This window comes from Rhinoderma darwinii, chromosome 1 (assembly GCF_050947455.1).
Source record: "Rhinoderma darwinii isolate aRhiDar2 chromosome 1, aRhiDar2.hap1, whole genome shotgun sequence".
Taxonomy (NCBI): domain Eukaryota; kingdom Metazoa; phylum Chordata; class Amphibia; order Anura; family Rhinodermatidae; genus Rhinoderma; species Rhinoderma darwinii.
This window is the reverse complement of record NC_134687.1, coordinates 580,823,704-580,967,882: the sequence shown is the minus strand read 5'-3', so window position 1 is coordinate 580,967,882 and position 144,179 is coordinate 580,823,704. Positions and strand designations below refer to the sequence as shown.

Genomic DNA, 144,179 nt, shown 5'->3' with positions numbered 1-144,179 from the left:
TGAAGCAGTTTTGGCCCATATTACTCACCGATCCAACAATCGAGAAATATATCTCTAGATATCCAGCTATTTCGGCACGACGCTCAAAAAACCTTAAAGACCATCTTGTACGCAGTCATTATCAACTAAACAACAAAAAGTTTCCGTTTGGCACTAAAGGCCCTAAATGGGGCTGCAAGACCTGCGGTCATTGTGTTGCGTGTTCCAACATAGAAAAAGCGACAACTTTTGTCGACGCAACGGGCAAACGCACATTTACCATTACCCACTCCATCACCTGCTCAACCAGGGCGGTTGTTTATTACGCTACCTGCCCTTGTCCCAAAATATACGTGGGACTTACTACTCGCGAATTTAAAACTCGAGTTAGGGAACATGTTCGCGACATTACGTTAGCCAAAACGATCGAGACCCCAGAAATCCTGAAACCTGTCGCTCGACATTTTAAGTTATACCATTCGTGTGACCCAACCAAACTTAAAGTTAGAGGAATCGATTGTATAGAAAAACATATTAGAAGAGGCGACATCTCTAAAAACTTGGCAAGGTGTGAATCCAAGTGGATCTGGACTCTAGGGACTATGTCTCCTCATGGGCTCAATGAAAATCTCAATTTTGCTCCCTTCCTTTGACCGTTAACCTCCAGTGGGTTATTTTAAACATGTTTTTAGCTTTTTATGTGTCTAATTACCTTCCTCTTTACCATAGAATATCTCTTTGGTATACAATTGAAGGACGAGAGGCCATGAATGCAGTGCGGTGGACATATGCTTACATCCGATAATGAATAGCACTTATCTTCTCGGCTAAACGGCTCGTTTGTACGATCTAATGTTTCTATAGACATGTATATCTACAGCATGTATACGTCCAATTACCTATATCTATATACTGTGTATTTTTACCACTTATCAGTGTTGTTATTATATTTTATTTGTACTGACTATATTTTTAATATTCTTTATTATATTCACATTGTCTACTAATATTTACATGTTCACACATTATTATGTTGTACAATTCATTTTATTCAATGTATTTTCACATATATGTTTCAACCAACATTTTGGGTGTCCTATTGTTTACACACAATACAGTATGCAACAAATCACTCACATGAATTTTGTTTCATTATTTATACATATATTTTTTATCACTTCTTATTTTTATACCTTACACATATATTTCTCTACTTTCTTATCTTCACAATCATCCATGACATATATTTTATATTCATAACATATATATTGTACATTTATATATGCACTTCCCTATACATACATTTTCTGCACCTTGTTTGTGCCAAAACTAAACACTATATCGACACATCGTATATTATCACTCTTTCTTTTCATTTCTTAAATTTTAAGTATATACTGTATAGATACGAGAAGGGGCAAAAAAGAAAAAAAGAGAAAAAAAGAAAAACTTTTTAGACACAGTATTTATATTTATTGCTTCAATATTTCTATATATTTATACAATAAGTTACATATATATTTTTAATCTACATATAGTGTTTTGGATACATATGTGCCTGTATCGGCATGATCATGTACACGTTACTATACTGTCACAATGGATATATATATATACGAGACTTATAAATGGATGTCAGTATGATACATCTATCTATTCATTATATGGCATAGATTGGTATATATTATTTATCACCATAATCTGCTGTTCGTTTCTTAGTAAACATTACCTTTTACTATATCTTTCATCTTGTTCTTAATATATTCATATCCGCCGCATTCAACTTAATGTATAAGGATTTATTGACTCATGCTAAACCTTCTGCCATACTCTCTTCTTCCTTTCTGCTGCCCGGTCCCGTATCTTCAACATCCCATGGGATACTTTAATTTCAGCAGTGTTTACCTGTGCGCTTGTGTCGGGAGGGAGCTCCCGCTTCCCCCGGTCCTGCGCGTCTCTATCGGGGTGGGCGTGTCTCCTCGGCGTCAGTCGCCGCTGGGTCACGCCCCCTTGATGACGCGCGGTCGGAGGTGAATGACGGGCGTCCCCGCCCCCGGCACTTGACGCCACTGTATACACACCCACGGTCCCATGTGATGTTCGGTACGGTTACGATTGGATGGCCACACACTTTAAAAGAGGAGTTTCCTGCTGGAGAGACGGCACCCCCGGACGAAGGCATTTCGCCGAAACGCGCGTCGGGACTGACGTTCTCTCTATGCAGAGGACTACAATGGGTATGTTACATGCTTCCTTTCTTGGGTTTTCTTCCACCTAACTTGCCTGTATCATTCACTGCTGGCATACTATGCTTGTCATTCCGGACTACAGCCTTCCACTTTGTTGATAATCTCTGTACTGGTTAAATTTACATCCAGCCTATATATATACACATCTCTTACTCTGCAGATTCACATCTTCAAGATATGTATATAGAGGTTTTCAAAATTATCAATGTGATCAGGCTACATTCACCCAGTTTAAAAATACATCTTTGACACTGTCACTTACCCCTTTGTGTCTGTATGTTCTCTGCAAGTGTTAGACGTCTCTGTGTTTTTGCTCAGTATGACCTATCTTTTAATGTTGTATTTCTCAATAAAATTTATATATTTTTCCTATCTACTTGTGTTAATTGTGCCCTATACGTTTTTAGGTTTATACTAGCTAGAGACATAGCAAATTCCACAGACATAATATTAGCAGAAGACACTGAATCCACGAAGGCACTGCCGGTAGCAGACCTACCCTCAAAAGAGACCTGAAAGGGAAGCAAGATCTTATTAGGTTTCATATTTACGGGAAATACCTGTGCGCCCAAGTGACCTCCCCGGTGGTCACTTAGGCGCGGATGTTCTTCCGGCTGCTTATTCTTACGCCTAGGACAGTTGTTCACTTGATGCTTGTCATCCCCACATTAGAAGCAGAGACCATTCTTCCTGCGGAGCTCTCTATGTTGTTGGGGAGACACAGAGGCCCCGAGTTGCATTGGTTCATCCGAGTTTTCCGTGGAAGAACGTAGCAACGGAACCTCGGAAGTCATCATGGGGGAGCCAGAGGAGAAAGCACAAAAACGTTCAAGTCTTCGTTCCCTGAGATGTCGGTCAAGACGTACCGCTAAAGCCATAACCTGATCTAGAGAGTCTGAAGAGGAATAGCTAACTAACAGGCGTTCGACAGACCCAATCTAAACTGGCACCTCAAGGCAGGGTCATTCCACCGAGAAGCTACACACCACTTCCTAAAGTCAGAACAGTACTCCTCAACGGGTCTCTTACCCTGACGTAAGGTCACCAGCTGACTCTCGGCAAAGGCAGTCTTGTCAGTCTCGTCATATATGAGCCCGAGAGCAGAGAATAAAGATCAACAGAGGAAAGTTCAGGGGCGTCAGGAGCCAAGGAGAAGGCCCATTCTTGGGGCCTGTCCTGGAGCCGGGACATAATTATACCCACTCGCTGGCTCTCAGAACCTGAGGAGTGGGGCCTTAGACTGAAATAGACAATAGGAGGAATGCCTGCAGGCAAACAAAACCCTTTTTCCTGACTACCCAATGATAGCAAAGAACAAATTAAAATTTTATTAAGCTACTTGTAGCAAGAACAGACCACATATATAACGATTTAAAACTGTCACTGCCTAAAACTGAAGTGAAGGTAATTCACTGGAGAAACCAGCAGAGTATAGAAATAAGTGCTGGCCGACATGCAGCGAGTCAATTACAGCCAGTAAACACCATGTGGCCTAGGGGGAAGTAAATTCAGCTAAGGCAGGAGATTAAAACAAACTGAGCACCCCCCCGACATGTTTCGCTACCTAGTAGCGTCCTCAGGGGTACACGGGGCTAATGGCGACGCGGCGAAAATACAAATCTTCTTATAGGGATGTAGGATGACGTGGGTGGAGGGAGGGTGTGAGAGCAGGCCGCCAATGAAATAAGATAAGACGCAGCAGCTGTCAGAGAGAGCGATCCAACCAATGGGGATTGCTGTAGCAGGAGACCAATGAGAGGCAACGGGCCGCGCAGGCGCACTGTCAATACGGCCAAATTAGTTAAGAGGATACGCGCATGCGCAATAAGACACAGAAGGGACTTGGAAAAGTAATGAGGGAAAGGAGATGTGACAGGTCGGCGCAAGCGCCGTAGCTGTCAGTTAGGACTTAGTGCAGGCGCACCGCCGATATTGACAGATCAGTGCAGAGGCGACGCGCATGCGCAATGACGCATCATAGGGACTTAGAAAAATAATGAAAAAAACAAACAGAATTTGACAGGTCGGCGCAAGCGCCGTACCTGTCAGTTAGAACTTAGTGCAGGGAGCCATAATATCCCCTATCATAGAATAGCAGTGAGTGCACGGTCAGGACTGCAGAGACAGTCCAGGTCGGCATAACTGCGCCAATAGTAAGGAAGAGACCAGTCAGACAGGATATTAGAAATAGATATCAAGGATGCCCCTCGGAACCACAGACAATGGTGATAGCTACCCCCCACTAAGGTATCTCAGCATGTCTCTATAGAGATACAATTATTAATGACAGGCACACCCAAACCCCCATCAGAACAAGTAGAGTTCTGAGGAATTAATGAATATTAAATACATAAATAAATTTTTGAATATAGAACAATACATATACAATACCGGTCGCACATTATAAAACATATATGGTCATAATTAGTAATTTAATAGTCAAATTAAGCCATGATAAATCAAAATACAGCCGCTCTATTAGGGGAGGCTGTAATAGACATAAATGAGGCGAGCTATATAGTCCAAGAAACCAACTGATCGTATAGAAATATAAACGATACAGGCAACATAGACATCCATACAGAGCGCAGAGGGAAGTGACAGACGAATCAAAGGAAAGCACTATAGGTGAAACCTTCATTAAGGCCCTGAGGGGTCATAGTCCCAAGACGGTGGATCCAACGTGCTTCCTCCTGTAGGAGTTTGCGGTCTAGATTGCCGGCCCTGGGTCCCAATTTTAGTTGTTCAATGCCCCAAAATTGGAGTAACTTGGGGTTATCGGGGTGAAACCTGTGCATATGTCTAGAGAGAGTGGTATCCTCCTTAAGATTGATGGTACTAAGATGTCTAGATACTCTCCTCCTCAGTTCCTGCAGAGTCTTACCGACATATAATTTCGGACAGGGGCACTTGGCTAAATAAATAATCCCACTGCTTTGGCAATTAAGAAACTGCTTAATATGATAAAGTCTATCATCCAAGGGGTTAGTAAAACTCCTAACCCTAGGCATTAAGGGACAGAAGGAACATCTGCCACAGGGATGGAAGCCAGTGACAGGTGATTTCAGCCAAGTGGATGATGCATTGGACGAGGTGGGGGAATAATGGCTATGTACCAAAAAATCACGTAGATTTTTTCCCCTACGATAGGTAATGGCAGGATTGGCAGGAATGACTTCCACTAAATCAGGGTCAGCAGTGAGGATAGACCAATGTTTCTTTAAAACCCCAACAACCTGGGAGGAGCATACGTCGAAAGTGCCAATACAGCGAATGACATTGGACGATGATGGCAATGCGGATACAGTACTTCTATCAGAAAGTAGATCAGATCTATGAGACGCCCTAGCCCTAGCATAAGCCCTATGAAGCCACTTCTTGGGATACCCCCGTGCCAGGAATTTATGATAAAGACCATCGCATTCTCTCTGAAAGGAGGACTCATCAGAACAGTTGCGTTTGGCTCGTAGATATTGACCGATAGGTATCCCTCTCTTGAGGGCAGGGGGATGATGGCTATTCCAATGCAGAAAACTGTTGGTGGCCGTAGCTTTACGGAATATATCAGTTTGGACACCGCCAACAGGGTCCAGAGAGATCTTAAGGTCAAGAAAGTCAATCACCCGATCATTTATATCAAAGGTGAATTTCATACCAATAGAATTATTGTTGAGCATAGACATGAACTCAGTAAAAGTGTTGACATCCCCATCCCACAGGATGAGAATGTCATCAATATATCTTCCCCAGAAGGAGATATGTGACGTAAAGAAAAGTAGATCGTCGGAGAAAACTATGGTGTCTTCCCACCAACCCAAAAAAAGGTTGGCGTAAGAGGGTGCACAAACAGTGCCCATGGCCGTGCCTTTTATCTGATGATAATATTTGGCATCAAAAGTGAAAAAATTATGAGTGAGCAAAAAGCGTAATAATGACAAAACGAAATTATTATGTCGATGAAATTGGGTGCCTTTAGTGCTCAAAAAATATTTTACTGCAGTGAGACCTAGGTCGTGCTGAATGTTAGTATATAATGACTCCACGTCTATGCTTGCCAACAGGGTGGTAGAGGTAACATTGATCTCCTGGATCCTGGTGACGGTGTCCTTAGTGTCCCTAAGGTGGGATGACAGAGCAGAAACAAAGGGTGACAGGATCTCGTCCACATAAAGGCTTATGCCCTGTGTGAGACTGTCATTTCCCGACACTATAGGTCTGCCAGGGATAGGGCTTTTGTTTTTGTGAACCTTTGGTAGAGCATAAAAGGTTGCAAGAGTGGGCGTAGGATTGTATAGACGTTTAAATTCATCCAAGGTGATAAGGTTATTTCTCTTAGCATCGGTGAGAAGATCATACAGTTCTGACAAGTAACTAGTGGTAGGGTTGCTTTTTAAGATAACGTAAGTTGTATGGTCACCTAGCAGCCTATGGACCATATCTGTGTAAATCCACACGGTCCATCACTACAATGTTACCTCCTTTATCGGAGGGTTTAAAGGTAATGTGTTGCCAGAAAAACATGTTTGTTTTTTTTAAATGAAACATTTAGTGTGTGGGTGATTAAACATTGTTCAAATTTTTTTTATTTTTTTCACGAGTCAGGAAATATTATAAATTAATTCTAATTTATAATATTTCCCATTTCTGGTCACTAGATGGAGCTATTCCCAAAATTGCAGCATTGCAAAATTGGGTAAAAAGCCCTCGCTCTAGTGAGCTCTCAGCATCCCCCCCTCCTTTATCCTGGCTAGTGCCGGGATAAACGAGGGGTTTGAACGGTGTAACCTCCTACACTGTGTGTCGCCATTTTTTGAGCTAACACACAGTGTAGTAGGTTTACATACAGTAGTAAACACACACAAACACGAACATACATTGAAATCTCTTACCTGCTCCTGCCGCCGCGGCTCCCTCCGGCCCGTCCGCTCCGTCTGCTGCCGCTGGTCCAAGTGCACAAATCCGGAAGCCACGACCGGAAGTAGTAATATTACTGTCCGGCCGCGACTACCGGTCCACAGGAAAATGGCGCCGGACGGCGCCAATTTCGAATTGGACTGTGTGGGAGCGGCGCATGCGCAGTTCCCACACAGATGCCGTACACAGAAGTCAATGGGACGGGAGCCATTCGCAGTCCCTATGGGACTGTGGCTGCCGTATTCCATGTCTGTATGTGTCGTTAATCGACACATACAGAAATGGAACAAAAAATGGCAGCCCCCATAGGGAAGAAAAAGTGTAAAAATAAGAAAAAGTAAAACACAAACACACAAATAAATATAAACGTTTTTAATAAAGCACTAACATCTTTAACATATAAAAAAATAATTTGTGATGACACTGTTCCTTTGAGTACCAAATCCGCATTACCACATAAATCATCCAATGCCACCCTCTCATCACTACTAAGATTCCCAAAAGACAAAGATCTATCGCCTCTCAATTTCTTAAGGTCTTTACAGACCATTTTAACAAAGACATCAATATGTCCATACTGGGAGAAGGGAGGCGTAAGCTTGGACTTGGGACGTAACGTAGAAAAGGGACCAACCGCTTCGGTGGCTCCAAATTGATTCTCATGAAGGAGACTCTCAAGAGCCTTCATGGTATTTTGTTCTTGACGATCCTGACGAATTCCGTCCTGTATGGGACCCTTAAAGTGCTTATGTAGGGCCAATTTCCTGGCGAAAAGGTTAATATCCTTTGCCCATGTGAATTCGTCAAAAGGAGGTGCAGGGGTATATGAGAGTCCCTTTTGCAGAAGGGTCACCTGATGTGGATTCAAATTATGTGAAGATAAATTGAAAATCTGCATATTCTCACTATTGATAGCTGGTATGCTAGGGGTTATGACTTGAGCCCCCAATGCATATTGAGTGGTCCTAAAAAAGGAAAAGTGGTAGAGGGGCCCATGGTGGCATTGATGCCATTGCCCCCATTCGGAACCGTACTTGAGGTAGGTAACTGAGAGTTGCCCATCATGCTTGTGGCACTTTGGGTGTACGTAGGAACAGGTATAGATAAGATAGATGAAGTATTGGAGACAGCAGGTGGACATGGTCTATTTCTGCTCAGGGGTTCAGTGAGGGGCTGTTTTGATACGGTAGGTGTTCTTTTTGAGAAACCAGGCATAATGTTCCTAACCTTACGCTTTGTGCCTAGTCTAGGACTATCACTGGTAGATCTAGAAAGTTCCGTGCCTGAAGTATCCGACTCGGAGAAATCAGTATACACGGTGGTCCGTTTAGGGGTAGGGACAAAGCGTGTTTTATACGTATAAATTTGGCCTATATCGAAATCCCTCCGATCACGTATATATTTACGATGTTTACGTTCCTTAATCTCCCCCTGTAATTTCTCGATGTTTTTCTGCAGTTTAGCCTCTGAGGCGCCAAATTCAGGACAAGATTGAAAGACCTGTATGTCCGCTATCTCTTTTTCAAGCTGAGCGCCGATTTTACTATAGTTCTGTTTCTCAAACTCCAGCAGATACTGAAGCATCCGCAAGGAGCTTTCAGTAAGAAGGTCCTCCCACCCCTTTGTGAAGGCGGTATTATCACGATAAGAGTTAGGTGTAATATTGATTCTTAAGCCCCTATAGACAATCTTCTGCTGTACATAGGTCTCAAGACTGGCTATCTCCCAACATGAACGTACAAATTTTTGATAGGTCTTTTGCAGATCCCTGAACGCTGTATGGATGTCAAACTGATGCAATGGAATATTGTCGGTAGAGAAGACATAAGCCACCTCAGCGGACAAAGTCTCTATGTTGGGCTTCTTGGACAAAAAACCAGCCATAACAAATAATTAGAAAGAAGTATAAAGGGTTCCACAGTGGGAACAGGGTCAAAGAGGAAAGGGTAATTAACCCAGCAGTACTAGACAGGAAACAATTGTGACCCTAGGTAGTCAGCAGGTATAATATATATGGACAATAGGAGGAATGCCTGCAGGCAAACAAAACCCTTTTTCCTGACTACCCAATGATAGCAAAGAACAAATTCAAATTTTATTAAGCTACTTGTAGCAAGAACAGACCACATATATAACGATTTAAAACTGTCACTGCCTAAAACTGAAGTGAAGGTAATTCACTGGAGAAACCAGCAGAGTATAGAAATAAGTGCTGGCCGACATGCAGCGAGTCAATTACAGCCAGTAAACACCATGTGGCCTAGGGGGAAGTAAATTCAGCTAAGGCAGGAGATTAAAACAAACTGAGCCCCCCTGACATGTTTCGCTACCTAGTAGCGTCCTCAGGGGTACACGGGGCTAATGGCGACGCGGCGAAAAAACAAATCCTCTTATGGGGATGTAGGATGACGTGGGTGGAGGGAGGGTGTGAGGGCAGGCCGCCAATGAAATAAGATAAGACGCAGCAGCTGTCAGAGAGAGCGATCCAACCAATGGGGATTGCTGTAGCAGGAGACCAATGAGAGGCAACGGCGCACTGTCAATACGGCCAAATTAGTTCAGAGGATACGCACATGCGCAATAAGACACAGAAGGGACTTGGAAAAATAATGAGGGAAAGGAGATGTGACAGGTCGGCGCAAGCGCCGTAGCTGTCAGTTAGGACTTAGTGCAGGCGCACCGCCGATACTGACAGATCAGTGCAGAGGCGACGCGCATGCGCAATGACGCATCATAGGGGCTTAGAAAAATAATGAAAAAAACAAACAGAATTTGACAGGTCGGCGCAAGCGCCGTACCTGTCAGTTAGAACTTAGTGCAGGGAGCCATAATATCCCCCCATCATAGAATAGCAGTGAGTGCACGGTCAGGACTGCAGAGACAGTCCAGGTCGGCATAACTGCGCCAATAGTAAGGAAGAGACCAGTCAGACAGGATATTAGAAATAGATATCAAGGATGCCCCTCGGAACCACAGACAATGGTGATAGCTACCCCCCCACTAAGGTATCTCAGCATGTCTCTATAGAGATACAATTATTAATGACAGGCACACCCAAACCCCCATCAGAACAAGTAGGGTTCTGAGGAATTAATGAATATTAAATACATAAATAAATTTTTGAATATAGAACAATACATATACAATACCGGTCGCACATTATAAACATATATGGTCATAATTAGTAAGTTAATAGTCAAATTAAGCCATGATAAATCAAAATACAGCCGCTCTATTAGGGGAGGCTGTAATAGACATAAATGAGGCGAGCTATATAGTCCAAGAAACCAACTGATCGTATAGAAATATAAACGATACAGGCAACATAGACATCCATACAGAGCGCAGAGGGAAGTGACAGACGAATCAAAGGAAAGCACTATAGGTGAAACCTTCATTAAGGCCCTGAGGGGTCATAGTCCCAAGACGGTGGATCCAACGTGCTTCCTCCTGTAGGAGTTTGCGGTCTAGATTGCCGGCCCTGGGTCCCAATTTTAGTTGTTCAATGCCCCAAAATTGGAGTAACTTGGGGTTATCGGGGTGAAACCTGTGCATATGTCTAGAGAGAGTGGTATCCTCCTTAAGATTGATGGTACTAAGATGTCTAGATACTCTCCTCCTCAGTTCCTGCAGAGTCTTACCGACATATAATTTCGGACAGGGGCACTTGGCTAAATAAATAATCCCACTGCTTTGGCAATTAAGAAACTGCTTAATATGATAAAGTCTATCATCCAAGGGGTTAGTAAAACTCCTAACCCTAGGCATTAAGGGACAGAAAGAACATCTGCCACAGGGATGGAAGCCAGTGACAGGTGATTTCAGCCAAGTGGATGATGCATTGGACGAGGTGGGGGAATAATGGCTATGTACCAAAAAATCACGTAGATTTTTTCCCCTACGATAGGTAATGGCAGGATTGGCAGGAATGACTTCCACTAAATCAGGGTCAGCAGTGAGGATAGACCAATGTTTCTTTAAAACCACAACAACATGGGAGGAGCATACGTCGAAAGTGCCAATACAGCGAATGGCATTGGACGATGATGGCAATGCGGATACAGTACTTCTATCAGAAAGTAGATCAGATCTATGAGACGCCTTAGCCCTCGCATAAGCCCTATGAAGCCACTTCTTGGGATACTGCACTAAGTCCTAACTGATAGCTACGGCGCTTGCGCCGACCTGTCACATCTCCTTTCCCTCATTATTTTTCCAAGTCCCTTCTGTGTCTTATTGCGCATGCGCGTATCCTCTGAACTAATTTGGCCGTATTGACAGTGCGCCTGCGCGGCCCGTTGCCTCTCATTGGTCTCCTGCTACAGCGATCCCCATTGGTTGGATCGCTCTCTCTGACAGCTGCTGCGTCTTCTCTTATTTCATTGGCGGCCTGCCCTCACACCCTCCCTCCACCCACGTCATCCTACATCCCCATAAGAGGATTTGTTTTTTCGCTGCGTCGCCATTAGCCCCGTGTACCCCTGAGGACGCTACTAGGTAGCGAAACATGTCGGGGGGGCTCAGTTTGTTTTAATCTCCTGCCTTAGCTGAATTTACTTCCCCCTAGGCCACATGGTGTTTACTGGCTGTAATTGACTCGCTGCATGTCGGCCAGCACTTATTTCTATACTCTGCTGGTTTCTCCAGTGAATTACCTTCACTTCAGTTTTAGGCAGTGACAGTTTTAAATCGTTATATATGTGGTCTGTTCTTGCTACAAGTAGCTTAATAAAATTTGAATTTGTTCTTTGCTATCATTGGGTAGTCAGGAAAAAGGGTTTTGTTTGCCTGCAGGCATTCCTCCTATTGTCCATATATATTATACCTGCTGACTACCTAGGGTCACAATTGTTTCCTGTCTAGTACTGCTGGGTTAATTACCCTTTCCTCTTTGACCCTGTTCCCACTGTGGAACCCTTTATACTTCGTTCTAATTATTTGTTATGGCTGGTTTTTTGTCCAAGAAGCCCAACATAGAGACTTTGTCCGCTGAGGTGGCTTATGTCTTCTCTACCGACAATATTCCATTGCATCAGTTTGACATCCATACAGCGTTCAGGGATCTGCAAAAGACCTATCAAAAATTTGTACGTTCATGTTGGGAGATAGCCAGTCTTGAGACCTATGTACAGCAGAAGATTGTCTATAGGGGCTTAAGAATCAATATTACACCTAACTCTTATCGTGATAATACCGCCTTCACAAAGGGGTGGGAGGACCTTCTTACTGAAAGCTCCTTGCGGATGCTTCAGTATCTGCTGGAGTTTGAGAAACAGAACTATAGTAAAATCGGCGCTCAGCTTGAAAAAGAGATAGCGGACATACAGGTCTTTCAATCTTGTCCTGAATTTGGCGCCTCAGAGGCTAAACTGCAGAAAAACATCGAGAAATTACAGGGGGAGATTAAGGAACGTAAACATCGTAAATATATACGTGATCGGAGGGATTTCGATATAGGCCAAATTTATACGTATAAAACACGCTTTGTCCCTACCCCTAAACGGACCACCGTGTATACTGATTTCTCCGAGTCGGATACTTCAGGCACGGAACTTTCTAGATCTACCAGTGATAGTCCTAGACTAGGCACAAAGCGTAAGGTTAGGAACATTAGGCCTGGTTTCTCAAAAAGAACACCTACCGTATCAAAACAGCCCCTCACTGAACCCCTGAGCAGAAATAGACCATGTCAACCTGCTGTCTCCAATTCTTCATCTATCTTATCTATACCTGTTCCTACGTACACCCAAAGTGCCACAAGCATGATGGGCAACTCTCAGTTACCTACCTCAAGTACGGTTCCGAATGGGGGCAATGGCATCAATGCCACCATGGGCCCCTCTACCACATTTCCTTTTTTAGGACCACTCAATATGCATTGGGGGCTCAAGTCATAACCCCTAGCATACCAGCTATCAATAGTGAGAATATGCAGATTTTCAATTTATCTTCACATAATTTGAATCCACATCAGGTGACCCTTCTGCAAAAGGGACTCTCATATACCCCTGCACCTCCTTTTGACGAATTCACATGGGCAAAGGATATTAACCTTTTCGCCAGGAAATTAGCCCTACATAAGCACTTTAAGGGTCCCATACAGGACGGAATTCGTCAGGATCGTCAAGAACAAAATACCATGAAGGCTCTTGAGAGTCTCCTTAATGAGAATAAATTTGGAGCCACCGAAGCGGTTGGTCCCTTTTCTACATTACGTCCCAAGTCCAAGCTTACGCCTCCCTTCTCCCAGTATGGACATATTGATGTCTTTGTTAAAATGGTCTGTAAAGACCTTAAGAAATTGAGAGGCGATAGATCTTTGTCTTTTGGGAATCTTAGTAGTGATGAGAGGGTGGCATTGGATGATTTATGTGGTAATGCGGATTTGGTACTTAAACTCTCCGATAAAGGAGGTAACATTGTAGTGATGGACCGTGTGGATTACACAGATATAAAACACAAAAGAGGAAGACCCCAGGCAGTTGGTAGGAATTATTAGCAATATATATACAAGAAGCTGTTACCAGCAGGACAATTCCACTAACTCCAACTACCATTGATAATTGCATAAACAAATAAATTTGAATTTTATTAGGCTCCTTGGAGCAAAAATAGAGAAGAAAACTAACTACACTAGTTCATTTAAAATGTCACCTCCATTTAACATTTGAACAGACTGTGCACCAAGTGTATGTATCTCAGTTGCAGTGCCGCTCCTGGCTGCAGCTCAGCGAGTCAGACACTCTGCATATATGATGGGCAATGGAGGTAAGTATTTGAATTAAAAGGTGAGTATTAGAGCCCCCCCGACATGTTTCGCTGTGCTACACAGCGTCCTCAGGGGTTCAGGGGCTTTGTGAGATCGCGCCGAAAAAGACACGCTGTTTTAAGCTGTCACGGCGGAACAGCTGGAGAATCACTGCCACCAATCACAATGCATCATGGTGGGCCGAGCCCCCATGACGCTATGATTGACAGTTTTGCCGGCCACTCGGTGATTTGACACCGAGGGCCAATGGGAGGGAGACCTATTTCTCCAGCTAACACCACGCAAGGAGGAGGGGACCCGGACTCCACCCCCCTCTCACGCCGTAACTGCCATCCATAGTGAGGCTAACTGGTGGGCGACGGAGGCATATGTTGGATAGTGCAGGGAGCCAAGAGCGGCTTGCTCAGTGCGGCACCGCAGACAATGGACATGTCGACATCTGCCATGTCAAAACATGGAACCCGTGCAGTGCTCTGCTCACATACATCTATACCCAATGGGGCCTGTAATGCTTAGTGATAAGTAGAAGAACTAGGCTGCTACCACACATCGCTACTCTCACAAAGTCGCACGATGTGAACAGGCACCCACTATATGCTCAAATGTTTGTAGAATCGCGTGGTGTAAACAGACACCAATTGGATGCACAACTGTGTATGGGATCCAAAGGGACCCAGCTCCGATTCGAACATTATATCTCCCACTGGTTATCAAAAGGTCAATACATATGCATATATCTCTCCCATGTCAATATAAATATAAATGTCGCAATCTCACAATACATTTTTTTAAAAAAAGATAATAAAAAGACACTCAGAGTAGAAAACGTTTTCTCATTAATATATAGTATATAGTGTCAGTTATGCAAAAAGGGCACCATACCCTACAATAAAGTTGGTAAGTAAATACAGTATATATGGTGGTCAGCCCAACCACGTTGCCTGAGGATACGTGCATCCATATGTGTCGCACGCATCTAAAGCTAACAGAAGTACTCTCATCAAATGAAAGCTGCAAAGTTGAAACCCTCATTAAGGCCAGTGGGGCTCAAAGTGTTGAGGCGATATATCCATCTGGCCTCTTCCTGCAATAATCTGCGGTCAAGATTGCCCGAACGTGGGCCCATCTTGACCAAAGACACACCCCAGAATTTCAGTGCCCGGGTGTCACCACCGTGGAGAGAACGAACATGTCTCGACAGTGGCGTATCCTCCTTCCCAGTGATGGAAAAGCAATGTCGAGAAATTCTCCTCCTAAGCTCCTGAATAGTCTTTCCTATGTACAGTTTTGGGCATGGGCATTGAGCCGCATAAACCAGGCCACTGCTCTGACAGTTCATGAACTGTTTTATCTGATAGGTCTTGCCATCAGAAGTATTAGAGAAATTTTTAGTGACGGGCATATAGGGGCAGAATGAGCACCTGCCGCACGGATGTGAGCCCATAGTTGTTGTCATAAGCCAGCATTTGGGAGTAGATGACGGTTTTGAATAGTGACTGTGAACTAAATGTTCACGTAAATTTTTCCCCCTTCTATATGTGACACTAGGGACTGGGGAAATCCGGTCATGTAGATCAGGGTCTGCTCTTAAGATAGGCCAATGTTTCTCCAGAATCTTTCTGACCTGGAGGGAACATGCGTCATAGGTCCCAATGCATCTAATGACCGAAGTGGGCACAACGGAATTAGCATTTTTAGTGGACACTGATCCACATAAGAGATCCTGCCTTTTTGTTGCCCTGGCCCTGGCGTAGGCCCTATGTAGGTGTTTTTTTGGGTAACCACGAGCCGTGAATTTGTGAAGAAGACCGTCACATTCAGTCTCAAAGGATGCTTCATCTGAGCAGTTCCTTCTAGCTCTCAAGTACTGACCCACCGGGATACCCCTCTTTAGAGCCGGGGGATGGTGACTTTCCCAGTGGAGAAGACTGTTGGTGGCCGTAGGCTTACGGCTAATCGTGGTCTGGACACTACCATCAGAATCCAGAGATATCCGAAGATCTAGAAATGTAATTTCTTTATGATGAATTTCATACGTAAATCTCATACCTATGGCATTGTTATTCAGTATAGACATGAAGTCCAGGAAGGCGGTGGAGTCTCCCTCCCAAAGTATCAAAATGTCATCTATATAGCGACCCCAGAATAGTATGTGACAGGTGTAGCAGAGTAGATCATCCGTGAAAACTATTGTGTCTTCCCACCACCCCAAAAATAAATTTGCGTAGGTGGGAGCACATGCTGTGCCCATTGCTGTGCCTTTCGTCTGGTGATAAAATTTTCTATCGAAAACAAAGTAGTTGTGAGTCAAAAGAAACCGTAGGAGTGACAGAACGAAATTATTGTGCATCTGAAATTGTGTACCTCTGGTGCTCAAGAAATGGGTGACTGCAGTGATGCCTAGTTCGTGTTGTATACTTGTATATAAAGACTCCACGTCTATACTGGCAATTAGGGTAGATGAATTGACCTGGATATCCTGGATCCTGGTGATAGTGTCTTTGGTGTCCTTGAGATATGATGGCAGTGAAGTGACAAAGGATGACAGTATCTCGTCCACATAAAGGCTAATGCCTTGGGTGAGGCTATCATTGCCTGATACAATGGGCCTGCCAGGGACAGGGCGAGTGGTCTTGTGTATCTTAGGGAGCGCATAAAAAGTAGGAATTGTCGGACTGGAAATGAACATAGATTTAAATTCATCTTTAGTGATGATATTATGTGTCTTTGCCTCGACAAGGATGGTTCTGAGTTCAGTAAGGTAGTTGTCTGTAGGGTTTTTGTCTAAGATGGTATATGTGGACTTGTCGTCCAACAACCTATGTACCATTAGGACATAGTCTTTTTCGTCCATTACGACAATATTACCACCCTTGTCAGAGGGTTTGATGATAAGTTGTCCATTTTGACATAGGTCCTCAAGTGCTACTCTCTCTGTCGCGTTCAGATTACTGAATCTATTCTCTCTATTTGATCTCAATTTTTTCAAGTCTGCGCTCACCATCTTAACAAAGACGTCTATGTGAGCGTATTGTGAGAACGGGGGGGTAAGTTTAGATCTGGGTTTGAGAGATGAAAAGGGACCCTCTGCGACAGGGGTGGTGGGAAGACACAATAGTTTTCACGGATGATCTACTCTGCTACACCTGTCACATACTATTCTGGGGTCGCTATATAGATGACATTTTGATACTTTGGGAGGGAGACTCCACCGCCTTCCTGGACTTCATGTCTATACTGAATAACAATGCCATAGGTATGAGATTTACGTATGAAATTCATCATAAAGAAATTACATTTCTAGATCTTCGGATATCTCTGGATTCTGATGGTAGTGTCCAGACCACGATTAGCCGTAAGCCTACGGCCACCAACAGTCTTCTCCACTGGGAAAGTCACCATCCCCCGGCTCTAAAGAGGGGTATCCCGGTGGGTCAGTACTTGAGAGCTAGAAGGAACTGCTCAGATGAAGCATCCTTTGAGACTGAATGTGACGGTCTTCTTCACAAATTCACGGCTCGTGGTTACCCAAAAAAACACCTACATAGGGCCTACGCCAGGGCCAGGGCAACAAAAAGGCAGGATCTCTTATGTGGATCAGTGTCCACTAAAAATGCAAATTCCGTTGTGCCCACTTCGGTCATTAGATGCATTGGGACCTATGACGCATGTTCCCTCCAGGTCAGAAAGATTCTGGAGAAACATTGGCCTATCTTAAGAGCAGACCCTGATCTACATGACCGGATTTCCCCAGTCCCTAGTGTCACATATAGAAGGGGGAAAAATTTACGTGAACATTTAGTTCACAGTCACTATTCAAAACCGTCATCTACTCCCAAATGCTGGCTTATGACAACAACTATGGGCTCACATCCGTGCGGCAGGTGCTCATTCTGCCCCTATATGCCCGTCACTAAAAATTTCTCTAATACTTCTGATGGCAAGACCTATCAGATAAAACAGTTCATGAACTGTCAGAGCAGTGGCCTGGTTTATGCGGCTCAATGCCCATGCCCAAAACTGTACATAGGAAAGACTATTCAGGAGCTTAGGAGGAGAATTTCTCGACACTGCTTTTCCATCACTGGGAAGGAGGATACGCCACTGTCGAGACATGTTCGTTCTCTCCACGGTGGTGACACCCGGGCACTGAAATTCTGGGGTGTGTCTTTGGTCAAGATGGGCCCACGTTCGGGCAATCTTGACCGCAGATTATTGCAGGAAGAGGCCAGATGGATATATCGCCTCAACACTTTGAGCCCCACTGGCCTTAATGAGGGTTTCAACTTTGCAGCTTTCATTTGATGAGAGTACTTCTGTTAGCTTTAGATGCGTGCGACACATATGGATGCACGTATCCTCAGGCAACGTGGTTGGGCTGACCACCATATATACTGTATTTACTTACCAACTTTATTGTAGGGTATGGTGCCCTTTTTGCATAACTGACACTATATACTATATATTAATGAGAAAACGTTTTCTACTCTGAGTGTCTTTTTATTATCTTTTTTTTTTTTTTTTAAATGTATTGTGAGATTGCGACATTTATATTTATATTGACATGGGAGAGATATATGCATATGTATTGACCTTTTGATAACCAGTGGGAGATATAATGTTCGAATCGGAGCTGGGTCCCTTTGGATCCCATACACAGTTGTGCATCCAATTGGCGTCTGTTTACACCACGCGATTCTACAAACATTTGAGCATATAGTGGGTGCCTGTTCACATCGTGCGACTTTGTAAGAGTAGCGATGTGTGGTAGCAGCCTAGTTCTTCTACTTATCACTAAGCATTACAGGCCCCATTGGGTATAGATGTATGTGAGCAGAGCACTGCACGGGTTCCATGTTTTGACATGGCAGATGTCGACATGTCCATTGTCTGCGGTGCCGCACTGAGCAAGCCGCTCTTGGCTCCCTGCACTATCCAACATATGCCTCCGTCGCCCACCAGTTAGCCTCACTATGGATGTCAGTTACGGCGTGAGAGGGGGGTGGAGTCCGGGTCCCCTCCTCCTTGCGTGGTGTTAGCTGGAGAAATAGGTCTCCCTCCCATTGGCCCTCGGTGTCAAATCACCGAGTGGCCGGCAAAACTGTCAATCATAGCGTCATGGGGGCTCGGCCCACCATGATGCATTGTGATTGGTGGCAGTGATTCTCCAGCTGTTCCGCCGTGACAGCTTAAAACAGCGTGTCTTTTTCGGCGCGATCTCACAAAGCCCCTGAACCCCTGAGGACGCTGTGTAGCACAGCGAAACATGTCGGGGGGGCTCTAATACTCACCATTTAATTCAAATACTTACCTCCATTGCCCATCATATATGCAGAGTGTCTGACTCGCTGAGCTGCAGCCAGGAGCGGCACTGCAACTGAGATACATACACTTGGTGCACAGTCTGTTCAAATGTTAAATGGAGGTGACATTTTAAATGAACTAGTGTAGTTAGTTTTCTTCTCTATTTTTGCTCCAAGGAGCCTAATAAAATTCAAATTTATTTGTTTATGCAATTATCAATGGTAGTTGGAGTTAGTGGAATTGTCCTGCTGGTAACAGCTTCTTGTATATAGATTACACAGATATGGTCCATAGGCTGCTAGGTGACCATACAACTTACGTTATCTTAAAAAGCAACCCTACCACTAGTTACTTGTCAGAACTGTATGATCTTCTCACCGATGCTAGGAGAAATAACCTTATCACCTTGGATGAATTTAAACGTCTATACAATCCTACGCCCACTCTTGCAACCTTTTATGCTCTACCAAAGGTTCACAAAAACAATCTATCCCTGGCAGACCTATAGTGTCGGGAAATGACAGTCTCACACAGGGCATAAGCCTTTATGTGGACGAGATCCTGTCCCCCTTTGTTTCTGCTCTGTCATCCCACCTTAGGGACACTAAGGACACCGTCACCAGGATCCAGGAGATCAATGTTACTTCTACCACCCTGTTGGCAAGCATAGACGTGGAGTCATTATATACTAACATTCAGCACGACCTAGGTCTCACTGCAGTAAAATATTTTTTGAGCACTAAAGGCACCCAATTTCATCGACATAATAATTTCGTTTTGTCATTATTACGCTTTTTGCTCACTCATAATTTTTTCACTTTTGATGCCAAATATTATCATCAGATAAAAGGCACGGCCATGGGCACTGTTTGTGCACCCTCTTACGCCAACCTTTTTTTGGGTTGGTGGGAAGACACCATAGTTTTCTCCGACGATCTACTTTTCTTTATGTCACATATCTCCTTCTGGGGAAGATATATTGATGACATTCTCATCCTGTGGGATGGGGATGTCAACACTTTTACTGACTTCATGTCTATGCTCAACAATAATTCTATTGGTATGAAATTCACCTTTGATATAAATGATCGGGTGATTGACTTTCTTGACCTTAAGATCTCTCTGGACCCTGTTGGCGGTGTCCAAACTGATATATTCCGTAAAGCTACGGCCACCAACAGTTTTCTGCATTGGAATAGCCATCATCCCCCTGCCCTCAAGAGAGGGATACCTATCGGTCAATATCTACGAGCCAAACGCAACTGTTCTGATGAGTCCTCCTTTCAGAGAGAATGCGATGGTCTTTATCATAAATTCCTGGCACAGGGGTATCCCAAGAAGTGGCTTCATAGGGCTTATGCTAGGGCTAGGGAGTCTCATAGATCTGATCTACTTTCTGATAGAAGTACTGTATCCGCATTGCCATCATCGTCCAATGTCATTCGCTGTATTGGCACTTTCGACGTATGCTCCTCCCAGGTTGTTGGGGTTTTAAAGAAACATTGGTCTATCCTCACTGCTGACCCTGATTTAGTGGAAGTCATTCCTGCCAATCCTGCCATTACCTATCGTAGGGGAAAAAATCTACGTGATTTTTTGGTACATAGCCATTATTCCCCCACCTCGTCCAATGCATCATCCACTTGGCTGAAATCACCTGTCACTGGCTTCCATCCCTGTGGCAGATGTTCCTTCTGTCCCTTAATGCCTAGGGTTAGGAGTTTTACTAACCCCTTGGATGATAGACTTTATCATATTAAGCAGTTTCTTAATTGCCAAAGCAGTGGGATTATTTATTTAGCCAAGTGCCCCTGTCCGAAATTATATGTCGGTAAGACTCTGCAGGAACTGAGGAGGAGAGTATCTAGACATCTTAGTACCATCAATCTTAAGGAGGATACCACTCTCTCTAGACATATGCACAGGTTTCACCCCGATAACCCCAAGTTACTCCAATTTTGGGGCATTGAACAACTAAAATTGGGACCCAGGGCCGGCAATCTAGACCGCAAACTCCTACAGGAGGAAGCACGTTGGATCCACCGTCTTGGGACTATGACCCCTCAGGGCCTTAATGAAGGTTTCACCTATAGTGCTTTCCTTTGATTCGTCTGTCACTTCCCTCTGCGCTCTGTATGGATGTCTATGTTGCCTGTATCGTTTATATTTCTATACGATCAGTTGGTTTCTTGGACTATATAGCTCGCCTCATTTATGTCTATTACAGCCTCCCCTAATAGAGCGGCTGTATTTTGATTTATCATGGCTTAATTTGACTATTAAATTACTAATTATGACCATATATGTTTTATAATGTGCGACCGGTATTGTATATGTATTGTTCTATATTCAAAAATTTATTTATGTATTTAATATTCATTAATTCCTCAGAACCCTACTTGTTCTGATGGGGGTTTGGGTGTGCCTGTCATTAATAATTGTATCTCTATAGAGACATGCTGAGATACCTTAGTGGGGGGTAGCTATCACCATTGTCTGTGGTTCCGAGGGGCATCCTTGATATCTATTTCTAATATCCTGTCTGACTGGTCTCTTCCTTACTATTGGCGCAGTTATGCCGACCTGGACTGTCTCTGCAGTCCTGACCGTGCACTCACTGCTATTCTATGATGGGGGATATTATGGCTCCCTGCACTAAGTTCTAACTGACAGGTACGGCGCTTGCGCCGACCTGTCAAATTCTGTTTGTTTTTTTCATTATTTTTCTAAGTCCCTATGATGCGTCATTGCGCATGCGCGTCGCCTCTGCACTGATCTGTCAGTATCGGCGGTGCGCCTGCACTAAGTCCTAACTGACAGCTACGGCGCTTGCGCCGACCTGTCACATCTCCTTTCCCTCATTATTTTTCCAAGTCCCTTCTGTGTCTTATTGCGCATGCGCGTATCCTCTGAACTAATTTGGCCGTATTGACAGTGCGCTTGCGCGGCCCGTTGCCTCTCATTGGTCTCCTGCTACAGCGATCCCCATTGGTTGGATCGCTCTCTCTGACAGCTGCTGCGTCTTATCTTTTTTCATTGGCGGCCTGCCCTCACACCCTCCCTCCACCCACGTCATCCTACTTCCCCATAAGAGGATTTGTTTTTTCGCCGCGTCGCCATTAGCCCCGTGTACACCTGAGGACGCTACTAGGTAGCGAAACATGTCGGGGGGGCTCAGTTTGTTTTAATCTCCTGCCTTAGCTGAATTTACTTCCCCCTAGGCCACATGGTGTTTACTGGCTGTAATTGACTCGCTGCATGTCGGCCAGCACTTATTTCTATACTCTGCTGGTTTCTCCAGTGAATTACCTTCACTTCAGTTTTAGGCAGTGACAGTTTTAAATCGTTATATATGTGGTCTGTTCTTGCTACAAGTAGCTTAATAAAATTTGAATTTGTTCTTTGCTATCTTTGGGTAGTTTGGAAAAAGGGTTTTGTTTGCCTGCAGGCATTCCTCCTATTGTCCATATATATTATACCTGCTGACTACCTAGGGTCACAATTGTTTCCTGTTTAGACTGAAATAGAGCCTACAACTTTCCCGAATGGAGAAAAAAAGTCTTCCGGTCCCCTGAGAACCGGTCAGGCAACTTGAGGTGGGGTTCAAGAGGTGAGGTGGGGGGCACTACCAGGGTAGCATCACGCTGGTTGCCCCTCTGAGCCAGGGCTTGGACCTGTAGCTAGAGGCCCTGCATTTGCTGAGCCAGGGTCTCAAGGGGGTCCATAGTTGTGTCAGGGACCAGGGTAGAAAAAGGTATATGGGCCTGTGATTATGTAATGACGGTGTAGGGAGACAGACAGGCGAGCCCTAATCTACCCGCCACTCAGTCCCTGCCTACTTGCACGGCCCGTCCTAGGCGACGGCGTACAACTGGGCGACGGTCCCTACGCTCAATATGTGCACGACAGACAAACAGACAAGGGTACATAGAAGCTAAGGGAAATGGGACAGTTGCCCAAGGCAAGACCGTGAGCAACAAGAGTAGTGAACGAGCCGAGTCAAACCAGGAGTGTAGGAGGTACCAAACGCAGAGCAGGAGCGTAGTCAGTAAAGCCAGGGTCAAAATGAAGAAAGGTCAATAATGAAAGCAGGAGCAGCAGAGCAAGGAAACAGGAAAGAATCACAGGCAGAGACAAGCAGGAAATTAAGGTATACATAGACCGAGGGCGGAAGCTAGAACCGTCTGGCCAGGCTGTGATAGGTTCTCCCACTCCTGAGCCTACCAGCCTGAGTGGTAGCAGATCGAGTAACTCTATCAGACTTAGGAGCAGGTGCAGACTGATTAACCACGGGCGTCAACACAGAAGCTGTGTCTGGCAGATCCTTTACAGATGCGACAAACAATTCCTCAAAAATACAGCAATAAACTAGCAATCTCAAATTGAGCTCAGTGAAACCCCGGACCCACTCGGTTAACTACAGTGGAACCTACCCTCCCCCACTGGACTAAACTGTTGAAAAAAACCCTACTGGAGAAACCCCCAAACCCGCATCCCGTACAAATGTCCCATTAAAGATCACCATCAATGTCGTCCTCTGCATCTCGTCAAGAACCCTGCGAAAAAAGGGGGTAAATGGAAATAACATTCAACCATAGCCTGTGACCCAATTAAAGGCACCAGGATACACAAGAAGAATATAGAAGATCAGTCTTTGCGTGGGGATCGCCGCCCTGAGGTCCGGAACTCGGCTGTCCTGTGTCCGGGACGAGGTGGGATCGGATGAACAAAATCAAGATATGGGCCTCCTCTGATAAAGAGCGGTGCCGGGGGCTCTGCCCAATCCGGCAGCCGCACCGGTGAGATCTCCAAGAACCAGAAGGCCTCCTCTAGATCATCCGCAGACTGAACTGCAAACAATTGCCCCTGTCTGCGAAGTATGATGTGGAAGGGGTGGCCCCATCTGTAGGTAGCTCCCGTCGCTTTGGTCGCCTCCAGCAAGGGTCGGACAGTCCTGCGCATGGAAAGGGTCAGTCTGGAGACATGTGGCAAGCCGATAATCTGGGAACCATTGAAGGGAACGGCTCCCTTATCCCATGCTCTCCGGCAATATCCTCTTTTTGTTTGTAGAAATGTACTCTACATATGACGTCCCGCGGGCGGTTACCATCTCTAGCCCGAGGGCCTGCCAGTCTTTGCACCCTGTCCATCTCAATCACGTGGCCTGTCCAGGAGCTTATTAAAGATATGCGTCACTGCATCATATAGGCCATCCGGGGGCACAGATTCCGATATGCCTCTCAGTTTCAAGTTATTCCATCTTCCCCTGTTTTCGACATCATCCAGGTGTAAAGAAAAATCTCGCATTTGCGTATCTTGAGTGGCCAGAGTCTGGGAAAGGACCGAGATGTCCATGGAGGAGATGGAGTTCTGGCTCTCCAATGTCTCCACCCTTGCGGTCAAAGCACGTACCTCCTGTGAAACAGCGCCAATGGCCTTGTCATGCTTCTCCTCCACGGCGAGGGTTCCGTCCAGCGTGGACCGAAGATACCTGCCAATCGACGAGGTGCCAGGAGTGACCACGAGGCTCTTGCGACTTCTCCCCTTCGTCATCGTATGCTGGGATCAGGTAAGTGAGCCCTGTCGGGCGATTTTCTGTTCGGTGAGTCCGGAGCTCCAGAGAAGTGTGTCCTCACACCGCCATGCCTAAGTCGCGCCCCTGTTACCTGTATTGTAATACTGCCTGTGATGATAATGAGATGACTGCTGAGAAGTGATCTTTACAGAACAGGAAGTGTCAGTCTGTTTTAAGGCTTAGTGGCCAGAGTTAAAACTGCAATATTTTAGGATAATTTTTAAATATAGATAATGACAAAGAAAATTTAAAAAAAATCACCCAAAATTCTTAAAAATTATGTTTAACATAAAAACTTGATTTAAACAATAGGTAATTATTTACATATTTTCTGATGAGACATTCCTTTTAATCCAGTGCCATTAAAGGCTATGTACACCTTTGATGGGCACTTTTTTTTTTTTTTAACAAACAGGTCTGTCGGTGATTTTGGTCTAACGTTTTAATTAGTCTTTATTGAAAATTTGTTTTACTTTATTAGATACAGCTGCTCTGTATCGTTCGCTATGACCTGAATCCGTCAGTCCCGCGCAGGGCCGGCCTTAGGCTATAGGGTGCCCTGTGCAGAATCGCACTTTGGTGCCCCCCCCCCCCTCAATTTACCATTGTTATATAGTGTGGTTATTTGGTGCTTTTGTTTGTACTGTATGTTTTGTTAGGGCTGCTTTCACATTACGTCCTGCCTGTCCGTTTATCATATGCAGCGGAAAAGCTCCTGTTGCATATATTAAATTGACTCAAAAAATGTGCAGTATCATTTTTTTTTACTTGAAGCCACTGGATAAAATAGCGCATTCCCATCCGAGCTGAGGCTTTTTTTTTACCCTCCATCAGGCTTATGGGAATGTTTACCATATGTTCTGGTAGCTTTCCCGGTGAATACGTTAAACGGATGTAATATGAAATGATCTTTACTCAGTTTTCTCAAAGGCTATCTTTTGTCTGACTTAAAAAATATTAAAACTGCTGTCCACGTGTGCAATGTTGGACAGCAGTAGTTTTTTATCACTTCCTTATGGACATGTCCATAAACAAGCATCCATCCCCTAATGACCTGAGAGGTGCACCTAAATATAGTGTGCGTATATATATATATATATATATATATATATATATATACATATGTATATATATATACATATATATATATATACATATATATATATATATATATATATATATATATATATATATATATATACATATATATATTTAATTAATGAAAGATGACTGCATCTAGAACTGAGAAGTATATTGCAGAACCAGTAACGCATATATATTTATTTTGTGAAATAAAAAAATAAAAAAACTTTTGACAAATATCCACAAATAAATTATAGCATGCAAACAAATATGAAGGAAGAGGGTCTAGCCCACGGATCTAGCAGGCATAAGAGACAAAACCATGAGGGGTAAAAAGCCAGATTTAAAAATTAGGCTCTAAAGGAGAGTGACCATTTAAACCAAGATTCAAAATGGCACTGCGGATACGTTTTTGAAAATAAGTACAACGCACCAAGTGAAGCATGTTTTGAAACTGCAACAACTTTGATTTTTGAAGGTATCATTAAAATACAACTCTTCGTGCTTTAACTCTTGCAAATTCATCAATTACACTGTTCAGGTCAGTTGAGTTTAACACATGGTTTTCAATAGATAACACTGCAAGGGAAGATAATCTCTCCTCAGACATAGTTGACCTCAGATACGTCTTTATCAGTTTCAGTTTTGAAAAACTGCGCTCCCCTGATGCAATGGAAAAAGGAATTGTCTGCAAAATTCGAAGGGCTATCCACATATTTGAAAATGTATCTGTGAGGCCATTTTTTGTTACAAAATTCTGAATCTGTATTGGGGTTACAGTTTCCTCAGGAAGAAGTGTCAGAATATGCCTGAGCTCATCAGCTAGTTCAGCACCATTTATATCACAAGCACTGACACTTGTCAGTGATGTTTGCAATTGCAAACAGCTTTTCTGAAGTTCATCTTTTGTTGGAAGGCTCTTAATATTATATAGAAACCCCCCAATTTGATTGTGAATTTCCATTTGTTGAAAACGTTCTTCCAAAGAGGTAGTAGCTGTATCCACCAAAACATTAAAAAAGTTAGCCCTGAATTTTTGTATTGGCTCTGTAACGGGTTGATCCTTTCCTTCATAGTCAAAGAAGGTCTTTTTAATTCGAATTCGGGAATTTTTTTTAAACACAGGCTCCACACCATTGTCTTCAACCAGTTTCTTTGCTGCCTTCAATGAACTCTCAAAACCGGTTTCTCTGAAATTCTTCAGAAATTCATAGGTTTTTTTGATGAGATGTGTGGCTGAGATCAGGTCAGCACTTTCATATTGCATGGCTTTACTGACTATGTTAATCTGGAATAAAAGGTCATACCAAACTATTAATGCCACTATAAACTCAAATTCAACAATTTGTTGAGAGAGTGTCTGTGCCTCATGACTCGTTTTTGGTTCTGTACTGGGATCCTCTGCAAGGGCAAATAATGCCTCCTGGATACCTCCAATGTTATGTATCAATGGCTTGATACAGTTTATTCTACATTCCCATCTTGTGGTACACAGAGGTTTCACAGTAAAACTAGATACATGATCTGACAGAACCTTCCATCGTTTTGCCGAACCCGAAAAAACATTGTAAATGCACTGAATAATACCAAAAAGATCTTTTGAGGGTTGGTTAGATCGAGCTGCATCGGCCACTACTAAGTTCAGGTTATGACACCGACATGGCACAAAAATAGCCCTGGGATTTTTTCGGAGTATGTTGGCTTGAACACCATTTTTCTTTCCTGCCATATTGGCTCCGTTGTCATATCCTTGACCACGGCAGCTATCAATGTCTAAATCTTTGCCTGATAAGAAAGTAAGGATAACCTCTGATAATCCTTTTCCTGTTGTGTCATTCACACTTTTGTAGCCAAGGAAGTATTCTTTTATTTGGTATTCTGAGGACTTTTCCTCAAGAAACCTAGTTGTAAAAGACATTTGCTCCAGATGACTAATGTCTGTAGTACAATTGAGTATTAAAGAATAGTACTTAGCCTTTTTACATTGGTCAATAATTGTATTGATAACCTGTTTGTCCATTAAATTAATTAATTCATTTTGAATTGTCTTTCCACAATAGTGGTCAGCAGTCTCTTTGTATGTGATTCGACGAAGGTGCTCAGACATTACCACATCATGTTTCCAAAGAAGCTGAACAATGGCAAGAAAATTTATATTGTTAGGAGTGAAGAGTCGATCTGAGGAGCCTCTGAATGGCAAATTCCTTTCAGCTAACAGCTGGGTAATTTGTATGAGACGCTCTAAGACATCTCTCCAATGCTTCCGTTGCTGGACTAGACTGTTTTGGAAGTGTTGGTCAATGGTGTTTATATTTTCCAGCCTAAGTTGTGTTTCCATCCATTTTTTTTCAGACAAAAAATGGCTGGTAGATGTTTCATGTGATTTCAAAATGAAGGACATATGAGTCCAGTCTTGTGACCATTCTGTTGCCAATGACGTGCGAGAATGGTAGTCAAACAGTTTACAGCAAAAGCAAAATACTCTATTTGCAGTTTTGGAATAAACCAACCATCGTCTAGGTTGATACTCCCCATTGTCCAATGATCTCTTGTAAAAGTCTTTACAGAAATGGCGATTCCTTTTATCTTTTTAAAATTCAATATTTTTAACCTGTACAGGTCCTGTTTTTACAATTAAATCTATTATGGCAGCACTTAATTTGGGCCATAGAGCTGGATCTGGGTCTACACCAACAGATTGGGAATTGTTTTCTGTTTCCTGTGGATCATTCAAATTTTCAGCACTGCCGATACTCTCTGACATTTCGCATGTTGAAGATGAATTGCCCTGGTCAACTGGAGCATCAACATCAGCTTGGCCCTCTGTACATGTATCCCACTCTGTTGTGCACTGCATAGTTGCAAGAGTATCATCAATCTCCTCTAGGACATCAACGTGGTCTTCTGTTTGGAATTCACTTGTGCAGTATCTGCAGTTTGGCTACTACAGTCTACTGACTTCTGAAAAAGATTTTTCAAAGAACCTGCATACTTTTTGTCTTCTTTTTCAAACAGAGCCTTTATTTTCCTGTTCTGGGCCCCTGATGGCTTTTTTGGACCCATTCTGACTTGTAAATGTTTCCCTAGAGCAAACATAAAATAGTACATTATTGGTATTACACTGCCTCTAAAAAGTTCATAGAGCTCCAATGGTTAAAAAAGCTAAATGTGGATCCAATGTAATAAATAATGAAAGCTTCCACATCCCTGGAGATCCAATGTGAAGTACTGAGTGCTTCCATGTCCCTGGAGATCCAGTGTGAAGTACTGAGTGCATCCATGTCCCTGGAGATCCAGTGTGAAGTACTGAGTGCATCCATGTCCCTGGAGATCCAGTGTGAAGTACTGAGTGCATCCATGTCCCTGGAGATCCAATGTGAAGTACTGAGTGCATCCATGTCCCTGGAGATCCAATGTGAAGTACTGAGTGCATCCATGTCCCTGGAGATCCAGTGTGAAGTACTGAGTGCTTCCATGTCCCTGGAGATCCAGTGTGAAGTACTGAGTGCATCCATGTCCCTGGAGATCCAATGTGAAGTACTGAGTGCATCCATGTCCCTGGAGATCCAGTGTGAAGTACTGAGTGCTTCCATGTCCCTGGAGATCCAGTGTGAAGTACTGAGTGCATCCATGTCCCTGGAGATCCAATGTGAAGTACTGAGTGCATCCATGTCCCTGGAGATCCAATGTGAAGTACTGAGTGCATCCATGTCCCTGGAGATCCAATGTGAAGTACTGAGTGCATCCATGTCCCTGGAGATCCAGTGTGAAGTACTGAGTGCATCCATGTCCCTGGAGATCCAATGTGAAGTACTGAGTGCATCCATGTCCCTGGAGATCCAATGTGAAGTACTGAGTGCATCCATGTCCCTGGAGATTCAGTGTGAAGTACTGAGTGCATCCATGTCCCTGGAAATCCAGTGTGAAGTACTGAGTGCATCCATGTCCCTGGAAATCCAGTGTGAAGTACTGAGTGCATCCATGTCCCTGGAGATCAAGTGTGAAGTACTGAGTGCATCCATGTCCCTGGAGATCCAGTGTGAAGTACTGAGTAGATCCATGTCCCTGGAGATCCAGTGTGAAGTACTGAGTGCATCCATGTCCCTGGAGATCCAATGTGAAGTACTGAGTGCATCCATGTCCCTGGAGATCCAATGTGAAGTACTGAATGCATCCATGTCCCTGGAGATCCAATGTGAAGTACTGAGTGCATCCATGTCCCTGGAGATCCAGTGTGAAGTACTGAGTGCATCCATGTCCCTGGAGATCCAATGTGAAGTACTGAGTGCATCCATGTCCCTGGAGATCCAATGTGAAGTACTGAGTGCATCCATGTCCCTGGAGATTCAGTGTGAAGTACTGAGTGCATTCATGTCCCTGGAAATCCAGTGTGAAGTACTGAGTGCATCCATGTCCCTGGAAATCCAGTGTGAAGTACTGAGTGCATCCATGTCCCTGGAGATCCAGTGTGAAGTACTGAGTGCATCCATGTCCCTGGAGATCCAGTGTGAAGTACTGAGTGCATCCATGTCCCTGGAGATCCAGTGTGAAGTACTGAGTGCATCCATGTCCCTGGAGATCCAGTGTGAAGTACTGAGTGCATCCATGTCCCTGGAGATCCAGTTTCATAAATACTAAATGTGTCCATGTCCTTGATAATCTAGTGGGATGACACATGACTCACAGATGCAGCGCCAACTTCTTCTGGTCTGGTCGCTAGTCTCAGGGGTTCTGCGAAGGCGACGAGATGACGTCATCGCGCCGCCTTCGCAGATCCCATGAGACTAGCGATCAGAACACCGGAGACAGCGCTGCATCGTGAGTATGTGTCATCGCGTTGCCGCAGATCCCGTAAAGACGAGGGACCTTACCTGAAGGCAGGGCTGCATCGGTGAGTATGTAGGGCATTCATGTCAGGCTGTGTGGTATCATGTACATCGGGGCTGTGAGGCATCTACATCGGGGCTGTGTGGCATCATATACAGAGAGGTGTGTGGCATCATATACAGGGCGGTGTGTGACATCATATACAGTGAGGCTGTTTGGCATCATATACAGGGAGGTGTGTGGCATCATATACAGGGCGGTGTGTGACATCATATACAGGAGGTGTGTGACATCATATACAGGGAGGTGTGTGGCATCATATACAGGGAGGTGTGTGGCATCATATACAGGAGGTGCGTGGCATCATATACAGGAGGTGCGTGGCATCATATACAGGAGGTGCGTGGCATCATATACAGGGAGGTGTGTGGCATCATATACAGGGCGGTGTGTGACATCATATACAGGAGGTGCGTGGCATCATATACAGGGAGGTGTGTGGCATCATATACAGGAGGTGTGTGGCATCATATACAGGGAGGTGTGTGGCATCATATACAGGAGGTGTGTGGCATCATATACAGGAGGTGTGTGACATCATATACAGGGAGGTGTGTGGCATCATATACAGGAGGTGTGTGGCATCATATACAGGAGGTGTGTGACATCATATACAGGGAGGTGTGTGGCATCATATACAGATGGTGTGTGGCATCATATACAGGTGGTGTGTGGCATCATATACAGGAGGTGTGTGACATCATCTACAGGGAGGCTGGTGTGACATCATATACAAGGAGGCTGTAAATAGCGTCTAGGTGAACATTTGACCTTCCTTTGGGTGTTTTCAGGGGGTTGGGACAAAAAAAGCCTGACCAATGAAATTCTTCTGTTTTTTTAACGGCCATGAAAAAGTGATGCAAAACAGATGTCAAACGGCCATTAAAAACGGGCAGACGGACTGGAAATGGATGAAAATTTAGAGACACACTGATGCAAAACGGCCATGAAATACTGACAGCTGATCAGTTTTTAATGGACGTTTTTTTTTAACTGTCGCCTTATCAATCTATCTTTTGCAAACAGTACCTCCAAAGTGCCGTTCAAGTAGCAAGGCTTAGTAGTACATGTATTTAACTTACTTATTGTCCCTCATGTGGCTGTCTCCGGATGTCCAGGTCTTTTCTAGTCATTGCTCTGGCGTGTTCCTAGAAATAGTATATACGAAGAAAGCACCCCTATTAGTGTCCATATAAATAGTGGCAGCGCCCCATAAATATTCATACATGCAACTATTAGTACATTACAGAATGTCCAGTTGCTAACGCTTTTTTTCCACACGTTTTTCAAAGAAACGAGCGCTGTGTTTTTTCTGCCTACCATTGATTTCCATGGGAGGTCAGAGGTGTAAACTGCTCGAAGAAAGAGCATGCCTCTGCATCCGATTGAAATGGGGAGCAATTTTGGCTGATTTATTGTGCTCATTTCTACATGGTTTCCACATCAAAATCAGCGCCAAAAAACTGACCCTAATGGGTTTTTCTGTGGGGCGAGCTGTAGCATTGAGTACATACAATATTGCAGTTAATTGTCATATTACTACTGTTTTATTGCATCCTGCCTGTGGTGAATAATCTCTTAGATGCTGTGGTCGATACTGACCACGGCATCTAAGAGCTTATACAACTTACACCTGGCACTCAAAGCGAGAGCACCAATTGCGACTGTTTAACATCGCAGCTATCCACTGCATATTGAGCGAACTTGGGTCTTGAGCAAGCGTCATATTGTTAGGATGCGCATCCGCCATACATTCATGCAGGGGAGTAGCTACAGGCTCTTGGGCCCCCCTCTGAAATTTTAACATTTTACGGGCCGTAGCTTTCAGCTGCGTCGCTGGGTCTAAGTGACCCATCGGTGAAGCACTAGCAACCAGGGGTGTCAATAAGGTCTAAAAAAGTCAGGGGCAAAAGCCCCAAAACATATGTCCCTCACAAAAAAAAAATAAAAAAATATGTATATATATATAGCAAAAATCCAAAGCACAAGACAGCACTCCAAGTTCAGTGAAAAATAGGATCACTTTAATCACCACTTGTGACGTTTCAGCCCTACTCCATGGGGCCTTTCTCAAGCAATACATCTCAGTGAACAGTGCACATATAAATACATGGCTTACAAAATTGCATAATAGGGCAATAAAAATTAAATATTGCATAATTCTCTGAATTCAAATGTAAACAGTGCAGTGAAAAAACGGTGAGCCGAATTAAGAAATGATTAAAAAGTTTTTCATATTTATAATGTTCTACACCTGCACTTTACCCATTGGCACTTAGCCAATTATATTGTATTTTAACTTTTATACAGTACGGGCGATATGCCCTCGTAATCGTTTGTACACAAAGTACACAAAAAGAGTGCTTAACACGTCGGTATTTTTTCACTGCAATGTTTACATTTGAATTCAGAGAATTATGCAATATTTCATTTTTATTGCCCTATTGTGCAATTTTGTAAACTATGTATTTATATGTGCACTGTTCACTGAGATGTATTGCTTGAGAAAGGACTCATGGCGTAGGCCTGAAACGTCGCAAGTGGTGATTAAAGTGATCCTATTTTTCACTGAACTTGAAGTGCTGTCTTGTGTTTTGGATTTTTGCTGGCTATTTGGGACAGTGGTCGTGTGTCTGAACAAGAACCTGTGCACCCGATACTGAAAAAACGGTGCTGCTTCTGCTTTTTCTATATATATATATATATATATATATATATATATACAGCAAAAGAGAAGGCAGCAGCACTCAAACAGAAATCAATGACCAGGTGCCCAGCAAAACGTCCCGATCCTCGGACGGAATGTAAGGTATAGCAAAAGAAAAATTTGCAGCACTCCAATATGGAAAAAAATAGTGGTTTATTCACTCCAGATACAACAGCAATGTTTCAATCCTACAATAGAATCTTTATCAAGTCTAGTGACACATCTAATACTGCAAACATATATAGGTTGAGACCACTTTGCATAATTGGTCTCATTACAATATAATAAAGTGTTAAGGGTATGTGCACACACACTAATTACGTCCGTAATTGACGGACGTATTTCGGCCGCAAGTCCCGGACCGAACACAGTGCAGGGAGCCGGCCTCCTAGCATCATAGTTATGTACGATGCTAGGAGTCCCTGCCTCTCCGTGGAACTCCTGTCCCGTACTGAAAACATGATTACAGTACGGGACAGTTGTCCTGCAGAGAGGCAGGGACTCCTAGCATCGTATATAACTATGATGCTAGGAGCCCGGCTCCCTGCACTGTGTTCGGTCCACTACTTGCGGCCGAAATACGTCCGTCAATTACGGACGTAAATAGTGTGTGTGCACATACCCTAAGTGTTAAACTTGGTTAATACATGGTTTAAGGTATCATTGTACATAATAAATATGATACAGAAAGTGCACATGTACATATACAATAGCGTGAACAACAGTACATAATACACCAATCGTTAAAAACAACTGATTAAAACAATCATTTATGCCTCAGTGGTGTTGAGATACAACATCATGAAACCACTCACCAATCAGAACTTCAGATGTATCAGGTAAATCGTTAGCATGTAAAGCCATAGGCATACATAGTAGCAGTCAGCTGCACAACTTGTGGCAATTAGGATGTAGTGCGTCCGTGCATGTCCGGCATTAGCTATGTGCGACACGTGCGGTCGCACAGGGCGCCGGCCGCCATGCTGTAAAGGGGGCGCCAGTGGGTACGAGCAGAAGAGAGGAGAAATGTTCCTCCCTCTGCACTTCTGCGTGAAGTGAGCGCTGATTGGAGGAGCAGCAGGTGCTTCTGTCTGCTCCACCAATCGGCACACCCTGTACTGCAGTGTCACACAAACTCAGCACCTCACGCAGCTCCTTCCTGCTGTGCTGCTGCCCCAGTGAAGACTCCTCCACGGAGCTCCAGAGTCAGGTAAGAAGAGCAGCAGCTTTAGCTTAATCTATGTTTATTTATGTTCTGTGTGAGGGAGGAGGGAAGAGGGGGCTTTTAGTGATGTGTAACAGGATGTTTTTTTTTTTAAAAGATCGATTTTGTGGGGAAGGGGAGAGTAGGTTATAGGTGTATTGTGTGTGTGTGTATTTTTTACAGATCGATTTTGAGGGTGAGGGGACATTTCCCTAAGTGCTATATGAGTGGGGGGATTCTTTATAAATGTATTTTGTGGGGAGGGGGACTTCTGTATAGTTTATTTTGTGGTGTAGGAGCTTATTATGAATCATGGGGGAGGGGAACTTAGCGTTATGTATGGGGAGAAAGGATTCTTTAGGGTACAGCCACACGGAGCGGCCCTCACACTGTCGCAACGCGGCCAACAACCGTGCTGGCACTATGTAGGAGCGGCTGTCAAATACCTTGTTAAAGAGGCTCTGTCACCAGATTTTGCAACCCCTATCTGCTATTGCAGCAGATAGGCGCTGCAATGTAGATTACAGTAACGTTTTTATTTTTAAAAAACGAGCATTTTTGGCCAAGTTATGACCATTTTTGTATTTATGCAAATGAGGCTTGCAAAAGTACAACTGGGCGTGTTGAAAAGTAAAAGTCCAAGTGGGCGTGTATTATGTGCGTACATCGGAGCGTTTTTACTTCTTTTACTAGCTGGCCGTTCTGACGAGAAGTATCATCCACTTCTCTTCAGAACGCCCAGCTTCTGGCAGATCACGCTGTGACGTCACTTCCCCAGGTCCTGCATCGTGTCAGACGAGCGAGGACACATCGGCACCAGAGGCTACAGATGATTCTGCAGCAGCATCAGCGTTTGCAGGTAAGTCGATGTAGCTACTTACCTGCAAACGCTGATGCTGCTGCAGAATCAACTGTAGCCTCGTCAGAACGCCCAGCTAGTAAAAGAAGTAAAAACGGCCCGATGTACACACATAATACACGCCCAGTTGTACTTTAGAAAGCCTCATTTGCATAAATACAAAAATGGTCATAACTTGGCCAAAAATGCTCGTTTTTTAAAAATAAAAACGTTACTGTAATCTACATTGCAGCGCCTATCTGCTGCAATAGAAGATAGGGGTTGCAAAATCTGGTGACAGAGCCTCTTTAAGGGGTATTCCGGTTACATTCGCGTGCGCACTGCCGCTCCATTCATTCTCTATGGGTGCGCCGGAGATAGCCGAGTGCAGTGTTCTGCTTTTTCTGGCGCTCCCATAGAGAATGAATAGGGGGTAAGTTGTTGTAATTTGCAAATTCGTGCGGCCATAAAGGGTGTATTAATTCATGGCCGCACGTTAACGCGGGTAAACCTTCCCTTTTTCTGCAAAATCGTGCGGCCGTGAATTAATACACGATTTTGCAAATTACAACAGCTTACCCCCTATTCATTCTCTATGGGAGCGCCGGAAAAAGCAGAACACTGCACTCGCTATCTCCGGCGCTCCCATAGAGAATGAATGGAGCAGCAGTGCGCATGAGCGTGTAACCGGAATACGTGCGGCCATTAACAGGCTGTTTGACAGCCACACTGAACATGGTGCCGGCGTGGTTGTTAGCTGCGTTGCGACCGTGTCAGGGCCGCTCCGTGTGGCCTTACCCTTAGGCTGGATTCACACGAGCGTGTGCCTTTTGTGCACGCAAAAAACGCGGCGTTTTGCCTGCGCAAAATGCATTTGACAGCTGCGTGTGTCAGCCCCGTATGATGCGCGGCTGCGTGCTTTTTGCGCAGCCGCCATCATTATGACACTCCATTTGGATGTTTGTAAACAGAAAAGTACGTGGTGCTTTTCTGTTTTCATTCATCCTTTTCACAGCTGTTGCGCGAATCACGCTACTTACTAGGGATGCACAATGCATCGAAACTTCGATACTGTGCATCCCCAAATGGTTCGAGCCACACAGCTAAGTATAGTAATACATGATGAATGAGAGCGGGGCTGCGGCTGTGTAATACAGACATTGCCCCGCTCCTGAGTCCTGACAAGTGCGCGCCGCGAGGATGATGCGATGCGGCCAGCGCTGCACTAATGAGTGGCGGCACTGAAAACAGAACATGGCGGCCGCACTGCAAAACACCCCCATGTTCTGTCTTCGGTGTCTGCGCCGCCGCTCATTAGTGCAGCGCCAGCCGCATTACCTCATGCTGACCGCGCACGCACTTCTGTCAGGAACGGGGCAATGGCTGTATTACACAGCCGCAGCCCCGCTCTATAACGGCGGAGATCAGAGAAACCGCTCATCTCCGCCGCTATTCACCTGAATGCTGCGATCAAAGCTGACTGCAGCATTCAGGGGAAAGTGAGGAGGGGGGATTACCCTTGGATCGTGTCACAGGGAATTCCTGTGACGCGATTGAGGGCCATACCATATATGGGCAGACAGCCCAGGGTCCATTGAAGGACCCCAGGGCCGTCTTACCATATTTCCTGTTGTTATGGCATACTTAGGTATGTCCTAACAACTGCCTGTTTACTATACATACACAGGCTAATGTACTGGCACATATCTGATATATGCCAGTATATTAAAGTTTAAAAATAAAGTAAAAACATAAAGTAATGTTAAATTTAAAAAAATACACATACGCCTTTTTTACAATAAGCATTAAAATAAGTCTCAATACATAAAATATACATATTCGGTATTGGCGCGGCCGTAATAACCTGCACAACTCTTTTTTTGCGTCATTTATGATGTGTACGCTGTAAAAAATAAATAAAAAAAAGCTTCTTTCACTTATTAATGTGAGGCCCGAGGTGCGATGAATTTAACCTCCATGTGCCTCAAATTAATAGTAATTAACCCCATCATGTACCTCACACATTATCCCATTATGACTGAGAAACATGATGGGGTTAATTACTATTAATTTGAGGCACATGGAGGTTAAATTCAGCATCACACCTCGCGCCTCACATCAGAAAATGGAAGAACTTTTTTTTATTACTGTTGGCAAAGTATCGTTTTAGTATCGAAATTGCAATACTACACAAAGTATCGGTATCGAAGTCCAAATTCAGGTATCGTGACATCCCTACTACCTACAAAGGGGCTGTGTTGCACGACCTACAGGGGGCTGTGTGGCACGAAGTAAAAGAGGGCTGTGTGGCACGACCTACAAGGGGGCTGTGCAGCAAGGGGGCTGTGTGGCACGACATACAAGGGAGCTGTGTGGCACGACCTACAAGGGGGCTGTGTGGCACTACCTACAATGGGCTATGTGGTACTATCTACAGGGGGCATCTGTGAGTGGCGGGCTGATGGTCATTTTACTGTGAGTGGGGGCTGATGGTAGTTTTACTGTGAGTGGGGGCTAATGGTAGTTTTACTGTGAGTGGGGGGCTGATGGTCGTTTTACTGTGAGTGGGGGCTGATGGTAGTTTTACTGTGAGTGGGGGGCTGATGGTAGTTTTACTGTGAGTGGGGGGCTCATGGTCATTTTACTGTGAGTGGGGGGGCTGATGGTAGTTTTACTGTGAGTGGGGGGCTGATGGTTATTTTACTGTGAGTGGGGGCTGATGGTAGTTTTACTGTGAGTGGGGGCTGATGGTAGTTTTACTGTGAGTGGGGGGCTGATGGTCATTTTACTGTGAGTGGGGGGCTGATGGTCATTTTACTGTGAGTGGAGGGCTGATGGTAGTTTTACTGTGAGTGGGGGCTGATGGTCATTTTACTGTGAGTGGGGGGCTGATGGTCATTTTACTGTGAGTGGGGGGCTGATGGTAGTTTTACTGTGAGTGGGGGGCTGATGGTAGTTTTACTGTGAGTGGGGGGCTAATGGTCGTTTTACTGTGAGGTGGACGGGCTGATGGTCTCGTATGTTCACACGGCAGCGTCCATTACGGCTGAAATTACGGAGCTGTTTTCAGGAGAAAACGGCTCCGGAATTTCAGAAGTAATGGCATGTGCAGGCGCTTTTCGCTGCGTACATTACGGACGTAATTGGAGCTGTTTTTCCATGGAGTCAAGGGAAAACGGCTCCAATTACGTCTCAAGAAGTGACAGGCTTTTCTTTGACGCGGGCGTCTCTTTTACCCGCCGTCTTTTGACAGCGGAGCGTAAAAAAAATTACCGTCGGCACAGAATATCGTAAGACCCATTCAAATGAATGGGCAGATGTTTGCCGACGCTTTTGAGCCGCATTTTCGGACGTAATTCGGGGCTAAAACGCCCGAATTACGTCCGTAAATAGTATGTGTGAACCCAGCCTTACTGTGAGTGGAGGGGCTGATGGACATTTTACTGTGAGTCCCCCACAGGTGGTTTCCACCTCTGACCCAATTGAAATTAATAGTAGGAAGAAAATAGCTGTGGCGCTCGTTTGGAGATTTTTTTGCTGCGTCTTTTGCATTAGCTTCAACGGCTTAAAAAAAAACGCGAAAAAAACCCCATCAAATAACGCTGTGAATTCAAAAGCAGATTTTTTCTGCCTTACAAAAAACGCTGTGTGAACATACCCTAAGAATGTAGTGCTTATTTTTAGCTATTTTCTGTCTTTCTCTAAACTATTTTTGGTAGGGGGGCCCTAAGGATTTTTTTTTTCCAGGGGTGGCTCAAGTCCGAAAAGGTTGGGAAACTCTGTAGCAGGCTACAGAGGCGCCTGCAACCTATGAGGCGCAGGGACAGGATCCCTGCGCAGTAGGCGTAATGACATCTCTGGATCAAGCCGGCCTACGCAAGGATCCTGTCAGGTGGAGGTGGGGGGGCAGTATGGCACTGTCTACAAGGGGGAGGTGGGGGCTGTATGTCACTTTCTACAATGGGGAGGTGGGTGCTGTATGACACTGTCTACAAGGGGGCGGTGGGGGCACTGTGTACAAGAGGAAGGTGGGGCTGTATGACACTACAAGGGGCAGATGGGGGGCTGTATGGCACTACAAGGGGCAGATTGGGGCTGTATTACACTACAAGGGGCAGATAGAGGCTGTATGGCACTGTCTACAAGGAGGAGGTGGGGGATTATGGCACTGTCTACAGGGAGGCTGTACGGCACAATCTACAGGGGGCACTTTCTACTAGGGGGGTTGTGGGGGCATTACACTCTGTGGAGGACATCATACTGTATAGGGGCACTACAGGGGGCAATATAATGTGTGTGGCACTTAGGGGGCATAACACTGTGTGGGCACAATTAGAGGACAAAATACTGTGTCCTTGAAGGCGTTATAATATATTACATTATTAAATATTATTATTATACTGTGTGTGGGGCACTAAAGGGGCATTACACTGTGTGGGGGCACTATATAGGGCATTATACTGTGGGGAGGAATCATGCTTTTTTATGGGGCATTTTTTATAATGGCGTGGGGCGCCGAAAGATAATTTCGCACGGGGCGCCATCTACCCTAAGGCCGGCCCTGCGTCCGTGTAATCCCCAGAGGCGGAAGTGTATCGTTGCTCAGCAGCAGGACGCATCGAGCGCATCATAGTGATGTAAGGCGTATCAATGCGTTCCACTGGTAAGATCATGTGTGCAGCGGCGTCCCAAGTTGTCAGGCAACTGATACAAATATATCACGGATCATTGATAACAATATCGGGTAGCGTTATTGTATACAACTACCACAGATAACACGGCTATATCAGTCAAAAAGGTCCAAATGCAAGAGAGGCATATACACTAATGAATGCTCCTCGTGGTAAGTAATTCATAGTATTGTATAGACATTGGCCAATAATCAGTAATAGTTTTGGTCACATTGATGAATTGAACAACAATCCGCTTATGTCCTATAGACGTTCACAAAATCTTCGTGACAGACTGGTGAGAACTAGAATGCCAGAACAAAAAAAAGGGTCACAATCCATTCTTAAGCCTCTAAAACCTGGTAATATTCCGTGCTATATATGCGTTAATTGCTCTTTGATGTGTAGAGGCGATACCTCCTTTAGACATCCAGTTACTGGTCAACAGTTTAAAATTAAACACAATTTCACCTGTGACTCAGACTGGGTCATTTATGTTTTATGGTGTCCCTGCGGCCTCCTATATGTGGGGGAGACCACCTGTGCCTTCAAAACTCGTTTAAATAATCATCGCTTCTCGATACGTAAAAAGAAACTTGACTTGCCTGTAGCTAAGCATTTCTCGGAATACGGTCATAATGAAAGGGACCTAACATTCATGATCTTGGATCATATCCCACCATTACAATTTGGCGGTGACCGACATATGGTTCTACATAAAAAAGAATTGAGGTGGATATTCCTATTAACCCCTTCCCGCTCCTGGACGTACTATTATGTCATGGCAGCTGTATCGTTCGCGCTCCATGACCTAATAGTACGTCTCGGGAGTAACGGCCTTTTCGGCGGTCCTCCCGACACATACAGGAGCTGTGACAGCTGCTGTCTTGTTCAGCAGCTGTCACAGCTCCTACAGCGGGGACCGATCGCTGTGTCCCCGCTGATTAACCCCTTAAAAGCCGCGTTCTATAGAGATCGCAGCTTTTTAGGGGTTAAGCTGCCATACTTGGTTTCTTCGTGTGCGGCTGGCTGGCGGTCGCGGGTTGGATCGCCGCGTCACAACAGATATATGACCCTCTAGATATACGTCACAGGGAGGTGTGGGAGGTGGGTTCATCTTATGGGGGTGTGTCAGGAAGTATAAAAAGCAGGGAATCCCTCAGTGTAGTGACAGCACACGCCAGGAACAGGCGTCTTTTTGTTTACCTCCAACTTGGAAGGACTAAACTTCTTGCCACTGCAAGAATGTTTTAAACAGGATACCCCTTGCCACTGCAAGCATGCTCAAACCTATGAGCTTTTTTCTTCACACTAATCGACAGCAATATTGATCTTTAGGCAGCTAAACCTCAAATTTGGATGCAGCTGCTGTTTTGACCCATCTCCCCTGAGGAACTGCCTGGTCAGCAAGGAAGCGCGTTGGGAGAAATATCTATCATCTATCATCTCAGGAGAAGCCATATAACTATCCTCGGACACATTGACCAAAAGGACTACCAACTGAAAATAAGGGGTAGGAGGGCAATCGCCCCAGGTCTTTTACTTTACCTGTATATGTGGTCCTTGCAAGAGGAAAAGATATTGGATAAACCTCCTGATGAAAGTAATTATAATACATCATAATATTAGGAAACCTTATCAAGGCGGACTGTTTTTTTTTTTGCTGTCTTCAGGAATTTTTTTTTTAAATTTTTTTTTTATTTTGATTTAAATCACTGAATAAGAATTGGCATGCAGTATTGGCATATGATATCCTTACTTATTGATACATGTTTGTTATCCATTTTAAACAAGCTCAGTAAAAGTTATATTTTATTACTCCGGATCTATTTTCATTTCTTTTATTATGAAAAGGGAGACAGTATTAACTGAACTAAGTCCTTTAAGAACTCTAGGGTGTAACCCATCTTGTCCTGGAGTCTGGTGCACATTTATTTTATTTAACTTAGCTTGGACCATCTCTACATTAAACCAATTCAGTATATTAATCGATGGATTAACAGCACTGGCACCAGCTTCATCAGCTGATCTTTCTTCTGTTGTATATACAGAGCTGAAGAACCCATATAGTAACTCTGCCTTCTTTTGATCCCCTGTGAACTCCCCATTGCCACTATTTAGGGGTCCTACATGTTCAGACCTTGGCTTTTTTGCATTTATATATTTTAAGAATTTTTGGGGATTTGTTTTGCTATGCTTGGCCACCTGCTGTTCATTTTCTATTTTTGCTGATTTTATTACTTTTTTACATATTTTATTAAGCTCTTTATGATTTACAAAGGCTACAGCTGTACCCTCAGATTTGTGTTTTTCAAATACCCTTTTCTTTGGCATATATTGCCCTTTTTACAGAAGGTGAAAGCTATGTGGGGTATAATTTTAGTCATTTATACTGGATACTTAAAGGAATACATTTTGCACTATAATTATACAAAGTGGATTTTAAGATCTCACATATATAATTTGTACCATTATTTGACATTAGTTGTTCCCAGACTATGTCCTGAATTGCAGCACTCATCCTGCGGAAATTGGCCTTCTTAAAATTAAGTGTATTTGCCCTCCCAGCCTGTGTTTGTTTTTTATAGTATAGGTAAAATATAACTACTGTATATTGTGATCACTGTTACCGAGGTTTTCACGAGCATTGACGTTCCCAACAAGCTCTGCATTATTATAAATGACCAGATCCAACAGGGCTTCACCTCTAGTCGGGTCTTCCACAAACTCGGTCATAACATTTTCCTGCAACAGGTTGAGGAAATATCCCCCCTTGGCAGTTGTAGCCGAACAATGACACCAATTAATATACTGGTAATTAAAATCTCCCATTATCACTACAGTACCTCCCCTGTACTGTCCGCTCCATCCATTTATATAGCTGACCTTCCATCTCCTTAGTTATATTGGGGGGGTCTATAGATTACACCAAAAGTAATTTTTTTCAGTGTTTACCTCCCATTGTAATTCTACCCACAACGTTTCAATCTCCTCAAAATCTTCACCCACTATTGTCTCTTTCACACTCACCTTCATATCACTTCTCACATACAGACATACACCACCGCCTTTCCTATTTGCTCTGTGTTTTCGAAACAATGTAAAACCCTGTAGATTTACAGCCCAGTCATGTGAAGAGTCTAGCCATGTTTCAGCAACAGCAACTATATCAATATGTTTCTCCAGTACCAAGGCCTCAAGCTCCCCCTATTTTGCTTGCTGGACTTCTGGCATTTGTGAACATACACTTTAACTTGCATTTCAATTTGTCACATTCAGTATCAGAAATGTGATTATTTTACATTATTTCTGCATTTTTATTTTCAATGTTGTTTTGTAACAAAATTATCTCCTTTATCCTGTTGCCTAGTTCCCTCCCCACAGTCTATTTCTCACCCTACCAATACAGTCTGACCCCTCTCTACCACTTTATTTTCTACATTGACCTTTCTCCTCAGCCCTAGTTTATATACCCTGCCACCCCTGCTAAAATTCTCTCCCCCAGCACAGCGAACTCCCTTCCATTTAGGTGCAAATCATCTGCAGAATACAGTGTGTACCCCAATGAAAAGTCAGCCCAGTGCTCTAGGAACCCAAAGCCTTCTCCTCTACACCAAGATTTAAGCCATGCATTTAACTCCCTGAGCTCCCGCTGTCTTTCCTGTGATGCGCATGGCACAATCAGTATTTCTGAGAATACCTCCTTGGGGGTCCTTCCCTTCACCTTGCAGCCTAGTTCTTTAAAATTATTCTTAAGGCTCCTCCACCTACCATTTATTCTGTCATTGGTTCCCACATGGACCACGACAGCTGGATCATCACCAGCCCCTCCCAGTAATTTATCCACCCGTTCCACCACATGCCGAACCCTAGCACCAGGGAGACAGCAAACAATTCAGTTGAGGCGGTCTTGACGATAAATTATTTTATCCGTCTTCCTGATTATAGAATCCCCTACAACTACCAATTGTCTTGCCTTACCTGCATTACCATCCCGCCGACTACTAGCTGGGCTGTTCTCCCGGCTGTTAGGGAGATCAGTATCCACTAGGGCTGCCATTTCTGAGACCGACACCCACGCATCATCACCCAACTTGGCAATTTTGCTTGGAATAACAGAAACAGGATTGGCCTTCCTTTTCTTGGACCCCTTTCTACTGCCCCTAACGACATTAACCCAGCTACTTGCCTGGTCCTGCTGACCCATGTCTTCACCCTCCAGATTTGCCCCACACGATTGTCTGCCCCGTGTTGTTTGTTTCCCGCCTCCAAACCCTTCCCATGACCATTAGGACAATCTATCCCCCTTAAAGGAGTTTTCAGGATAGGACATCAATAGCTGAGCGGTCGGGGTCCGTCTCCCGGGACCCCTGCCGATCAGCTGTTTTGAAGGGGGTGCCACACTCGTACGAGCGCTGCTTTCCTTTCATTTCTACTTGCTTACTGTGAATCGTCGACACAGATTGAAGTAAATGGGATAAAAGGCTGCAATACCTGTGAATCGCTGCTTAATGTGTGAAGAAGATTTACAGTGAGCAAGTAGAAATGAAGGGGAAGCAGCGCTCGTACGTAGCTGATCGGCGGGTGTCCCAGGAGTCAGACCCCCGACCCATCAATTTTTAGGGACTGGAAAACCCCTTTAATTGCTAACAATGCAGTTCCTCTTTTCAAGAGAAGCTGAATTTCCTGCCTCAATGGCACCTACACCCTTAGCCTTGACGCATCCATCTTGAATTGGATCCCAACCAATCCTCATAAATTCCATTGACTTGACGGATTGGGCGAGTTTCCATTTTTTAACGGCAAAAGAAGTGCTAATCTTACCGTCAAGACGCAATGGAACCCGACAGAACTTTCTTTGATTTTAAGAACTATTGTTATGAGTTTGCCTAATCCTATAAGGGATGTCCCAAAATTGGAATGTTTTTGTCCGAGCCGGGTTTCATATCGTTATTATAGCCCTCACTTTACTTTACCTCCAGTTTTATATTAGTCTATAAGTTATGTCTGATTTAACATTTTAATACATTCTATGTTTGGTGCTGTTTTATAGCATACCATTTTTATCACATTAAAGAATGCAGAGGGTTACTATGTCTGCAAACATGAATGCCATTTTCATTCTCATATGTGAACCTTTGCTTTGAAGCTGGTTTTCAGGAAGCCAACACATACTTATGTGGCTTTTCTTAACAATTTTAGTGGTTTGAGGCATCTGTGCTGCATGTAATTTAAAGGTTTCTGAGTTCTTGTTGAGAAACCATTGATTGACCACATAATGGTGAACTTCCAAAACCCTATCCTTTGGCTGGAATCATTGTGTGTGGGAAGAGGCATTCAATTATGATCTGCACTTCCGTTCGGTAACATGCACACTTGTATTATACAGCTTCCATACATAAGAATGGCATCTGTTTGCATCATTCATGAGATGTGTTTCTATTAGTCATTTATATTTAAGGGCTAAAATATTGTAAGAAAAACATATTAAACAGCCAAATGCAATAAAAGTTTTTACTGTTGTTTTAATGAGTAATTAGGTTTCCTGCCTTCAGATATTTAAAACTGCTCTACTCTCAAATAATAAAACTTATATGTGCTTATAAGTGTTCCTATTCTCTTTTAGAGTGGCTGTCCTATTGTAAGTAAGAGCAAGAAATTATTGTTAGTCTTTTTGGAAGCCATGTAGCAGTGTCTTTGGTCACCAAGCATGTACCAACGAATACAGATACTTTTCTGCTCTCTCTCCTCCCTTGTCCTAATCTCCTCTCTCTATGTCTGGCAACAGTTTGCATGTATGTAATGTATAAATGTGATTAATTCTACCTCGATAGATTTAGAGGTGTTGTCTAAGGCTGGATTCAAACGAGCATGTTCGGTCCATAAAGAACGGAACGTATTTCGGCCGCAAGTCCCGGACTGAACACACTGCAGGGAGCCGGGCCGGGATTTGTGGGGCTTGCGGCCGAAATATGTTCCGTCCTTTACGGACCGAACATGCTGGTGTGAATTCAGCCTAAAGACCGCCAACCCAACAATCAACTGGTCATTGTGGGTCCAGCTCCTGGAACCCTTAGTGATCAGCTATGATCGTGGAGGGATGTTTTATTCCCACTGTAGGGAAATCTAGTATTACATGCAGGAATTCAAATAGATGGTAAACTGTGAAATACATGAGCGAGGCAGGTCCACCAAAGTGACTTAGCGGCTGAGCGTTCTGAGTGTTGGAACCCTGTCTATGACGTCCAGATGCTTTAATAGGGTATATAGTCAGGGGTTGTCAATATGAGAGAACCTATTTAATTAAACTTTACAAATTCTCTAAAATTAGAATGACTCAGTGAATTAATTCTACCGTAAATAGTGCTGATGTCTGGCAGGCTGCATATGATTAGTACCATTTTTAGTTTATTGGGAGGGTCTGAAATAGCATTTTCACAGACCATAATTCCTGTTGTGAGTGGGGTTTTTCTGTAATAAACCAAACTGACTTTATTGCTGAAAGTTAGAAACTACGTAAGACAGAGTTTTGTGCCTTCATAGATCCAGGAACCAGAAGTTATAGAACTAGAATAGACTCTACTAGTTTCTAGCGGTTACATGTAAGGATTGTGAAATATTTTTTTTTAAATCTTTGGCAAAACATTGAGTGACCCTTATTTATGACCATTTCAACTCTAAAAGGAAAAGCAAAAAGTATCCTTTAACTTTTAAATACTCCCTATGGCTGAATCATTTCACATGTTGATTTATGACAACTGGCATTTAGCTGAAATGGATCCAGTGATGAAACATTAAGCATGTTAATAAATGTCGTATTTCTCTTACATGCTGTATAAGCAGTAGAGATGTCTCACAAAGAAAAGTGTAGTAGGCTGGAATCGAATTGTGCGACTTTCCACTTTTAAAACATTAAATTACAGTGTGACATTGAATTAAGATATTTGTCCCAAAACTGTTAGGGGCTTTATTGTTTGTGTATTGTGACTTGCAGTCCTATGTAAAACTACAGATAGCACTGTGATATAAAATATACTGTATTTTGACAAACATTTAAAGGGGTTTTCCCATGAGGGACATTTATGATATATCCACAGGATATGTCATAAATGTCAGATAGATGCCGGTCCCACCTTTGGGAGCCGCACCTATCTCTAGAATGGGGCCCCTTAACCCCGTTCTACCTCTTTGTGTTCCCGCTAATTTCCGAAAATGAAGGAGAAAACAGTATAGCTCGCTGAGTTACGCTGTTTCCGTAAGCCCCATAGAACTGAATGCTAGTTACGGAAACATGCTATGCTGCTTCCGTAACTGCCATTCACTACTATGGGAGTTACGGAAACAGCGTAGCTCAGCGAGCTATGCTGTTTCCGTAACTCCCAAACATGTAATCAGGAACTGGCCGGGAGTCAGCGTGAGCACAAAAATCTAAAACGGGGTTTAGGGGGCCCCGTTCTAGAGGTAGGTGCAGGTCCCAGAGTTGGGACCCGCATCTATCTGACATTTATGAGATATCCTGTGAATATGTAATAAATGTTCCCTCGTGGGAAAACCGCTTTAATACATTCACATACTCAGCTCTTCTACATCATTATAGGAGCCATACTTTACTAGAAATGTAAAATGATAAATGTTCACACTTTGAAGTCCATTAAAAGGGTTCTCCAGGACTATATCATTGTTTGAGACTTAGCATTTGCCATCAATGTTTGAAAGGTGGTGGTCTGACCTACAGGACTCCCACCCAACTGGACAATGAAGGGGCTGTGGTGCTCCTGTGTGTGCTGTGTCCCCTTTATTGTTTACATGAGCACAGCAGCTCATCTGTAACAGAATTGACCTATCCTAATTATCAATCAATGTTATAGTCCCGTATAACCCTCCTTGCTTCCAACTTCTATTATAAGGGTATGTGCACACGAGAAGTGCCTTTTAAGTCTGAAAAGACAGACTGTTTTCAGGAGAAAACAGCTGCGTCGTTTCAGACGTAAAAGCTCCTCCTCGCATTATGCGAGGCGTCTTTGACGCCCGTAATCTTGAGCTGCTCTTCATTGACTTCAATGAAGAACGGCTCAAATTACGTTGCAAAGAAGTGTCCTCCACTTCTTTGCCGAGGCAGTCAATTTACGCGTCGTCGTTTCGTTTGACAGCTGTCAAACGACGACGCGTAAATTACTGGTCGTCGGCACAGTACGTCGGCAAACACATTCAAATGAATGGGCAGATGTTTGCCGACGTATTGGATCCCTATTTTCAGACGTAAAATTAGGCATAATACGCCTTGTTTACATCTGAAAATAGGTTGTGTGAACCCAGCCTTATAGTTACATGTAATCTACTTGTTATCAATTTTTAGTTTTTCCTGTGCAGTGGGAAAAATACTATCTGGAAACTGTCAACCAGCAGGATAACTGTTGGCAGATCTTATTTTGTCTTAATAACACTAACCAATCACATTAGATAAATATTGCCAGATTCTGCCAATTTTGGAGGAATCAGTTGACAATCTAATATGCATGGGTGCAATCCATTGATGTTGAGGAAAACATGGATGCTGGATTTCAACAGTCCTTTTCAACTATGAGGTAAGAGCTGCTAGAGGTGTCAAGAACAGTATAGCAAAATCATTATTAATATTACAAAAATCTTCAGATACATGAAGCCTATTACACAATGTAACAAAGAAGATAAACCTTACCAGCCAAACCTTTTGCTATGTCACCTACAAATGAACTGAACAAGACAGGTTGAGTTGCAGAGCCTTAAAGAGGTTATCCCAAGATCAACGTTTATCACCTAACCACAGTATAGGTGATTAATTGTCTGATCGCTGGGGACCCTACCTCCAGGACCCCCGCTTAACACTAAATTTGGAGTCTCTGATCCTCCTCACCGCACGACCATAAAGAGAACAACTTTGAATGGAGCAGTGATCAAGCATGCATTAGCTTAAAAAAGACCCACACTGGGGTCGAAACGTCGCTGTGATGGTGAAATAAACTTCTTGTGCCTTTTTGATACCTTCAATACAAGTGTGCTGCAGGTTTCTGTCTATTCAAGCATGCATGGTGCCACTCTATTTAAGATCTATGGGACTGACAGAGACAGCTCAGTACAGTGCTTGCCTCTTTCCGTCAGTCCCATAGACATTAAATGGAGCAGAAGGTGCATGCTCAACCGTTGCAACATTTGAGCTCTTCCTCTGTAGTAAGGAGGAACAGAGACTCTGGACCCCTGTTCTAGTTTTGTAGGGGTCTGAGTGTCAGGTCCGTATTTCACACAGAATAACCACCTCTTTAAATTGAAAGCTGAAGGCATGCCTTGAAAGAAGTAAACCAGCCAAAGATATTTGGTACACAGCTTCCCTCAGTCAGCCAGGAGGAAGACTGAAACTTTATTCAGAACAAAGAAACACAGAAAAAAAACACATTCCTCCTCCCTAGAGATGTGGGAGTGCCCAAGCCCCCACCGGTTTCTCAGCTGTAAGTTCTCAGACTCACTCTTCTTGCATTGCAGGGGGCGGTGTCTTCCATAGGTGTGTCCGACATGAACAAAGAACTTGTTATATATCAGTATATTACACAAAGAACTGAAATGTATATACATATGTGTGAGGATAATATTTTTCAAACAATATACATAGTAATGAACCCTGACAGTCCCCCCTAAAAATATTATTACTCTATCCCTGAGTCTTGCCTAGCAACCTACCACTGACCACTCGAACCAGGCGGGTAGGGGTTTTGGATTTCTTCACCAGCTTGAGATGAGCTACTCCTGATGAGTAACCCCCCTTTGTACCTGGACTTCCAAGGTGTCGGAGTGGTTTTAACTTTCCCTATTCTCCTCAGGATACAGGATGGTTGTCTTGATATAATCTACAAACCGCTGCTGGTTGTAATACATATATAATTAATCCGGTCTACATTTTTATTAACAGTAATAATTGTCACACTGTCACTTACTGTCCTAATGGGACTTTACCCCTGCAGATATAACAGGTCATGGGCATCACGGTGACCTTCAACTAATAACATAATGCTATCACCAATCTCATGCTATCACCCTCAGGTTTCGGGTCCCATTAGTTCATTGCCAGTCCTGTACACCATCGTCCCCTTCTTCTCCTGTCTTCTGCTCTTCACTGACTGTCACCCTCAGGGTAACCCACACAATTGTGGAGTCAGACTACGTTGGTGTCCAGTGGGGGAGTTATCATTACCCCCTCCTAGCCACTTACTTATCAAAACACTTGATCCTGCTGACGGATTCACTCAGGTCTTTGGTCTTTACTTTGATCTTTGCTGATGTCATCAGGACTTGGTTTGGTCCTTCTCATCTGTCCGACACCGTCTCCTTTAGTTTACGTCACCAGGCTGTACATAGCACCTCATGCTGTGAGCCTGGGGTGAGATCCCATGTAGGCGGATTAGTGGAGTTGTATTGTGTCTACCACAAACTCTCCGCATCTGTACTCTTCGTCTGGCAAGTTACTTGTCTGGGCGGCCGCTTAGAATTGTGACACTGCCGTCAGTTCATGATAAACGCGTTGTACTGGCTCAGGCTGTGCCTGCCGCATCTCAGTGATGGAGTTCATCGTGTTAAAAGTCTTTTAGTTCATATTTACTGGCACTTGCCGGGGACCCCCAACTCTTGTCAATTGTTAAAATAAATACTAATCTGGTGATAACATAATCCGCGTACACTATAAACGTTGTTCTAAGTACATACAATAATGTCAGGCCCTCAAATGACATCAAACACCTTTATATATATATATAAGGAAAAACTTCTCTGTTACAATGGACAGTGCACCTAGAAGATGTGTAATTATTGGGTACATTTCATTTTCACTTGGTGATACTCTTTCAGCAGGATTTGTACCTTGATCTCAGCTGATTGCCTAGAACATCTCCACCTCACAGAAATATACACAGATTCCACATGTTTATCTGACAAGTGTCTTAAACCAATTTTTCTTACTCTAATTTGGTTCGTTCTACCTGGGAAGGCCTCTCAAGGTCTGTTCTCTTCGTGGGAGGCGGGTATGATAAGGTTGGCACCGGTCTGCCAGGACTGTTCTGTAGGCAAATCAAACAGCTCTAACAGAATTTAGCAGCAACAGCTGTAAAGCCTGAGACATACCAATTAGATCTTACCACGTCGATCCTTGCAGTCTTGGGGCATATGTGAGGTCATACACCATCAATACAAGTGCTATCAAGAATGCATTGGGCGCTACCGGTTTACCTTCCTTTATCAGTCCACATTCTGTTAGAATCTGGTTCTCACGCCTTCCGCTCCCAGTTGGACACTTCCTGTGGAGAACAAGCTTTTCATAGCCTAATCAGTAATTGATCTTAATCAGATAATTAACTTGAAGAAAAACATTAACAATGACAGATTTATGTTAAACGTTCACACTGGTCAGTAACTAAAACTGATACCTACAAACTGATTCCTCTTTTCTTTATATATATATATATATATATATATATATACATACACATATACACTGCACAGAATTCTCTGCTCTAAAATTTCCCTTTCACATTAACAACAAAAATAAACAAATAAAAATGTTTTCGAATGGGAATATTCCGCTTCTGTACCTTTTATCTGACACATCCAATAGTCCAATGCTGAGGCTGGTCTAGAACTTTACATAAAACTTAACCTCAGTATTTAATATTCCCACGACCCTTCTTAAATACAGTTATTAAACAAACTAATCTTGGGACAATGTCTAGAGAACTGCTGACATCTTATCATTGTACAAACACCAGTTCAATACTTGGGATAACACTGTTCCCCTGTCACTTACACACAACGTCTGCAGTGGGGAAAATACAGGCCGGGCTACAGGCCCCCCCTGAGAACAGGTCTACACACACGAGCACATTGTCATACACTTCTACCTCGGGTAGTTGTATGTTCTGTAGTCGCTGGGACGGGTAATCTGGCCGGCCTGCACTTTTCACAGGTACCTTTGCTGTTTTACCTATGTCATGCCGTGCGCACATAATGCCGGCTGCTACAAACCTAGTGGTGGCATTATTGTATCCAGGGACAAGCCAATTTACTGACACCTGGCTGCACATACTCTTGTTGTCAGGTCTGTCTTCTCTCGCTCTCCCCGTTGGCTTACCCGATGATCCAATAAAGTTCCTACTACCAATGGGCCCATAATTGTGGGCGATGCCAAAAGCGTACCTAGAGTCAGTGTAAATGTCGGCCGTCTTACCTTCTGCCAGGTTACAGCCTCAGCGAGCACCTCCAGCTCCCCTCCTTGAGATGAACAAGAAGGTGAGAGTGGTTTCTGGGTATTTTACCTGGTGCCTCGTATCCTGTCTTGTACATACTGTATGAAGTATTTCTACATTACAAATTTACATTAAAAACCCATGTCACATATAGATAGAACATCTCAAAGGGGTGGCGTCTTCATCCTCTAAAATAAAACCAAATGTTATACACTTCTCCACACTCATCTGATAATCCAGAACACTTTGAGAATTTCACTTTTATCAGGTTCTGCAAATAATGATTAATACAAAAACAAATAAAAATAAAAAATTCCTAAAAATGTTACATTAAATTAACAATGTCCAGACAAATTATTTTTTATTTTTTGCCTTCTCCCCCATCTAAATCTGTAAAGACTCATCTGTGAGTGACGTCACCTCTTATATATATATACAGTCCAATGGTAGATGAACACAGCACTCCAATGGTTTCCAGAAAATCAGGCCATGTGCTCGTTACCTGGGGGTGAATCAATTCCCCAAGAAAATAGAGAGAAACATAGACCACAGCAACGGCACCAGGACTTCAGAGTAGATGAAAGCAAATATGCACTGCTTTTAGATATATATATATATATATATATATATATATATATATATATATATATATAGAGAAAAACATAGACCACAGCAACGGCACCAGGACTTCAGAGTAGATGAAAGCAAAAAGTGGATTTATTCACCTCAGTAAAGCAACGTTTCGGTTCAACAGGAACCTTTCTCAAGCCATGGCTTGAGAAAGGTTCCTGTTGAACCGAAACGTTGCTTTACTGAGGTGAATAAATCCACTTTTTGCTTTCATCTACTCTGAAGTCCTGGTGCCGTTGCTGTGGTCTATGTTTTTCTCTATATATATATATATATATATATATATATATATCTAAAAGCAGTGCATATTAAAATCCTTGTCTTCAGACCAGACTGCACCCAGTCACAGCTTCTAGTCTCACAATCTTAGCCCTTTCAATGCCGGCAAAACAACATACGTATCTGCAATCATTCATCACACCATTGTATAGGAATTATCTAAATTCAAATCATCAAACACATAATCTGTAACAGTCCAATCTGTCGGCCACCATCCCTATATAATGATGACGTGTCCCGCACACTAGAATGAAACCTAAAATAAAAAAGACACTGCAGCATGAGTTACAAATGACAAAACTAACAAGGCGATTATTTCATACTGATTTGGTTGGGCCGGGCGTGGCCACATGAGGGGCAGCCTCTCCCATTGGAAACACAGTGAGCAGCTGTGAGGAGGGGGGTTTCCCGCCCACAATGAGGACACACTCAACATGAGGTACGGACGCCATTACCGGGCGTCGGCTGGTCCTGTGTTTTCTAATACATACAATACCTTTCTTATTCCTAACTTCCTCTTCTGCAAATCCCTCTAAAGCACTTTCCATCAACTTACTACCTTCCAACTTCCCTTTGTTCTCCAGAATACCTTTTGCCCAATCCCCGGCTTGCAGCCGCCCTCCTCTATGGATCCCACACACTTCCATCAATTTCTTCATTTTACGGACGATGCTGGAGATTTGAATATGGACCGTAAACCATCCATTCTAACAGTCTATATTATACACGTAATTTATATAACAATTTTTGATCTGCAACTCTTGGTCTGGCCGGAAATATTATAATTTCACAGTCTGTAACGCTAAGTCTCGCCGAAATATTACAATTCCTAGTCTGCAGTGTATTTATTACATCTCGCTAGGATATAACAAGCTTTATCTAGACTCTCTGGCCTCGCTGGAAATATTAAAATTTCGCAGTCTGCAGTTCTCCGGTCTGTCTATATTTTCTAGACTCTCCGGTCTGTTTATATTTTCTATCTAGTCCCTAATTACCCAGAGGATGGTTAGTCGGGCGCGACTAAGGTCTCACAGGTTTTCGACCTCACAGCGGAAAATATCGCCTGTGTCGCCTGAGATAATCCAGGAAATCAACAAAAGGGTTCTACAGATTGCCACAAGACTGTCCACTAACACAGATAAGTCGAAGATTTATAAAATCAACTGACTTACCGTGCTTGTGGAGGTGATCAAATTCCTTATCAGTGGGCAATCTCGGGCCCTCTGTTTCACCCTGTGATTGTCGGTTATCCGGATTTCGATATTTCCTCGAGTGAGGTCCCCGTCGGGCGCCAAAAATGTCAGGTCCGTATTTCACACCGAATAACCACCTCTGTAAATTGAAAGCTGAAGGTATGCCTGGAAAGAAGTAAACCAGCCAAAGATGTTTGGTACACAGCTTCCCTCAGTCAGCCAGGAGGAAGACTGAAACTTTATTCAGAACAAAGAAACACAGAAAAAAGCACATGCCTCCTCCCTAGAGATGTGGGAGTGCCCAAGCCCCCACCGGTTTCTCAGCTGTAAGTTCTCAGACTCACTCTTCTTGCATTCCAGGGGGCGGTGTCTTCCATAGGTGTGTCCGACATGAACAAAGAACTTGTTATATATCAGTATATTACACAAAGAACTGAAATGTATATACATATGTGTGAGGATAATATTTTTCAAACAATATACATAGTAATGATCCCTGACATGAGCAGTGGGGCCCCCAGTAATCTATCCTGTGGAGAGGTTATAAATGTTGATCTTGGGACAACCCCTTTAAAGTAAACCCCTTATAACTGAACTTCATAACCAGAAAAAAGCAAAAACAAAAATTTTTGGGGTAAAAGAAGAATATAACACAAATTAATTTATTGCCAGATAATAAGGTAAATTGAGAAAACATGGAACTTACCTTTAAGTGAAATTTGCTGGCTTCATTTTGTGTGAAAATCAAACACTTAAAAACCTAATATTGAAACTAATTGAATACAGATCCAGTTTAAGACAGTTGAGCCCCTGGGGTCGGAATAGTCCACCAAAATACTAGTGAATGTTTCAGTGGGCCCAGGTTCTTCCCCAAAGGTCCAGCAGTAGACAACCTTATTTTCAGATGACTTTGGAATCAATCACTTACCACTAGGGTCTATCTCTTATGGGTCATATCATTCATAAATAACGTATTAGACCTTATTGGTTATATCTCCTGTGTGTAGAACGATTTCAAGAAAGATTACATTGCAATTATAAGTGGAGGTGTACATGTTCTGTATAAATGGAGGGTGGTACTCAATCATATTCTCTGGTGAGCACGTGGAATCCCAGTCTGACACTGGTAGCCCCTATAAATCCTTATCAAATTTATATTGACAATATTCCTTGCAATTAAAGCTTTAGTTATAAAGTGCCCAATGTCCTGAACACTAGTCAAATAGACAAAAATCTAAATCCGAGGGATTTTTTCCATTTATTTATAAACGCTAAAATCAGGGGTGATGCTTTGGCAGTAGTTTGCTTTCAGGTAAATTTTAATCTGATCACATATTGGCTGCAGAATATAGATTATAATTAAAGAGAAGCAAAAATATAAATACATACTAAATACATTTTTGTAAAGTAAAAAATTGCACACTATGTCCCTTGATGTAGGAGACCATGTAACCTGAGATTGGTTATAATATAGTCTAATCCTTGTAAAATTCCTTAGATTCTCGAACATTATTTTCTCTCTCCTTTACTCTATCATCTTCATCCTGTTTCTTTTATTGTAATGCCAAAAAGCAAAGCTGATAGTTGAGTGTTTGCTACCTGACTGACGTTCACATGGTGCTGTCACTTGTTCCATCCTCACTCAGGAGACATCTTCTTTTGAGCTGTGCCAATGGCACTGCAGTTATTGACCGCCCAGCTCCCATCTTTATTTTGTTGTCATCGTCCCTGAATTAAACTCATTATTTTGTGTTTGATACTTTCTCTCTCTGCTACATTCTGCTTTTTCCTTTTATTAAAAAACAATTCAAGAATCAGTCTGCAGGGAGTCACATGATATAATTTTGGCCCCCAACCAAGACCTCACCCCTTTCCCGAAAAAAAACAAATGGACGCCAATATTTTCTTTTATGGGTGGGGGTATTTCATCTACTATTAGACAGTTATTAAAACTGGCAATCATTGACAGACTGGTCCATCAGAGTACCAGAGGAGCTTAATAATAGGCCCCTTATACAACAGGTCCTAAAGGTCTAGAAGATAGCCCCATATGGAGCCAATCATTTGCCACTAGGGTATATTTCTAATGAGTTCATTCAGAAAAAAACTTTTAGACCTTTTTGATGATAAATACTAAGGTTTCAATTAAATTAAATGTAAACATGCATAAGTTCTGTATAGATGAAGTTGGGCCCTGAGAATAATTTACTCTGGTGGGCTAAAAATACCCCAGTCTGACGCTTCTGGCAATGTGACACCAGCATCATATACCATTGGCCCGGTCTGTTGCCCCTTACATATCTTCACTACCAGCTGTGACAACCAAAGAGAAAACACTCCACCAAAACCCCCGAAACATGTCAAAACAAGTCGTAAGAAATTGTCTCAATCCATCCCCATTTGCTTTCATCATTGTGTGTGTGTGTGTGTGTGTGTGTGTACATATATATATATATATATATATATATATATATATATATATATATATATATATTCATGTATATATATATACACACACACACAATGATGAAAGCAAATGCTCGGTACCTATACATTTGTTTCTAGTGAGTGCTGCTGCTTTCTGCTGCTATATATATATATATATATATATATATATATATATATATATATATATATATATTTATATACAAATCGAAAAAATGAGCAGCAACTCCAAAGGCTCAAGTGAAAAAAATGGGTACTTTATTACCCGTGCAACGTTTCAGCTACGTCTACTGGAGCCAGGGGTGAACCTAGCCCCTCTGCTGTCTGAGACGAACTATAAAAAGGCACCCCCTTCCCCCACAAATCTATCGGAGTTTTCTCATTACGAGTTTACACATCTAACATGAAATATATACATTTTTTAAATAGGAAAACATTTGATGTTTATTTGTTAAAGTGCTGTTTGAAGTCTAGAAAACATTTAAATAATTCTTACTACCAATCAGTGCAGTGCAAATAGTACAGTCTGCACTGGACAGCCCCATATCTTTCCTCGGCAGCCAGTCTCATTTGCGGCGTTACTCTCTGCAGTTACATTCAGGCCAGTCCAGGAAGGATAGCGCTTAGCGCTGTTTTGAAGCGGCACGACCTGGGCTTGTTTATTTTCTCTACCTGCTGTATTGTTGGAGTCTGCTTGTGCTGGCTTGATGCCAGTGGTGGATTAATATGATCTTAGGCCCTGGGCTGTACACAAGTTATGGCCCCACATCCCACACGTAAGTATCACCTACATCTCAAAGTACATCACATGCCACTCTGCCAGCTGTCGCTTAGCCTGATCTTAGCCTGATCATCTGCTGCCACACTCACACTTCCCCACAGCCCACACCACTGTAATTTACATAGATTGTAAGACCAACATTACCAATAATACTCCATACTATTACTGAATAATACCCCCACACCATAACCACATTATAGCTTAATAATACTTCCACACCATGACTGCATATTACCACCAGTGGCGGATTAAGTAGACCATGGGCCCTGGGCTGTTACCCAAACTTGGGCCCCCCTTCCGCACCGCCGCCCTGCCGCGCCGTAACTGTTTTTAACACTACCTTTTTGGGCAAGCATTAACAGTGTTACGATTTCCCTTGTCACAGCGCGGTGTCCCTACATACTGACAGTATCACACTGTGCAGGGACACAGCCTCCTGACAAGGGGAATTGTCTATCAGTCCTGGACTGCAGAAAGACTTTTTGTGAAATACAAGGATTCCTATAATAAACATGTCAGGAGAGGTGACAGAATCTCTATAAATCTAGTGACTCACAGGTGACGACGTCTCAGATTCTAGTAGTTTTTTTCCTCTTTTCTTCTCCATCCGGTCAAGCGCTCATGACGACTTCTCCCGGCCATGACTGATTTCTGCAGAATTTTCCACTCAGACGTCTCCTCACTTTTCCAACATTTTCACACCTATAAACGAAAATAAAGTTATCATGGTGCCACACACTGTACCCCTAAATATAATAGCACCAAACACTGCGCGCCTGAATATAATAATACCACACACTGTAAAAAACCACATACACACAGCCCCCTGTACATAGTGCCACACACAGCCCCTGTAGATATTACACACCCCCATAGATATCGCCATACACAGCCCCCTCTATATATCACACATCCCCCCATAGAGAGCGGTACACACAGCCCCCTATAGATAGTGCCATACAGCCCCCCTGTAGAGAGCGCCACACTGCCCTCCCCCTCTTGTAAATAGCACCAAAAAGCCCCCCCTATAAAGATCGCCACACACATACCACTGTGGATAACACTACACAGCCCCCCCTTGTATATAGTGCCACACAGCGCTCCCCCTTTGTATATAGTGCCACACAGCGCTCCCCCTTGTCTATAGTGCCACTCAGCGCTCCCCCTTGTATATAGTGCCACACAGCGCTCCCCCTTGTATATAGTGCCACACAGCGCTCCCCCTTGTATGTAGTGCCACAAGGTTATGTACACATTTAAAAACTTTATATTACAATTTTTATATATATATATATATATATATATATATATATATATTAGTATGTGTGTGTATCAGTGTGATTGATTGATTTTATTAAAAAATATTTTTACTTTTTGAGATACAGCTGCTTTGTATCTGACAGGATCAGTGACACGCAGGATCCACCTCAAATCTATCACATCTAAGATTATAATTTAGCGCAGGGCCCGTTTCACTGATCCCGTCAGTCCTGCTGACCTGACGGATACAGGATACAAAGCAGCTGTATCTCAAAAAGTGAAAATATTTTTTAACAAAACGTAATTACAAAGTTGCACCAAACACACATTTTTATTAAAAAAAAATAAAAACAACGTGATTTTTGCGACGTTTTTTCCGTAGACAATGCAGGTTTCATTTTTTATCGTTTTTATACACACCTTTTTTGCTATTTTAGAATTTTTATTCATAAAGTTTGAAAACAATAGTAAAAAAATAAGCTTTTTTACGTTTCAGCAATTTTTTTTGGGTAATATAGTTTTACCCTAAAATAGACCTTTTATTTGTAATCGTCATTGTTTATCGTAAATTTTAATATATTACATGTCTATATTAGGGTAATTGGGTCAGCGCTAGCGTTACAACAATGATTGGCAGGGGGAACGTTTTTTTTGGTGTGGGTATTTTGTGTATTTATTCTTTTTTATTTTTTTGCACTTTACGTTACAATTTTTTTATTACTATGGTCTGTTCCTCAAAGGTCAAAAAAGACCTTTGGGGAACTTTATATATATTTTTTCTTTCTTTTACACCATGTTTTTCCACTGTAACTGGGACCGAAGAGCAGCCCCAGTTACAGGGGAAATCAGCCCTCTCATAGTGACGATTGTCACTAATAGAGCTGTGCTGGGTCTAGTAAGACCTAGCAACAGTCTGTCACTAACGGCACCCGGCGATCATGTGACCAGTCACATGATCACCGGGAGGAATAGAGACAGCGGCGCTGCTGCTGTCTCTATTCCTACACACAGCGTTCATTGAGCGCTGTGTAAAAGAGATCAGAGAAGACAGAAGCAGCGAAATGCTGCTTCTATCTTCTCCTCAGGGTCCCTAGCAGTCACTGACAGCCGGAGATCCGACATTCAGCTGCCCGATCGCGCGGGCAGCAAGTTAATACCCGAGCCGTAGAAAGTCTATGGCTCGGGTTTTAAGGACCCGTCCCTGACCGCTGGCCATAAAAATACAGCCAGCGGTCGGGAACCAGTTGGGCAGGAGGATAAGCCAACTAACCTCAGCGCCGGTGACCACCCGCCCGGCTCTTCTCTTGCTGCTTTGGAGTAACAGAACAGCCGTCCGTCGCTGTTCTGTTACTCAATGGCGGCGGCCCGCACTTGTCAGGGAGGCGTGTCCTACCCCTTTCACGGCCAATTCCCTGCTCCTCCTCATCTTCGGCAGTTAGCAGCGCTAGCGCGCTGAATAGATTTATAGGATGATGTGCGGTTCGGGCTGCCATGTGCCCCAAGGGAGCCTTGGGCCTCGGGCGGCCGCCCGAACCGCCCATATGATAATCCGCCACTGATTACCACCACATAGTGTCTGAATAATACCACCAGTGTTAATGAATAATACCTCCACTCCATAAGTACATATTACTACCACATAGTGACTGAATAATGGCAGCATACTGTTACTGAATAATACTGCCACTCCATAACCACATAGTGACTGAATAATACCCCCATACTGTTACTGAATAATACCTCCAAACCATAACATATAGTGACTGAATAATACCCCCATATTGAAACTGAAAAAAAACAAGATTACATAGTACTAAAACACAGTGTCAGAAAAAAACCACGTTACTGTTAGTGAATAAAACACACTATATATAGACCAATATTACCTCCATACAGTGACCATATAAAGGTAGATGCCAGTTATACACAGGAAATCTTCAGACCATATAAGTGATTACAGTATAGTTATATTGAGTGACTCACAGGTGACGTCTTCTCAGATTGAAGTCGCTCACTTTCACCTTTTCTTCTTCATCCAGTCAAGTCCACAATGACAACTTCTCCCGGACACGATTTCCTAAGCCCTGCAGAATATGACACAGATATCTTTGGCTCCTTGCTTTTCTAGTGCACTCCCTAACTATTCCCTACCTCTACACAAACTTCCTATACATACTATACTAGGTGCCCCACACAGTAATAGTACACACACCCTTTTGTTCCCCCAAAGGCCCCACACAGTAAGTGCTACTTTTGTTCCCCTACACAGTGTTAGTGTCCCCTTTATACCTTACTCAGTGATAGAGCCACTTTTAGGGCCCTCACCAAGTAATATAATTCCCACTCAGTACTAATATCCCCTTTATGTCCCCACAGAAATAATGTCTCCACTCAGTAGTAATGCGGCCTTTTATGCCCCGATTCAATGCTAATGCCACTTTTTCTGCCACACTCAGTAATAATGCCCCCACAGTAATTTTGCCTCTTTATACCCCCACTCAGTAAAAATGCCTGCTTTATGTCCCCACAATAAGGATGCCCCCTTTCGTATGCCCCTTTTTTATGCCTCCTTTTTATTACCTAATAGACATGAATTTTAACTGAATTCAGTGGCCCGGTGTGGATGGCATGATGCAGTGACGTTATCGTGCCGGGTAGTTGACGTTATCAGCGTGCTCCTGATCTCTTGTAGGCCTCAGGTCTCGTAGGCTGTGGCCTACAAGAGCAAACGGCGGAGCAGGGAGCCAATGGCCAGGGGTTGGCTTGCAAATTTTAGTCTGCGGGGCAAACACACAGCACTGGCCCAAGAGTAGCGGCCCATTCTGGGGGCACTGGGCAATTGATCAGTTTGCCCCCCTAACACCGCTGCGGAAGAACTCTGCTACTTGTCAACGGAAAACTCATCCGCCAGGAGAAAAAATGTTTCTTGATGGCGGAGTACAAGAAAGCCTGACCAGGGAATTAGACTTTCTTGTACTCCGCCATGGGGAAAATGTTTTCCCTCTGGCATATGACATTTCAGTTGACAGGAAGCAGAGTTACATGAAGGGGAATTATTTTTCCTTGACCTCTAGTTTCTATTGTGGCAAATTTAAGGTTTTTAAAATTTTTATACTGCTAACTTTTTTTTAGTACGTTAAGCTGGACCGTTAGGATCATGTCGTAGGTTCATTGGACTACTTCGATTATCTACTTTTAAAAAATAAAATAAAAAGGTGAAAGAGGGTTGCATGGGGGAGTCTAGATTTCAATAAAAAAATTATTATTATGTCTGTTTTTTTAATACTTTAGTATGGCCTTAGTAATGGCTGCTGTCTGATTTAGAGTGTCCATTACTAAGAAGGGGCTTAGTGTTAGCCAGTAAAAAGGCTATCACTAACCCCTATTAATGCCCCGGTAATCACTGCCGCATGGGGAGTACGATCCAGTTCTCGACCATCTGAAGCGACGGTAAGGCAGCAGGGCGGCCACAGGCTGGTTTTACCAGGCTGGGAATGGATAAAAACCGTAGCCCTTCCCACCCTGGTAATGCTAGGCTGCAGCTGCTTTATTGTATCTGGCTGGTTATGAAAAATAGCGGGAACCCCACGTCACTTAAAAAAAAAAATAATAGAAAAAAAATTACGTGAGATCCCCTCCATTTTTCATAACCAGCCAGATACAATAACGCAGCATCAGCCTAGAATTACCAGGGTGGGAAGGGCGATGGTTTTTGGCGATTCCGAGCCTGATAGTACCAGCCTGCAGCCATGCCAGTACCCGCCCTTCTCTTCAGACGGTCGGGTGCTGGATCGTACCCAGCTCTTCCCGATACTCCTGGTGGCGGTGGGTACCGGGGTAATAATAGGGGTTACTGATAACCGTATTACTGGTTAACACTAAGCCCCTTCTTAGTAATGGACGCTCTCAATCAGACAGCTGCCATTACTAAGGCGGTAATGAAGTATTAAAAAACAGAGACATAAAGAAGTTTATTTTCTTGAAATGACAACTCTTCCACACAATCCACTTTAACCATTTTATTAAAAAAAAAGAAAAAAAGCTTAAATCAACGAATCTACGACGTAGTCCAAATGGTCCAGCAGAACCTGCAAAACAAAAATTAGCAGTATGAAAAATAAAACTAAAGATGCCTGCCCTCACAAAAGTACAAGCATATGAATAAATAGTTACCTTCGGGAACATATTAAAATAATTAGAAAAATTAGGCCCATAAAATAAAACATATCAAATAAAAAAAAAAAAATTATAACAGCTTTCTTTTAAAGGGAACCTTTCACCTCCCCATACATGTGCAGCTGAGTGCAGCATGTAATGGGAGAGCTGCACAAACTCTGGGGCACTTTACATTTTTCTCCTAGCCTCTTTCGTTATTTAGATATCGGTGCTAAAATATTTGGCGCCCGATATTTAAATAACCCCATGAACTGTCAATGGGGAGGTAATTGGCAAGGGGGCGTGTAACATCGCTGTGACACTGTCCAATTAGCTACGGACAGCGTTACAGCAAGAGCTGGAGAGAACGCGTGTGTGCGAGTGCGCAGCTCCGTCACCACTAAGGAACAGAAGAGGAGAAGAAGAGTGTGAATTCTTCTGTTTCATGGCATCGGAGCTAACGCTCTCACTCTTTAGCTCTCGGCAGAAAAGAACGACAAGACTGTTCTCTCGCGTGAGATCACACAGTCTTGTACTTGCCTGCCGAGAGCTGAAGAGTGAGAGCATGCACGCGCACATGCTCTCCTCTCTCCAGCTCTTGCTGTTGACATTGCCCGTAGCGGATTGGACAGTGTCACAGCGATCTTACATGTCCCCTTGCCAATTACCGCCCCATTGGCAGTTTATGGGGTTATTTAAATATCGGGCGCCAAATATTACAGCACCGATATCTAAGTAAGGAAAGAGGGTAGGAATTTTTTTTTTAAATTGCCCCAGAGTTTGTGCAGCCCTGACCATTACATGCTGCACTCAAATGCACATCTATGGGCAGTTGAAAGGTTCTCTTTAAAGTGTAACAACTTTTTAAAAAACATTTGACATGTCAGAAGTTTTGATCAGTGGGGTCCGAACACTGAGACCCCCCACTAGTCGCTAAAACGAAGCAGCAGAAGTGCTCGGGTGAGCGGTGTGCCCCTTCAATTCTGTTTGGCTTTCCTTAAAGCAGTGTACGGGCTCAATAGAAAGTCTATGAGTCCGTACACCGCTCACTCAGCTGGAAGTCGATCTTAAATAAAGCGACACATCGCTCACCCGAGCACTACTGCTGCTTCGTTTTAGCGATCGGTGGGGGCCTCAGTGCTCGGTATCCCATCGATGAAAACTTCAGACATGTCACTATGACATGATAAAAGTTTAGTTACAGTTTAAAGGCTATGTACACCTTTAAAAACATATTATATATACACTACCGTTCAAAAGTTTGGGGTCACCCAGACAGTTTTGTGTTTTCCATGAAAACTCACACTTATATTTATCAAATGAGTTGCAAAAATGACTAGAAAATATAGTCAAGACATTGACAAGGTTAGAAATAATTATTTTTATTTCAAATAATAATTTTCTCCTTCAAACTTTGCTTTCGTCAAAGAATGCTCCATTTGCAGCAATTACAGCATTGCAGACCTTTGGCATTCTAGCTGTTAATTTGCTGAGGTAATCGGGAGAAATTTCACCCCATGCTTCCAGAAGCCCCTCCCACAAGTTGGATTGGCTTGATGGGCACTTCTTGCATACCATACGGTCAAGCTGCTCCCACAACAGCTCTATGGGGTTGAGATCTAGTGACTGCGCTGGCCACTCCATTACAGATAGAATACCAGCTGCCTGCTTCTTCCCTAAATAGTTCTTGCATAATTTGGAGGTGTGCTTTGGGTCATTGTCCTGTTGTAGAATTAAATTGGCTCCAATCAAGCGCTGTCCACAGGGTATGGCATGGCGTTGCAAAATGGAGTGATAGCCTTCCTTATTCAAAATCCCTTTTACCTTGTACTATTTAATGAAGCTGCCAGTTGAGGACCTGTGAGGCGTCTATTTCTCAAACTAGAAACTAGTTGTCTTGTTGCTCAGTTGTGCAGCGGGGCCTCCCACTTCTCTTTCTACTCTGGTTAGAGCCTGTTTGTGCTGTCCTCTGAAGGGAGTAGTACACACCGTTGTAGGAAATCTTCAGTTTCTTGGCAATTTCTCGCATGGAATAGCCTTCATTTCTAAGAACAAGAATAGACTGTCGAGTGTCACATGAAAGCTCTCTTTTTCTAGCCATTTTGAGAGTTTAATTGAACCCACAAATTTAATGCTCCAGATTCTCAACTAGCTCAAAGGAAGGTCAGTTTTATAGCTTCTCTAAACAGCAAAACTGTTTACAGCGGTGCTAACATAATTGCATAAGGGTTTTCAAGTGTTTTCTAATCATCCATTAGCCTTCTAACAAGGTTAGCAAACACAATGTACCATTAGAACACTGGAGTGATGGTTGCTGGAAATGGGCCTCTATACACCTATGTAGATATTGCATTAACCCCTTCCCGCACCTTGGCGTAACTGTACGTCCAGATAAGCAGTAACTTCGCGCACCTGGGCGTACAGTTACGTCCGCGCTTTAAAAGTTAACCGCCGCGCGGCGCTACACCGCAGCGGCGGTTAACTGCGCAGGGTGTCAGCCCTGCTCTCCCCGTTGCCGATCAGCGGCCTGTCGCCGCTGAAATCGGCAATTAACCCCTTCGATGCGGTGGTCGATTGCGATCACCACATCGAAGAGGTTTACAGCGGATCGGCAGCCCCCCACATGTATTTGCGGGGGCTGGCGATCCTTATCATGGCAACCAGAGGCCAAACAATGACCTCCGGGTTGCCATGTACGGAAGCCTCGGAGGATCAGCCTCCGGCCGTTCCTCCTCTGCTTCCTGTCAGTGTGACAGTTACGTCACAATGACAGTTAGAACACATTACACTACGTGTGTAGTGTAATGTGTTCCAGCAGCGATCAGAGCTGCCAGTCTAAGTGTCCCCTAGTGGGACAAGTAAAAAAAGTTAAAAAAAGATAATAAAAATGTTTTGAAAAAATGTAAAAATCAAAGTTAGAAGTGACATAAACAAAGAATGCTTTTTTTCCGATAATAAGACTTTTATTATAGGAAAAAAATTAACACGTTAAAAAAGGTACACATATTTGGTATCGCCGCGTTCGTAACGACCCCAACTATAAAACTGTAATATTATTTTTACCGCACGGTGAACACCGCGAAAAAAATAAACGAAAAACAGTGCCCGAATCACAATTTTTTGGTTACCAACCCTCCCAAAATATACAATAAAAAGTGATCAAAAAGTCGCATGTACGCCAAAATGGTACCAATACAAACTACATCCCGTCCCGCAAAAAACAAGCTCTTACACCGCTTTTTTGACTGAAAAATAAAAACGTTATGGCTCTAAGAATATGGTGACACAAAAATTAATTTATTTTATAAATAAGTGATTTTATTGCACAAACGCTGCAAAACATAAAAAAATTATATACATCTGGTATCGCCGTAATCGTATCGACCCGCAGAATAAAGTATAATGGTCATTTATAGCCCAGGGTGAAGGCCATAAAAAAAACAAATAAAAAACATTGTCAGAATTGATGGTTTTTGGTCACCTTGCTTGCCAAAAAATGGAATAAAACGTGATCAGAAAAATTTCTGGTACCCCAAAATGCTACCAATGAAAACTACAGATTGTCCCGCAAAGAATAAACCCTCACACGGCTCCGGTGGAGAAAAAATAAAACAGTTCTGGCTCTCAGAATATGGCGATGCAAAATGTGCAGAGTGTTCCAAAAGCGGATAAGATCGGGCACCATTTATAAGTGCGACACTGGCCACATATCTGCGGATTATTATTTATTTACTGCATTATTATACCCACTTATTATACCCTGATGTACCCCGCACAGATAACATGTACCCTGATGTACTCCGCACAGATTACATATGCCCCCACATTATAAACTGAAACACCAGTAAAACCCCAAACAGAACAACTACCAAGCAAACTCTGTGCCCCAAAAGCCAAATGGCGTCCCTCCCTTCTGAGCCCTGCAGCGTGCCTAAACACCAATTTACGTCCACAGATATGGCATCGCCATACCCGGGAGAACCCGGTTAATATTTTGAGTTATTTGTCTTCAGTGGCACAAACTGGGCATAACATATAGTGCACTAAAATGGCATATGAGTGGAAAATTGTAATTTTCACTCCGCACCATGCGCTGCGCATTAACCCCTGCGCGCACCACAACATAGCATGTCTTAGTGTGGGGGGTGATGTATGGAGCGTCTCACGGAAAAAATAAAGAATTTAGAACGGCAAAATCGCTGTTTTTTTGGTCACCTTGGCTCTACCTAAAAATGTAATAAAAAGTGCTCAAAAAGTTGTATGTACCAAAAAGTTGCACCAATAAAAACGACCGCTCGTCCCTCAATAAATAAGCCCTCATACCGCTCTATTGACTGAAAAATAAAAACGTTGTGGCTCTTGGAACGCGGGGAGGAAAAAACTAAGAAGGAAAAGAAAAAAATGGATCACTCCAGAAAGGGTTAATTACTTTCTAATGAAAAACCATTTGTGACCACACGTGGGGTATTGCCGTACTCGGGAGAAATTGATTTACAAATGTTGGGGTGCTTTTACCCCCTTTATCCTTTGTGAAATTGAAAAACATGCAACAATTTAGTGGAAGAAATGTCGATATTCATTTTCACGGCCTAATTCTAATAAATCCTGCAAAAGACTTGTGGGGTCTAAATGCCCACTATATCCCTAGATAGATTCTTTAAGTGGTGTAATTTCCACTTTTGGGGGGTTTCCACTGTTTTGGCCTCTCAGGGGCTTTGCAAATGCAACATGGCACCCAAAAACCATTTCAGCTAAATTTGAGCTCCAAAAGCCAAATAGCGCTCCTTCCCTCCTAAGCCTTGCTGTGGGTCCAAACAGCAGTTTATTACCACATATGGCATATTTCCGTAATCGGGAGAAATTGTTTTACAAATGTTGGGGTGCTTTTTCTCCTTTATTCCTTGTAAAAATTAAAAATGGCTTCCTTTTTTCAGAAAAAAAGTCGATTTTTACCTTTACAGAATAATTTCAATGAATTCAGCAAAACAACCGTGGCGTCAAAATGCTAACTTTACCCCTAGAAAAATTCCTTGAGGGGTGTAGTTTCCAAAATGGGGTCACTTTCCGGGGGTTTCCACTATTTTGTTCCCTCCAGTGCATTTCAAACGCGACATGGCACTGAAAACCATTCCAGCAAAATCAGAATTTCAAAATCCTAATTCAAATAAATTTAGCAAAAAAACTGTGGGTTCAAAATGCTAACTATACCCCTAGATAAATTCCCTGAGGGGTGTAGTTTCCAAAATGAGGTCACTTTTGGGGGTCTTTATTGTTTTGGCCCCACAAGACCTCTTCAAACCTGACATGGTACCTAAAATATATGCTAAAAAAAGAAGGCCCCAAAATCCACTAGGTGCTCCTTCGCTTCTGAGGCCTGTGTTTCAGTCCATGACCGAACTAGGGCCACATGTGGGGTATTTCTAAAAACTGCAGAATCTGGGCAATAAATAATAAGTTACATTTTTTGGGAAAAACCTTCTGTGGTATAGAAAAAAATGTATTACAAATGAATTTTGTATAAAAAAAATGAAATTTGTAACTTTCACCTCTACATTTCTTTAATTCCTGTGAAACGCCTAAAGGGTTAATACACTTTCTGAATGCTGTTTTGAATACTTTGAGGAGTGCAGTTTTCAAAATGGGGTGATTTATGGGGACTTTCTAATATATAAGACTCTCAAAGCCACTTCAGAACTGAACTTGTCCTTGTAAAAATCGCCTTTTGAAATTTTCTTGAAAATATAAGAAATCGCTGCTAAAGTTCTAAGCCTTGTAACGTCCTAGAAAAATAAAATAATGTTCAAAAAACGATGCCAAACTAAAGTAGACATGTGGGGGATGGTAACTAGTAACTATTTTGTGTGGTATTACTATCGGTTTTACAAGCAGATACATTTAAATTTAGAAAAATGCTAATTTTTGCAATTTTTCGCTAAATTTTGGTGTTTTTCACAATTAAATACAGAATCTATCGGGCAAATTTTGGCAGTAACATAAAGTCCAATGTGTCACGAGAAAACAATCTCAGAATCACTTGGATAGGTAAAAGCATTCCGGAGTTATTACCACATAAAGTGACACATGTCAGATTTTAAAAATCGGCTTCGTCCTGAAGGCCAAAACAGGCTCAGTCCTGAAGGGGTTAAAAACCAGACGTTTGCAGCTAGAATAGTCATTTAGCACATTAACAATGTATAGAGTGTATTTCTGATTAGTTTAATGTTATCTTCATTGAAAAAAACTGTGCTTTTCTTGCAAAAATAAGGAAATTTCTAAGTGACCCTAAACTTTTGAACGGTAGTCTATATACATATCCCGCAGCATGCTTGAAAAAGGTCCTATAGCAGGACGGAAACGTTGCAGCTGTTGACTGAATAAATCACATACTTTTTGGAGCCATCGGAGTGCTGTGGGATTTCTTTCATTCATGTCTTATAATCCACGGATCTGGATTACCTGCTTGCACCCATTACCATGTTGGAATCTGTCGCAGAGTGCTGCTTATCTCTACCTATATATATATATATATATATATATATATATATATATATATATACATATACATACATATATATATATGTAAATACATACAGTGAAGGAAATAAGTATTTGATCCCTTGCTGATTTTGTAAGTTTCCCACTGTCAAAGACATGAACAGTCTAGAATTTTTAGGCTAAGTTAATTTTACCAGTGAGAGATAGATTATATTTAAAAAAAAACTGAAAATCACATTGTCAGAATTATATATATTTATTTGCATTGTGCACAGAGAAATAAGTATTTGATCCCTTTGGCAAACAAGACTTAATACTTGGTGGCAAAACCCTTGTTGGCAAGCACAGCAGTCAGACGTTTTTTGTAGCTGATCATGAGGTTTGCACACATGTTAGATGGAATTTTGGCCCACTCCTCTTTGCAGATCATCTGTAAATCATTAAGATTTCGAGGCTGTCGCTTGGCAACCCGGATCTTCAGCTCCCTCCATAAGTTTTCGATGGGATTAAGGTCTGGAGACTGGCTAGGCCACTCCATGACCTTAATGTGCTTCTTTTTGAGCCACTCCTTTGTTGCCTTGGCTGTATGTTTCGGGTCATTGTCGTGCTGGTTTTAATGTCCTGGTGGAGGGAAGGAGGTTGTCACTCAGGATTTGACGGTACATGGCTCCATCCATTCTCCCATTGATGCGGTGAAGTAGTCCTGTGCCCTTAGCAGAGAAACACCCCCAAAACATAATGTTTCCACCCCCATGCTTGACAGTGGGGACGGTGTTCTTTGGGTCATAGGCAGCATTTCTCTTCCTCCAAACACGGCGAGTTGAGTTAATGCCAAAGAGCTCAATTTTAGTCTCATCTGACCACAGCACCTTCTCCCAATCACTCTCAGAATCATCCAGATGTTCATTTGCAAACTTCAGACGGGCCTCTACATGTGCCTTCTTGAGCAGGGGGACTTTGCGGGCATTGCAGGATCTTAATCCATTACGGCTTAATGTGTTACCAATGGTTTTCTTGGTGACTGTGGTCCCAGCTACCTTGAGATCATTAACAAGTTCCCCCCGTGTAGTTTTCGGCTGAGCTCTCACCTTCCTCAGGATCAAGGATACCCCACGAGGTGAGATTTTGCATGGAGCCCCAGATCGATGTGGATTGACAGTCATTTTGTATGTCTTCCATTTTCTTACTATTGCACCAACAGTTGTCTCCTTCTCACCCAGCATCTTACTTATGGTTTTGTAGCCCATTCCAGCCTTGTGCAGGTCTATGATCTTGTCCCTGACATCCTTAGAAAGCTCTTCGGTCTTGCCCATGTTGTAGAGGTTAGAGTCAGACTGATTAATTGAGTCTGTGGACAGGAGTCTTTTATACAGGTGACCATAATGCAGGCACCAAGTTGATTTGGAGCATGTAACTGGTCTGGAGGAGGCTGAACTCTTAATGGTTGGTAGTGGATCAAATACTTATTTCTCTGTGCACAATGCAAATAAATATATATAATTTTGACTATGTGATTTTCTGTGTTTTTTTTTATATAATCTATCTCTCACTGGTAAAATTAACCTAACCTAAAAATTCTAGACTGTTCATGACTTTGACAGTGGGCAAACTTACAAAATCAGCAAGGGATCAAATACTTATTTCCTTCACTGTATATATATATATATATATATATATATATATATATATATATATATATATATATATATACACTACCGTTCAAAAGTTTGGGGTCACCCAGACAATTTTGTGTTTTCCATGAAAACTCACACTTATATTTATCAAATGAGTTGCAAAATGACTAGAAAATATAGTCAAGACATTGACAAGGTTAGAAATAATGATTTTTTAATTCAAATAATAATTTTCTCCTTCAAACTTTGCTTTTGTCAAAGAATGCTCCATTTGCAGCAATTACAGCATTGCAGACCTTTGGCATTCTAGCTGTTAATTTGCTGAGGTAATTGGGAGAAATTTCACCCCATGATTCCAGAAGGCCCTCCCACACGTTGGATTGGCTTGATCGGAACTTCTTGCATACCATACGGTCAAGCTGCTCCCACAACAGCTCTATGGGGTTGAGATCTGGTGACTGCGCTGGCCACTCCATTACAGATAGAATACCAGCTGCCTGCTTCTTCCCTAAATAGTTCTTGCATAATTTGGAGGTGTGCTTTGGGTCATTGTCCTGTTGTAGGATGAAATTGGCTCCAATCAAGCGCTGTCCACAGGGTATGGCATGGAGTTGCAAAATGGAGTGATAGCCTTCCTTATTCAAAATCCCCTTTACCTTGTACAAATCTCCCACTTTACAAGAACCAAAGCAACCCCAGACCATCACATTACCTCCACCATGCTTGACAGATGGCGTCAGGCACTCTTCCAGCATCTTTTAAGTTGTTGTGCATCTCACAAATGTTCTTCTGTGTGATCCAAACACCTCAAACTTCAATTCGTCTGTCCATAACACTTTTTTCCAATCTTCCTCTGTCCAATGTCTGTGTACTTTTGCCCACATTAATCTTTTCCTTTTATTAGCCAGTCTCAGATATTGGTTTTTCTTTGCCACTCTGCCCTGAAGGCCAGCATCCCGGAGTCGCCTCTTCACTGTAGACGTTGACACTGGCGTTTTGTGGGTACTATTTAATGCAGCTGCCAGTTGAGGACCTGTGAGGCGTCTATTTCTCAAACTAGAGACTCTAATGTACTTGTCTTGTTGCTCAGTTGTGCAGCGGGGCCTCCCACTTCTCTTTCTACTCTGGTTCGAGCCTGTGTATGCTGTCCTCTGAAGGGAGTAGTACACACCGTTGTAGGAAATCTTCAGTTTCTTGGCAATTTCTTGCATGGAATAGCCTTCATTTCTAAGAACAAGAATTGACTGTCGAGTTTCACATGAAAGCTCTCTTTTTCTAGACATTTTGGGAGTTTAATTGAACCCACAAATGTAATGCTCCAGATTCTCAACTAGCTCAAAGGAAGGTCAGTTGTATAGCTCCTCTAAACAACAAAACTGTTTACAGTGGTGCTAACATAATTGCACAAGGGTTTTCAAGTGTTTTCTAATCATCCATTAGCCTTCTAACACAGTTAGCAAACACAATGTACCATTAGAACACTGGAGTGATGGTTGCTGGAAATGGGCCACTATACACCTATGTAGATATTGCATTAAAAACCAGACGTTTGCAGCTAGAATAGTCATTTAGCACATTAACAATATATATAGTGTGTTTCTGATTAATTTAATGTTATCTTCATTGAAAAAAACGGTGCTTTTCTTGCAAAAATAAGGAAATTTCTAAGTGACCCTAAACTTTTGAACGGTAGTGTGTATATATATATATATATATATATATATATATATATATATATATATATATATAAAAAGATATCTATCAATGCGATTGGTGCAAGTTTTAATTACTTTTTATTGAAAATTATTGTTACTTTTTGAGATACAGCTGCTTTGTATCCTGTATACAGAGCAGCTGTATATAGTGCTGAGACCTGAATCCATTAGGTCGCCTATTATCGATCAGATCTAAGTTATGAACTTAGATGTGATCGGTAACAGCTCGATCCTGTAGGACCCGCTGACACTGAATCAGTCAGTCCCACTGACCTGACGGTTACAGGATTCAGCGGTATATACATTATATATATATATATATATATATATATACATAAACAGTATATATATATATATATATATATATACATATATTTGAATTAGCGGGGGCAGGTTTATGGGGAAGGATTAGGGCCTGTTCACATCAGCATTGGCTTTCCGTTCCGGGGTTCCGTCAGAGGTTTCCGTCGGGTGAACCCCGCAATGGAAACCAAAGCTTCCGTTTCAGTCACCATTGATATCAATGGTGACGGCAACATTGCTAATGGTTTCCGTTTTTCTGACGGAATCAATAGCGCAGTCGACTGCGCTAATAGTGACGGAAACAGAAGCTGTGGTTTCAGTTTGACTTTCCGTTGCAGGGTTACCTCCGACGGAACCCCGGAACGGAAAGCCAACGCTGATGTGAACAGGCCCTTATACTGCGCTCAGCTTCCTGCCCCTACTAATTTAAAAGGGGTCGGCCAACGCTGGGGGGCCGGGAGTATACTGCAAGGGGGGGCTGGGCGTTTTACTGACAGCAGAGAGCTCTATAGGGAGGAATTATCCCCCCCATAGAGCCCTGACTAGTTGCTATACTGCAAAGTTAGGGGTGTCTGAGCATCTGACTGACTGCTCTAAAGGGGGGGCAGAATCCCCCCCTATAGAGCCCTCTGCAGTAAGTCAGACACTCAGACCAACCCCCCCCCCCCCACTAATCCTTCCATTATAGTTATGTGAGGGCTCTATGGGGTGGATTATTCCAGCCTCATAGAGCCCTGTGCTGTCGGTAAAATGCCCAGACACCCCCTTGCAGTATACTCATGGGTCCCGGTTCCAGCAAGGCAGGAACGTACCTCATGCGTCTCGTCACTTCTCGTCGCTGGACCGCTCTTCCTGCAGACTTGCTCCTCTCTGGTGGCATGTGCTGCGTACAGCGTCAGAGAGGAAGAGGAGTGTTACAGACGTGCCCATCATGCGGCACGTCTGCTATGTGTGTCTGCATGGCTCCTCCCCCCGGTCCAGTCCGTCCCTGGCTGAAAATGCCGCCCCCCGTTTTCGGGTAGGTGGTGCCGCCTGAGGCTGTCGGCTCACCTTGCCTCATGGTAGGTGCGACACTGACTGGAGCCTTTCTCCCAGTGGACGGAGCTGAAACGTTGCACGGGCAATAAAGTACCCATTTTTTTCACTTGAACCTTTGGAGTTGCTGCTCATTTTTTCAATTTGTATGTACTAGGAACTCTGGACTGTTCCTTAGAGCTTGCACCTGCATGCTGCCAGTGCTGCCTGATTATGCATATACATATATTTATATATATATATATATATATATATATATATATATATATATATATATATATATATATATATATATATATATATATACTGTATATATTCAAACAGAGAAAGCAGCAGCACTCAATCTCAGTAAGAGAAAGCTTACATATGTGAACGGGTGCCAGCAAGCAGTCCAGATCCTAGGACTGTATCAATATTCAGGAGAAATAAATCTTGCAGCACTCCAACATCCTGTTGGAGTGCTGCAAGATTTATTTCTCCTGAATATATACTGTATATAGATATAGATTTTTTTATTTTATTTAAAAAAAACAATAAAAAAAGGGAAAAGGCATACAAACAACACCACAGTTGGAGTATGGGCAGACTTCCTTATGGATTTCAGGATAAAAAAGACAGCCAACTGGAGGTAGGTACGTTTTTAAGCGCAAAGGTGAAACCCAAATGACCTACTCCAGCAAATAATCGTTGACCACAGCTCGATTATCACCTTAATAGCTGACCCCCACTGGAGAAGACTTGAATGAGTCTGAGCTGCAATACCAGACACAGCCCATGTATAAGGGTGGCATTGTTTCTAATCCCATACATATTTTAATATGAGTCTTGTGTGAGACCAGAGTTATGGCTGATCCTCTGGTAGCAATGCTCCTAGATAAGGTTAGGAGTGAGGGAGTGGGTTTGCTTACCCAGGCTCTTATCGCTGCAGGTGCTGCTACTCCCTCCTCCGTTAATAGTGCTGTGGCTTCTGTGCAGGCTCCTTTGGAATGCTTACTCCGGCCTATTAGCCGGCCGGCCACCAAAATGGGCGGCCGGCTAGCTCCCTGTGTCTTGTCAGCGGTGGGTCCGGGGTCCTGTAGTTCCCCCCGTGTGTGCACAGGGGCGTTCGTCCACCCCCCTAGTACATTAGTTTCTGAAATAGCTAGGCAAGGTGATGGTGTCCCTGCTTTGACCCCTTGTGTTCACAGCTTAGCCACACACTCTCAGCTTGCTGGAGCATGGGTTCTCTTCCCTGCTGCCTTGTCTGCTCCAGTGTCTGTGTCACCTGCTTCAGTTTCCTTAAATATGGGTGCACAGGCATCTAGGTGTGTGTATAAAGATACTTTTTTCTGTGGGGTAAGCCCCTTAAAGGCTCACTTGTCCAAGGAAGTGAGGCAAAAGATTTGGGAAAATGCCTATATAGACATATGGTCATTAGTGTCGGATGGATAGAATGTTAAAAGTTGCCAGAACTATCAATATTTGTCTTCAGGACTTCGTAATTTTAGGTTGCATTATGGGTCAACCGCATCCTGAGAGATGTTCTGATTTATTTGTTTATATGGATGTGATTTATAATGCGTATAAGTCTTATGGGGGTTCAGCGTGGAGGCGTTACGACGAAGGGTCGGTCGTCACTTGTTCCTCCAGCCGTCTACCGGCTGGGGGGGTCAAGGCCACTGATGTTTGGGTGTGGTTGATAATGGCTCAGTGGCACCGCCCCTTTTCAGGGGGCGCCACTGGACCAGCAGCCGCAGGGAGTCCAGTGGCAGTTAAGTGTGGCGGCACCTGCTGGCTCTTCAAAGATGACCATTGCCGGTCCTATGGCATCTTCCGCTTTAAGCACGAATATTGCGCCTGTGGCTGTACTCACCCCGCTACCCGCTGTACCCGCCCTCAAATGTACCTGGCCAAGCCCCAGGGAACTGCTGAGCTTAAGAACTCCAGAGAGCATTACTGCGATGGAGCCGTGGCTTGACATTTACCCTGGACTTGAGGATGCAGCTGTCCTCTGTTTTGGGTTTTTTTTTGGTTTATTTATCCCGTTTATTTTGAATTGGTCTCCTGTGTTGGCCTCTAATTTGAAGTTGGCTAGAGATAACCCTGCCGGTTTGCTCCAACCTCTGCCTGTTGCCAATGCTCCCTGGCAGCATATAGCAATGGACTTTGTCACAGATCTTCCACCCTCAGCAGGACACAATACGGTCTGGGTGGTGGTGGACCAGTTCTCGAAGATGGCACATTTTATTCTGCTGACCGGCCTACCTTCTGCCCCTCGACTGGCTAATCTCTTCATCCAGCACATCTTGCATGGCTTGCCTCTTCATATCATGTCTGATCGGGAGGTTCAGTTCACCTCAAAATTCTGGAGAGCCCTCTGTAAACTCCTAGATGTGAAATTTGACTTTTCCTCAGCCTACCATCCCAAGTCCAATGGCTAAGTCGAGAGGATTAACCAAATCATGGAGAATCATCTTCGTCACTTCATCTCCATGCAGCATAATGACTGGGTACAGCTTCTTCCATGGGCCGAATGCTCCTACAACAACCACACAGGTGAGTCTACTGCTTCCACACCGTTCTTCATTGTCTACGGCCAACATCCACGCATCCCTCTTCCTGTTTTGGCTACATCCCAGGTACCCGCAGCTGACTCTTCATTTGGTGACTTTCTAAAAATCTGGCAGCAGACCTGGTCCTCTATTCTACTGGCAGTCAATCGCATGTAGCGAAAAGAGGATACTAGGAGAAGAGAGCCACTTCAGTTTCTTCCAAAGCCTTCATACAAATTTGCTCCTAGGTTCCTCAGTCCTTTTGACATCCTGCAACAAATTAAGCCTGTCTCATAAACTTCAGCTGCATCCTACTCTTAAAATCCCCAACTCCTATTATGTGTCCCTCCTGAAGCCTGTGGTTCTGAACCACTACAGTAAGACTCCTAGTCCTGCAGTTGCCCCCAGCAGGTCTTCCGATGTGTTTGAAGTGAAGGAGATCCTGGACTACAAGAGAGTAGGAGGAAGGAATTTTTACTTAGTTGATTGGAATGGGTTTGGTCCAGAGGAGAGGTCCTGGGAGCCAGAAGAGAATCTCAATGCCCCTACCCTCATTAAGAAATTTCTCTCTCACTCTGGTCCCAAGAAGAGGAGGCGTTAGAGTCTCCGTTCACGGCCACGGACCATCATTCCAACTTAACCCTCGATGGCCGTGGCCATGGACTTGTGAGTGCTGGACATAAATGGACAGTGACATCAGGTATTCCCAACAGCTGCAGGTCCAACTCCAGCTGTTGTACCTCCACCCATCTTGAGAACGGGGGTCACCTCTCCATTCAATCCTGTTTAAATGCTGTGGCCTCCCCAGTAGGCAAACGGGGTTCGTCTGACCCCCGTTCTTGAGATAGGCGCGTAAAATTAAGTAAGATTCAAATTTGGGTCACTATCAAATTAGATAATAATTAGCGAATCCAAGAATTCTCTGTATAGCTCGGGGACCCTGAGGACGTGGCCACGATGGGAGACAATATAGCCCAGGAAGGGCAAGGATCTCTTTTCAAATACGCACTTCTCCAGTATCGCGTATAATTTGTTTCCCCTTAGCCGCAATAAGACTTGGCATACATTCTTCCAATGCGTTGTCAGATCAGGTGAGTAGATCAAGATGTCGTCCAGATGCACCACCACACAGACATACACTGCTGGAGCATTACACAGTCCAAAGGGCATGACAAGATACTCATAGTGTCAATCCCGGGTGTTAAATGCGGTTTTCCATTCGTCACCTTTATGTATACGAATCCTGTCGAAGAGCTCAGAGATAAGCGGCAAGGGCTACTTTTTTTTTTTACCATGACGTGGTTTAACCAATGCAGTGGCGTAACTATCGCTGTAGCAGCCATAGCGGCATGAGGGGGCCCGTGCTGCCCGCTGACATGCCCCTCCCGATATGCCCGGTGGCGCCGCTAGCAGCCATTAAGGCTGCTACAGTGATAGCTACGCTACTATGGGGCCTGCGCTTCTAGCATATATGGGCAGGCGGCACGGGCCCTCTAATGCCGGTGGCGTTGCTAGCACTGGAGGGGGCCCCGGTGCTAACGACAGCCACCCCCTCTTGCAGTAATTGTACCTGCATCTGCGTTCCGTGCCCGACCATTCAGTGACTTACATTGACGCTGATCGGCGGGAATAAATAACTTGCCCCGCCAATCAGCGCCTTTCAACGACGATAGCGGCATGATAACGTTGTTGAATGGCGCTGATTGATAGGGCAAGTCATTCTGCCCTGCCAATCAGCTCCTTTCAAAGATGCGTCGCTTGCGTCGTTCAGCTCCAGCAGACCTGCTCAGAATAGAGCAGATCTGCATTGCCACTGGACGGCGCGGGAACGGGATCAGGTTGAGTATGTAAAGTTTTTGTTTTTTTCTACTAAAACTGTGAGTGGCATTAGCTACAGTGGGGGCTCCATCTACAGGGGGGTCTATATGTGGGAATGTGGAGCACTATATACAGGGGGAGCTATATGTAGGGCACTATCTACAGGTGTGGCCTATATGTGGGACACTATACAGGGGTGGGCTATATGTGGAGCATTATCTATAGGGGGAGCTATTTGTAGGGCACTAGCTATAGAGGTGGGCTATATGTGGGACACTATATACAGGGGTGGGTTACCTGTGGGGCACTATATACAGGGGGCTATATGTAGGGCACTGTCTACAGGGGTGGGCTATATGTGGAGCACTATCTATAGGGGAGCTATTTGTAGGGCACTATCTACAGGGGTGGGCCATATGTGGGACACTATATACAGGGGTGGGCTACCTGTGGGGCACTATCTACAGGGGGGCTATATGTAGGGCACTGTCTACATGGGTGCGCTATATGTGAGGCACTATCTACAGAGGTGGGCTATATGTGGAGCACTATCTATAGTGGAAGCTATATGTAGGGCAGCACGGTGGCTCAGTGGTTAGCACTATTGCTTTTCAGCTCTGGAGTCCATATGTGGGCACTATCTACAGAGGCCTGTATGTGGGGCACTATCTAAAGGGGCTTCTATGTAGGGCACTATCTACAAAGGATCTACGGGGGTCACTATCTACAGGGGGCTATGGGGGCACTATCTACAGGGGGCACGGTGTGTGTGTGGGACACAGTGTATTGCACTATTATAATCAGGGACACAGTGTATGGCGCTATTATAGTTAGAGGTGTAGTGTATGGCACTATTATATTTAGAGGTATTGATTGTAGTCACTGTATGATCTGCAGCGAGATTATGGGTAGTATGTTTTTTTTGTGAAACAACATCTCCCAGCATATCCTTACCATTGTTCAAGCCATGCTGGGAGATGCTCTAGGCCGCACCGCCGTAGCAGGGAGGCAGCTGGTCAAACAACAGGAACCCCAGAAATACAAAGTCCCGCACAAGGGTACCTGGATAGTCCAGACAGTGGCCGCAGCTCTAGCACGGATGGAGGTGGATGCAGCAGGTAACGGCAGACATGGCGGATGACAGAAGGTGCCGCTGGTTGCGCCAGATGTGACAAATCCCTCAGGACGTGGTAGATGACACAGGTACCGCAGGCTGCGCCAGACGTGGCGAATCCCTTAGGACATGGCAGATGACACAGGTGTCGCAGGTTGCGCCAGACGTGGCGAATCCCTCTGGACGTGGCAGATGACACATGACGTGGCAAAGCAACAGAAGGTGCAGTAGACATGACTCCAACTAGTAGGCACAGGAACAAGAACACAGCACGGGAATACAGGAACAGGTAACAGGGCAAACAGTAACAACTAGAACGGGAAACACTAAGGGACCATTTTCAAAACAGACTTGGGAATAACTAACAACGCTCAGGCAAGGATCAGAAGGGCTGGAGCCTTCTTATAGGCCAGGAAATCATGTGGTTGATAATGATGATTGTTTTACAGGTGCGCGCTCTGGCCCTTTAAGAGCGGGCACGAGCATGCGCGCACCCTATGGTACACAGCAGACCGGAGCGGAAGTGAGCGCTGGTGTCTCCTAGGAAGGAGATGGGGACCAGCGCTCATTGATCCATGGCTGCTGGCGTCGGGAGGTGAGTAAACCCTGACTGCCCGTGGCCATGGACGCTACAGTTCTGGTGCTGTATTTATGTACTGAGCTTGGTTCTGGTGCTGTATAAATGTACTGAGTTTGGTTATGGGGATGTATATATGTACTGAGCTTGGTTTTGGCGCTGCATTGATGTACTGAGCTTGGTCCTGGGGCTGTATTTATGCACAGATCTCCGTTCTGGTATTGTATATATGTACTGACCTTGCTTCTGGTATTGTATATATGTACTGAGCTTGGTTCTAGTGCTGTATTTATGTGCTGAGTGTTACGTCCATGGCCGGGGATCGCCGTTCTAACTCACCCCCTGACGATCCCGGCCATGGACACCTCTCTGCTCGGTGTCCTCCTCCCTCTGGCAGACGCCGGCACTGTCTTCCGGGTCCTCGCGCCGTTCCCCGCAGGGCGCCCGCGCGTGCACGGCCTTAAAGGGCCAGTACGCGTCCAGCTGCCAGTAATCAGTTATCAGCCCAAATGGCTGCTGGACTATAAAATGGGGCTCTGCCCACTGGTTCCTTGCCTGAGCGTTGTTGTATACCCTAGTCTGTCTTGCTAAAGGTCTCCCAGTGTTTTCCAGTTCCCAGTGTTGCCTGTTCCTGCTGCCTGTACCCTGTATCCCGTACTATCGTTACCTGCTGTAAAAGTCAAGTCGTGTCTTCCGCCGCATCCGCGGCGTCTCCTGCTGCGAAAGTCAAGTCGTGTCTTCCGCCGCATCCGCGGCGTCACCTGCTGTGAAAGCGAAGTCGTGCCTTCCCGCTGCATCCGCAGCGTCACCTGCTGTGAAAGCCAAGTCGTGATCCTGCCACTGTCTACATTGCCTCAGGTACCCGTTTTGAACTATAGACATTGTTTTGTACCTAGTTGGCCAGCTGCTACCCCGCTACGCGGTACGGCCCAGTGGGTCCACACCCCGCGCCGTGACAGTACGCTCAGGCCATGGACCCCGCTGGCCAAGTCAAGAGCCTGTCATCCTCCCAAGCCATGCAGGCAGGCCTGCAGGATCTGCAAGCGTGACAGGATCAACTCATTGTGGCAGTAGACTCCATGGCGCAGCATCTTGGTGCACTAGTTTCTTCCGTCATCGCCCCTAGTGAGACTTCTCCGATCGACCCTCCAGCTACACCTCCTGGCAGCTCCAGTTCGGACTCTCGGTTCTCGCTGCCATTGCCACCACGGTTTTATGGAGATGCAAGTTCGTGCAGGGGGTTCCTGAACCAATGCCAAATCCACTTCACTCTGCACGCCCAAGCATTTCCTTTGGACGGAGCCAGGATCGCCTTTATTGTATCCCTACTCGCCAGCAAGGCCCTGGCGTGGGCGAATCCAATCTGGGAACGACAGGGACCCGTGACCAAAGACTTCCTGGGGTTTGTGCGGTTGTTCCGTTCCGTATTTGAGGAGCCTGGACGAGCCTCATCGGCTGCCACTGCTATTTTTAACCTGCGCCAGGAGGACGTCTCCGTGGGCGAATACACCATCCAGTTCCGGACTCTGGCAGGAGAATTATTTTGGAACAATGAGGCCTTGGTAGCATCCTTCTGGCATGGCCTATCGCCTGAGATCAAAGACGAACTGGCTGCTCGAGATCTCCCAGCTGCCCTGGATGATCTGATTCAGCTGGCTAGCCGCGTGGACATAAGGCTCAGAGAGAGATCCCAAGAGATTCTTCAGGAGAGACGGCTTCCTAGACTGGCGCCCAACTTCCAGCAACCCCTCTAGCCCTGTTCTTCTTCTGCGCCCGAGGACCCGATGCAGGTGGATCGGCTTAGACTGTCTGATCAGGAGAAACAGCGCAGGCGCACCTCTGGACTCTGTCTGTATTGCGGCCCCGCTGGCCATGTCGTGCGTCTGTGTCCCCAGAGGCCTAAGGAACCCCAATGTCTGGGATTGGTTGGAGAGACAACCCTGGGCGCTACTGCACTTGATAGAGAATTCTCATCCAAGCTGTTTATTCCTGTTACCATTGTCGCTGGCGGGAGTCCTCATCCAGTCTCTGCCTACCTGGACTCTGGCTCCGCAGCCAATTTCATCTGTCAAGACCTTGTGGATCTCCTTCAGTTGCCCACTGTTTTGCTGGAGAGACCATTGATCGTTGTCTCGGTAGATGGACTGCCTTTGCCTGACCCAGTATTGTCTGTGACCAAGCCGTTGAGACTCCAGGTGGGAGCTCTTCATTCCGAGCTGATCTCTCTGTATGTCCTGTCCAAGGCCGTCAACCCAGTGGTGCTGGGCTTGCCTTGGCTCCGTCTTCACGCCCCAGTCCTGAATTGGAACTCTGGAGAGGTTCTTCAGTGGGGCCCCAAGTGTCTAGACCTCTGTCTGGGCCATGTCCGTCCATCCCAGCCTTCTTCGCCTCAGTCATTGTCTGGGCTACCTCCTTGTTACTCTCAGTTCGCTGATGTCTTCGACAAAAAGGAGGCAGAGATATTGCCACCACATCGAGAATACGACTGTCCTATCGACTTGGTTCCTGACTCTTCTCCTCCTCGCGGTAGAGTATACCCTCTTTCCTTGCCAGAGACCCAGTCTATGTCGGCCTACATTAAAGAGAATCTAGAGAGGGGCTTCATACGAAAGTCTTCATCTCCGGCCGGAGCCGGGTTTTGCTTTGTCAAAAAGAAGGATGGATCCCTTCGACCCTGCATTGACTACCGGGGTCTCAATCAGATCACGGTGAAGAACAGGTACCCCTTGCCGTTGATTTCTGAGCTCTTTGATCGTATACGGGGGGCGAAAAAATTTTCCAAGCTTGAACTGCGGGGGGCCTACAATCTAATCCGGATCCATCAGGGAGACGAGTGGAAGACTGCCTTTAACACTTGTGATGGACACTACGAATATTTGGTCATGCCCTTTGGCCTGTGTAATGCTCCCGCAGAATTTCAAGAATTTGTGAATGACATATTTCGTGACCTCCTATATGTCTGTGTTGTGGTGTACCTCGATGATATCTTGATTTTTTCCCCAGATCTTGTGACTCATCAGGGCCATGTCTGCCAGGTGTTGCTTAGATTAAGAGAGAATCATCTCTACGCCAAGTTGGAGAAGTGTGTGTTCCAAGAAAAGTCTCTACCCTTCCTGGGCTACATTATCTCTGATCAGGGTCTCAAGATGGATCCTGAGAAGGTCAAGGCTGTCCTGGAGTGGCCACGTCCCCAAGGCTTAAGGGCCATACAACGCTTCCTGGGATTCGCCAACTTCTACAGACTATTCATCCCCAACTTCTCTTCTCTGACAGCTCCCATCTCCACCCTTACTAAAAAGGGTATGAATGCCAAAGTATGGACTCCAAAGGCGGAGATCGCATTTGAAACCTTAAAGAAAGCCTTCACGTCTGCCTCCATTCTGCACCATCCTGATGTGTCTCTGCAGTTTTTGTTAGAGGTGGACGCCTCCTCTATTGGTGCCGGGGCGCTATTGTACCAGAGGGGTTCGAAAGGCAAGACGGTGGTATGTGGTTACTACTCCAAGCTGTTTTCTTCTGCAGAGCGCAACTACTCGATTGGGGACCGGGAGTTACTGGCCATCAAGCTGGCTCTGCAGGAATGGAGACACCTACTGGAAGGCGCAGCTCATCCTATCCTGGTCTTCACGGACCACAAGAACTTGACCTACCTACAGACGGCTCAACGACTGAACCCTCGTCAAGCCAGATGGTCATTGTTTTTTGCACGGTTCCGGTTCGAACTCCACTACCGACCTGCCGACAAGAATGTGAGGGCCGATGCCTTGTCCAGGTCTTTTGAAACAGAGGACACTGTGGAGTCCCGACAGAATATTATCGAGGCATTCCCCGAGGAAAAACTTTCGTACGGCTGGCAGACAGAGGAAGAATCCTTTGCTGGGGTCACTGTTCCAAGCTGGCAGGACATGCGGGTGCCCGTAAGACCCGAGACCAGTTCTGGTGGCCCACGCTGCCCAAAGACGTCATAGACTTTGTCTCCTCCTGTACGGTGTGTGCAGCCAACAAGGGTTATTGCTATGGATTTTGTTACGGATCTGCTTCCCTCTGCAGGATGCAGTGTGATCTGGGTGGTGGTGGATCATTTTTCAAAGATGGCTCATTTTGTTCCCCTGACTGGCCTGCCTTCTGCCACTCGACTGGCTGACCTTTTCATGCAACACATCTTCCTTCTGCATGGATCACCTCTGCATATTGTCTCGGATCGAGGTGTCCAGTTCACCTCTAAGTTCTGGAGAGCACTCTGCGGGCTACTCGGGGTAAAGTTGGACTTCTCCTCAGCTTATCACCCTCAGTCCAATGGGCAAGTTGAGAGGATTAATCAAATTATGGAGAACTACATACGGCACTTTGTTTCCAGAAGACATGATGACTGGGTGCAGCTGCTTCCGTGGGCGGAGTTCTCTTATAATAACCATACCAGTGAGTCCACCACTTCCAGTCAGTTCTTTATAGTCTATGGCCAACATCCTCGAATACCCCTGCCCGGCTCTACTATGTCTCAGGTGCCTGCAGCCGATTCTACCTTCAGGAACTTTCTGCAAATATGGCAGCAGACCCGGTCTTCTATTCTGCTGGCGGTGGACTGCATGAAGAGAAAGGCAGACACTAGAAGACGAGAACCTCCCCAGTTTCTTCCAGGTACAAAGGTCTGGCTGTGTTCCAGGAATATCCGGCTGAGGGTGCCATCTTGCAAGTTTGCCCCCAGGTTCCTTGGACCCTTTGAGATTCTGCTGCAGATCAATCCTGTGTCGTACAAGCTTCGTGTAAAGGATCTGCCAGGCACTACGTCTGTGGAGACTCCCAGGGTTAATCAGTCGACACCTGAGGCCAGACCTCTTAGACTGACACCGGCTCCCACCAATCAGGGTGGCAGGCTCAGGAGTGGGAGAGCCTATCGCGGCCTGGTCAGTCAGAGTTAGCTCCGCCCCCTGTCCATTTATACCTGCAGTTTTCTCTTCCTCATTGCTTGTTATTCTTTTGGATTCCTGGCCCCACTGCTGCTTGCTCCAGCCTGCTTCTGCCGTGCTTCTGCCTTGCTGCAGTTCTCCTTGACTTGACTTGCTTTGCTTTGCTTTGCCCCTGGCTTGCTTCTGTCTCCGTGCCCGCTCGGGTTACTCACTTCGTCCTGGTCCTGACTGTTCGTTCGCCGCTCCGTTTCCTCGTGGCGTTCCGTGGCTACTGCCCCTTCCCTTGCGTGTTCCCTGTTTGTTTTCCTGTGCACTTAGACAGCGTAGGGACCGCCGCCCAGTTGTACCTCGTCGCCTAGGGCGGGTCGTTGCAAGTAGGCAGGGACAGGGCGGTGGGTAGATTAGGGCTCACTTTCCCTTCACCTCCTTCCTGCCATCACAGAATAACAAGCCCTTACCTAGTCTACCATTTCTCCTACGCTGTCGCTATCATGGACCCCCTTGAGACCCTGACCCAGCAGATGCAGGGCCTCTCCCTACAGGTCCAGGCCCTGGCCCAAAGGGTTGGGCGCACCACCTCACCTCTAGAACCCGACCTCAAGTTACCTGACCGGTTTTCAGGGGACCGTAAGACGTTTCTCTCCTTCCGGGAGAGTTGCAGACTATATTTCCGCCTTAAGCCCCACTCCTCAGGTTCCGAGAACCAGCGGGTGGGTATCATCATATCCCGACTCCAGGAAGGGCCCCAAGAGTGGGCCTTCTCCTTGGCTCCTGACGCCCCTGAACTTTCCTCTGTTGATCGTTTTTTCTCTGCCCTCGGACTCATTTACGACGAGACTGACAGGACTGCTTTAGCCGAGAGTCAGTTGGTGACCTTACGTCAGGGTAGGAGACCGGTTGAGGAATACTGTTCTGATTTTAGGAAGTGGTGCGTAGCTTCTCAGTGGAACGATCCGGCCCTAAGGTGCCAGTTTAGGTTAGGATTATCTGACGCCCTGAAGGATCTGCTGGTTAGCTACCCCTCGTCTGACTCTCTTGACCAGGTTATGGCCCTAGCAGTACGACTTGACCGACGTCTCAGGGAACGTCAGCTAGAACGCTTCAGTGTGCTCCCCTCTGACTTTTCTGCGATCCCCCCCGAGGTCCCGCCTCCTCGCCCCTCCACGGAGGACTCGGAGGTACCTATGCAACTCGGGGCCTCCATGTCCCCTCGACAACGTAGGGAGTTTCGCAGAATGAACGGTCTCTGCTTCTACTGTGGGGACGACAAGCATCTACTGAACACCTGTCCCAGGCGCAAGAATAAGAAGCCGGAAAACTTCCGCGCCTAAGTGATCATCGGGGAGGTCACTTGGGCGCACAGGTATTTCCCGTTAATGTGAAACGCAATAAAATTTTGCTTCCCTTTCAGGTCTCGTTTGCTGGCCGGTCTGCCACGGGCAGTGCTTTCGTGGATTCTGGCTCATCTGCTAATATCATGTCTGTTGAATTTGCTATGTCTCTAAAGATGCCTTGTATTGATTTACCTTATCCTATCCCTGTAGTAGGAATCGACTCTACTCCCCTTGCTAATGGTTATTTTACTCAGCATACTCCTGTTTTTGAACTCCTGGTTGGCTCCATGCATTTTGAGCAGTGCTCTGTACTGGTAATGCAGGGATTATCGTCTGATCTGGTTTTAGGCCTTCCCTGGTTGCAGTTGCATAATCCCACGTTTGATTGGAATACTGGGGATCTCACCAAATGGGGTAATGAATGTCTTATGTCATGTCTTTCTGTTAACTCTATTTCTCCCCGGGAGGAGGTAAACACGCTTCCTGAGTTCGTTCAGGACTTCGCCGATGTGTTTTCTAAGGAGGCCTCCGAGGTGTTGCCCCCCCATAGAGATTACGATTGCGCTATCGATTTGGTGCCTGGTGCCAAGCTTCCTAAAGGTAGGATATTTAATCTTTCATGTCCTGAACGTGAAGCCATGAGGGTGTATATCCAGGAATCCTGGCCAAGGGTTTCATTCGCCCCTCGACTTCTCCTGTAGGTGCTGGCTTCTTCTTCGTGGGGAAGAAGGATGGTGGTCTTAGGCCGTGCATTGATTATCGTAACCTGAATAAGGTCACTGTAAGGAACCAGTACCCACTTCCTTTGATTCCGGATCTTTTTAATCAGGTTCAGGGAGCCCAATGGTTTTCTAAGTTCGATCTACGGGGGGCATATAACCTTATCCGCATCAAAGAGGGGGATGAGTGGAAAACTGCGTTCAACACACCCGAGGGTCATTTCGAATACCTGGTCATGCCCTTTGGGTTGTGTAACGCCCCTGCTGTCTTCCAGAATTTTATTAATGAAATCCTGAGAGAGTACCTGGGTAATTTTCTTGTTGTGTACCTTGATGACATACTGGTGTTTTCCAAGGACTGGTCCTCTCACGTGGAGCATGTCAGGAAGGTGCTCCAGGTCCTTCGGGAGAATAATCTGTTTGCTAAGACTGAAAAATGTGTCTTTGGGGTACAGGAGATACCATTTTTAGGGCAAATCCTCACTCCTCATGAATTCCGCATGGACCCTGCCAAGGTTCAAGCTGTGGCGGAATGGGTCCAACCTGCCTCCCTTAAGGCGTTACAGTGTTTTTTAGGGTTCGCCAACTATTACAGGAGATTTATTGCCAACTTCTCGGTCGTCGCTAAGCCTCTTACGGACCTTACCCGCAAGGGTGCTGATGTCCTCCATTGGCCCCCTGAGGCCGTCCAGGCCTTTGAGACTCTCAAGAAGTGCTTTATCTCGGCCCCCGTGCTGATTCAGCCCAACCAAGAGGAGCCATTTATTGTGGAGGTTGACGCTTCCGAGGTGGGAGTGGGGGCCGTCTTGTCCCAGGGTACCAGCTCCCTCACCCATCTCCGCCCCTGTGCTTACTTCTCTAGGAAGTTTTCGCCCACGGAGAGTAACTATGATATTGGCAACCGCGAACTTCTAGCCATTAAATGGGCTTTTGAGGAGTGGCGGCACTTCCTGGAGGGGGCCAGACACCAGGTAACGGTCCTTACGGATCACAAGAATCTGGTTTTCCTAGAATCGGCCCGGAGGCTTAATCCTAGACAAGCTCGGTGGGCACTATTCTTTACCAGATTTAATTTCTTGGTTACCTATAGGGCTGGGTCCAAGAATATTAAGGCTGATGCTCTGTCACGTAGTTTCATGGCCAATCCTCCTTCCGAGAAGGATCCCGCTTGTATTTTACCCCCTGGTATAATCGTCTCTGCCACGGATTCTGATTTAGCTTCTGATATCGCGGCTGATCAGGGTGCAGCTCCCGGGAACGTCCCTGGGGACAAACTGTTTGTTCCCCTGCAATACCGGCTGAGGGTACTCAGGGAAAACCATGACTCCGCTCTATCTGGTCATCCTGGCATCTTGGGCACCAAACACCTCATTACCAGAAACTATTGGTGGCCTGGGTTGCCTAAAGATGTTAGGGCTTACGTCGCCGCTTGTGAGGTTTGCGCTAGGTCCAAAACCCCTAGGTCCCGACCTGCGGGCCTACTACGTCCCTTGCCCATTCCCCAGAGACCTTGGACCCATATCTCCATGGATTTTATCACCGATTTGCCTCCATCTCAGGGCAAGTCGGTGGTGTGGGTGGTAGTCGACCGCTTCAGCAAGATGTGCCACTTTGTGCCCCTTAAGAAGCTACCTAACGCCAAGACGTTAGCTTCTTTGTTTGTGAAACACATCCTGCGTCTCCATGGGGCCCCAGTCAATATCGTTTCGGACAGAGGGGTACAATTTGTTTCCTTATTTTGGAGAGCCTTTTGTAAAAAGTTGGAGATTGATCTGTCCTTCTCCTCCGCCTTCCATCCCGAAACTAACGGCCAAACGGAAAGGACCAACCAATCCCTGGAACAATATTTAAGGTGTTTCATCTCTGACTGTCAATTCGATTGGGTCTCATTCCTTCCCCTTGCTGAATTTTCCCTGAATAACCGGGTCAGTAACTCGTCAGGGGTCTCCCCGTTTTTCTGTAATTTCGGGTTTAACCCAAGGTTCTCCTCCGTCTCCCCTGGTTGTTCCAATAATCCTGAGGTAGAGGATGTTCATCGGGAACTGTGCACTGTCTGGGCCCAGGTTCAGAAGAACCTAGAGGCGTCCCAGAGCGCACAAAAGATTCAGGCGGATAGTAGACGTTCTGCTAACCCCCGGTTTGTCGTCGGGGATTTGGTCTGGTTGTCGTCCAGGAACTTGCGCCTTAAGGTCCCGTCCAGTAAGTTTGCTCCCCGATTTATTGGGCCTTATAAGGTCATTGAAGTCCTCAACCCTGTATCCTTCCGTCTGGAGCTGCCCCCATCCTTCCGCATACACGACGTCTTTCATGCTTCCCTCCTTAAACGCTGCTCCCCGTCCTGGTCCCCCTCTAGAAAACCTCCTGTTCCCGTTCTCACCCCTGAGGGGGTGGAATTCGAGGTGGCCAAGATTGTGGACAGTAGGATGATCCAGGGCTCCCTCCAGTACCTGGTCCATTGGAGAGGATACGGGCCGGAGGAGAGGACTTGGGTACCTGCTCGAGATGTTCACGCTGGGGTATTGGTCAGGAGGTTCCACCTTCTCTTCCCCACTAAACCGGGTCCTCTTAGTAAGGGTCCGGTGGCCCCTCATAAAAGGGGGAGTACTGTAAAGGATCTGCCAGGCACTACGTCTGTGGAGACTCCCAGGGTTAATCAGTCGACACCTGAGGCCAGACCTCTTAGACTGACACCGGCTCCCACCAATCAGGGTGGCAGGCTCAGGAGTGGGAGAGCCTATCGCGGCCTGGTCAGTCAGAGTTAGCTCCGCCCCCTGTCCATTTATACCTGCAGTTTTCTCTTCCTCATTGCTTGTTATTCTTTTGGATTCCTGGCCCCACTGCTGCTTGCTCCAGCCTGCTTCTGCCGTGCTTCTGCCTTGCTGCAGTTCTCCTTGACTTGACTTGCTTTGCTTTGCTTTGCCCCTGGCTTGCTTCTGTCTCCGTGCCCGCTCGGGTTACTCACTTCGTCCTGGTCCTGACTGTTCGTTCGCCGCTCCGTTTCCTCGTGGCGTTCCGTGGCTACTGCCCCTTCCCTTGCGTGTTCCCTGTTTGTTTTCCTGTGCACTTAGACAGCGTAGGGACCGCCGCCCAGTTGTACCTCGTCGCCTAGGGCGGGTCGTTGCAAGTAGGCAGGGACAGGGCGGTGGGTAGATTAGGGCTCACTTTCCCTTCACCTCCTTCCTGCCATCACACTTCGACTGCCTCCTACCCTCAAGATCCTTAACTCCTTCCACGTCTCCTTGCTAAAACCCATGGTTCTAAACCGCTACTCCAGGACTCCTAGTTCCGCAGTCGCTCCTGGCGGTTCATCCGGAACTTTCGAAGTGGGGGAGATCCTGGCCACCAAGAAAGTAGGAGGCAGGACATTTTACTTGGTGGATTGGAGGGGATTTGGTCCAGAGGAAAGGTCTTGGGAGCCAGAGGAGAATATCGATGCCCCTGTCCTCGTGAAGAAATTTCTTTCCCGCTCTGGTCCCAAGAGGAGGGGGCGTAAGAGGGGGGATACTGTTACGTCCATGGCCGGGGATCGCCGTTCTAACTCACCCCCTGACGATCCCGGCCATGGACACCTCTCTGCTCGGCGTCCTCCTCCCTCTGGCAGACGCCGGCATTGTCTTCCGGGTCCTCGCGCTGTTCCCCGCAGGGTGCCCGCGCGTGCACGGCCTTAAAGGGCCAGTACGCGTCCAGCTGCCAGTAATCAGTTATCAGCCCAAATGGCTGCTGGACTATAAAATGGGGCTCTGCCCACTGGTTCCTTGCCTGAGCGTTGTTGTATACCCTAGTCTGTCTTGCTAAAGGTCTCCCAGTGTTTTCCAGTTCCCAGTGTTGCCCGTTCCTGCTGCCTGTACCCTGTATCCCATACTATCGTTACCTGCTGTAAAAGTCATGTCGTGTCTTCCGCCGCATCCGCGGCGTCTCCTGCTGCGAAAGTCAAGTTGTGTCTTCCGCCGTATCCGCGGCGTCACCTGCTGTGAAAGCCAAGTCGTGCCTTCCCGCTGCATCCGCGGCGTCACCTGCTGTGAAAGCCAAGTCGTGATCCTGCCACTGTCTACATTGCCTCAGGTACCCGTTTTGAACTATAGACATTGTTTTGTACCTAGTTGGCCAGCTGCTACCCTGCTACGCGGTACGGCCCAGTGGGTCCACACCCCGCGCCGTGACACTGAGGTTGATTCTGGTGCCTTATATATGTATGAGCTTGGTTCTAGTGCTGTATTTATGTACTGAGTGTAACATCCGTGGTCGCTGACCACAAACTCCTCCCATCCTGCCAACGCCTTTCTCTCCAGAGATGCCACCACTAGGGTGCGCACGCAAGCTCAGTCCAGCCTTAAAGAGCCAGAGTGCACACGTGTGTGAGATTGAGCTTATTGCTCCCAGATCACCCTAGACTATAAGAAAAGCCCTGCCCCTTCCTGCATTGCCTGAGCATTGTTTGTACCTATCTGTGTCTGTCTTTGCAAATGGTCCCTTGAGTGTTTTCCAGTTCCAGTGTTCCCGTTCCTGCTACCTGTATCCTGTATTCCGTGCTACCGTGTTCCTGTGCTGTACAGTGTTGGAGTTGTGTTGTGTCGCCTACTACAGTCGCTGTGTTACACTGCACCTGTTGTCTGCCTTCTGCCAGAGTTCCATTCGAGCCTAAACCATCGCTACTCTCTGAATTGCCACAGGTACCTTATCCGAACTACAGCCATAGCAGATAAAACCCCAACGCGCGTTTCGCGGTATGCTTCCTCAAGGAGTATTAACGTGTCTGTAAAAGGACAGCTTTATATACGGTGAGCCACGAGTGTACTCACCCATATTTTTTCATTCCAAGGAGTCGTGGCGCGCGTCCCTGCCGAAAACCGTGGGGCTGGAAGTGGCGCATGCCTCACTTCCGGTTTTCGTGATGGACGTGCGCTGCGACTCCTTGGAATGAAAAAATATGGGTGAGTACACTCGTGGCTCACCGTATATAAAGCTGTCCTTTTACAGACACGTTAATACCCCTTGAGGAAGCATACCGCGAAAACGCGCGTTGGGGTTTTATCTGCACGCCTGACTGACTCTCCTGGTTCACGTATCATGGGTAAGACTATCTCTGAATAGAGAGGTGGGGGCTGACTGATCAGTTTGTGGACCTATTATTACCAGTGCCTTATTTCAATCCCTAATCCTGTTTATTGCATATACTGCTTGTATTATATTAGGGTATAACCATTCATTTATATCACTTGGTACTCTGCCCATACCCCACACTCTGTATCTGGAGTGCTTGTAATTTCGCCCTGGACCAGTATTGGGAATCATCCTTGGTAGTGCTTTACTGGAACTACAGAGTCTTCTTGTCCTTTTGTAACTTTTAACATGTTATGTGTATTGATGTGTAAATTAAAGATATGTTATTTTACTACTTGGCTGTTTTGCTCCTTGTTCTCCTTCTGTTCATATAAGGTAACTACAATATATTTTTTTTTGGGGGGTGGGGGGTGCTTTGTGGCACTATATATAAGGGGGGAGCTGGGTGGCACTATATACAAGGGAGGAGCAGGGTGGCACTATATACAAGGGAGGCAGGTTAGCACTATATACAACGGGGAGCAGGATTGCACTATATACAAGGGGGAGCAGGGCGGCACTATATACAAGGGGGATCATGGTGGCTCTATATACAAAGGGGGGGAGCAGGGTGGCACTATATACAAGGGGGAGTAGGGTGGCACTATATACAAGTGGGAGCAGGGTGGCACTATATACAAGGGGGAGCAGGTTGGCACTATATATTAGGGGGGGAGCAGGGTAGCAATATATACAAGGGGGGAGCAGAGTGACCCCATATACAAGGCGGGAGCAGGGTGCCACTATACAACGGGGAGCAGGGTGGCACTATATACAAGCGGGAGCAGGGTAGGAGAATATACAAGGGGGAGCAGGATGGCACCATATACAAGCAGGATCAGGGTGGCACTATATACAAGGGGGATCAGGGTGGCACTATATACAAGTGGTGCTGTGTGGCACTATACATAAGGGGGAGCTGTGTGGCACTACTTAGTGGGGGCTGTGTGGCACTATATACAAGGGGTAGGTTGTGGTGCTATCTACAGGGGGCTGTGTGTTGTGCAATCTACAGATGTCTGGGTGTGGCACTATCTACAGGAGGCTGTGTGGCACTATCTACTAAGGGGGGCTGTGTGGCACTATATAGAAGGGAAGGGGACTGTATAGCACTGTCTACAGGGGGGCTGTATGGCACAGTCTACGGGGGGCACTATCTATAAGGGGGGCTGCGTGTGGCACCTAGGGGGAACCCAGTCAAAGTTTGCTATGGGGCCCAGTCTTTCCTAGATACGCCCCTTCACCAGTTGAATGCCAAACTAACAGTTTGCCCTCTATTAATATATCTTTCTCACACAGTATTATGCTATGGAGCTTTTTTCTCTTTTAGTCTCCTACACCCTAAGGCTGGATTCACACAAGCGTAAAAGCCTGCGCAAAAGCCGCTTAACAGCTCCGTGTGGCAGCAGCATATGATGCGCCATTTGGATGTTTGTAAACAGAAAAGCACGTGGTTCTTTTCTGTTTTCATTCATCCTTTTGACAGCTGTTGCGCGAATCACGCTGTTCGCACGGAAGTGCTTCCGTGCGACATGCGTGGTTTTCATGCACCCATTGACTTCAATGGGTGCGTGATGCGTGAAAAACGCCCAAAGAACGGACATGTCGTGACTTTTTTTCAGCGGACTCACTCTGAGTAAAAATCACAGACATGTCTGCACGGCCCAATAGACTAATATAGGTCCGTGCAACGCGCGTGAAAATCACGCGTGTTGCACGAACGTTTTCCCCGTTCGTCTGAATAAAGCTTCAGGGTAAAGCTCCCTGGAGTGGAATTTAAACGGCCGTGTTTGTGGCCAACAGCTTCACTGACACCCTGTTCGATGTGGCTGCAAATCTGTGCAGCCATTATTAAATACATCCTTTATGGCCTCACGATTTTGCAGGTAAAAAGCCAATTTATCGGCAACAACGTGCAGCCATTAACCTCTTTGGGACGCAGCCTGTTTTGGCTTTGTGGCACAGCCAATTTTTTTAAATCTGACGTGTTATTTTATGTGGTAATAACTTTAAAATGCTTTTACCTATCCAAGAAATTCTGAGATTTTTTTCTCATGACATATTGTACTTTGTTAGTGAAAAAATGTGGTCAATAAATTCAATATTTATTTGTGAAAAACACCAAAATGTAAAATTTTTAGAAAACTTGCAAAAATTTGCATTTTTATCAATTTAAATGTAACTGTTTGTAAAAAAAAGATAGTAATACTATGCAAAATAATTGCTGGTTAACATTTCCCATATGTCCACTTTATGTTTGCATAATTTTTTAAAGTCCTTTTATTTTTTTCTAGCACGTTACAAGGTTTAGAACTTTAGCAGCAATTTCTCAAATTTTTAAGAAAATTTCAAAAAGCATATTTTTTCAGCGACCACTTTAGATCTTAAGTGGCTTTGAGGGCCTTATATATTAGAAAGTCCCCATAAATCACCCTATTATAAAAACTGCACCCCTCAAAGCATTTAGAAAGTGTTTTAACCCTTTAGGCATTTTACAGGAATTAAAGCAAAGTAGAGGTGAAATTGACAAATTTTCTTTTTTTGTCAAAATTAATTTGTAATAAAAAAATTTCTGTAACACAGAAGTTTTTACCAGATAAACGCAACTCAATATTTATTGCCCAGATTCTGCAGTTTTTAGAAATATCTCACATGTGGCCCTAGTGTGCTAATGGGCTGAAACACCTAGTGGATTTTTGTGCCTCCTTTTTTTTAGAATATATTTTAGGCCCCATGTCAAGTTTGAAGAGGCAGGCTTGTGGTGCCAAAACAGTAGTGACCCTATTTTGGAAACAACATCCCTCAAGGAATTTATCTAGGGTTATAGTTACCATTTTGACACTACAGTTTTTTTTTGCTAAATCTATTGGAATTAGTCTGTGAAAATGAATATCTACTTTTTTTCTGACATAATGTAGAAATTTTTACATTTTGCAAGGAATAAAAGAGAGAAAGCACCCCAACATTTGTAAAACAATTTCTCCCGATTATGGCAATACCCCATATGTGGTAATAAAAGGCTGTTTGGACCTATGGCGGGGCTCAGAAGGGAAGGAGCGCCATTTTGATTTCGGAGCGCAGATTTAGCTGGAATGGTTTTTGGTGCCATGTCGTGATTGCAACGTCCTGGAGGGACCAAACATTGGAAACCCCCAAAAGTGACCCCATTTTGGAAACAATACCCCTCAATGAATTTTTTTAGAGGTGTAGTTAGAATTTTGACCCCATATGTCTTTTCTCCATATGTGGTAATAAACAGCTGTTTGGACCCACGGCGGGGCACAGAATAGAAGGAGCGCCATTTGGAGCACAGATTTTGCTGGAATGGTTTTCGGGTGCTATGTCGCATTTGCAGAGCTACAGAGGTACCAGTACAGGGGAAACCCTGAATAAGTGACCCTATTTTAAAAACTGCACCCCTCAAATAATTTATTTAGGGGTGTGTTCACTTTTATGAAGCCATAGGTTTGTTTTTTTGCTGAATTTAGTGGAAATCTAGCATGAAAAATATGTTACATCTTTCACAAATGCGTCATTTATAGGACAGATTTTTCAGACACAAAGCATGTAAGTGAAGGAAAGCGCCTCAAAATTTATTAGGCTATTTCTTCTGAGTTCAGAAATACCCCCAAAGTGGTCTAAATATGTTGTCTGGACTCATAGCAGTGCCTGGAAGTGAAGGAGCACCACAAGGATTTTGAGGCCTTATTTTTACTTGGATGATTTTTGGGCGCAAGCATAGGCCTAAAAAACTGTGCAGATCATACACATTTGTTATAGTATTAGGTATTCATCTAGGGCTATTATGAGGGTTTTTAGTTTTGTTATACGTTTTTTTAGGGTGTCCAATTTTTAAAATGGTATAAGACCAGAATGATAGAGGTGTTGGGGGTTTTAAAAGTATACAAGTTTTAATCCAGGGAGGTGTGGGGGATTCAGAAGCAGTCTTTCATGCAGAGTCCTGGTTTGGATGGACATGTGTCGCACTGATATGTAGAATCCTTTCAGATACCCCTTTTTGTGCAGACACAGCACTTTTTTGTGCCCTGCCTTTTTTGCCTGTGGCAGGCACTTCACTTGGAAAGTGCTGCTAAGGAACAATTCGGCAAACACTACTACCGCGGGGGCGGTCAGTGTGGAGTGTTCCTGCGTGCTTCCTATCATGCAGTCCATGGGTTTGTGCAATATCCTTTATTTATAAAGCATGGTCTTTGTTTTGGGTGCAACTTGGAGCTTTAGCTGTATACTCTTATATGCATGCACAATTGTGTGCTCTTCTGTTAGGTACTAAATATATTTATGTGCTTCTGTTGTCCAAATACTTGATCTATATGATTATCTTTTCTATAGATATCTGCATTTGTTACCACATCACAGGATGTTTATAGTATGGTAGCATATATATTGGATTATTCACGCAGCTCCTCCATACTCTCCTTTTTAACTGTGTGCTATATTGTTTTTATATTTTGATGGCCAATGTGTTATGTATATTTCAATAAAGTTTATTTTATATTGTCATGGTACATGACTTGTGCTATGTGTGTTTCATTTTCTGGATATACTAGTAGTCTTCACAGTCTGGTATAGGTATTGATGATTGAAGCAGCAGACGTTTCCCCCACCTCATCTCCAAGCAAAAGAAATGTTATAATTTTTTCTTGGTACTCCAAGTATGTACCTGGGTATCCAGCTTTTTGAAAAATATTTAAAGGAATTGCATAGTGCCATCTGGACAAGGTACACTGCCAATTTCTTGTACCAGATTTAACTTTTTCTCATGGCACTATACAGTTTTAAAACATGATTATTTAGATCAACCCTCTCTCCATGAATTTATTATTTTCCTGTATGCATACAGGCTTCACCGTGGACAATGTGAATCCACGTGTGGGGACGGGTGCAGCTGGCGTCATGCATAGTTGACAGCATGCATACATATTTTTTGTCTCTAAATTTGAGACACAAGATCCCATCCTGCAGCAATGCCCTGCTTTCGCTTACTTGCAGGGATTGGCTGATGAGGGTCTTGGGAAGGTGCCTCTGGATTTTTCTCACCGTCCGACACACCACTGTTTTTGTGTCTAGAAGACTATTGAACAAGGGCACACTTGTGTACCAGTTGTCCAAGTGCAGGTTGCACCCCTGATGAAACAGTGGGTGCAGGAGGTCACACACTATCTTCCCACTGGTCGTTATGCAGGGGGCTGTATTGAGCTGTCCTTCCCTTCATAAATCCGCAAAGCATGTGGGTATCCGGTCTCAGATTCACACAGCTTGTACATCTTGATGTCATATCTGGCGCGCTTATTGGGCAAATTTTTGCGAAACTTCAGCCTGCCCTTGTAGTGAACCAGGGATTTATTTATGGAGATTTTTTGGGGGGGTGTAGATTGCCGAAAAGTTTTAGGAAAATATATTAATGAGGGGCCTAATTTTATAAAGTCTGTCGGAATTGGGGTCATCCCAGGTAGGGGGGGCATTGGGGGTTGTCACTAAAGTGAAGAAATTTATGAAGGGCCTCAAAGCGTGGTTTGGTCATTGTATTACGGTACAGCGGACAATGATACAAAATGTCTGTGGACCAGTAAGTAGGATTTCACTTTGGGCTTTTTAGTGAGACCCATGTTGAGGACTGACCCCCAATATTTCAGCATTTCTGCACAATTTGTCGATTGCCACTGATTGGGCTGGGCATAAAAAGAGTTGCGGTGTTCAAAAATAAATTGCTGGGCATAAAGGTTTGTTTGGTCCACCATAAGCTGGATCGAATTGTCTGTGAATAAAATTTGTAAAAGCCCATTACAGGCAGCCCTTTTGTCTGCACATGAATTTATGAAACAGCAGTCAATTCTGGCATTTGGGGGGGTCTAATTGGTTGTGGGTGACCAATCAATGCTGGCAGTACCAGGGTCAGGCAGAACGGAAGTTCCAGGGCCAGACAGAAACTGGGCAAGAGGCGGATTAAGTAGACCATAGGCCTTGGGCTGTTACCCCAACTTGGGTTCCACTTCCGCACCGCCGCCCTGCCGCGCCGTAACTATTGTTAACACTATCTTTTTGGGCAAGCATTAACAAACGGGGGTTACGATTCCCCTTGTCACAGGGCTGTGTCCCTACATACTGACAGAATCACACTGTGCAGGGACAAATCGTCCTGACAAGGGGAATTGTCTATCAGTCCTGGACTGCAGAAAGACTTTTTGTGAAATACAAGGATTTCCTATAATAAACATGTCAGGAGAGGTGACAGATTTTCTATCAATCTCTATAAATATAGTGACTCACAGGTGACGACGTCTCAGATTCTAGTAGGTTTTTTCCTCTTTTCTTCTCCACCTGGTCCAGAGCTCATGACGACTTCTCCCGGCCATGATCCATTTCTGCAGAATCTGCTACTCAGATGTCTTCGGCTCCCCCCTTTTCCAACATTTCCACACCTATAAAGCTAGCACCACCCACATCCCCCCGTAGAGAGTGTTACACACAGCCTATAGATAACACCATACAGCCCTACCCCTCTTGTAAATAGCGCCACAGAGCCCCCCCTTTAAAGAGCGCCACACACATACCGCTGTGGCTAGCACCACACAGCCCCCTTGTATATAGTGCTACACAGCCCTCCCCTTTGTACATAGTGTCACACAGCGCTCCACTTTGTATATAGTGTCACACAGCACTCCCCCTTTTGTATATAGGGCTACACAGCACTCCCCCTTGCATATAGGGCCACTTAGTGCTCCCCCCTTGTATATAGCGCCACATAGCGCTCCCCCCTTGTATATGGTGCACACAGCGCTCCCCTCCCCCCTTGTATATAGGGTCACACAGCACTTCCCCCTTTGTACATCGGGTCACACAGTGCTCCCCTCCCCCTTGTATATAGGGCTACACAGCGCTTCCCCCCTTGTAAATAGGGCCACATAGTGCTCCGCCCTTGTATATAGGGCCACATAGCGCTCCCCCTTGTACATAGTGTCACACAGCGCTCCCCCTTGTATATAGTGTCACGCAGCGCTCCCCCCTTTGTATATAGGGCCATACAATGCTCCCCTCTTGCATATAGAGCCACTTAGCGCTCCCCCTTGTATATAGGGCCACATAGCGCTCCCCCTTGTATATGGTGCACACAGCGCTCCCCTCCCCCCTTGTATATAGGGTCACACAGCACTTCCCCCCCCTTGTACATAGGATCACACAGCGCTCCCCTCCCCCCTTGTATATAGGGCCACAAAGCGCTCCCTCTTGTATATAGGGCCACATAGCGCTCCCCCTTGTATATAGTGCACACAGCGCTCCCCTTTGTATATACTGCACACAGCGCTCCCCCTTTGTATATAGGGTCACACAGCACTCCCCCCCTTGTATATGGTGTCATAGAGCACTCCCCCCCTTTGTATATAGTGTCACACAGCGCTCCCCTCCCCCTTGTATATAGGCCCACACAGTGCTCCCCTCCCCCTTGTATATAGGTCCACACAGCACTACCCTCCCCCTTGTATATAGGTCCACACAGCACTACCCTCCCCCTTGTCTATAGGGCCACCCAGCACTCCCCCTTGTATATAGTGTAACGGAGCACTCCACCTTCCTTGAATATATACACAGCACTACCCCCACCTAAAAAACAATATATTACTTACTTTACCCCGTGGCGGCCAGTCCAGCTAGACGCATGTGAATCCTTCGGACTAGATGCATGCGCAGACCGGCGTGATGCAGTACCTCATCACGCCGGCCTGCACAGGGAGTCTTCCCAGCGCCTTATAGGCAGCTGGTCTAACATGACCTGCAGCCTATAATATTCATTTGTATCTGAGTCCTGAGGACTCAGATACAAATGAATGTGGTTGCCACTAGCACCGGGGCCCCCTCCGGTGCTAGCGACGCCACCAGGCATGAGGGGACCCGTGCGGTCATGTGCGGTTCGGGATGGCCATGGGCCCCCCGGGAGCCTTGGGCCCCGGGCGGCCGCCCGAACCGCCCTAATGATGTTCCGCCACTAACCTTGGCACTAACCCTCCTGCGACTATGAGTAGGTTCCGCAATGTCACTGGAGGATGAGAGAATGAACTCTGGTTCCTCACAGCTCGCTGAGTCTGTATCAGACGCAATCATGGCATACGCCTTTTTAGCGGTGTAACGTCTCGCAGCCATTTTATAAATGTGTGTGTATATATATATATATGTACTGTATATACACATGTAGCTCACTGAACTGTAACAAACAGTTGTATAACAAAGATATTTTTTTTTCACCTAAAACATTAAAAACACTAACGCTTGTTAACACTAAGTTTTTTGAGGTTTTTAAAAATGTTTCACGTAAAACACTAAACACTAACACTGACAAACACAAATTGTTTATTTTTTTTGTTTATAACACTTAGTAACACTTACTACACTTACTAACTGACACTTACTGATGCTGACTAACTGACAAGTAACGCGACTGACAGTGACGGATTGACGCTAGCTGACAAGTGACGCGAATGACAGTGATGGGTTAACGCTGACTAACTGACAAGTGAAGCGACTGACAGTGATGGGTTAACGCTGACTAACTGACAAGTGACGCGACTGACAGTGACGGATTGACACTGACAACTGACACAATGGATTGACGCTGACTAACTGACACGGATTGACACTAACTGACAACTGACGCAACAAATTGACGTAGACAATCTAGACAACTACCTAATAACTAAATCTATTATTTTTAGTGAATTATGCTAAAAAAAAAATCTCCCTTATACACTGGGAGGTGGTGGGGTCAGACACTGGGAACAGGGGAGCTGGAATTCTAATTTTCACTTTGTGTGGGACACACAACACGACAAAGGTTCTCTGATCTCTCCAACTGCTTTTCACCTCCTAAGAGATCAGAGCTTGTGTCCGTTATTTTTCCCTCGCCCTGTGTGAAACCGCACTGTGATTGGTGGATCTGAACAGCCCCACCAATCACAGCATTCGCCGGCAATGGACCGCTACTATTTGTCCATTGCCAGTCACATGGGACCTGGGGGGCCATAGTTACCGTTCCCAGAATTAGCACAAGTCCCAGGAACGGTTTTTAATACACATTATACTTAAAAATAATGAGATCGTGGACCTGTATAGATCCACTGATCTCATTGATCGCCCGCATTGGACCGATCTTACGGGTCCATTGCCATTGACTGGGGAGTGTTAGCTGTCTGGGACGGCTGCTCTCCCGGTTCCCGGTGCACACTGTCACTCACAGTGTGCACCGGGAACGTCTCAGTAACTGTACGTCCTGGTGCGCGAAATAACCCCCCACCAGGATGTACAGTAACTGACAGGTGCGCCTAGGGGTTAACAAGCTATTTGGCAACAATTTGTCATCACGGCCATGTCAATGCCACTTTGTGTGGCCTTACCCTTACTTTGACAATCTCAAGAAGAGTAGTGACAAACACTGAGATAGATATTGCATATCACCCTACAACTTTGGTGGTCTTCACTACAAAAACAGGGCTGATGTGGGCACATATTGAGTATATTATATTCTTTATAAGCTTGCATGCGGTGGAGTATAAACACTCCGAGACTGATAACTAAACAGTATAATTTATTACCTTTTGATATATTATCCTATGCATTAGACTATGCTCATACTAAATAGTAGAAAAAGACCATAACAATATTATCCATCTGCAATGCACAAATAATCCCGAAGGTACTGAAATAATGTCATTTTGAGATGAACACAATGATTTGATATGAATCCGAAAAAAAAATTGTTTTCATTGTAACAGTGCTTAAGAAACTGCATATATACAATCTGGAGTTGCCTGAAACCGAAAACTTGTGTTTATCTACACAGTCTATGGGCACCATAATACAGTAAATAAACATCCCAAAGATTACAAAAATATTTTGTTTTCAAATATTTTTAGCCATTTTGATGGTAAATAGGCAAAAATCTTATGACATTAAAGGTATTACATATTTAACCCTATCTGTGAACAGTGAACAAATTTAAAGGACCCCCCCCCCCCAGTTTCAAATAGTGTGATATATATTTAGATGTAGATAGATAGATAGATAGATAGATAGATAGATAGATAGATAGATAGATAGATAGATAGATAGATAGATGATAGATAGATAGATAGATAGATAGATAGATAGATAGATAGATAGATAGATAGATAGATAGATAGATAGATAGATAGATAGAAAGCATCATGGCTCTTTCATTACACCATTGATTGAAGATCCAGCTTACAAACTTCTCAGCCCCATATACTATGAATAGAGCAGCTTGCACCTGCCCGGCCTTTGCTCCATTCAAACTCCTCCTAAGCACCGATCGGTTGCTGGAATTTGCTGTACACACTTTTGTGTCTCTTATGTATTGCATACATGTGGGTATAATGACTGCCTCCATTTTTTGATCTTGCACTCCTCCTATTCTGCCCTGGGGGATTTTAATTAGTTTAATGCTGGTTCCTACCATCCCCAGGTATATTTAGACTTAGGGTATGTTCACACGCACTAATTACGAACGTAAATCGGGCGTTTTTGCCCCGAATTACGTCCGAAAAATGCGCCTCAATAGCGTTGACAAACATCTGCCCATTGAAAGCAATGGGCTGACGTTTGTCTGTTCACACGAGGCGTATATTTACGCGCCGCTGTCAAATGATGGCGCGTAAATAGACGCCCACGTCAAAGAAGTGACCTGTCACTTCTTTGGGCGTAATTGGAGCCATTATTCATTGACTCCAATGAAAAGCAGCGCCAATTACGTCTGTAATGGACGCGGCGTTCAAGCGCCTGCACATGCCGTTACGGCTGAAATTACGGGGATGTTTCCTCCTGAAAACATCCCCGTAATTTCAGCCGTTACGGACGCTGTCGTGTGAACATACCCTTAGTCTCAGTTCTGGGTGTATGTGCAGCGTAGGGTCCCACCTCTGAGCTCACCTCGTCGAGGCAGGTGAGCTCACATAATTTGATCAAAATGTGCGCTAAGAACCTCGCTATTGTAAGTAGATTTAGCAGTAATGCATATTTATTTATATTTAGTGTTCACAGCGTGCTGTCGCCATTTCTTGTGTGATAGATAGATAGATAGATAGATAGATAGATAGATAGATAGATAGATAGATAGATAGATAGATAGATAGATAGATAGATAGATAGATAGATAGATAGATAGATAGATAGTAAATATATATGAAATAAATAGACCACAGCTTAATAAATTACAAAGCATCATGGCTCTTTCATTACACCATTGATTGAAGATCCAGCTTACAGACTCGTCAGCCCCATACACTTTGAATAGAGCAGCTTGTGCCTGTCCGGCCTTTGCACCATTCAAACTCCTCCTAGCCACCGACTTGCTGTAAGGGAGAACAGGTGACCTGGGTTACTTGTTCTGGCGATCGGTGTGGGTCCCTGCGGTTAGAATCCCACCGATCTAGTATTTTTCACCTATCCAGTGGACAGGTAAAACATGCTAACGGCTGGAATACCCCTAGATAACCCATCTAACAGTTCATCACTGAGAAACAGGTTAATTTATCTTGCCTCTTTCCGTTATCTGGTAGTAGAACAAATGATAACATAAATAAAAATTTTATGAAATTCCCGATTTCCCCCAAAAAAAGAATCTATTTTTACTATGAAAAAAACCCATCAGAACCCACAATGATTGTACATTTCTTCAGACTACAGGAACTCAAATTATAATAATATATTGTGTCATTCTTCTGAACCACAGAGAACTTGGCTCTACGGCTTATTAATATTGCAGTGTTACTCAACATAATCCAGTTTGTATTATTTTTCAAGTAATCCTATTTTACCATGACATAAAACAGTTTTATGATTTATAGTAAATGATTTTTATTATGTACACAAACATTTTAGATATATAACAGTCAGGACTGATAATCAGGGTAAGTTAGACCAGATGCCCTGGCCTTTCGTCAGTATACTGCTTAAAGGTCTTATTCGAGCTATACAAACTGCTGATCCAAAGTTTGTAATGGATACTGAATTTTTGGTGTATTGCCTGTGACTACCAATAGAATTATATCATGTTGATGGCCATTAACCTCATAACTTTTATTTGAAAAGATAAATCATCTTGTAAGGTGTCCTCCTAAAGTTTGATCTCTTGGTGTCAACTTTTTCTCAGGTAAGATTTTCATCCAGCTTCTTTTTGGTAGTTTGCCTTTGTGGTGGCTGTTTCTTCCAGCCAACTGTGTCTGAGTTGAAAGTTTCCTTCTGCTGTTCTTCATCCAGTTCCTTCCTTTCTGCCAAAGGTTGTCCCTCCTGTTCTAGGGAATACTCTGTTCTCCATCTAGATGTGCTTGCGGATCTGCCCATCTACTCTCAACCAGCCTCTTTACAACAGTCCGACTGCCTTTTCATCTTCCCGTACGACATCCAAGGCTACTATATTTTCAAAGATTAATATTAACATTTACACTAAAGGCCAAGCTTATAGCTTATTTCTAGGCTTTACCAGTTGCATATTTGCACCATTCTAAGTATTTTTCTGTCGCATGGTTTGACATGAACTGTGGACTGTGCTCGCGTTTCTTTTCCCACCCCTGGGAAATACTTTTCAACGACCCATGGTCATCGTCTATTTCCCTTATTAATACAGATGAGAAAACTGGATTTTAGTTGCTCACTGTAAAATCCTTTTCTTGTTACATATATTGGGGGTCACAGCACCGCCTAATTTTTACTTTTAGGTGCTATAATTGTTCTCCACGAATGGATTTTTTTACTCTGGATCTCACCTGGACTGTTGATCTTATTATTTGTGGTAACCATTTAGGTTTTCTCTGCTTCTCATACTGCTTATGTACAAACTGATTTAGCTCAGTGTCCGCCTCCTTGTGGCAGCAGCTATAACCAAGGCACCATCTGTGTGCCCAATAAACGTGATGAGAAAAAAGGATTTTACGGTGAGAAACCAAAATAATTTTTTTTATTTAGAAAATATGTATTTCAACACAAATTCAAAAGCATGTCGGCTCTAAATGACAGTCAAACCAGAGAGAAACATGGAGTTTGTCCCATCCATTGTCTTAAACTACAGTAGGAGTTGAAAGTAAATAAACAGTTCTTTCTAATTTACTATCCTAGAGCAGTAGATCATTTGGCTGTCATAATAAGCACTTAGGAAGAGGACAGTGAGTCAGAGTTGCACTTTCTGTTGTTCTAAATTGTTTGCAGATGTCCATATCATTTGTACTCGCATGTGGATTTCCTTTCCTCATCCCAGTTGTGCCACTGCATAATATTATTCTTGAGGCTCATTGTTCATTAGGTGAGGAAAGCCTTTTAAATTCTAGCGCTTGTAATCCTCACATAGAAACCAATTCAATCTTATTTGGGCAAAGAGCACCCTCCAGGTGTAAATATCTGAAAAGACTAGTTTATTCTTCCATATAAAAGGTTAAAGGGTAACTAAACTTTCAGAAAACTTCTGACGTGTCATAGTGACCTGTCAGAAGTTTTGATCGGTGGGGGTCGAAGCACTGAGACTCCCACCGATCGCTAAAATGAAACAGCAGAAGCGCTCGGGTGAGCAATGAGCCACTTGGTTTCTGATCGCCTTTTCTCAGAAAGTCGATGTAACGGTGTATGGACACAATAGAAAGCCTATGAGCCCGTACACCGTTTCATCGGCATTCCAAGGAAAGCCGATCAGAAATGAAGCTGCTCAGGGCTCATCGTTTAAGCGATTGGTGGGGGTCTCATTTCTCAGACCCCCACCGATCAAAACTTCTGACATGTGACTATGACATGTCATAAGTTTTCTGAAAGTTTATTTACCCTTTAAGCATGTAAGAAGATAATATAATCAGGTTTTCTATAAAATCTAGTATAGGTATATATCCCTTTATATGGATTATATGTCATATTTAATTTGTTATTTAATTACCCGGTGACATTGCATCTATAGTGATGTCACCGCTGTAGCCAGCTATTGGCCAAAATGGTAAACTGATGTGTCATCATTATAGGCAACATGCCAGTGAGCATGGTAGGCCAACAAGAGCTTGGGTAAATGTACTAGACCAAGGATGGAGAACTCTATAAGGTAGGTATATTGCACAGTTTGCTATCTTTCCATTATGAACCCTTTAAGCCCCATGCACACGACCGTAAAAAAAACTCCGTAATACGGTCCACAATTACAGACCCATTCAGTTCTATTGGCCGCGGACACCTATCCGTATCACTACGGATAGGTCTCTGTGCCCTAGAACTGTGCCGGGAATTATGGAGCATGTCCTATTTTTCGTATTGTATGGGCCATGCTCCCATACTTTGTCTGGGAGAATGGGCCGAAAATGCAGGCTGTGGCCCGCTGCCGCCACAGGCCGGCTGTGCCCGCATTCGCGGGCCGTGATTACAGGCACAGCCGTGTGCATAAGGCCTTAGAGGGGCTTTCTGGTTTAGAAGACCCATTTTCAAATTTATGGCATTCTAAGTTAATAGAGGGGAGTCCCTCATTCAGAACCTCCACCAATTAGCTGGAGCATCGAGCAGCTACAAACAACGTCTATCTCTCTGGAGGACAAAACATCCATGCATTTCACGGCCAGCACATTGATTTCAATGAGCACGATGTAATGCTTCATCTGCCCTGTGGTGGTGCTACAGTGAAACTAAACACTTTATGCCAGGTTCCCCCACAGAATACAGCTGATCACTAGGGACTCAGCAGTTCGATACCAAGTGATCAACTTATTTTTGGTGGGAACTTTTAACAAAAAGGGTTGGAACCCATTAAAGAGAATTTCCCACAAAAAAAATTCACAAGTATATATGGGTTCATCTGTCATTTATTAGCCATTACATCAGTTCCTGAGAATGCTAGATAAGAATCCATATGCCCCTAATTACATCTCACACAGGGGATTGTCTCCTAGATTTCCCAGAATCCTTTAACATGATATAGGGATGGTTGAATTAGAACTGTGAAATTAGGTCAATTTCCATTACAAAATCCAGAAAAGCTGGGTGACAACCGATCTAGCTGACATATTGGTTGTCGCGCAGCTTCTCCTATAAAAACATATGACTTAGAAATAATGGCCTGTATTCTGCCCCAAAAAAATATTTTCCTCGACTCCATAAAGGGAGCAATTTAGAATAAATTTCTGATATACAAGCGTGGACTCACTTTTGCTCTAATCTTAATTTGTGTGATTTCAAGAAAGGGATTAACATAAAGCCATGAGCCTTGATCTTAAAGTTCTCCAGGATAGTTTTAAAATAAGAAGTGAAGTAATAAAGTCTGTTTGTAGTTATTGGGCTGTTGTGCTTTTTGTTTTGTAGGTCAACACACTGTCGTCTTATTAATTTTCGTCTGAGCCTATCACGCACAGGCAGTTTCTTCACAGACGGTTTCAATCACAGCAGTAAGAACAGCAAAATAGAACATCTCGGTCAGTACGAGGCTCTTTTGTAACCGACTTGCAGCACTTTCCTTATTAGTGAACAAACAGAACTAACTTTTTGGTTCCAGAAGACAAAAATACGAGAAATAATGTCAACCTGACTCTTATGATCTGGTAGATATTTATCTGCTGTTCATCTGATGGAATTGATCTGGATTGTAATAATTGGCTGATATAAAGTAAACCATTTCAGTTAATTATTATAGTCGGTAATACTTCATAGATTTTTCATATTTCCATATAAATAGTTACATAGTTACATCGTTTGTACGGTTGAAAAAAGACACATGTCCATCAAGTTCAACCAAGGGATGGGAAAGGGGGAAGTAAAAAATTTCTACACATAGGAGCTAATACTTTTTTGTTCTAGGAAATTATCTAACCCTTTTTAAAGCCATCTACTGTCCCTGCTGTGACCAGCTCCTGCGGTAGGCTATTCCATAATAATCTATTCCAAAATAATCCTTTTATTTTCAATAATGTGGGTTTCAACATTATTATTTTTTTTTAACAATGCAAACTTAAATGTGTTGTCCAGTCTATCTAAATAAAGCTGAATCAGCGTATACTGAAAAGTTTGCAACATTGTAATATACTTGGTGTTTGAAATCCTCACCGCTTAAATCTTTGCTTGCTGTCAGTGAATGGAAGCTTTTTCTTTTTTTTTTACAACCTGAGTGGGGCGCTAAGAGAAGCACTATCATGCGTGGGGCCTAAATGAGGCATTATTACTATGTGGGTCACAAAGGCGGGGAATTTTACTGTGTGGGGCACCAAAAACTGCATCATTTTTTTAGGATGTTTAATTGACTGTGTAGACATCATAAATATAATGAACAAAATTTTCAGGGGGACCCAGTCATGAATCCTTTGCACTGTCCAACCAATGTGTTAAAATGGCCCTGTGTAGCACTTAGAGGCAGTGTATTGTACAGCGGGCTTTCATGTAGTCAAGAGGTCTCCTAGACAGGTCAAGTAGTTGCTAGGCATCCCATGTAAACACAACGTGCAGAATGAACATAGGGAGAGCGTCACGGAATGAATAAATACAGATCCTATAAGGTATGTTATACCAAATGGATTATATCTGCGTAGCTGTGTAATAGTATCGCAGTGGAGAAGCATCAGGGACACAACTTGGAAGTTATGTCATCTCATTAATACTGACATTTCATAAACTCGCAATTTTCCTATCTACACAATAGAAAAGTTATTATATACTGACTTGTTGCCAAATGACTTTAGAAAATTATTTTGAGTATCCCTTGTGGTTTGGCTCCATTCCTTCACTGAAGCAAATTGATTACCTGACTATAATATGTAGATAAAAAATTAGGAGCTTGAAAATTTGAAATTTCTCAGACATGTATACTTTATTCAACTAGTAAAGTGTTTTAAGTAAATACCATACATGCGTCTGTCCACCTACGTATGGTATGTGTAGACTTATCCTGGACGATTGCAAAATATGTAATCAATTATGTTGTTAAAGGGGTTGTCCAGTTTCAGCAAATGAATGTTATTTTTTTTGTATAAATAAAAGCTATACAATTTTTCGATATACTCTTTGTATTAATTCCTCACGGTTTGCAAGATCTCTGCTTGTTGCTAGTCAGTAGGAACAGTCATTGTTTACTACCAGTGGATAAAATTCTGTCCATGGTCATGTGATGGACACACAGGTGCACGGCTCATTACAGTTAGGGCACATTCAGACATGGCGGAATTGCTGTTGAATTCCGCTGCGGACAGTCCACAATGGAATTCTGCAGCAGCCGTTTATTACATTTGTTTCTATAAATTTTTAGGAAACTTAGTTCAGACGTTGCGGAAAATAACTGTGCGGAATTTAGGCTGCGGTGCAGAATTTTCACTCCGCAGCATGCACATTCTGTTGCGGAGAAGCAGTGGAATTTCAGTGCGGATTTCAGCATTTGCATTGCAAAGGCTGAAATCTGTGGCAAGTCCGCTGTGATAACCACCACGTCTGAATTACCTGTCAAATATGAAAATGTTGCTGCAAATTCGCAACGAATCTGCAGCAACATTTTCAGCGGAAAAATTCTGCCACGTCTGAACATGGCCTTAGAGTCAGGGGGCATTCACACGAGCGTGATTTTCGTGCGTGCAGGCCGCGTATTTTTCACGCGCCACGCACAGCCCTATAGAAGTCAATGGGGCAGTTCAAACAGTGCGTGATTTGTGCGCAGCGTTTGTTCGCTGCGTACAAAACGCGACAGGTTCAATATCTCCGCGTATTTCGCGCATCACGCACCCATTGAAGTCAATGGGTGCGTGAAAACCACACAGGTCGCACGGAAGCACTTCCGTGCGAACCGACTGAAACAGCGCACCAGCTGTCAAAAGGATGAATGTAAACAGAAAAGCACCACGTGCTTTTCTGTTTCCAAACATCCAAATGGAGTGTATTTGAGATGAGCGAACCCAGACAATCGAACCGAACTTCACCGGGTTCGGCCGAACTCGTTTTGGCCGAACCCGGCAAGAAAATTTCCGGTACGCGACGTCAGGAGATAGTCACTGTCCAGGGTGCTGAAAGAGTTAAACTGTTTCAGCACCATGGACAGTGACTACCGATCCCAATAAACATGAACCTGTAACTTACCGATAACTCCAGGCTTCTTCCTCCAGTCTGACCTCCCCTGGTATGACAATTCAGTCCAAGTGACAGCTCCAGCCAATCACAGGCCAAGCACAGGCTGCAGCGGTCACATGGACTGCCGCGTCATCCAGGGAGGTGGGGCCCAATGTCAAGAGAGGCGCGTCACCAAGGACGCGTCACCAAGGCAACGGCCGGGAGGGAAGTTCTCGGTAAGTACGAACTTTTTCTTTTTTTTTAACTGCTTTCTCGATATTGTGTTCGGCATTCACTGTCAAGGGTGCTGAAAGAGTTACTGCCGATCAGTTAGCTCTTTCAGCACCTTGGACAGTGACGGGCGTCGACTAGCCTCATCTCTATGATGGCGGCTGCGCGAAAATAATGCAGCCGCGCATCATACACGGATGACACACGCAGCTGTCAAATGTTTTTTGCGCGCGCAAAACGCTGCGTTGTTTGCGCGCGCAAAAACGCAACGTTCGTCTGAATCTTCCCTCACAGTATGTGTATCAGAGCTGTGTCTTCTAACAATCCCAGCACCTGTGTGTCCATTACATGACCATGAACAGAATGTTATCCACTGGAAGTAAACAATGAATGCTCCTACTGAATAACAACAAGCAGAGATCTTGGGGAAAAAAAAGAATTAATACAGAAAGTATATTGAAAAATGTTATAACTTTTAATTATACAAAAATTAACATTCATTTGCTGAAACTAGACAACCACTTTTAATACTTACATTAGGAATTATAGACTTCACATTCTTCAACACTTTTCTTTATATAGGATTTTATCATTTACAAGACAATATTAAAAGGTAGAGATCAGACATTCCTCAATAAAAAAAGACTTTAAATTCACCTGCTGTCCACATCCTCACGTCATGGTCTACTAGCATATCCCGAAGATATATAAAACAATAGAAAACCCACCGGGTCGACTGATTATTTCGGAAATAGGTTGCCTAACCGCGCCACCAACTTATTAAACTACGTTGACTAACACCTTCAGATGTTGGTCAAGATGCATGAAGCATATCTAAAAGCTGTTAGAAAGAGGGGACGGCTCTGCCCCATTTTCCCCCTAGAGCATTGTAAAAAAAAAAAGGAACAATAAGCGTAATAGGTATCGCCATGTAAATGTCTGAACCATTACAAGTTAACATTATTCAACCTGCACAGTGAACGCAGCTAAAAGAAAAATCATTTTTAAATCTCCCACAAAAAAATGGAATGAAAAGTGATCACATTAAAATTGTACCATTAAAAACTACAGCTCATTTCGCAGAAAATAAGCCCTCACACCGCTCAACAGACGAAAAAAATAAAAAATGTATTGCTCATAGAATGTGGCAACACAAAATATGTTTTATTTGTAATAATTATGTTTTTCCTTGTAAAAGTAGTAAAATATAAAAAAGACTATATAAATTTTGTATTGCCATAATCGTATTGACCTGCATAATAAAGTTAACAGGCCGGTTTTTTGTTGCACGGTGAACACCGTAAAAATGAAACCAAAAAAATAATGGAGGAATCGCTGTTTGTTTCCCATTTCACCCAACAAATTATTTTTTTCCTGTTTCCTAGTACACTATATGGTACAATAAATGGTGCCATGAAAAACTACAACTTGTCCTACAGAAAAGCCCTCATATAGCCTTATTAACGGAAAAATAAAAAAAGTTTTGGCTTTTGGAAGGTGGGGAGGAAAAAACGAAAATGAAAACCTGAAAAATGGCTGCGGCAGGAAGGGATTAAACACAAATGATGTACAATGGCATGACACGCATATCCTGGGTACACTTGATGTAACCTCTCTATATAATAACATGGAAGAGGATTTAGAGTGAAGTGAGACGTTTAAAAAAAACCAATGGTTGTCTACCAGTCATACAAATTGAGTACCGTATATGTCGGCGTATAAGACGACTGGGCGTATAAGACGACCCCCAACTTTTACCCTTAAAATATAGAATTTAAGATATACTCGCCATTTCGTGCAGGAGCGCTTCACTATGGACATCGGCGGCAGGACCCAGGACTCTCTGTCTCTTTGAACTCGCGCATGCGCAGATAGGCTGCTTCATCGCGCGAGATCTGAGAGGCAGGGAATGAGAGGAAAGGGAGATCTACGGAGGCTTACAGGATCTTACAGAGATGTTCCCTGGCGGCTAATACCGGCTTCCCTCAGATCCGTGGCGGATTCCGTGCATCCCGGGAGCCTGTGTACCGGACTGCAGGCTCACAAGGTAACACACAACCTGTGTACAAGACAATATCCGGCATATAAGACGACCCCACACTTTTGACATTTTTTTAAGGGTGTAAAAAGTCGTCTTGTACGCCGATATATACGGTACATTATTAAATGTATTAAATTTATTGTTCAGCACATCTATTTCAAATATGAAGAGGATTTTTACCTTTAGAAGTGGTGCATCGCCATGGGGACCAAGTTCTCACCAAGCTATGACAAATTGTATTTGGGAGGAGCTCCATATTTTCCCCAAGGGCGAGAGTGTGTTGAACCTTGTCCTCTGATGGCATTTTATTCACAATATTTTTTTTCATTTGGAGGGGAGACAGGGACTTCCTCAATCAATTCTTAGATAAAATTAACTCCAATGAGTTCTTTTTTAAATTTACTCCTACTATCAGTGACATAGAAGTAATTTTTGGGATGATACAGTGAATACAGAAAATAACCGTCTATTAACAAAAAGTTATGATACTAACAGCTTCATTGCATTGCCGACATGCCACCTTTCGACATGGTTATTGAATATCCCAAAAAGGACAGTTCAACAGGATCTGTCAAAATTGTTCTAATATAGTAGCATAATAGGAAGAATCAAATAGACTGGCGGACATGTTTGTGGAAAAAGGGTATAATCTGTGCGCTTTAAACTCTATCCAGGAGACGGTAGCCGAAATATATAGGGAAACACAACTCATTCCCAAAGGACATAAATATAAGCTAGGCATGTGTAAAGGATCTGCCAGACACAGCTTCTGTGTCGACGCCCGTGGTTAATCAGTCTGCATCTGCTCCTAGGTCTGTTAGAGTGACTCGATCTGCTACCACTCAGGTTGGTAGGCTGAGGAGTGGGAGAACCTATCACAGCCTGGCCAGACGGTTCTAGCTCCCGCCCTCGGTCTATGTATACCTTCATTTGCTTCTTGTCTTTGCCTGTGAATCTCTCTTGTTTCCTGGCTCTGCTGTTACAGCTATTACTATTGACCTCAGCTTCATTTTGACCCTGGCTTTACTGACTACGCTCCTGCTCTGCGTTTGGTACCTTGTACACTCCTGGTTTGACTCGGCTCAGTTACTACTCTTGTTGCTCACGGTGTTGCCGTGGGCAACTGCCCCATTTCCCTTAGCTTCTGTGTACCCTTGTCTGTTTGTCTCTCGTGCACGTATTGAGCGTAGGGACCGTCGCCCAGTTGTACGCCGTCGCCTAGGATGGGTCGTGCAAGTAGGCAGGGACTGAGTGGCGGGTAGATTAGGGCTCACCTGTCTGTCTCCTTACCCCATCATTACATAATCACAGGCCCATATACCTTTTCTACCCTGGTTCCTACTACAATGGACCCCCTTGAGACCCTGGCTCAGCAAATGCACGGTCTCTCCCTACAGGTCCAAGCCCTGACTCAGAGGTGCGAGCAGCGTGACGCTAGCCAGCTAGTGCCCTCCACCTCACCTCTTGAACCCCATCTCAAGTTGCCTGACCGGTTCTCAGGGGATCGGAAGACTTTTTTCTCCTTTCGGGAGAGTTGTAGACTCTATTTCCGTCTAAGGCCCCACTCCTCAGGTTCTGAGAGCCAGCGAGTGGGTATAATTGTCTCCCTGCTCCAGGACGGCCCCCAAAAATGGGCCTTCTCCTTGGCTCCTGACGCCCCTGAACTTTCCTCTGTTGACCTTTTCTTTTCCGCTCTCGGGCTCATCTATGACGAGACAGACAAGACTGCCTTTGCCGAGAGTCAGCTGGTGACCTTACGTCAGGGTAAGAGACCCGTTGAAGAGTACTGTTCTGACTTTAGGAAGTGGTGTGTAGCTTCTCCTTGGAATGACCCTGCCTTGAGGTGCCAGTTTAGATTGGGTCTGTCGAACGCCCTGAAAGACCTGTTAGTTAGCTATCCCTCTTCTGACTCTCTAGATCAGGTTATGGCTTTAGCGGTACGTCTTGACCGACGTCTCAGGGAACGACGACTTGAAAGTTTTTGTGCCTTCACCTCTGGCTCCCCCATGATGGCTCCCGAGGTTCCGTTGCTTCGTTCTTCCACGGAAAACTCGGACGAACCAATGCAACTCGGGGCCTCCGTGTCTCCCCAACAACGTAGAGAGCTCCGCAGGAAGAATGGTCTCTGCTTCTACTGTGGGGATGACAAGCATCAAGTGAACAATTGTCCTAGGCGTAAGAATAAGCAGCTAGAAAACTTCCGCACCTAAATGATCATCGGGGAGGTCGCTTGGGCGCACAGGTATTTCCCGTAAATATGAAACCTAATAAGATCTTGCTTCCCTTTCAGGTCTCTTTTGAGGGTAGGTCTGCCACCGGCAGTGCCTTCGTGGATTCAGGATCTTCTGCTAATATTATGTCTGTGGAATTTGCTATGTCTCTAGCTATGCCATTGATTGATTTGCCTAAACCTGTCCCGGTAGTGGGTATCGACTCCACTCCACTTGCTAATGGTTATTTTACGCATCATACCCCTGTTTTTTAACTCATTGTTGGCTCCATTAATTTGGAGCAGTGTTCTGTACTGGTGATGCAGGGATTATCGTCCGATTTGGTTTTAAGCCTTCCCTGGTTGCAGATGCATAATCCCACATTTAACTGTAGTACTGGGGATCTTACTAAATGGGGTAATGAATGCATGACGCCCTGTTTTTCTGTTAATTTTATTTCTCTCCCTGAGGAGGTGAACACTCTACCTGAGTTTATTCAGGACTTCGCTGATGTTTTTTCTAAAAAGGCCTCCGAAGTGTTAGCTCCTCATAGAGAATATGATTGCGCAATCGATTTGGTACCAGGAGCTAAGCTCCTTAAGGGTAGGATATTTAATCTCTCTTGTCCCGAACGTGAGGCCATGAGAGAATATATCCAGGACAGCCTGGCCAAGGTTTACATTCGTCCCCCTACTTCTCCGGTAGGTGCTGGCTTCTTCTTCATAGGGAAGAAGGATGGTGGTCTTAGGCCGTTCATCGATTACCGAAACTTGAATTAGGTCACTGTAAGGAACCAGTATCCCCTTCCTTTGATTCCTGAACTCTTCACTCAGGTTAAGGGGGCCCAATGGTTCTCTAAGTTTGATCTACGGGGGCTTATAACCTTATCCGAGTCAGAGAAGGGGATGAGTGGAAGACTGCGTTTAACACGCCCGAAGGTCATTTCGAATACCTCGTCATGCCCTTTTGGTTGTGTAATGCTCCCGCGGTCTTCCAGAATTTCATAAATGAGATTTTAAGAGACTACCTGGGGGTATTTCTTGTAGTGTACCTTGATGACATACTTGTGTTTTCCAAGGACTGGTCCTCCCACATTGAGCATGTCAGGAAGGTGCTCCAGGCCCTTCGGGAAAACATACTCTTTGCTAAATCCGAAAAATGTGTGTTTGGGGTGCAGTATACCAGTGCCCCAGTGCCCCAGTGCTGATTCAGCCTAACCAAATGGAGCCATTCATCGTGGAGGTTGACGCATCCGAGGTGGGAGAGGGTGCTGTCTTGTCCCAGGGTACCAGGTCCCTCACCCATCTCCGTCCCTGTGCCTAATTCTCCAGGAAGTTCTCGTGCACTGAGAGTAACTATGACGTGGGCAACCGCAAACTCTTAGCCATTAAATGGGCATTTGAAGAGTGGCGCCACTTCTTGGAGGGGGCTAGGCACCAGGTAACGGTCCTTACCGACCACAAGAATCTGATCTTCCTAGATTCTTCCCGGAGGCTAAACCCGAGACAAGCTCGATGGGCGTTGTTTTTTACTAGATTCAACTTTGTGGTCACCTATAGGGCTGGGTCTAAAAATATTAAAGCTGATGCACTGTCGCGTAGCTTCATGGCCAGCCCTTCTTTGGAAGATCATGCTTGTGTTTTGCCCCAGGTATATTAATATCCTCTGTTGATTCTGACTTAGTCTCCGAAATTGCGGCTGATCAAGGTTCAGCTCCCGGGAACAAGCTGTTTGTTCCCCTGCTAAGGGTACTCAGGGAAAATCATGACTTCGCACTATCTGGCCATCCTGGCATCGTCTACGTCGCCGCTTGTGAAATTTGTGCTAGGTCCAAGACTCCCAGGTTCCGACCAGCGGGTTTACAATGTTCTTTGCCCATTCCCCAGAGACCTTGGACCCATATCTCCATGGATATTATCACCGATCTGCCTCCATCTCAAGGCAAGTCGGTGGTGTGGGTTGCAGTAGACCGCTTTAATAAGATGTGCCACTTTGTGCCCCACAAGAAACTACCCAATGCCAAGACGTTAGCTACCTTGTTTGTCAAACACATCCTGCGTCTCCATGGGGTCCCTGTTAATATTGTTTCTGACAGAGGGGTACAATTTGTTTCATTGTTTTGGAGAGCTTTCTGTAAAAAGTTGGAGATTGATCTGTCCTTCTCCTCGGCCTTCCATCCTGAAACTAATGGCCAAACTGAGAGGACTAATCAGTCTCTAGAACAATATTTAAGGTGTTTTATCTCTGACTGTCAATATGATTGGGTCTCCTTCATTCCCCTCGCCGAATTTTCCCTTAATAACCGGGTCAGTAACTCGTCAGGGGTCTCCCCCTTTTTCTGTAATTTTGGGTTTAATCCACGGTTCTCCTCCGTTTCACCTGGTGGTTCCAATAATCCCGAGGTAGATATCGTTCACATCGGGAACTGTGCACAGTCTGGGCCCAGGTTCAGAAGAACCTAGAGGCATCCCAGAGCATACAAAAGACTCAGACAGATAGAAGACGTTCTGCTAACCCCTAGTTTGTGGTCGGGGATCTGGTGTTGCTGTCTTCAAAAAATTTGTGCCTTAAGGTTCCGTCCCAAAAATTTGCTCCCCGGTTTATAGGGACGTACAAGGTCATTGAGGTCCTTAACCCTGTCTCCTTCCGGCTGGAGTTACCCCGTCTTTTCAAATACACGACGTGTTTCATGCCTCCCTCCTTAAATGCTGCTTCCCGTCCTTGGTTACCTCGAAGAAACCTCCGTTCCCTGTTCTCACCCCTGAAGGGGTAGAATTCGAGGTTGCCAAGATTGTGGACAGCAGGATGGTCCAAGGTTCCCTCCAGTACCTGGTCCATTGGAGAGGATACAGGCCTGAGGAGACGACTTGGGTACCTGCCCGGGATGTTCACGCTGGGGTATTGCTCAGGAGGTTCCATCTTGGGCTCCCCAATAAGCCAGGTCCACCAAGGAAGGGTCCAGTGGCCCCTCATAAAAAGGGGGGGGGGGTACTGTAAAGGATCTGCCAGACACAGCTTCTGTGTCGACGCCAGTGGTTAATCAGTCTGCATCTGCTCCTAGGTCTGTTAGAGTGACTCGATCTGCTACCACTCAGGCTGGTAGGCTGAGGAGTGGGAGAACCTATCACAGCCTGGCCAGACGGTTCTAGCTCCCGCCCTCGGTCTATGTATACCTTCATTTGCTTCTTGTCTTTGCCTGTGAATCTCTCTTGTTTCCTGGCTCTGCTGTTCCAGCTATTACTATTGACCTCAGCTTCATTTTGACCCTGGCTTTACTGACTACGCTCCTGCTCTGTGTTTGGTACCTCGTACACTCCTGGTTTGAATCGGCTCGTTCACTACTCTTGTTGCTCATGGTGTTGCCGTGGGTAACTGCCCCATTTCCCTTAGCTTCTGTGTGCCCTTGTCTGTTTGTCTCTCGTGCACGTTTTGAGCATAGAGACCGTCGCCCAGTTGTACGCCGTCGCCTAGGACAGGTCGTGCAAGTAGGCAGGGACTGAGTGGCGGGTAGATTAGGGCTCACCTGTCTGTCTCCTTACCCCGTCATTACAGCATGGACCCTAAATTACAAAGCTTGAATCTATCCATTATAACCACCTATAATCACTATAGACTAGCTAAATAATAGAAACATGGTTGCACCCACAGTAAAATTTACTAACCCTTTGAATAAAACATCTAACACAGAAAGAAAGGGATTCACTCCATGGGGCAAGTGTAAAGCTGTGTCCCTTTAGATTCAAAACCGCATCACTGAAAGGTAAACCCGAAGAGGAGTTTGTTACTTAAAGAAGATATAACTACCGCCTTCTGCTCCATCACCCATAACCGACAACACCCTGCATTTCTTGAAGTGCATGTTTTTTAAGCAGTATAGAGGATCTTCTAATCAATAGGATTTACCTCTTCTCAAATTCTTATTCTACACACAGCCCCACAAATCATAATCTGACACAGACATAGGCATAGACATAGGCATAGGCTCACAGGGTTGTCGGAGATGACAGTTTTGCATAGAAATCAGGAGGCAAAGTAAGGCGAGGTCGATTGCTGTGTATTAAAGGGGTTTTCCCATCAGGGACATTCATGGCATATCCACAGGATATGCCGTAAATGTCAGATAGATGCGGATCCCACCTCCAGGACCCAAACCTATCTCTAGAAGGGGGCCCCCTAAACCCTGTTCTACCTTTCTCGGTGCCCGCTGCCTCCCGTAATTGTAACTCCTATAAAAGTGAATGGCTGTTATGGAAGCAGCTTAGCATGCGAGCTACGCTGTTTCCGTAACAGGCATTCACTTCTATGGAAGTTACGAAAACAGCGTAGCTCAGCAAACTAAGCTGTTTTCGTAATTTCTGACCATGTAATCAGGAAGTGGCCCGGGAGGCAGCGGGCACCGAGAAAGGTAGAACAGGGTTTAGGGGCTCCCATTTTAGAGATAGGTGCGGGTCCCAGAGGTGGGACATACATCTATCTGATATTTATGTCATATACTGAGGATATGCCATAAATGTCCCTGATTGTTAAATCCTTTAATCCCTCAGATCTTCCATTCTACATGTTCTAATGAGTCTTTTTTCTATCTGTTAATGGCAATTCATGTATCGTTGACATGTTTAACATGTAATAAACACAATATCTGTGGTCACTGGTAGATGATACATGGAATATTTTTTAAGCAAACCTCTGAGTGGATCATGACATCTGTGGCCAAGTAAAGCATGACAGAGGTCCTTTAGAACGGTGCAATTCAGGTAAGTAGGAAGCTAAATTCTTCGTTTCTGGCTACCATACACATTTAATGAATTACAAAAAAATGTATTTATTTAATTTAATGATCAAATATATTTATGGGGAAACCAGGGCCGGTTTTAGACAAAGCGTGTCAATGGGCAAAGTTAAAAGTGGAGCCCCAAATGTTGAATTATTGTATCAATAATGCAGTCAGTTCAGAAGGTGTGTGCAGAGAACTGCATCGCTGATTTCTAGCGCATTCAGGAGTATTACAAGCCCCAAAGCATATGTCCCCCCTCTCACACAAAAAAAATATTTATATACATATACAGTTGTTAAATCATACCACTATACCAGATTAAATATTACCTGCATACTGTTACTGAACTGTTACAACTCACTATTATAAGACCAATATTACCATATAGTGACCATATAGTGGTTGATGACAGTTATACACAGGAGCTCTGCAGACTATATAAGTGATTACAGCACATTTATATCCAGTGACTCACAGGTGATGTTTTCTCTAAATAGTCGTTCCACTTTCCCATTTTTGTCTCCATCCGGCCCAGACCACTGTGACAAATTATTTCAGCTACACCTCATCTCTGCAGAATTTTACACACAGACATGTTTGTTTCTCATTTTTCCAGCACCCTTCCCACCTATACCCTTTCCTCTGAACAAACTCGTAATCCACAATGCCCCAGATGGAAATAATGATCCCTTAGTGCTCGACAGAATAAAAATGCCCCATCAATAACCGTGCCCCATTTGTGCCTCCGCACAGTAATAATGCCCCATTTGTGCCCTCTGTAGACAGTGCCACATTGCCAATGTAGATAGTGTTACAGTGTCCCCTGTAGATAATGGCACACACAGCCCTTCTTGTAGATAATGTCACACACAGCCCCCCTTGTAGATAGTGCCACACACAGCCCCCTTGTAGATAGTGCCACAGCCTCCTTGTAGATAGTGCCACACAGCCCCCCTGTAGATAGTGCTACACACAAACCTATTCAAGATAGTGCCACACACCCCCACTTGTAAATAATGCCACACAGCCCCCAGTAGATAGTGCCACACTGCCCCCTTGCAGATAGTGCCACACTGACCCCTTGTAGATAGTGCCACACAGCCCACCTTTTAGATAGTACCACACAGTTCCCTGTAGATAGTGCCACAAAGCCACCTTGTAGATCATGCCGCACAGCCTGCCATTGTAGATAGTGGCACACAGTCTTCCCCCCTTGTAAATGGTGCCATACAGCTCCACAAACAAATAAAAAAAAATTGTACTCATCTAGCCCCGTTCCCACAATGGACAGAGCTGCTCCACAGCCTGGAGACGAGACCCTTGCGTAGGCCTGCGTGATCCAGTGACGTCAACAACCCGGCCTGCGCAGGGATTCTGTCCCAGCGTCTTATAGGCTACAGGCCTAACGTGTCCTGGAGCCTAGTAAATGGCAAAGCAGGGAGCTGTGACGCTATCAGGCATGCCTCCCATGCCTCCTGACCCATAAATGTTATGTGCTGGGCCACCACATGCTGCGGGCCCCGTAGAAGCTGCTATGGCTGCTATAGTTCTGCCACTGGGCAGGGGCCCCTGGGAGGATGGCGGCCCTGGGCAATTGCCCAGTTTGTCCCCCCTAATGCCCGCCCAGGGGGAAACAGTCATCTGGGGAAATAAGAATCTAGCTTGTTGGATTTTAAGGATAATTTTACGCTGCCGTTGGTCTTAGTTCACTTGGCTTTCTACTGGTTTTTAAGGACAAAAGTAGGGCAATCTTTATCTTCTCGTCATTGGTAACCTGTCAGACCAATTATGAGTCCATTGGATCCATCAGGATTTGTTAGTATCTGTTTTAAAACAGATGCATCAAAGCGATCTAGTTCCTTTAAGAATGATAGCAATAAACATGCACGTTCAACTGGTCTGAGTGTACACGTTTATGGACAGTTCAGAGGAGGGATACAACTCTTGACAGCTATATTGTATGTATGGTTACTTAAAACTTTACCCAATGGAGGTGACATGGATATCTGTAGTTATTAACACCTTTAAACTTTTTGTTATAAAAAAAAAAAAGAAGGCAATAGCCCACATTACAATAACAGATCAGAAATTGTATTAAAAGGGTTTTCCCATAATCATTATTTATCATCTATCCACAGGATAGGTGATAAATATCTGATTGGTAGGGACCCCCACCAATCATGAGAACGGGGGTTACCTTGCCGTTTCTGAGAGCCCCATAGGAATGGAGTGGTAGTGTGCTTGCTCGGCCACCGTTCCATTCACTTCCATGGGGCTGTCGAAGACTGCCCTTGGCAGCCCCATATAAATTAATCGAGCAGTGGTCGAATATGTGCACTACTCTCCTTTCCTATGGGGCTCCAAAGGAACAGCAAAGTAAGCCCGTTCTCGTGATCGGTGGGGTCCCAGTGGTCAAACCCCCACCGATCAGATATATATCACCTATACTGTGGAATGGTGATAAATAATGATTATGAGAAAAAAACCCTATAAGCAGGACCCAGCATCTTCCTGGTAATTTTTCATTTTTGGAAGGATAAAGGTTTTTTTAATGTTCTATAATCATAGTTATGACTGTTGTATTGTATTGTACAAATACATGAGATCAAGCAATAAACAGCTTCAAAGAATTTTTTGGGGTAATCTGTCTGGAATTTAAGGAAGTAAAAACAGTAGAGTACACCTATTTCTGTGGCTTATCAAGATACTATTTTTATTTCTTTTACGAAAAAAGTATGAGGCAAATTCTACATTTCCAATGGAGGGAGAAGAAATGTGTTAAAGTAAAATATTAACTGTGACATCTCAATGTAAACTAACTTTTCGCGTAAAATTACTAAACCACAGATAAGTTCACATGTTTGCTTATATAACTTAATGTTTTTAAGAACAACCTATACAATATAGGTATATAAGACCAACCCAAAGAAATATGATCGACTGAAGCACAAAATTAGAAGAAATATGAAAATTTTATTGAAATAAAAACATGAGACAAATAAAAATGGAATGGGGGATGAGTCACACAATAAAAAGACATCTGATCAATCAAAAACCAGGTATATATATTATGTCAACATGTAAACAGTGTACATGTTGTGTTTATGGCAGCAGGAAAGAATGCATGTAATCACATAGAAAGCTGTGTCCAATTGGAATCAATACAGATTCTAGCACGGTACATCAGATGACAGCAGCAATATGGCGAGAAAGTGAGTATAATACTAGTAGTTATAGTGATTACAAGGTAAATATACGACGTTGGTATTAATAACAACCAGTTTACACACATAATATAAGCAATGTTGTGCCAGATATGCTTAAGATCAGAAGATGACCGACAATGATGAGCAAAATAGAGTTACAGCTGCTAAACAAGACAGGAAAAGTAAATCATACCGGTGGACATGATGGAAACGTGGATGAGACGTCCGAACCCGACGCGCGTTTTGGCAACTGCCTTCGTCCGGGGTTAGGGTCAGACTACTTCTGCCCACCTATATATAGTGCACAGGCCATATGTTTAATGAGAGAGTGTAAGAGGAGGTAGCATAAACCGGATGTAGGAAATCGGCGTCTGATGCGGGGTACAAAGATGGCGCTGCCCCACTTCCTGTGCCAAGTCATCAGAGAGGATGTGAGAAGGCGAGGACTGACCGCGCCCCCTACATCCTACTCCAATTACAGACAGCGGTCGGAAGAGGCCAGAGCCACTCTCCCCCCCCCCCCCCCCCCCGAGAATCTGTTGTTACATAATGTGTATGTCATCAGCGCACAGCCACACATCGTATATATGCCAACAGGGTATCGAACAAGAAGGATGTCTAGCTGGCAAGTGCAGCAGATATATCAGAAACAGTGACACAGATTGCCTGAGTGTGCCGATGCAAGGATACATAAATCGCAGACAAGTGAAGGGTGATAAATGAGAGTATGTAGGGAAAGTGACAGTGAAGTGAGATGAAGAATATAATATGGTGGAGTGGATAGGTAGCAGGTGATGAGAATGAATAAATAAGAGTTATGCGTGATTGTTGATGCATGAGTTGGCAAATGGGTGAAAAAAGTGTACGACGGTGCCAAAAGAAGATTATGGGACCGATGTTGTGAATGAATGCAAGTGAAAAATTAAACTAAGGCGTAAAGTGAAATGGCGAGGAGGCTGTAGCCGTACCCCTTCGGTTTCCTCTGTGTCCTCCCAGAGTGAAACTGATCACATGCCTTATAGACCTAATTTCAATACTCGCCCAAAAAGAAAATTGGCACAAAGAAAAGTGGTCAACAGAAAGCGACCAGATGTACGGGATCAGAGCAGCCGTTTAAAGGTAATCAACCTGTCAACACACATATTTTCCAATATTGACCTAGAATTAATAGCTAAGGGCTTGACGTTTTCACCAAGTGCTGGTTTTGACATGTTCTCTGCAGTGAAAGACCTACACATCTTCGGTCGCTCACTCATCTTTAAAAAATGGTTTGACAAACCAGTGGACAGCGAATATTTTCCAACATCAGAGGAACAACAGGCACTTAAAGCACTAGAGGATCTATTAGATGAGCACAAGATGGATGATGTTGCAGGTAATATTCCAGCATGCATTCCCACTAAATCCAAGAAGTTCCCTGCCCTTAGCCTATGCCCCGTGGTTGATCTTTTTATTAAATCAGTGACCCAGGAATTTTGGAACATTCCAAGGCATATTAAAGATGACAATTTAACCCCCGCAGAGAGAAATAGCCTCAAACAATTACAAAAAATCAATGATGTGGTATTTAAGGCGGCAGATAAGGGGGGTAACGTGGTGGTCTGGCCATGTAGCATGTACGAGGCAGAGGTGAACAGACAGCTGAGGGATAAACAGTGCTATAAGAAATTAACTTTTAACCCTCTGTTGTCCTTCAGATCCGAGCTACAGGTCAAACTTCTGCAGGCAGTAGAAGACAATATTATTTCTAAAGAACTAAATACGGCACTTTCAACTGATGAGCCCACCATACCAACCCTCTATTTACTACCTAAGATCCATAAAAATGAAAAGACTCCACCAGGAAGGCCCATTATCTCAGGTAGGGGCAGTCTCACTGAGGGGATCTGTAAATTTATCGATTTCCACCTTAAAAATCTAGTGATCAATCTACCCTCATACATTCGCGACACGGCCGATCTGTTACAGAAGATCAGCGGTGTCAGCATTGACAGTGACATGCTTCTTGTGACCATTGATGTGGAATCTCTTTATACATGCATCAAACATGAAGATGGGATAAGGGCAGTTAAATATTTTTTATCTATGTCAGAATTGGATAAATCACTTTGCTCATTCATCATCCAGATGCTTGAGTATATTCTAACACATAATTTTTTTGTTTTCAACGGTTGTTTCTACCTACAGCTCCAGGGAACAGCCATGGGGGCAGCGTGTGCACCATCTTACGCGAACCTCTTCCTGGGGCTGTGGGAGAGGAATCTCTTCTCAGATGACCGGAGTGACTCAATGGCACGGGTCCTCTTTAGGGCCCGTTACATTGATGACATTCTGGTCATCTGGAAGGGCACACATGCTGATCTTGACTTATTCATGATTGGGTTTAATATCAATGATGCAAATTTAAAATTTACTTACAAAGCACATCCTACCTGTCTTGACTTCTTGGATGTCAACATTTTCACAGATGAACAGGGTTTCCTTCACAGTGATGTTTTTCGCAAGGAAACCTCTGTGAATGCACTACTACACTCTTCCTCGTCTCATCCTCCGCAGACCATTCAAGCGGTTCCCATTGGTCAATTCTTACGAATAAGGAGGATATGCTCTTCTGACTCATTATTCGAGAGACAGGCAGATGATCTTAAAGACCGCTTTTTGGAACGGGGTTATAGCAGGAGATCCATTAAAAAAGCCTACCAAAGGGCAAAGCGTACACACAGGGATGACCTGTTGTTTCCCAAGAAAAGGACAGATAAACTTAGCCAGGTAAGGTTTATTACTGGATATCACTCCTGTTGGCCACAAATGAGAGAAATCCTAAAGAGGTATTGGCCGATCTTACTGACTGACCCCACTCTGGACAGGTTCATCACGAAATATCCGAGTGTAACAGCAAGAAGATCTAAAAATTTGAGAGATCATCTAGTCAAGAGTCACTATGACCCAATAAAAACAAAATACCCATTTGGGACAAAGGGTCCAAAATGGGGTTGCAAGTCTTGTGGACAATGTGTCGCGTGCCCTAATGTAGAAAAAACTAATACCTTCACTGATGCCTCAGGTAGTAAGATCTTCAATATCCCCCACTCCATTACATGTACCACCAAAGCGGTTGTGTACTATGCAGTTTGCCCCTGCCCAAAAATTTATGTTGGTCTCACTTCCAGAGAGCTAAAGGTTCGTGTACGAGAACACATGGCCGACATTAAGCGAGCATCAGGGGCAGAGAATTTGGAGAACTTGAAACCTGTGGCCCGGCACTTCAAAATGCATCATTCCTGCGACCCATCTAAATTAAAGGTGAGGGGAATTGACCACATCATATGCGGCATGAGAGGTGGGGCCATAAAACAAAAGCTCGCACAATGCGAGACCCGCTGGATCTGGACTCTTGGGACAATGTTTCCACATGGATTAAATGAATCCTTGAGCTACGTTCCGTTTCTGTAGCCATTGACTCCTGTAGTGGGTCCTGGTTTTTACCCTTCCCTCATTTCTGGTGTCACTTTTTAGCACTAACTACCCCCTTTCTGTCCATTTATGTACACAGAGCCATGTTACTATCTACTGAGTTTACTTGAGGAGGCTACCGATTGGACCACAGTCAAATTTCCAAACAAGGGAAAAGAGAAAACAAGAAAGAGAATTTATGTTGTTTTGTATGTCTTTTCTGCGTTTATATATGCGTTGTATTGTCATGCATTTTTAACATTAACTTAATATATACATTATGTCTCACTGTTTTATCCTTACTTCTCCATATACACATAATTATAACACTGTAATAGTGTTTCTTACTACTATACTTACCTATTTTGCGCATTGTTTTACTATGCATATGTATCATAACATATTGTTTTTAGCATGGTCTCCTTATGTGATTGATGACCACATTTCTTTTAACATAATATGTATTTCTATGTTGTATTGTATCACATATCTGTCATGTGTATAAATATATATTCTTTTATATAATATTTTGTTATGTGTATTTAGCACACTCTGTATTATAGTCAATTTTTTAGTGACAGTTTTGTTTTCGTAGCAACTCCTCGCCATTTCACTTTACGCCTTAGTTTAATTTTTCACTTGCATTCATTCACAACATCGGTCCCATAATCTTCTTTTTGCACCGTCGTACACTTTTTTCACCCATTTGCCAACTCATGCATCAACAATCACGCATAACTCTTATTTATTCATTCTCATCACCTGCTACCTATCCACTCCACCATATTATATTCTTCATCTCACTTCACTGTCACTTTCCCTACATACTCTCATTTATCACCCTTCACTTGTCTGCGATTTATGTATCCTTGCATCGGCACACTCAGGCAATCTGTGTCACTGTTTCTGATATATCTGCTGCACTTGCCAGCTAGACATCCTTCTTGTTCGATACCCTGTTGGCATATATACGATGTGTGGCTGTGCGCTGATGACATGCACATTCTGTAACAACAGATTTTCGGGGGGGGGGAGTGGCTCTGGCCTCTTCCGACCGCTGTCTGTAATTGGAGTAGGACGTAGGGGGCGCGGTCAGTCCTCGCCTTCTCACATCCTCTCTGATGACGTGGCACAGGAAGTGGGGCAGCGCCATCTTTGTACCCCGCATCAGACGCCGATTTCCTACATCCGGTTTATGCTACCTCCTCTTACACTCTCTCATTAAACATATGGCCTGTGCACTATATATAGGTGGGCAGAAGTAGTCTGACCCTAACCCCGGACGAAGGCAGTTGCCGAAACGCGCGTCGGGTTCGGACGTCTCATCCACGTTTCCATCATGTCCACCGGTATGATTTACTTTTCCTGTCTTGTTTAGCAGCTGTAACTCTATTTTGCTCATCATTGTCGGTCATCTTCTGATCTTAAGCATATCTGGCACAACATTGCTTATATTATGTGTGTAAACTGGTTGTTATTAATACCAACGTCGTATATTTACCTTGTAATCACTATAACTACTAGTATTATACTCACTTTCTCGCCATATTGCTGCTGTCATCTGATGTACCGTGCTAGAATCTGTATTGATTCCAATTGGACACAGCTTTCTATGTGATTACATGCATTCTTTCCTGCTGCCATAAACACAACATGTACACTGTTTACATGTTGACATAATATATATACCTGGTTTTTGATTGATCAGACGTCTTTTTATTGTGTGACTCATCCCCCATTCCATTTTTATTTGTCTCATGTTTTTATTTCAATACAATTTTCATATTTCTTCTAATTTTGTGCTTCAGTCGATCATATTTCTTTGGGTTGGTCTTATGTCAATTGTTGATCGATGCACCAAGTATATCTTGGTCATTATGCAGGATCCAATATAGTGCATTTAATACAGTTAGCAACGGTGCTCTACAGTTTATTGGTGATTTTTCCGAGCACTACTTCTTATTGCATTCTGTCTGTTGGTATTTTATTGGTTTGTACAGTATAGGTATATGTATATCTTTGGTCTGATATACTTATTATGGCCATATGTATAACATGTGTGTTACTTTGGTGGTAGCACACACTTCATTCTTTCACTCTATAAGACATACACAATCTTGTTCAGTCATAAAATACGGAAATAATTTAAAGTGAATTATACTTCATAAATCTTTTAAGACGTTCAGAAAGCCAATTCCAAGTCACTACAGTTGTCCTGTCAAAACTCTACAAACTTGTCTATAAGGGACCTAAGTAGGGAGAACATATGGAGTCATTTTGCTTGTTCTTGACCTAGTAAGATGTTTTACTGGATTATTAAGAAATTATGCTAATTAATATTCATGAAGTTTAGATTTTTAAATGTATATGTTCTCATTCGTTTTTAACTCGTGTGATGATCTAGCTGCAGAATATGCACACACACATATATATATATATATATATATATATATATATATATATGTATATATATATATATATATATATATATATATATATATACATAAATTCAAAAGATGAGGCAGCACTCCAAAGTTATAGTGAAGAAAGTGGAAGTCTTTTTATTCACCCATATACAATGTTTGAGCCAACTAAGGCCCCATGCACACGACCGTGCCTGTAATCACGGTCCGTGATTACGGGCAGGGACCGCCACGGACAGCTGTCCGCATTTGCGGGCCTTGCTCCCATTATAAAGTATGGGTGCACGGTCCGTAAAATAAAAAAATAGGACATGTCCTATATTTTACGGAAGGTTTCGATGGCACGGACACCTTCCCGTAAATATACGGGAAGGTGTCCTTCGGCCATAGAAATGAATGGGTCCTCAAGTATGGACCGTGATTACAGTCCGTAATTACGGACAAATTCTGCATGGGGCCTAAATAAAATGAAACTTTCCCTTGAACTTTAGAGTGCTGCCTTATGGGACACGGAGTACGAAGTCGCAGGAGGAATTGCACCCCTCATCCAGTGGCTACGCTGCTTTCTTTGGATATACTAGTCCTTCTCAATTAATTAGAATATCATCAAAAAATGTATTTATTTCAGTAATTCAGTTCAAAAAGTGAAACTCATATATTCTGTAGATTCATTACACACAGAGTGATGTATTTCCAGCATTTTTTTTCTTTTAATGTTGATGATTATGGCGAACAGTTAATGAAAACACAAAATTTAGTGTCTCAGAAAATTTGAATATTATATAAGCCCAATTTCAAAAATGATTTTTAATACCGAAATGCAGTCCTACTGAAAAGTATATCCAGTATATGCACTCAATACTTGGTCGGGGCTCCTTTTGCATGAATTACTGCATCAACGCGGCGTGGCATGGAGGCGATCAGCCTGTGGCACTGCTGAGGTGTTATCAATGCGGCGTGGCATGGAGGCGATCAGCCTGTGGCACTGCTGAGGTGTTATGGAAGCCCAGGTTGCTTTGATAGCTGCTTTTAGCTCGTCGGCATTGTTGGGTCTGGTGTTTCTCATCTTTCTCTTGGCAAGTTTGCTGGCCAATCAAGCACAGTGATACTGTGGTTATTAAACCAGGTATTGGTACTTTTGGCAGCGTGGGCAGGTGCCAAGTCCTGCTGGAAAATGAAATCAGAATCTCCATAAAGTTTGTCAGCAGAGGAAAGCATGAAGTGTTCTAAAATTTCCTGGTAGACGCTGCATTGACTCTGGACTTGATATAACACAGTGGACCAACACTGTTGCTTAGTGGTCCAAAGTCCTGTTTTCAGATGAAAGTCAATTTTGCATTTCATTTGGAAATCAAGGTCGCAGAGTCTGGAGAAAGAGTGGAGAGGCACTCAATTCAAGTTGCTTGCAGTCAGGGGTGGGATTCAAATTTTTAACATTTTTGCGGACAAAGACATACGTGCTGCGCGGGGGGGGGGGTTTGTGGTGTTTTGCGGCGTATCGCGCCATTGAAAATGATTCTAATAATAAAATAAAACAATTACGATATTCCAAATACCCCCTATATTAAAGTGGACTCTAAATAAAGAAATTCCTTGTCCAGAATGTTTTAGTGTGGATTGCCACACTATGTATATAATTACATAAGCAGGGGTGAACCTAGCCCCTTTGCTGCCTGAGGCGAACTATAGAAAGGCACCCCCCCTAAATCTATCCAAGTAACCACAGCCGGACGTTCTGACTTTCTGCTGAGTTTAGCGGCCCAGCGCGGATGGCATGATGCAGTGACATAATCGTGCTGGGCCGCTGACGTCAATAGCGTGCTCTTGGACTGTTGTAGACCACAGGTCTAAACCATGCTGTGGTCTATGAGAGAAAACCGTGGGGCCAACGGCCCAGGGCTGGCTGGCACATTTTAGCCGGGAGGCAAGCACACAGCACTTTCCCAAGAGTCGCGGCCCATTTTGGGGGCATTGTGCAATTGCTGAGTTTGTCCTCCCTAACACCACCGCTATAGAACTGCTACATGTCAATGGAAAAATCTTCCACCAGAGGAAAAAATGTTTCCCAATGGTCGAGGTTAAGAAAGCTTCACCCGAGCCTGGGACCTGTTACGCTGCCATGTGGAAAAAAAATTCCCTCTGGCGAAAGACTTTTCAGTTGGCAGGTAGCAGAGTCTGAAGGAGAATTATTATTTTTGTTTTACCTCTAGATTCTAGTGCATTGCAGGTGAGAAGGAAAGTGTATATATTTTTATTTTTCAAACTTTTTTTTTCCCGGTTGGTTCCAATGGACCGTTTGGACTACGCCGTAGATATAGTTGACTACTTTGATGATCTATGTTTTTGTTTTTTTAAATAAAATGGTGAAAGCGGGTTGTGTGAGGGAGTTTTTATTTCAATTAAAAAATGTTTTTTATGTCCATGTGTTTTTTTAATACATTATTACCGCCAGTGTAATGGCCGCTATCTGATTGACAGCATCCATTACTAAGGCTGGGGCTTACTGTTAACCAGTAAAAAGGCTAGCACCAACCTCCCATTATAACCCCGGGAACCCAACGCCGCCAGGGGTTTCCGGGAAGAGCCGGGTACGATTCAATACCTGAACATCTGAAGTGACGGCCGGGCACCATCATCCCTTCAGATGGTCGGGTCCTGGATCGTACCTGGCTCTTCCTGGTACCCCTGATAATGGTGGGTACTGGGGTAATAATGGGAGGTTGGTGCTAGCATTTTTACTGGTTAACACTAAGCCCCAGCCTTAGTAATGGATGCGGTCAATCAGACAGCGGCTATTACGAAGACGGTAATAAAGTATAAAAAAAAAGACATACTATTTTTTTTATTGAAATAAAAACTCCCTCACATAACCCTCTGACCATTTTATTTAAAAAAAAATGTAGATCATCAAAGTAATCCAATGAATCTACGACGTTGTCCAAATGGTCCAGCGGAACCTGCAAAACAAAACATAACCAGTATGAAAAATAAAAATACTTATACTCGCCTACTGCAGTCTTCTGTCTGCTTTCTTCTCCCCTGCGCTGCAATAGAAACTAGAGGTCAATGAACTGTAGTTCTTATTGTAGCACACAGGAACTAGAGATCCGGCAGAAATATTAATCGTTATTAATAATTCTGATGCATCTGGGAGGTCCCGTGCACCAGAAAATGCTAATGCATGGACTACTAAAGTGACAGAAGAGTCCCTGTATTAGCTACGTGACCGGGGTTACTAGCAGTCACATTGAAGTGTTAGGTAAGGGTGTGGGGCAGGAGGAGGCGGCAATTCAAATAAATTGACGGGCGGTCCTGCATTCACAGCAGGCAGGGCCTGGCAATTCATTTCAATTGACAGACAACTCCTGCGATGACTGCAGTGGCTGTCGCTCTTATATAAAATGGCGCCTGTCTTTGCCCTAGAAGCGAGGGTCGCTGTGTGTCCCTGTGAACCGTACATGCCACAGACCATGCAGAGTTCAAAGCTAAAATGGCTCCAGCAGGAGAAAGGAAAGTAGGGATGGGAGCCGACCCTATGCCCTGAGTGCACCATATAGCACCTGTGTATGTGTCATGCAGAAACACAACACATATACAGATGCTAATAAAGATGGCTGCCCCCATCTTTATTAGTACAAATATATAAATAAATACAGTTACATTAGAGAACATTAAAATAGTTAGAAAAAATAGGCTCATAACTTAAAACACAAAAAAAAATACAAAAAAACTTTCCTTAAGGGTATGTTCACACTGAGTTTTTTTGCAGGCAGAAAATTCTGCCTCAAAATTCCGTTTGGAATTTTGAGCCAGATTTTGATCTGCCTGCACGCCGTTTGCCTCGCTTTTCGCTCGTGCCCATTGAGCGCAACGGGCAAAAACGCAGCGAAATACACTGTCTCTGCCCCCCATTGATGTTAATGGGAGGAAAGAGACGTAAACGTCCAAAGATAGGGCATGCCGCTGCTTTTTCCCGCGAGACGGCTTTTCCGCTCGTGGAAAAAAAAATGCCTCTGCCTCCCATTGAAATCAATGGGAGGCATTTTCTAACATTTTTTGGCGCGTTTTCCGACGCGGTTTCCGTGTCAAAAAACTCTTTGTGAGCTACGTACATGCACACAACCGCACTGGTTAGTTGTGCATTGGTGTATCATTAGGATTCACAACAATTCACCATTATTGACAAATCCGGATCATAAAATTACTTGTCTTGAGTTTTTGCGGTCCGGATTTGCAGCCCCCATACGGATCAGTGTAAACCACGGTCGTGTGCATATGGCCATAGAAATGAATGGATCGGCAATTTATCCACAAATATGCAGATAAATTACAGCTGAGAAAAAACGGTCATGTGCATGAGGCCATACTGTACATACGTATGTACATACACACTCTGATACATACACAAATATATATATATGCACACACACACACACACACACACACACACACTAGACACACAAACATTACACAAATATACACATACAGTACGTACGTACGTACGTACGTACGTACGTACGTACGTACGTACGTACGTTACATACTCGTGTGTATATATATATATATATATATATACACACACACACACATACACTTATTAAACTCACCCATTACGTATAGACCTATATGCGCACATCCAATATCGTAAGCGTGGTCAGGCCATTTAGTTAGGCTGTGCATATGAGAAGGGTGGAGGACAGGGCGGCGTGCACAGTAAGTCACGATGGATCTGGCAGCTAATGCACAGATATGGTGCCAGGACCAAGCTCAATACATATATACTGCACCCGAACCAAGCTCAGTACATAAATACAACACCAGAACAAAGCTCAGTACATATATACAACACCAGAATGAAGCTTAGTACCTAATTACAACACCAGAACAAAGCTCAGTACATAAATACAACATCAGAACCACGCTAAGTACATATATACAACACCAGAACCAAGCTCAGTATATAAATACAGCACCAGAACCAAGCTCAGTACATTTATATAGCACCAGAACCAAGCTCAGTACATATAAACAACACCAGAACCAAGCTCAGTACATAATTACAACACCAGAACCAACCTCAGTACATAAATACAGCACCAGAACCAAGCTCAGTACATATATACACCAGAACTAAGCTCAGTACATATATACAGCACCAGAACCGAGCTTAGTACATACATACAACACCGGAACCAAGCTCAGTATATAAATACTACACCGGAACCAAGCTCAGTATATAAATACTACACCAGAACCAAGCTCAGTACATATATACAGTACCAGAACAAAGCTCAGTACATAAATACAACACAGAACAAAGCGCAGTACATATACTAGTCCTTCTCAATGTTTAGAATATCATCAAAAAGTTAATTTATTTCAGTAATTCAATTCAAAATTTAAACTTAAATATTATATAGATTCATTACACACAGAGTGATCTATTTCCAGCATTTTTTATTTTAATGTTGATGCTTATGATTATAACAGTTAATGAAAACCAAAAATTTAGTCTCTCAGAAAACTAGAATATTATATAAGCCCAATTGCAAAAATAATATTTAATACCGAAAATATTGGCCTACTGAAAAGTAAGTACAGTATATGCACTCAATACTTGGTCGGGGCTCCTTTTGCATGAATTACTGCATCAATGTGGCGTGGCATGGAGGCAATCAGCCTGTGGCACTGCTGAGGTGTTATGGAAACCCAGGCAGCTCGTCTGCATTGTTGGGTCTGGTGTCTCTCATCGTCCTCTTGACAATACCCCATAGATTCTCTTTGGGGTTTAGGACAGGCGAGTTTGCTGGCCAATCAAGCACAGTGATATTATGGTTATTAAACCAGGTATTGGTACTTTTGGCTGTGTGGGCAGGTGCCAATTCCTGCTGGAAAATGAAATCAGCATCTCCATAAAGCTTGTCAGCAGAGGGAAGCATGAGGTGCTCTAAAATTTACTGGTAGACGGCTGCGTTGACTCTGGACTTGATATAACACAGTGGAACAACACCAGCAGATGACATGGCCCCCAAACCATCACTGACTGTGGAAACTTCACACTGGACCGCAAGCAACTTGGAGTGAGGGCCTCTCCACTCTTTCTCTAGGCTCTGGGAACATGATTTCTAAATAAAATGCAAAATTGACTTTGTGAAGTTTCCATAGTCAGTGATGAAACAACCTGGGCTTCCATAACACCTCAGCAGTGCCACAGGCTGATCGCCTCCATGCCAGGCGGCATTGATGCAGTAGTTCATGCAAAAGGAGCCCCGACCAAGTATTCAGTGCAGATACTGGACATACTTTTCATTAGGACAACATTTCGGTATTAAAAATCATTTTTGAAATTGAGCTTATATAATATTCTGATTTTCTGAGAGACTAAATTTTGGGTTTTCATTAACTGTTACCCATAATCATCAACATTAGAAGAAAAAAAATGCTGGAAATAGATCACTCTGTGTAATGAATCTATAGAATATATGAGTTTCACTTATTGAATTACTGAAATAAATTAACTTTTTGATGATATTCATTGAGAAGGACTAGTATATAGAGATACTGTATGTGTATATATATATATATATATATATATATATATATATTACCGTTCAAAAGTTTAGGGTCACTAAGAAATTTCCTTATTTTTGCAAGAAAAGCACAGTTTTTTCAATGAAGATAACATTAAATTAATCAGAAATACACTCTATACATTGTTAACGTGCTAAATGACTATTCTAGCTGCAAACGTCTGGTTTTTAATGCAATATCTACACAGTGTTCTAATGGTACATTGTGTTTGCTAACTGTGTTAGAAGGCTAATGGATGATTAGAAAACACTTGAAAACCCTTGTGCAATTATGTTAGCACCGCTGTAAACTGTTTTGCTGTTTAGAGGAGCTATAAAACTGACCTTCCTTTGAGCTAGTTGAGAATCTGGAGCATTACATTTGTGGGTTCAATTAAACTCTCAAAATGGCTAGAAAAGGAGAGCTTTCATGTGAAACTCGACAGTCTATTCTTGTTCTTAGAAATGAAGGCTATTCCATGCGAGAAATTGCCAAGAAACTGAAGATTTCCTACAACGGTGTGTACTACTACCTTCAGAGGACAGCACAAACAGGCTCTAACCAGAGTAGAAAGAGAAGTGGGAGGCCCCGCTGCACAACTGAGCAACAAGACAAGTACATTAGAGTCTCTAGTTTGAGAAATAGACGCCTCACAGGTCCTAAACTGGCAGCTTCATTAAATAGTACCCGCAAAACGCCAGTATCAACGTCTACAGTGAAGAAGCGACTCCAGGATGCTGGCCTTCACGACAGAGTGGCAAAGAAAAAGCCATATCTGGGACTGGCTAATAAAAGGAAAAGATTAATATGGGCAAAAGCTCACAGACATTGGACAGAGGAAGATTGGGAAAAAGTGTTATGGACAGACGAATCGAAGTTTGAGGTGTTTGGATCACACAGAAGAACATTTGTGAGACGCAGAACAACTGAAAAGATTCTGGAAGAGTGCCTGACGCCATCTGTCAAGCATGGTGGAGGTAATGTGATGGTCTGGGGTTGCTTTGGTGCTGGTAAAGTGGGAGATTTGTACAAGGTAAAAGGGATTTTGAATAAGGAAGGCTATCTGTAATGATGGGGGTAAGGAAACAGACAAGTGAGCCCTAATCTACCCGCCACTCAGTCCCTGCCTACTTGCAACGACCAGCCCTAGGCGACGGGGTACAACTGGGCGACGGTCCCTACACTCAGTAAGTGCACGACAGACAAACAGACAAGGGAAAACAGAACCTAAGGGAAACGGGGCAGTCTCTCATGGCAACACCGTGAGCAGCAAGAGTAGTAAACGAGCCGAGTCAAACCAGGAGAGTACGAGGTGCCAAACGCAGAGCAGGAGAGTAGTGAACAAGCCGAGTCAAACCAGGAGAGCACGAGGTACCAAACGCAGAGCAGGAGACTAGTCAGCAAGCCAGGGTCAATATGAAGCAGGGTCAAATGGTACAAGAAGCTGCAGCAGGGCCAGGAAACCAACAGAGAAGAATCACAAGCAAGGAGGAACAGGAAAGGCAGGTATAAATAGACAGAGGGTGGGAGCTAGCTCCGTCTGGCCAGGCTGTGATAGGCTCTCCCACTCCTAAGCCTGCCATCCTGAGTGGTGGAATAGGAGTCAGTCTCACAGACCTAGAAGCAGGTGCAGACTGATTACCTATGGGCGTTGATAAAGAAGCTGTGCCTGGCAGATCCTTTACAGTACCCCCCCTTTTATGAGGGGTCACCGGACCCTTTCTAGATGGACCTGGTTTATTGGGGAAACGAAGGTGGAACCTCCTGACCAATATCCCAGCGTGAACATCCCGGGCGGGTACCCACGTCCTCTCCTCAGGCCCGTATCCTCTCCAATGGACCAGGTACTGGAGGGAGCCTTGGACCATCCCGCTGTCCACAATCTTGGCCACCTCGAATTCTACCCCCTCAGGGGTGAGAACAGGGACCGGAGTTTTCCTCGAGGGAGCCCATTTTGCAGCGTTTAAGGAGGGAGGCATGAAACACGTCGTGTACTCGAAAAGATGGGGGCAACTCCAGTCGGAAGGAGACAGTATTGAGGACTTCAATGACCTTATACGGCCCTATAAACCGGGGAGCAAACTTCTTGGACGGGACTTTCAGGCGCATATTTTTTGACGATAGCCACACCAGATCCCCGACCATAAACAAGGGGTTAGCAGAACGTCTTCTATCTGCCTGAGTTTTTTGTATGCTCTGGGACGCCTCTAGGTTCTTCTGAACCTGGGCCCAGACTGTGCACAGTTCCCGATGAATGACTTCTACCTCGGGATTGTTGGAACTACCAGGTGAAACGGAGGAAAACTGCGGATTAAACCCAAAATTACAGAAAAAGGGGGAGACCCCTGACGAGTTACTGACCCGGTTATTAAGGGAAAATTCGGCGATGGGAATGAATAAGAATCCAATCATATTGACAGTCAGAGATAAAACACCTTAAATATTGTTCTAGAGACTGATTAGTCCTCTCAGTTTGGCCATTAGTTTCAGGATGGAAGGCAGAGGAGAAGGACAGATCAATCTCCAACTTTTTACAGAAGGCTCTCCAAATCAATGAAACAAATTGTACCCCTCTGTCAGAAACAATATTGACAGGGACCCCATGGAGACGCAGGATGTGTTTGACAAACAAGGTAGCTAATGTCTTAGCATTGGGTAGTTTCTTGAGGGGCACAAAGTGGCACATCTTACTGAAGCGGTCTACTACAATCCACACCACCGACTTGCCTTGAGATGGAGGCAAATCGGTGATAAAATCCATGGAGATATGGGTCCAAGGTCTCTGGGGAATGGGCAAAGAACGTAGTAAGTCCGCTGGTCGGGACCTGGGCGTCTTGGACCTAGCACAAACTTCACAAGCGGCGACGTAGGCCTTAACGTCTTTAGGCAACACAGGCCACCAATAGTTTCTGGCAATGAGGTGCTTGGTACCCAGGATGCCTGGATGACCAGATAGTGCGGAGTCATGATTTTCTCTAAGTACCCTTAGCCGGAATTGCAGGGGAACAAACAGCTTGTTCTCAGGAAGGTTCCCGGGAGCTGAACCTTGATCAGCCGCAATCTCAGAGACTAAATCAGAATCAATAGAGGAAATGATTATACTTGGAGGCAAAATACAAGCAGGATCTTCCTCCGAAGGAGGGCTGGCCATGAAGCTACCTGACAGTGCATCAGCCTTAATATTTTTAGACCCAGCCCTATAGGTAACCAAAAAGTTGAATCTGGTAAAAAATAACGCCCATCGAGCTTGTCTCGGGTTTAGCCTCCGGGAAGATTCTAGGAAAACCAGATTATTGTGGTCGGTAAGGACCAATACCTGGTGCCTAGCCCCCTCCAGGAAGTGGCGCCACTCTTCAAATGCCCATTTAGTGGCTAAGAGTTTGCGGTTGCCAATATCATAGTTACTCTCAGTGGGCGAAAACTTCCGGGAGAAGTAGGCACAGGGACGGAGATGGGTGAGGGACCTGGTACCCTGGGACAAGACAGTCCCCACTCCCACCTCGGACGCGTCAAACTCCACGATAAACGGCTCCATTTGGTTTGATCTGAACCAGCACCGGGGCCGAGATAAAGCACTTCTTAAGGACCTCAAAAGCCTGGACAGCCTCAGGAGGCCAGTGGAGGAGATCAGCACCTTTGCGAGTGAGATCCGTAAGAAGCTTAGCGATGACCGAGAAGTTAGCAATAAATCTCCTGTAATAATTAGCGAACCCCAGGAAGCACTGTAATGCCTTCAGGGAGGCAGGTTGGACCCATTCCGCCACAGCCTGGACCTTGGCGGTGTGAGGATTTGACCCAAAAATGGTATCTCCTGCACCCCAAACACACACTTTTCGGTCTTCGCAAACAGTTTGTTTTCCCGAAGGACCTGGAGCACCTTCCTGACATGCTCAATGTGGGAGGACCAGTGCTTGGAAAACACAAGTATGTCATCAAGGTACACTACAAGAAATACCCCCAGGTAGTCTCTTAAAATCTCATTTATGAAATTCTGGAAGACCGCGGGAGCATTACACAACCCAAAGGGCATGACGAGGTATTCGAAATGACCTTCGGGCGTGTTAAACGCAGTCTTCCACTCATCCCCCCCTTTGATGCGGATAAGGTTATAAGCCCCCCGTAGATCAAACTTGGAGAACCATTGGGCCCCCTGAACCTGATTAAAGAGATCAGGAATCAAAGGAAGGGGATACTGGTTCCTCACAGTGACCTTATTCAAGTTTCGGTAGTCAATGCATGGCCTAAGACCACCATCCTTCCCTACGAAGAAGAAGCCAGCACCTACCGGAGAAGTAGAGGGGCGAATGTAACCCTTGGCCAGGCATTCCTGGATATACTCTCTCATGGCTTCACGTTTGGGACAAGAGAGATTAAATATCCTACCCTTAGGGAGCTTAGTTCCTGGTACCAAATCGATAGCGCAATCGTATTCTCTATGAGGAGGTAACACTTCGGAGGCCTCCTTAGAGAAAATATCAGCGAAGTCCTGAACAAACTCAGGTAGCGTGTTCACCTCCTCAGGGGGAGAAATAGAATTAACAGAAAAACATGACGTCAAGCATTCATTACCCCATTTGGTAAGATCCCCAGTATTCCAGTTAAACGTGGGATTATGCAACTGCAACCAGGGAAGGCCTAAAACCAAATCGGACGATAATCCCTGCATTAACAGTACCGAGCACTGCTCCAAATGCATGGAGCCAACAAGGAGTTCAAAAACAGGGGTATGCTGTGTAAAATAACCATTAGCAAGAGGAGTGGAGTCGATACCCACTACCGGGACAGGTTTAGGCAAATCAATCAAAGGCATAGCTAGAGACATAGCAAATTCCACAGACATGATATTAGCAGAAGACCCTGAATCCACGAAGGCACTGCCGGTAGCAGACCTACCACCAAAAGAGACCTGAAAGGGAAGCAAGATTTTATTACGTTTCATATTTACGGGAAATACCTGTGCGCCCAAGTGACCCCCCGATGATCACTTAGGCGCGGAAGTTCCTCCGGCTGCTTATTCTTACGCCCAGGACAGTTGTTCACTTGATGCTTGTCATCCCCACAGTAGAAGCAGAGACCATTCTTCCTGCGGAACTCTCTACGTTGTTGGGGGGACACGGAGGCCCCGAGTTGCATAGGTACCTCCGAGTCTTCCGTGGAAGAACGAAGCAACCTAACCTCGGGAGGCATCATGGGGGAGTCAGAGGAGAAAACACCAAGACGTTCAAGTCGTCGTTTCCTGAGACGTCGGTCAAGTCGTACCGCTAAAGCCATAACCTGGTCTAGGGAGTCAGAAGAGGGATAGCTAACTAGCAGGTCTTTCAGGGCGTTCGACAGGCCCAACCTAAACTGGCACCAATCATTCCACCGAGAAGCTACGCACCACTTCCTAAAGTCAGAACAATACTCCTCAACAGGTCTCTTACCCTGACGTAAGCTCACCAGCTGACTCTCGGCAAAGGCAGTCTTGTCAGTCTCGTCATAAATGAGTACGAGAGCAGAAAAGAAAAGATCAACGGAGGAAAGTTCAGAGGCGTCAGGAGCCAAGGAGAAGGCCCATTCTTGGGACCCCTCCAGGAGCCGGGACATAATTATACCCACCCGCTGGCTCTCAGAACCTGAGGAGTGGGGCTTTAAGCGAAAATAGAGCCTACAACTCTCCCGAAAGGAGAGAAAAGTCTTCCGGTCCCCTGAGAACCGGCCAGGCAACTTGAGGTGGGGTTCAAGAGGTGAGGTGAGGGGCACTACCATGGTAGCATCAGGCTGGTTGACCCTCTGAGCCAGGGCCTGGACCTGTAGGGAGACTGCATTTGCTGAGCCAGGGTCTAGTGTTGACTAGGTATATGGGCTTGTGATTATGTAATGATGGGGGTAGGGAAACAGACAAGTGAGCCCTAATCTACCCGCCACTCAGTCCCTGCCTACTTGCAACGACCCGCCCTAGGCGACGGGGTACAACTGGGCGACGGTCCCTACACTCAGTAAGTGCACGACAGACAAACAGACAAGGGAACACAGAACCTAAGGGAAACGGGGCAGTTGCCCACGACAACACCGTGAGCAACAAGAGTAGTAAACGAGCCGAGTCAAACCAGGAGAGTACGAGGTGCCAAACGCAGAGCAGGAGAGTAGTGAACAAGCCGAGTCAAACCAGGAGAGCACGAGGTACCAAACGCAGAGCAGGAGACTAGTCAGCAAGCCAGGGTCAATATGAAGCAGGGTCAAATGGTACAAGAAGCTGCAACAGGGCCAGGAAACCAACAGAGAAGAATCACAAGCAAGGAGGAACAGGAAAGGCAGGTATAAATAGACAGAGGGCGGGAGCTAGCTCCGTCTGGCCAGGCTGCGATAGGCTCTCCCACTCCTAAGCCTGCCATCCTGAGTGGTGGAAGATGGAGTCAGTCTCACAGACCTAGAAGCAGGTGCAGACTGATTACCTATTGGCGTTGATAAAGAAGCTGTGCCTGGCAGATCCTTTACACTATCACTCCATTTTGCAAAGCCATGCCATACCCTGTGGACAGCACTTGATTGGAGCCAATTTTTTTTTCATTTAGGGAAGAAGCAGGCAGCTGGTATTCTATCTGTAATGGAGTGGCCAGCGCAGTCACCAGATCTCAACCCCATAGAGCTGTTGTGGGAGCAGCTTGACCGTATGGTACGCAAGAAGTGCCCATCAAGCCAATCCAACTTGTGGAAGGGGCTTCTGGAATCATGGGGTGAAATTTCTCCCGATTACCTCAGCAAATTAACAGCTAGAATGCCAAAGGTCTGCAATGCTGTAATTGCTGCAAATGGAGTATTCTTTGACGGAAGCAAAGTTTGAAGGAGAAAATTATTATTTGAAATAAAAACCATTATTTCTAACCTTGTCAATGTCTTGACTATATTTTCTATTCATTTTGCGACTCATTTGATAAATATAAGTGTGAGTTTTCATGGAAAACACAAAATTGTCTGGGTGACCCCAAACTTATGAACGGTAGTGTACGGTCCGTATATCACAGTTTGAGTAAGGCCACTTCAGAAGTAGCGGATATATATATATATATATATATATATATATATATCAAGACGACAACCCCTGTCTGTAATTTCTATTAGGGGACCTCATGAATTCAGGGACCCCCCTTTATTTTCCAGAACAGATAGCTGCTAATAGTGTCTGGATAGCTCTGCCCGACCACATGTAGAAGGTCGGCCATTCATTTGAATGGGTACCATGAAAACCTACATTTGCCCAACAGCAACCACTACACTGGAAATACGTAGCCAAAGGTTTCCCCAGCAATAACAGCCAATCACCGGGCAGATTCTTTGTTAAAAGGGGCTCTCTTTAATTTCAATGGGTCCTTTGATTTACCTCTTTGTATCAATTCTAAGGTTAATGTAAGGTAAATGTTTGGTGCAGACAAAAATATTGTCTCACATTTACTAAGGGCCTGTTCACATCAGCGTTTACTTTCCGTTGATGGGTTCCGTCTGAGCTTTTCATTGAAGGAACCCATCAACGGAAAGGCAAACGGAAACCACAGCCTCCATTTGCATTACCATTGATTTTGATGGTAATGCTTCCGTTGATAAAGGTTTCCGTTTGCCTCCGTTCCATAAGGTTTCTCTTTTTTTGACTGAATCAATAGCGCAGTCGACTACACTATTGATTCCGTCAAAAAAAATGAAACTTTATGGAACGGAGACAAACGGAAACCATTACCAACAGAAGCATAACCATTGAAATCAATGGTAATGCAAACGGAAGCTATGGTTTCCGTTTGCCTTTCCGTTGATGGGTTCCTCCAATGAAAAGCTCAGACGGAACCCATCAACGGAAAGTAAACGCTGATGTGAACAGGCCCTTAGTAAATGTGAGACAATATTTTTGTCTGCACTATATTTAATAAATATGGAACTTCAGAACGAAACCCTGACGCAGATGTGAATGAAGCCTAATAGAGGAACAATTTGCTTTTAAATTGGCACATGGCTAAAACTCTCCTATTTTCGTGCAGATTGCGCACTGACAATTCACTACAAGTTACAATATAACTCATGTGAATGGGGTTTAGCTTCTTTTAAAGGATGCAATAGCATAGTAGACTATGCTATTCCATCCTGAGAGATCCCGCAGCAAAACATGTATACCGCTCCTGACAACACTATATGGACAGTAATGTCAGGAGCTTCACAATGCCGAAGTCCCCAGGCAGGGCTTCGCAATTGCTCTGCCCTTGGACTTTGGCCCTGGGGAAGCTGCTGACATTACTATCCAAATATGGACATCTCGAACAGCGCCGGAATCCCCGGGCAGAGCGCTAGTAGAAGCTCCGGGGACTCCAGCCCTGGGAAAGCTACTAACGTCACTGTCCATTTATGGACAGTGACTTCAGGAGTTTCCCCAGGGCCATTCCCCGGGTGACGTATCCCACTGTATGCCATACAGTGGGATACGTTTTAGCGGAATTGAACAAAATTCAGGGCATTACCGGTCATGTGCCCAACCCATGGTTTCGTTTAATGTAATTTACATCAGTACGGAAATCAGTTAACGCGTATAACCTACAAACGTGAGTGCAGCACTTTTCGTTGCCCACTCCCGGTAATGGAGGGGGGCCCAGACTCCTTGGCTGTATTGGGCCCACAAATTCCTGATGGCAGCCCTGGCTGACACTACCCTAACTAAGAGACCCCTGCTTGACATAATCATTCCCCACTTGGCAACTATTCTTTTACAGAAAGCAATAATA

The 144,179-nt window shown here is 44.3% G+C and overlaps 1 protein-coding gene across 1 annotated transcript; it reads right to left on the bottom strand.

The window, feature by feature from the left end:
* Window positions 1–26,357: 26,357 nt before the first annotated feature.
* On the bottom strand, window positions 26,358–27,980 carry LOC142686819 (zinc finger MYM-type protein 1-like). Its single transcript, XM_075847531.1, has one exon. It carries the CDS (start codon window positions 27,978–27,980, stop codon window positions 26,358–26,360), a length of 1,623 nt encoding a protein of 540 aa, XP_075703646.1.
* Between the last annotated feature and the right edge of the window lie 116,199 nt (window positions 27,981–144,179).

Excerpts from the sequence above, each read along its gene's own strand:
- LOC142686819 (XM_075847531.1), bottom strand. The coding sequence starts at position 27,980 with ATGTCTGAGCACCTTCGTCGAATCACATACAAAGAGACTGCTGACCAC.